Source organism: Salvelinus namaycush, chromosome 22, assembly GCF_016432855.1.
Source record: "Salvelinus namaycush isolate Seneca chromosome 22, SaNama_1.0, whole genome shotgun sequence".
NCBI classification, from domain to species: domain Eukaryota; kingdom Metazoa; phylum Chordata; class Actinopteri; order Salmoniformes; family Salmonidae; genus Salvelinus; species Salvelinus namaycush.
This window is the reverse complement of record NC_052328.1, coordinates 2,608,144-2,715,169: the sequence shown is the minus strand read 5'-3', so window position 1 is coordinate 2,715,169 and position 107,026 is coordinate 2,608,144. Positions and strand designations below refer to the sequence as shown.

The window sequence follows — 107,026 nt, the reverse complement described above, 5'->3', positions numbered from 1 at the left end:
AATAATCCAGTATGGTGGGGTAAGGTACAGAACAGCAGGCTCAGGATCAGGGCAGGCAGGGGTCAATAATCCAGTATGGTGGGGTAAGGTACAGAACAGCAGGCTCAGGGTCAGGGCAGGCAGGGGTCAATAATCCAGTATGGTGGGGTAAGGTACAGAACAGCAGGCTCAGGGTCAGGGCAGGCAGGGGTCAATAATCCAGTATGGTGGGGTAAGGTATAGAACGGCAGGCTCAGGGTCAGGGCAGGCAGGGGTCAGTAATCCAGTATGGTGGGGTAAGGTACAGAACAGCAGGATCCGGGCAGGCAGGGGTCAATAATCCAGTATGGTGGGGTAAGGTACAGAACAGCAGGCTCAGGATCAGGGCAGGCAGAGGTCAATAATCCAGTATGGTGGGGTAAGGTATAGAACAGCAGTCTCAGGGTCAGGGCAGGCAGAACAGTCTAAACTAGGAAGGACTAGAAAACAGGAGCAAGAACAGACAGGAGCAGAGGAACAAACGCTGGTAGGTTTCACGAAACAAAACGAACTGGCAACAAACAGAGAACACAGGTATAAATACACAGGGGATAATGGGGAAGATGGCCGACACCTGGAGGGAGGTGAAAGACAAGCACAAAGTCAGGTGATACAGATCAGGGTGTGACAGGGAAACCCTTTTGGGTGGCACAAAGAAGCCTTTGATTTATCCCTGTAGTAGGGGAACCATTTTGAGTTCCATTTAGAACCCTTTGATTTATCCCTGTAGTAGGGGAACCCTTTTGAGTTCCATTTAGGACCCTCTCATGAGTAGGACCATACTTTATGGACACTTTTAGAGGCATTTTGCTTTTACCAGTATTTCCAGTGTTATCCACTAGGGTTGCTGCAGGTAGAAAATCCTAGGAAATGTTATTTAATCCTTTTAACTGTCTTTACTTGAAAAACACCTTAAAATCCTACTACTTACAACTCAAATACGAACTTCCAATTGTTTGTTTTTTTCCAACTTGATGTTTATTTTGGAAATTGCAGAGCTCGACCAGGCTGTTGAGAAGTCAAACGCATTTTTACTCATCTCGACAATATTACATCAATTACTTTAGATATAACTCAATGGCTTTTAGAGGAAGCTAAGCATTGTAAAATGAGGACAGATAATGGTAATTTTGTGTGTCCTAAAATTACATTGAAATTACTACATTTTGTGGATAACCTTTTATTTATTTAACTAGGCAAGTCAGTTAAGACCAAATTCTTATTTACAATGACGGCCTACCCCAGCCAAACCCGGACGACACTGGGCCAATTGTGCGCTGCCCTATGGGACTCCCAATCACGGCCGGGATGTAATACAGCCTGGATACGAAGCAGGGACTGTAGTGACACCTCTTGCACTGAGATGCAGTGCTTCAGAGCACTGTGCCCCTCGTGAACCCGAAGGTGGTGTATAGTGTAGTGTCCCCTAAAACGGTTCTCTTACACTGGAAATAATCCAGTTTTTACCACCATGTTTCACACATGTTCAGACTACCTGTTGAGATAATTGACAAAGTGCAGCTGTTTCTACCTACCTCATCCCCATATTGTTTTTATTTACTTTTTTTTCTCTTTTGCACACCAGTATCTCTACTTGCACGTCATCATCTGCACATCTATCACTCCAGTGTTTATTTGCTAAATTGTAATTACTTCGCTACTATGGCCTATTTATTGCCTTACCTCCTTATTCCATTTGCACACACTGTATATAGATTTTTCTATTGTGTTATTGACTGTACGATTGCTTATCCCATGTGTAACTCTGTGTTGTTGTTTTTTGTCGCACTGCTTTGATTTATTCTTGGCCAGGTCGCAGTTGTAAATGAGAACTTGTTCTCAACTGGCCTACCTGGTTAAATAAAGGTGGAAAAAAAATATTAACAAAAAATTCGGTTTAACCAATTTATGTGGCACAATATAGTGTGCTGTCAACAATTCAATCATATTATCCACCAATAAACGTTTTTATATTCAAACATTATTATACTTTTTCAAACTTTACACCTTTCTGAAGAAACCTTACAGTGCTTTCAGAAAGTATTCACACCTTTTGACTTTAAAAAAAATGTTGTTGTGTTACAGCCTGAATTTAAAATTGATTAAATTAAAAAAAAAAATTTGTCACTAGCCTACACACAATACCCTATAATGTCAAAGTGGAATTATCCTTTTAGAAATTTTTACAAATTCATTAAAAATTAAAAGCAGAAACATCTTGAGTAAATACGTTTTCAACCTCTTTGTTATGGCAAATACGTTCAGGAGTAAAAATTAGCTGAACAGGTCACATAATAAATTGCAATAATAGTGTTTGAAAGACTACCTCATCTCTACACCCCACACATATGTAAGGTCCATCAGTCAAGCAGTGAATTTCAGCCACAGATTCAATCACAAAGACCAGGGAGGTTTTCCAATGCCTCGCAAAGAAGGGCACCTATTGGAAGATGGGTAAAAATAAAAAAACAGACATTGAATATCCCTTTGAGCATGGTGAAGTTATTTTTTACACTTTGGATGGTGTATCAATACACCTAGTCACTACAAATATATATATTTTAAATTTAACTAGGCAAGTCAGTTTAGAACAAATTTTTATTTACAATGATAGCATACCCCGGCCAAACCTATACGACGCTGGGCCAATTGTGCACCGCCCTATGGGACTCCCAATCACAGCCAGATGTGATACAGCCTGGATTTGAACCATGCTCACTGAGATGCAGTGCAATAGACCACTGCACCACTTGAGAGGCCAAGAAACAGGTGTCCTTCCAAACTCAGTTGCCGGAGAGGAAGGAAACCGCTCAGGGATTTCACAATGCGCCCAATGGTGACTTTAAAACAGTTACAGAGTTTAAAACCTGTTGAGGACAGAGGGCGCTGTTTTCACTTTGGGGGAAAATCGTGCCCAATTTAAACGGTCTAATACTCAATTCTTGCTCGTACAATATGCATATTATTATTACTATTCGATAGAAAACACTCTCTAGTTTCTAAAACCGTTTGAATTATATCTGTAAGTAAAACAGAACTCCTTTTGCAGCAAACTTCCTGACAGGAAGTGGAAGATCTGAAATCGATGCAGGGGCTGCCTATTAAAGTCCTTGATATTTATTAGTTTAGATGCACTTCATACGTCTTCCACTAGATGTCGACAAGCAGTGAGAGAAGAAATTGAGTGTGTAACTTGATCTGGGCTCGAATAATATCTCTTGGCATGACGTGTCACCAGTTTCCTGTTTTCTGGAGAGCGCGAGAAGGGACCTGGATTTGCCTTCTGATAAGCTGTCGTTATGGACGACTAATATCTCCGGCTTTGATTTTATTTGATACATGTGCCAATATCATCGTAAAGTATGTTTTTTCAATATAGTTTAATCAGATTATTGAAATTTTTTCAGGAGTTTTGATGTTGATGTTATAGGACTGTCATCTGATGAAGCTTATCAAGGTTAGTCAAAAATTATATATCTTGCTGGTTTATTCGCTATCGCTAACGTGCTTATTGCTATCGCTAACGTGCCTTGATGAATGAATGCGGTAGTGTGGTAGGCTATTGTAGTAAGCTAATATAATGCTATATTGTGTTTTCGCTGTAAAACACTTAAAACATCGGAAATATTGGCTGGATTCACAAGATGTTTGTCTTTAATTTGCTGTACACCATCGATTTTTCAGAAATGTTTTATGATGAGTATTTAGGTATTTGACGTTGGTGTCTGTAATTATTCTGGCTGCTTTCGGTGCAATTTCTGATTGTAGCTGCAATGTAAACTATGATTTATACCTGAAATATGCACATTTTTCGAACAAAACATAGATTTATTGAATAACATGTTATAAGACTGTCATCTGATGAAGTTGTTTGTTGGTTAGTTTGGTTGGTTCTTGGTTAGTTAGGTTGGCTTTGTGCATGCTACCTGTGCTGTGAAAAATGTCTGTCCTTTTTTGTATTTGGTGGTGAGCTAACATAAATATATGTGGTGTTTTCGCTGTAAAACATTTTAAAAATCGGACATGTTGACTGGATTCACAAGATGTGTATCTTTCATTTGCTGTATTGGACTTGTTAATGTGTGAAAGTTAAATATTTCTAAAAAATATCTTTTGAATTTCGCGCTCTGCCTTTTCAGTGGAATGTGGGAGGAGTTCCGCTGGCGGAACGCTGGAGCAGTAAAGGTTAATTCCTGTGGTAGGAGAAAACTGAGGATCAATCAACATCATTGTAGTTACTCCACAATACTAACCTAATCGACAGAGTGAAAAGGAGGCCTGTACAGAATAAAAATGTTCCAAAACATGCATCCTGTTTGCAACAAGGCACTAAAGTAATACTGCAACAAAAGTTGTCAAAGCAATTCACTTTTTGTCCTGAATACAACATGTTATGTTTAGGGCAAATCCAATACAACACATTACTGAGTACCACTCTCCATATTGTCAAGCATAGTGGTGCCTGCATCATGTTATGGTTATGCTTGTAATCGTTAAGGACTGGGGAGTTTTTGAGATAATAACATACATGAATGGAATACTTATGTAAATGAAATATTCCTGTATTTTCTTTTCAATAAATGAGCAAAAATGTCTAAGAACATGTTTTCACTTTGTCATTATGGGATATTGTTTGTAGATGGGTGGCCCAAAAAAATATTCAGGCTGTAACAAAACAAAACGTGAAATAAGTCAAGGGGTATGAATACTTTCTGAAGGCACGTATTAAGTAACCACACCATTACTCCATTTGTAATGTAACGGAACATATCATACGTAGTGGAGGGGCACAAATTTACATTCCATGCCTTACGTCTGTTTAATGTGAATGGGCTGACATTGACACACAGTCAAATTCTGGCACCAATGCCGCTGGTATTAGACAGAAGATATTTACTTGGAGTGTTTTTGGGTGAGAGAACATTCACACCATGCAGACTTTGTGACATTCAAGGCGCTGGAGGCAGGGGGGGTTATAAAAGTTAGAAAATTATCATTGTACATATGAGGTATTTTGGCTGGGCCTTGGGAGGATCAGATAGTAACTCTTGATCCAAAGGTGCTGTAAACGACTCAGTCTGTGCTCGCCAAGCAGTTTTATCAGCACAGACAGGAGTTTGGCTGAGGCACCCTAGCGCCTTGGCTCACGTCAGCATTTTTCCAATATTTCTGTAAGCGCTCTCCAATTCCGGTGTACGGTGGGATCCTCTTACTGCTCAGACCTAATGGGAGAGAATCACAGAACTGGTGAAGCTAGAAAGACCTAGACGATGTAGCCGACTGGCCTCTTCCAGTTTCACTGCTGCTGTTTAATTATTTGTTACTTATATTTTAAGTTGTTTACTTATCTGTTTTTTTACTTAACACTTATTTTTCTTAAAACTGCATTGTTGGTTAAGGGCTTGTAAGTAAGCATTTCACTGTAAGGTCCTGTTGTATTCGGGGCTTGTGACAAATACAATGTGATTTGATTTGATTATGGGATATTGTGTGTAGATGGGTGACAAACAAATGATTCAGGCTGTAAAACGTGTAACAAGTCAAGGGGTATGAATACTTTTTGAAGGCGGTTATTAACCCCCTGGTTGAGAAAAGTTACTACAAATTTGTTTTGCCTTTTAGCCTATTTACATTTTAACTATTTATTTACATCATTCCTAATCGTCAAGGTCTCTACTAACATAAATGGTGCAATATTTATTCCTGTTGTTTATCCTGTATCTTTATCCTATATCACCACCTCTGTCCAGAGACCCATCTAGCTATCCCATCACTATCTCTGTCCAGAGACCCAACTAGCTATCCCCTCACTACCTCTGTCCAGACATTCTAGTCGATCACTACCTCTGTCCAGACATTCTATCCCATCACTGTCCTGTCCAGACATTCTAGCCCATCAATGTCTCTGTCCAGGCAAATAAATTGCAAAATATTTGAAGATGTTTTTTGTTACATGCCTTAATGAACATGACCCAGCTCGTGGGCTTTGCTATTTATTGCAAATCTCCAGATTTGTAAAGGACGTCACACTGCTTGCTTAGCGAGTACCAGTCCTCCCAATTCAGCCCAAAAATGGCGCAAACTCAGGACCTTTGCTTTGCTAGCAGACTTGACCGCCCTCCTGAAGTGTCTTACCAGTCGGTGCCACGTGAAAAGCTATCTATTCCCTGGTGCAGGTGGGGACACTTCAGGCCGAGGAGGAAGTGTCGCACATCCCCATGTGCAAAGCAAACAACATGTAGTATAACTATTCTCCAACAGAGGACACTAAACGTAAAGGTTACTGGAGGTGCCTGAAACACAAAGGTTACTGGAGGTGCCTGAAAGAGATCCTGGAGGGAATGGGAGGAGCCTAAAGCTTGTCCTAAACAAAAAGTTACATAACCACAGTTAACCTCTCCACCCTGACCTCTGTGAGTCAACAGGGAATGCTTCCTCTGACAGGTGGTTGGCTAGTCTATTTATAGACGACAAGTGCTAGTGTTTTAGGAATCAGTGCAAGGTCTTCCCCTGGTCTGGGTGGCAGTAAATATTTATGGACTACCGTGGTGTGTGTGTGTGTGCTCTGTTTAGGAAACAGGCAGGTGATCACTGCAGGAGGTGTAGAAGGAAACACAATGAAAAATATTTCAAAATGTTAATACAGTAAATGTGACTCCAAAATGGGCACAAAATAATCTGAAACATTACCAAAACAAACAGCAAAATAATCTGAAACATAAACAAAACAAACAGCAAAATAATCTAAAACACACCAAAACAAACAGCAAAATATTCTGAAACATAAACAAAACAAACAGCAAAATAATCTGAAACATAACCAAAACAAACAGCAAAATATTCTGAAACACAACCAAAACAAACAGCAAAATAATCTGAAACATAACCAAAACAAACAGCAAAATAATCTAAAACACAACCAAAACAAACAGCAAAATAATCTGAAACATAACCAAAACAAACAGCAAAATAATCTGAAACACAACCAAAACAAACAGCAAAATAATCTGAAACACAACCAAAACAAACAGCAAAATAATCTGAAACATAACCAAAACAAACAGCAAAATAATCTGAAACATAACCAAAACAAACAGCAAAATAATCTGAAACGTTACCAAAATAAACAGCAAAATATTCTGAAACACAACCAAAACAAACAGCAAAATAATCTGAAACATAACCAAAACAAACAGCAAAATATTCTGAAACATAACCAAAACAAACAGCAAAATAATCTGAAACGTTACCAAAATAAACAGCAAAATATTCTGAAACACAACCAAAACAAACAGCAAAATAATCTGAAACATAACCAAAACAAACAGCAAAATAATCAGAAACATTACCAAAACAAACAGCAAAATATTCTGAAACATTACCAAAACAAACAGCAAAATATTCTGAAACATTACCAAAACAAACAGCAAAATATTCTGAAACATTACCAAAACAAACAGCAAAATAATCAGAAACATTACCAAAACAAACAGCAAAATAATCTGAAACATTACCAAAACAAACAGCAAAATATTCTGAAACATAACCAAAACAAACAGCAAAATATTCTGAAACATAAACAAAACAAACAGCAAAATAATCTGAAACATAACCAAAACAAACAGCAAAATAATCTGAAACACAACCAAAACAAACAGCAAAATAATCTGAAACATAACCAAAACAAACAGCAAAATATTCTGAAACATAACCAAAACAAACAGCAAAATAATCTGAAACATAACCAAAACAAACAGTAAAATATTCTGAAACACAACCAAAACAAACAGTAAATGCAGCCAACAAGTTTGTAGAGTCATTGCGTACTATGAATATGGGACCAAATACTTAACTTTTTACTACTTTAATATACATAAGTGAATTTGTCCCAATACTTTAAATTCCCCCTAAAATGGGGGGACTATGTACAAAAAGTGCTGTAATTTATAAATTGTTCACCCCGCATGGATGTAAATACCCTCAAATTAAAGCTGACAGCACTTTAACCTCATAGTCATTGTATCATATGGATTCCAAAGTGCTGGAGTACAGATCCAAAACAACACAAAATGTGTCATTGTCCCAATACTTTTGGAACTCACTGTATCATAAATAGCATGAGCAGTGCACCTTGTACCAGCACGTAATTCAAAAATAAACTATATATTTCATGAAATGCATAGCAATACTTAGTGTTTAAATGCATTCATCAGTGTTAAATTAACTAGCATGATATTGATTCTTGACTACACTATTCACCACAGATGAATAGGGGAAACGTAAGTATCTTTGCTAACACCCTGCAGTCAGGTTTTCACACCAGTAGACTAGCTAGCTATGTAAACAACGCCCATCATCCAAATATCATCCAATTTGTTTACTTTGATGTTGATTGTTCAGGGCCTTTCAACATGATTTCAACATGATTCCAACATGATTTTGACTGTTCAGGGCCTTTCAACATGATTTCAGCATGATTTTGACTGTTCAGGGCCTTTCAACATGATTTCAACATGATTCCAACATGATTTTGACTGTTCAGGGCCTTTCAACATGATTTCAACATGATTTTGACTGTTCAGGGCCTTTCAACATGATTTCAACATGATTTTGACTGTTCAGGGCCTTTCAACATGATTTCAACATGATTCCAACATGATTTTGACATGATTTTGACTGGGCAGGGCCTTTCAACATGATTCCAACATGATTTTGACTGTTCAGGGCCTTTCAACATGATTTCAACATGATTTTGACTGTTCAGGGCCTTTCAACATGATTCCAACATGATTTTGACTGTTCGGGGCCTTCGAGTATATGTTTATTGCCTTTTAACTGTATCCTATGCCTGCCAGAAATGACTGCCCCTCAGGGATGAATGAAGTTCATTCAACTTTATTGTTAATGGTAATGCTAATGTTTCTATTTGGCAGCGCAAGTGGAGACACGTCAGGCTGAGGAGTGAGTTTCACAGAACCCCATCTGATACACAAGCAATAACAAGTCTATACCCATTTAGGAAAAAAGCATTTCATGTATTCAGTAACATTAGACTTATCCACATTTACCAGAGGGTTCAAATTGCAACGAGTTAGAGGCTAGATAGCTTTGTCAGCATATCAGACACATAGCGGAGCCCTCAAGCTTTTATGAGAGGGCTATAAATATATCCACAGTGGTTCTGAAAGGTTGGAATGACAGCCAAACAGTCAGCCGAAATCAGGGGAGAACGACTGCCCCCCTCTCATTGAAGCCATGCAGTTCAAGGCCGACCTGGGTACTGCAGGCTGTCGTTTCCAGAAATAGTCCATGGGCCAGACCCCCACATTTGGGCCGTAGGGTACACTTGGGGTGACGATGTCTCACAGTGATTTTGTTGAAGGTCTATGTCCCTGGAGTTGTAACATGTGTGATAGCAGTACAGAAATGGTAGCTTTCTCTGTGTTATCACTCTTTCATTCATCCCTCCATCCTATTCATTTTCCCCATAGGACAGGGTAGAGATCTTACCCTATCACAAACAATGTCCGTATACAACAAGTTATTGCTGACATATACCCAACACTCATACAGTATATAATTGAAAAGCTTAGATTCACAGCTATCCACTAGACACATTTTCGGGAATGTTCAGGTCAACAGAACTTTGACCTTTGACATCTAGGGTACATATCAGAAGTACCTGTATGAATTGGTTTAAAAAATGGAAACCCTGATACATTTTAAACTTTGTTTGACAAGTGGTTCTGACAGGTCATGACATCACCTTTAAAATGTATATAATATATAAATTAGCCCATATTGTGCAATTGACATGAGAATGTTGGAAGTTCTGTTCTTGGATTGTAACTTTACGTGATAGAAGCACCAAATTACATACACACAGCAAGAACAGGTTTTTAAAAAAGATTTGTAGATTACAAGGCAATCACAGAAGCCTTTTTCTAATATGGGGTCAAACAACTCAATGGGGTCTTATTCACATGACCATACCTGCATGAAATATCATTGTAGACATAGACACAGACACAGACACAGACACAGGTACACAGACACACGCACGCACGCACGCACGCACGCACGCACGCACGCACGCACGCACGCACGCACGCACGCACGCACGCACGCACGCACACACACACACACACACCTTGCTCCCCCAGATGCTTATGTTCCAACAGCTGCAGCTGAAGGGGAGTGTGGGATTCCCAGTTTTATTAATGTTCTCTGTTATGGACTTTACTTTTCTTGTCTTTGACTGTGTTTGTCTACAATCTGTGTTGTCTTTACATTTGAAAGTCTACAAATAAAGCTGTCCAAAAAGAAGCAGATATTTGACTGGTCCGTTTAATAGCCACATCAGGTATAAGTCTCTTTCCAATACGTTAATGTCCTCTGGTGCACGGCTCAAATAGCAGCAGATCTGCCAACAAAGCAATGAAGCAATGCTAAATTACCTTAGAGATTGCTGTGGAAGCTGGGTGTATTTCTGACACTGAACATGGCCATATTGGGCTCCTAACTCATCTGTTGCTTTGGTATACTTCCTGTAACTCTGCCATCGACTGTATGGGATGAAATTGGAGTGTCAAGAACAGCTCAGTAGTTGTGGTTTGTAACTTTGACATCTCTATGACAGATGGTCATAAAGCAATCCCAAACAACTTTAGGCTGCATGTTATTCTGACACCCGGTTTCGGGAATAGGGCAATTGGCAGGAGAAGGCCGCTGACAGGGGGGTAATCATTTTGACTACTTGTTTGTCCAAAGATCTGTAAAGCTTCATGGAAAACACAACCGTTCCCCATGTGTTTATCCTTGAACATTTCTGAGATTAATATTACATTGACTTCACACTGCAGGCTGAAAAGACCTCATAACCTGTAATGTGGACCACAGAGAGATCCGCTACAGAACAGCACATTATGTAGACCTTATTAGTGGACCACGAGGTCCTCACATTGCTGACATTGGCCCCACCATACTAAATTTACAGCGAGATATGTGACCTGGAAATAAGATCTGAATGAACCTAGCTCGGTTGTTTTGTGGATCCATGCCACAGACATTTCATATCCAGATATAGAGTTTTAGTGCTGTGACATTTTAATGGATTGAACCATGTGAAAAAAAATGCTGATGTGAGCCAAGGCGCTAGGGTGTCTCAGGGTAACTCCAGAGCCGGCCCTAGCCTTTTGGGGACCCTAAGCTAAATGTTGTTGCCCCCCCCATTTTATAACACATTTTCTGCAATTCTATAATTTTTTTTATGTGACTTATGGAACGTTAATATGATATATGAGTGAGAGGGACAAACAAAATCAATGTGGGCCCCCTGGAGGTCAAGGTCCCTGAACTCATGCCCTGCGAGCCCGGTTGATTTATATTTAACTAGGCAAGTCAGTTAAGAACAAACTCTTTAGGAACAAACGACAGATTTTTACCTTGTCAGCTGAGGGATTCAATCTTGCAACCTTTTGATTACTAGTCCAACGCTCTAACCACTATGCTACCTGGCCCCCCAATTCAACCATGGTTACTACAAATGTATATAGCTGGCTAGACTATCTCAGCAAGCTACAAAATCTTAGCTGACATGGGCTAATTAAGAGACTGTCAGTGATAGAGGTTTTCTTGGGTCCTGAAAATGAGACCCGCACCGAATTGGAACCACAAAATTCCAACCCGACCTCGACAGGACCAGGTAATTTTTTTGAAGAGTAATACCCAATCCGATTTGGATAAGAGGTTGACCAGATCAGACCTGAAACATGTCCAAGATTTGTCCGAAATGGTTTCATACATCCATTTTCTGTTGCATCTAAAAAAAAAATGGCCACCAAACAGGACCCGACCTAGATCCGAGGGTCAACTACGGATTTTCGGACCGGTTCGGGTCCCGGGTAATCGGGTGAATCCGTGAAGATCTCTATTCAGTGACTGACGTAACAAGAGGAAACCTGCTAATGCACAAACACATTTTTAAATTGCACCTTGGGTATTCTACTAGTCTAACTCCTAATAGTAACTTGATAACCTGACAGATTTCCTAATTACTATTATTTTTTACTTATTTTTTGGGGGGTGGGGGGGGGGGTCGGGGGCCCCCTATGCCAGTTATGCCACTTAGTGGCTAGAGCCGGCTCTGCCCGAGGAATTAAAGCACCCTTAAAATGTATTGGATGAAGTGTTACTGTCTGATCCTCTGAAGGGCCTGCCACAATACGTCAAATACGTACAATGACAGTTTTATAATGACAGTTTACTCAACTGTTTAGTGCCATCTGGCAGTTAAGAGTATGTCAGAGGCCTGCAAACTCCTGTTCTGGACAGTCCATCAACATCGTGTGCAGGCTCGTGTTCCACCCCAGCGCTAACATAGCGGGTTTAGCTAAATCAACGGATCATAATCTTCAATTTAGCCCTTAATTACCTCAAATCAGGTTCAGTGTGTTAACGAAGAAATACAACTCAGTTCATTCAGGAAGTGAACTGATATTCCAATATTTCACGAGGCTTTTAATGAGAAATTATTGCAGGTCAATTCCTAAATTGACTGGAAATGACCCCGGCCCTGATCTCGATACAGTGCATTGTGAGAAGACCCAAGGCTGTAAAGTCAGTTGAGGTCTTTGTGGCCAAATTCACAGTTGTCTATTCCTCTGACATTCCCACCCCACTGATTTGCAGATGGTAACAAGTTTGGAGCTTAGAGAAAACATGTCCCTCAGATACAAAAACACCGGTCATATGTCATGCCAGATCTTTGCACATTAAAATAACTTGAATGTCATAAAGTCTTAGTCTGCATGGTGTTGATGTTCTCTCCACCCACAAACACGCCAAGTAAATATATTCTGTCTAATAACAGTGGCATCGGTGCCAGATTTAGGCTGTGTGGAAATGTTGGCAGATATAAGAAAAACAATAAACCTTGGATGCAGTGAAGACTAGAGCACAGTCCAAGAAATGAAAAGGCCTTGATGGTCCTCCCAGATGGTCAGCCCCCTGCTCAACTTGTGTATCCAGCAGAGATAGAATGGTAGAGCACACAAGGTGCAATTTGTCACGTTCTGACCTTAGTTCTTTTGTTATTTCTTTGTTTTAGTATGGTCAGGGCGTGAGTTGGGTGGGTTATCTATGTTCGTTTTTTTCTATGTTGGTTTTTTCGTTTGGCCTGGTATGATTCTCAATCAGAGGCAGGTGTCGTTAGTTGTCTCTGATTGAGAATCATACTTAGGTAGCCTTTTTCCACCTGTGTTTCGTGGGTGTTTATTTTCTGTGTCTGTGTGTTCCACACGGAACTGTTTCGGTTAGTTATTTCACGTGTCGTTTATTGTTTTGTTTCTGTGTTCGATTGTTTTATTAAAGAGCATGAACACGTACCACGCTGCGCATTGGTCCTCCGATCCTTACTACTCCTCCTCGTCAGAGGAGGAGGAGGACAGCCGTTACACAATTTGGTTGTGCATCAGCACTTTCCTGTTCTTATATCAGTCACTGACAGTCACTGAATTAGCCATGTCAGCTAATTTTTAGATTGGTAAATTAATCTAGCCAGCTATCTAAACTCGTAGTAATCATGGTCTAAACCGGCCGGGCACGCAGGGCATGTCCTTGGGGCCATGACTTCCACTGTGGCCCAAATCTCACTTAGGGCCCCAAAAGGCTAGGGCCGGCCCTGTGTAAGGTTTCAAGCTATTGAACATTAATATGGCTGCATCATATTAGACACAAAGAACATTTAAACGACTATTAAATGCATAAGTTTGAAAACAGCAAAGATGAGATAGATATTGAAGAATGTGAAATGCCTGACTTGAAAGAAGAACTTCCTGATTTGATTTATTAGGATCCCTATTGGCCGACGCCAATGGTGACAGCTAGTCTTACTGGAGTCCGAAACACCCAAAAAAGACATTAAAGACAAAATACTTTACGATTTACATACATTAAAATACGTTAACATCTAGTGTGTGTGCATTACATTGCTGAATTACATGTATTAAAAATAGTTTAAAGAAATGTCTCTGCTGATGGTGGCTCCCTCCCAAGTTGCTAGAGCTGTCTGTTAGAAAGATATTAAAACTGTATTGTAACGGATTAATTAAAATGTAATGGAAATGGAAAGGAATCTGTTACTTTATTGTAACTATCCCCTCTTCACTTTATAGCAGTTTTATAGAAGCCAGCTGCTAAACGATTTACCTCAGAGTGTAATACAAGTTTGAGGCAGCTACATGGCTGTCAGAAATATGAGTGGATAAGATGATTTAAATACTGTACTGATGTTATGTAAGCCTTAAGAACCCTCCTGGACCGTTTTAGACAACTGAAACGTGAGACAAATAAAAGCTCCTGCAGCATCTTCAATAGATCATACTGTAGATAAATAATTACACAGTTGATTTAACACTTTTATGAGTTGTAACTGAAAGCCTAAATGTTTCTGTTGTAGCTTAAAAAATCATTTTTGCAATATGGTTTTACCAGGGTGACAAATCAAACTAAGCAAAGCACGGAGTAATGGCCAATTCCTTCACAAGCATGAGGTGACTGAGGAGACAGTTTAGATGTGTTTGAAAGCAAAATAATATATATATATTTTTTAAATATAAAGAAAGCTGTTGATAAGGATTAATGCCACAAAAATGAAACTAAATTAAGTAAGATTATATTTTTATTACAATTGTAGTGTCATTACAGTATTTGAGTGGCACTGTCATAATTATTGTTATTATATTCTTATCTATTTTTTACCTCACAATTGTTTTCTTAAAACATTATTGTTGATTAAGGGCTTGTAAGTAAGCATTTCACTGTAAGGTCCTGTTGTATTTGGCGCATGTGACAAATAACATTTGATTTGATCTAATTTACGTCAATTTTCAGTGAAATTCAATTCAGAAACAAATATTTAATTAAAAAGTAATGTAATGGGAGTATGGTTCATCGTGGGAGCTGGTGGCGCTAGTGAGACACAGAAATACGTAGGTCTCTCATCCAATCCATTTCCTTTACCAGAGTGGTCCATAATTAACTTTTGCTTGGTTGTCAGTTTCAACCAGATATAAGCAGGCTGAAGTCCCAGCATCCTTAAGTCAGACACCTTCTTCCTCTGTGGTAAGACTCTCCACCTCTTCACATGTTTACATTTGCCAACATTTTGTGTGCTCAGAATCTTACATGCGTCTTGTTAGATTTTATTAAGGGTCGGGTTTATGCAATCAATATGCAATCAAGTGGCATTGATTTAAAATGTTTTATTTATTTATTGTGTTTAACTTTAAATGTGTTTTGTATTCAAATCTGTAACTTTCATTTACGGTCAAAAGTGGTGCTCCTGCTGTTTGTAAATTGAGGGGTTGGTTCATAATATAACTGGGTTTTCAGAGGTATTTATTTGAATTCTTGTCAGAATGTGTAGTTAAGTGAGTTGTCACCAGGAAAATGAAAGTTACCAGTTGCACCTGTAGCTGAATTGGACAAGGCTGTAATGATTGTGTTGAATTATACCATTCTAAATGTTTTCTACCTCTTCGGGGGCTAAATGACAGGGCTTTAGACTTGTGCGTATTCACAACAACCTAATGTTTCCCAGGGTTCTCCAAGAAGTACAAATTCATCTGTAGGAGGGAAAAAATAAGGTGAGACATAGTTTGAGTCTTCATAAGAAAAGTGACAAATGTTCTGTGAGAGATGCCACTCACAACTCTGTTGACTGTGGAGGAAGCACCACAGAGTCAATCATGTTTCTTGTTTTGTCTCTTTCCTAGTGATCCGTCACCATGAGTACGGACGCAGAGATGCAGATCTACGGCAAGGCTGCCATATACCTCCGTAAGCCTGAGAAGGAGAGGATGGAGGCACAAACCGCACCCTTTGATTCAAAGAACGCCTGCTATGTCGCAGACACCAAGGAGCTTTACCTTAAGGGTTTGGTCACTGCCAGGGCCAATGGAAAGTGTACTGTAACAGTCACGAATCCTAACGGCACTAAAGAGGTAAGCCTGATTTGAAAAGAATTGAAGATTGTGCAGACACACTTTTTTCATTTTTTATCATGCCAAATTAAATAAGTAAAAAAAGATTGATTAATAAGCATTTCTTTGTTTTTTTGTAAGCAGAATATAACCTTCAAACACGTCCTTTTTATCCCTGCTAATTAAATAGAATTTTCTATATTGACTAGTTAAGTATCACCATGTAGTCGTCAGTGGTTGATAACAAAGTAGTTGGATTAGATGGGGGGGATGCAGTTTTATTTTAAGATTTGTTTTTTAAAGCATTCAGTCCTGGCCAGTTTGATCTGTGTATAATCTAGATGTCTGACTGTTTCAGGAAGGAAAAGAGTTCAAAGAAGCAGATGTCTATGAGATGAACCCCCCTAAGTACGACAAGATTGAGGACATGGCCATGATGACCTACCTGAATGAAGCCTCTGTGTTGTATAACCTCAAAGAGCGTTACGCAGCATGGATGATCTATGTAAGATACCTGTATAAACATACACACTCATACAGTACTACACATAAAGTAATGGTAGACACCAAAACATACCAATACAGTAGACTTACATTACTATACCATAGTACACCCACATCCTCACATAAATCCAGGTAAACGTCAAGCTGATTTTTCTAATCCCCTAATTTAATCTCTTTCATCCAGACCTACTCTGGGCTGTTCTGTGCCACGGTGAACCCCTACAAGTGGCTTCCTGTGTACGACATGGAGGTTGTTAACGCCTACAGAGGGAAGAAGAGGATGGAGGCTCCACCCCATATCTTCTCCGTCTCTGACAACGCCTTTCAGTTCATGCAGATCGGTATGAGCTCTAATGGATGGATGGATGGAAGGATGGATGGATGGATGGATGGATGGATGGATGGATGGATGGATGGATGGATGGATGGATGGATGGATGGATGGATGGATGGATGGATGGATGGATGGATGGATGGATGGATGGATGGATGGATGGAAGTTAAAATGTGCTTTAGAGAGGTATCTGCTATTTTCTAGTCTACGTTAGAACAGTTTACTGGTAATATCTGATTTCACTGGCCTTGAATGGAAAATGTTCCAAAATGAAATCCATGATGATGCTAAGAATTCAATAATGTCCCCATAATGTTGCTTGAGTATGATAATCAATATGTTGTTTTGTTACAGACCAGGAGAACCAGTCCGTACTGATTACGTAAGTTGTTTACTAAAATCTCATTTGAGAAAGGGTTTCTACTGCAATATTTTGGGACACTTGGGTGTGATGAAAATACATGACATTATGAATGGATTAGGCTATGCATAGAAATGAGTCGATGAGTGGGGATACTTGTTAATTTATGTAGGAAAACAGTGTATTTTTCAATGCTATTTCTTAGTGTAAGTCAATGTGACATTCAAACATGTTACTAAAACCCCTGTTTCTCTGTCATATTAATAACCAGTGGAGAATCCGGTGCAGGAAAGACTGTCAACACCAAGCGTGTCATCCAGTACTTTGCCACCATTGCAGTGTCTGGTGCCAAGAAGGAAGCAGAGCCAGGCAAAATGCAGGTAGGTTGTACCTTTCTAGCACATTTCAGTTTGGTGGGCTGTGTTCAAGCAATCGAGAATAACTAACTTTACTACTTTACCAGTTTCTGAGCAACTTGTGTTTGTCTCAATCAGGGGTCTCTTGAGGATCAGATCATTGCTGCTAACCCTCTGCTGGAGTCTTACGGTAATGCCAAGACAGTGAGGAACGACAACTCGTCTCGCTTTGTAAGTATGAAGGGCATACTGTGAAAGTGATCTAATATTGGACAAATGTATTTCAGTATTTCCCATTTGTTATATCAATAGATGTTCGACAAATTGTAACATTTAAAGGAGTCTATCAAAGTAAAATGTTAGATGTATTTAGTTATCCTCTTTCTAACCCCCATGCTCTACTTTAGGGTAAATTCATCAGGATTCACTTCCAAGGTAGCAAACTGGCTAAAGCTGACATTGAGACCTGTGAGTTGATTTTGATTTTTTCTCAATTCTTTACTAAATTCACACAGATTTTTTGGGGAGATAATCTTTATCTAATGTTCCCTCTCTCTCTCTCTCTCTCTCTCTCTCTCTCTCTCTCTCTCTCTCTCTCTCTCTCTCTCTCTCTCTCTCTCTCTCTTTCTCTTTGTGTCAATCTCTCTCTCTTTCTCTCTCAGACCTGCTAGAGAAGTCCAGAGTGTCCTTCCAGCTTCCCGATGAGAGAGGCTACCACATCTTCTTCCAGATGATGACCAATCACAAACCTGAGGTTGTTGGTAAGGCAAAGTAGAGTTACAGGATAAATTATTCCCACCCCCATCTGTGGAATTCATTGTCCACACTATTAATACTATTACAATGAGTACATCCAACGTAACAAGGCATCTAGATATGAGTCAGGTCTTTGGGGAAGATGTATCAAGTAATGCACTCTGATAAGTATTGTGAATGTATCTTTCAAGGATTTGATGTAATCTATCATACGACATCCAGTGGCCCTTTGGGGTATTTCAGATGATCCCGGAGGTCTGTAATTATCTCTGACCCTCTGTGTGGCATTATCACATGTCCAATATATTAAGTAACCTAATACTATGATTTAAAATAGAATGACGAAGCTGTAAAACATTATCCTAGATATGAACCATCAACTTAATGAATACCATTGGTGTTTAATAAGGGTTTCAGCATGAAATATCATTTATTTTATTATTTTACACATTCGGTTTTATTATATGTGTTTGTTGTCAATGTTTAGGCATCAAGCTGGGGGCAGTTGTTAAACAAAAGTAAATATTTTGAAGAATTGTAATATAAAATGAATACATTTTTTAAAAGTTATTAAAAAATGAATTACCAAAGTTACGATATGTTGCCATAGATTTTCTGTTAATTGCCAAAATTACTGAAGATTACGGTAACTTTGGTAAATTACCGCCGATAGCTTTGAAACCCTAACCGTGATATAAAATACTTGAGTCCATCGACTGAGTAAAGGAGAGAGAGAGAAACTGTAAAGGTAGAACAGCAGAAATCTAAGAGATTTAACTGACAAGACATTCTCTGTTGTCCATAGAAATGGCGCTCATCACCACCAACCCCTACGACTTCCCCATGTGCAGCCAGGGCCAGATCACTGTGGCCAGCATCAACGACAAGGAAGAGCTGGATGCCACAGACGTGAGTCAAACAAAGGGTTCATCATATTCTAGATATGGAATGGGTAGGACCACCGTACACACTGAATGCACTGTGCAATTCCAACTTGGTGGCAGCTGGGAATTTTCATGTATTTTGTTTTGCCTTATTGTTAGTTAGGCATGTGCCTCAAAGAACTCTTCATGCCTTCACACTTCACCTTGAGGCCCATACTGTACATGTAAGACATCCACAAGAGAGTGTCACTAAGTCCCTGTGGAGCTGTGTAAAATAGAGGTTGACACGGGAGTGAAAATTCATTCCTTTCCCATCTTGTCCTGTCAATGTTTTTTCCTGTACTGCCCTAATCCAGCAACAGTTCTACAACCCTTGAACTTTCCTGTCTCTTCCGGATAAAAAAAAATCACTCTTGCTCCGTCCAGTGCTCATTTTTTGCGCACAGAAATACAGTATGTAGGCTATTGTGTTTGTTTAGGAAGTATGCTAAATCATTTCAGTAATGCAATACGCGACTGTGATATGTGGTTGTCTTACCTAATCTTAGTTAAATGCACTGACTGTAGGCCTAAATCGCCCTGGATAAGAACATATTCTAAACTACCTAAATCTAAATGAATTAAAGCTGGAGGATGAGGACAGACCACAGTAACCTACAGCTGAGCACTGCCGCATATGAACATTTACAACACAATAACATTTACAACATGGACATAAAAAATAAACCTGAGCGGGCATTACTGCATAAGTCAATACCTTTTTATTTCACTCTTCACCTCATACGTTACGGGTTTAGTTAAATACACGAACAATCAGGCTTGACGATAAAGTTGTTGGGAGTAGAGCAGCTATTTGTCCCGCTTTCTTGTTGGTAACGTTAGCGTATTTCATTACACCGCAGCATTTTTTTTTTTACAAGCCATGTACTAGGTTCCGTCATTGTCAGAGACAAGCCCATCAAATTGAACTAAAACATCTCTCTTTCCTTGGCTCTAATGTTAATATTGTTAGTGATGGGTCCTTGGCGGCAACAAGATGTTGCAATTCCTCTACTGAAGGCTTCTTCATTTAGCCTACTAACGTAAACTGGCATCTGAGGTAGCGTTGTGACCGGCTACAACTGGAGTGAGCGGCGAGGGTGAACCGACAGAAGGGGAGGGGGAAATTACAATGTACAGTATTTCGTTTTTTTTTAAAGTTTATTTTCATGAAATGCTCTACACATGACATATTTCCATCCCCAAAAAACGATGTTTTATAACTATACATGTTCAGCCAGCTCCTGTGGACTGTTGACCCTGTCCGAACTTGATTCTAGACCTCCACTACCATTCCTGACAGAATCCCGCAGGACCCGCAAAAACCCGCGGGAGTCCTGTTCCCGTGTCAATCTCTAGTCTAAAATTCATTTTGTGCTGTCATCAACCAGTGTTGGCCAAGTGTAATCACGTGGATCTGAGAAGCCAGTCAATTGGATCCATCCCATTTGTTCTGCTGACAGAACAGAACTGTAGTGTACTGTATGTGAGATAACTACCGTTCAGTTCATCACTGTTGTACTTCCTGTCTAATGCCAGGATGCCATTACAGTCCTGGGCTTCAGTAATGATGAAAAGATGAACATCTACAAGCTGACAGGAGCTGTACTGCACCATGGCAACTTGAAATTCAAGCAGAAGCAGCGTGAGGAGCAGGCCGAGCCAGACGGCACAGAGGGTGAGTCCACTCATACAATATGTAAACATTAGTCCCATTCCCAGTCCCACTCATAGATATACAATATGTAATCATTAGTCCCATTCCCAGTCCCACTCATAGATATACAATATGTAATCATTAGTCCCATTCCCAGTCCCACTCATAGATATACAATATGTAATCATTAGTCCCATTCCCAGTCCCAATCATAGATATACAATATGTAATCATTAGTCTCAATCCCTGTCCCACTCATAGATATACAATATGTAATCATTAGTCCCATTCCCAGTCCCACTAATAGATATACAATATGTAAACATTAGTCCCATTCCCAGTCCCACTAATAGATATACAATATGTAAACATTAGTCCCATTCCCAGTCCCAATCATAGATATAGAATATGTAAACATTAGTCCCATTCCCAGTCCCAATCATAGATATACAATATGTAATCATTAGTCCCATTCCCAGTCCCACTAATATATATACAATATGTAAACATTAGTCCCATTCCCAGTCCCAATCATAGATATACAATATGTAATCATTTGTCCCATTCCCAGTCCCACTCATAGATATACAATATGTAGACATTAGTCCCATTCCCAGTCCCACTAATAGATATACAATATGTAAACATTAGTCCCATTCCCAGTCCCAATCATAGATATACAATATGTAATCATTAGTCACATTCCCAGTCCCACTCATAGATATACAATATGTAATCATTAGTCTCAATCCCTGTCCCACTCATAGATATACAATATGTAATCATTAGTCCCATTCCCAGTCCCACTAATAGATATACAATATGTAAACATTAGTCCCATTCCCAGTCCCACTAATAGATATACAATATGTAAACATTAGTCCCATTCCCAGTCCCAATCATAGATATAGAATATGTAAACATTAGTCCCATTCCCAGTCCCAATCATAGATATACAATATGTAATCATTAGTCCCATTCCCAGTCCCACTCATAGATATACAATATGTAATCATTAGTCCCATTCCCAGTCCCAATCATAGATATACAATATGTAATCATTAGTCTCAATCCCTGTCCCACTCATAGATATACAATATGTAATCATTAGTCCCATTCCCAGTCCCACTAATAGATATACAATATGTAAACATTAGTCCCATTCCCAGTCCCACTAATAGATATACAATATGTAAACATTAGTCCCATTCCCAGTCCCAATCATAGATATAGAATATGTAAACATTAGTCCCATTCCCAGTCCCAATCATAGATATACAATATGTAATCATTAGTCCCATTCCCAGTCCCACTAATAGATATACAATATGTAAACATTAGTCCCATTCCCAGTCCCAATCATAGATATACAATATGTAATCATTTGTCCCATTCCCAGTCCCACTCATAGATATACAATATGTAGACATTAGTCCCATTCCCAGTCCCACTAATAGATATACAATATGTAAACATTAGTCCCATTCCCAGTCCCAATCATAGATATACAATATGTAGACATTAGTCCCATTCCCAGTCCCAATCATAGATATACAACATGTAGACATTAGTCCCATTCCCAGTCCCACTCATAGATATACGCCACGTAAGACAGACAGAGCCTCATCAAAGTCCGGCAGGAGATAATTTATGGAGACCAAATTCCAACCTCCAGAAATGCTTTAAACTGATGGATGTGGGTTCATATCAAAACGTAGCCCCCAAAACAACTTGTCCGAAACCTTTTGTCAGTGTGACATCAGAAACAAGTGATCTTGTGTTTCTGAGTCTGTTGATGTTGGTTCTCTCTCCAGTGGCTGATAAAATCGCCTACCTGGTGGGCCTGAACTCAGCTGAGATGCTGAAGGCTCTGTGCTACCCCAGAGTGAAGGTCGGCAATGAGTATGTGACCAAGGGACAGACTGTGCCTCAGGTAAGGCGGCCAAACACGGCTTCTACCATCTTCTGAGCACCATACATCTTTTGGTGATGAGTGCATTGCTTGTTTTGAAGAGTGATGTTGTTTTCCCCAAAGCTCTTTTCACCTCATCACTAGACATGGTCAACATCTCATGTATTCATTAGAGGTATTATCATTGCAGGTTAATAACTCAGTCTCGGCTCTGGCCAAGTCCATCTACGAGAGGATGTTCTTGTGGATGGTCATCCGTATCAACGAGATGTTGGACACCAAGAATCCAAGACAGTTCTATATCGGTGTGCTCGACATTGCTGGGTTTGAGATCTTTGATGTGAGTCTGAGACCAGAACAAGACAATGAGTTGTGATTGAGAGGGATTACAGCCTTGTATGATGATGAAATGATCCCTTCTGAAATTCCATCAACAGTACAACAGCATGGAGCAGCTGTGCATCAACTTCACCAATGAGAAACTGCAACAGTTTTTCAACCACACCATGTTCGTCCTGGAACAAGAGGAGTACAAGAAGGAGGGAATCGTCTGGGCCTTCATTGACTTCGGCATGGACTTGGCTGCCTGCATTGAGCTTATTGAGAAGGTAAACTGTCTGTCAAGATTATAATGGACCTCAACAGCAAAGCTCAAATGGAGTGATGTGTGAGATATTATCACATGGTACAACGTATCTGACTGTTGAGAACTCAAAATGTTTTCTATTATGGGCCCCTAAATGAAGATACTCTGATAATAGCATGTTTGCTGAAAGAATAAATGTGATCCTAAATGTAAATATCACTAATTTGATGTACATCTCTTTTCATAAAGCCATTGGGCATCTTCTCCATCCTTGAAGAGGAGTGCATGTTCCCCAAGTCTTCAGACACTACCTTCAAGGACAAGCTGTACGCCCAGCATCTTGGCAAAACCAAGGCGTTTGAGAAGCCCAAGCCAGCCAAAGGCAAGGCAGAGGCCCACTTCTCCCTGGTTCACTACGCCGGCACTGTGGACTACAACATCACTGGCTGGCTGGAGAAGAACAAGGACCCCCTGAACGACTCTGTTCTTCAGCTGTACGGGAAATCCTCAGTCAAACTGATGGCGACCCTGTACGTCGCTGCCCCACCTGAGGGTAAGACTAGCAGCACATCAAAAGATTTAATGAAGAAATAGTTACAACTCAGTCCCATTTTCTTTAAAGGGTCAATCTGCAGTTGCTACATCCATTTGTGGACTTTTAAGATATGTACCATTCATTCTTGAAGAACATCAGTTTAGTTCAACCGTTGTACCCCATCAGAACCCAAATTTGATCTTGTTTTACTCCAATGTTTGTAAACAAAGTAAAGGGAAACAAGATGGTCAGTCCTTTAATACATGGCTCTGTCTATATATTTGAGTGGTTACATTTCTCCAGCCCCGTCTCTCATGTTTTTATTGAAACAGGGGCAGGGAGCATGCTTTGTTATTGTTTCAACTGCTGATTGCTGCTTTAAATGTATCACGATTTCTCTGGGTGATTTACTGGGTTAATTTACTCATACAATAGGTGTTATTTTACACAATCTCATTGGCAGCATTTGCATTAAGATCTGTGTTAAGTTAACCTGAGATTCTCTCATTTATATTGAACTTTTCTCCATTACAACAGATACAACCAAGAAAGGAGGCAAGAAGAAGGGTGGTTCCATGCAGACTGTGTCCTCCCAGTTCAGGGTGAGCTTTTAAAATGGGGATATTCAGTCCTTCAAAAGGTGTAGTGATTATCAGAAATGATTTCTGAGAACATGGTTTGTAACCCTCTTACAGGAGAACTTACATAAGCTGATGACCAACTTGAGGAGCACTCATCCTCACTTTGTACGCTGCCTGATCCCCAACGAGTCAAAGACTCCAGGTACAATAAACATTGAGTTAAATATGACATCTTATCAATACAATATTAGTAACCTTAACGAACCAATCTTTAACCTGTTTATGAGTATTTAAAGAGACTTGGTTTGTGTTTGCAGGTTTGATGGAGAACTTCCTGGTTATCCACCAGCTCAGGTGTAATGGTGTTCTGGAGGGGATCAGGATCTGCAGGAAGGGCTTCCCCAGCAGAATCATCTATGCTGACTTCAAGCAGAGGTACACACACACACACACACACACACACACACACACACACACACACACACACACACACACACACACACACACACACACACACACACACACACACACACACACATAAATATTTGCTCCAAGTTTTTTCCCAGCATCAGAATAGGCTTAACCAAACCGATTACAACTTGACATATGTTAAACATTTCTCCTGATTCAGGTACAAAGTACTGAATGCCAGCGTCATCCCCGAGGGCCAGTTCATGGACAACAAGAAGGCTTCTGAGAAGCTGCTTGGGTCCATTGATGTGAATCACGAGGACTATAAGTTTGGACACACCAAGGTCAGTCAAATACCCCCAGCAAGAGATGCCAACTAAAACACAACTTCAATGATCATTTAAACTCTAACCATTCAATGTCTCTCCAGTTGATCTACAAATCTTGTTATTATTTCTTAAAAATGTAAAATAAAATATTATACTCAATTAATTATTTTGTGCATTATGTCAGAATGGTATGTCTGCAGTTATCTATATCAGTGTACATTATTAATCTACAGCTATACAATAATTTACAGCTCATAAACAACCTATGCCATGGTTTGTTTGTAAGGATTACAATGTTTATGATGTTCAAATCAATCTAGTGGTTTTGTTCCTCTCTTTTGATTCACCCCTTTCTGTCTGTTACCACCTGACTGTGGTTCCATAATTGACCACGTCAACCTGTGTCAGGTGTTCTTCAAAGCCGGTCTGCTGGGTGTCCTGGAGGAGATGAGAGATGAGAAGCTGGCCTCTCTGGTCGGCATGGTCCAGGCTCTCAGCCGTGGATTCCTCATGAGGAGAGAGTTCACCAAGATGATGGAGAGGAGGTGAGGAAGAGTAGACATCTTGGCAAACTGTTCTGTCAACCACCTGTATGTAATGTATAGTGATTACATAGTGAATATGCTGTGAGTTGTTCAGGATGAGAAGGTACATGTTATAACATTCTATTAAAGTAGCAGTTTGGTATTTAGCAAGCTGTTCAATTGTTATTTAACTAAGTGATATTTACCCATTCATTCTGGAATAATAAGAAATGCCTCATGATCTTAACATCACCTGTCAGTCCTTTCATCTAGAGCGCTGTCTATACATTTAAGAGGGATTATATTTCCCTAGCCCCATTCCTCAGCTGTATGCAAAAAGTGGTGGGGTCCCCGTTTTGTTATTCTTCGAATCGCAGAATGTAGCTTTAAATACGTCATCCAGTGATGTTTTTTTTTTACTGTTAAGGAATACTAGAAATGCCACTCCTTGAAGTTTGCAGTTGTATTAAAAAAAAGTTGAGTGACACTCACCGTGTCACTCAACGTGTCACTCACCATGTCACTCACCATGTCACTCACCATGTCACTCACCATGTCACTCAGCATGTCACTCTATCCTTTCTGTGGACCAGAGATTCCGTCTTCACCATCCAGTACAACATCCGTTCATTCATGAATGTGAAAACCTGGCCATGGATGAAGTTGTACTTCAAGATCAAGCCCCTGCTGCAGAGCGCTGAGACTGAGAAGGAGCTGGCCAACATGAAGGAGAACTATGAGAAGATGACGACAGACCTGGCCAAGGCTCTGGCCAAGAAGAAGGAGTTGGAGGAGAAGATGGTGGCCATGGTGCAGGAGAGGAGTGACCTGGCGCTTCAAGTCGCATCTGTGAGTGAGCAACAACCCTCATCAGAGCACATTTAGACACACAAGTACACAGACACGATCGCACACACATCAGCACGTATGAACAATACTTGAATAGGATGGCCCTGACTAGAATACAGTATATACATATGAAGTGGGTAAAACAGTGTTCCATGTCTATGTACATAGGGCAGCAGCCTCTAAAGTGCAGGGTTGAGTAACCGGGTAGTAACCGGCTAGTGATGGCTATTTAACAGTCTGATGGCCTTCAGATAGAAGCTATTTTTCAGTCTCTCGGTCCCAGCTTTGACACACCTGTACTGACCCAGCCTTCTGGATGATAGCGGGGTGAACAGGCGGTTAAAGTCCTTGATGATCTTTTTGGCCTGTGATATATATTTATATATGTCATGCATTTAAATTGATTTGCTCTGACTTATTTGACTAAATCAAGTCTATATTTTGATACACAAAGTGAGAACACAGGTTTTTTCTCCTGTTCTGAAACCAGGATTCAGAGAATCTGAACGATGCTGAGGAAAGGTGTGAGGGGCTCATCAAGAGCAAGATCCAGCTGGAGGCCAAACTCAAAGAGACGACTGAGAGGCTGGAGGATGAGGAGGAGATGAATGCTGAGTTGACTGCCAAGAAGAGGAAGCTGGAGGATGAGTGCTCTGAGCTGAAGAAGGACATTGATGACCTGGAGCTCACCTTGGCCAAAGTGGAGAAGGAGAAGCACGCCACCGAAAACAAGGTCTCGTAGACAGTCTAACCAAACAATAATCCAAAGAATAATCAACTCAAAACAGAAATGTAATTCAAGTCTTTTTGTGGGTACAGTAAAAATTAAGACACAAAATAGTGGAATTTCAGTTGTGGTGTTCTCCCCACATTCATTGCATGTTCTGCTACCAACTCGTTTATGATTTCCATTCAGTACACTGGCATGGAGTACAGTGCCATCTAGTGTTGAATCTATAGTACTGTACTTGTTGACACATTTCTATTATAAATGTAACTAATTCTCCCATTTATGGTGAAGTGACCAAAGACTAATTTTGTTGTGGCTGTTTTCAGGTTAAAAACCTGACAGAGGAGATGGCGTCTATGGATGAGAGTGTTGCCAAGCTGACCAAGGAGAAGAAAGCCCTCCAAGAGGCCCACCAGCAGACACTGGACGACCTGCAGGCAGAGGAGGACAAAGTCAACACTCTGACCAAGGCCAAGACCAAGCTGGAACAGCAAGTGGACGACGTGAGTGGAGTTTTACATTATGGACATGATAGTGTGTAAGATGTTATTGTCTTCAGTTGTTTAGATTTGACCAACACATGTCTGTTTATATCTTGTAGCTTGAGGGTTCTCTGGAGCAAGAGAAGAAGCTCCGTATGGACCTTGAGAGATCCAAGAGAAAGCTGGAGGGAGATCTGAAACTGGCCCAGGAGTCCATAATGGACCTGGAGAATGACAAGCAGCAGTCTGATGAGAAAATCAAGAAGTAAACACAAATAAATTATTACAGTATTCCCTGCCATCTTAATCAACATTGTGGTTCTTCTTGGTTCATTCTTGTAATTATGAATTAGATGAATGGTGAATGGTAAAATATGCTCCCTTTATACTGTCTAACTTTGCAATCAACGTGTTTGTGTTTGTTAGGAAGGAGTTTGAGACCAGCCAGCTCCTCAGCAAGATAGAGGATGAGCAGTCTCTGGGAGCTCAGCTGCAGAAGAAGATCAAGGAACTCCAGGTACAGTACAGGATCTCAGCTCCAGTACAGGAAAATAACTGACACATTTATTCTGGTAGCACACGTTCTTCCTGGTGAATTCTGATGGCTCAGTAAGATGGAAGATGGTGCTTCTTCCTGGTGGATTCTGATGGCTCAGTAAGATGGAGGATGGTGCTTCTTCCTGGTGGCTTCTGATGGCTCAGTAAGATGGAAGATGGTGCTTCTTCCTGGTGGCTTCTGATGGCTCAATAAGATGGAAGATGGTGCTTCTTCCTGGTGGATTCTGATGGCTCAGTAAGATGGAAGATGGTGCTTCTTCCTGGTGGATTCTGATGGCTCAGTAAGATGGAAGATGGTGCTTCTCCCTGGTGGATTCTGATGGCTCAGTAAGATGGAAGATGGTGCTTCTTCCTGGAGGATTCTGATGGCTCAATAAGATGGAAGATGGTGCTTCTCCCTGGTGGATTCTGATGGCTCAGTAAGATGGAAGATGGTGCTTCTTCCTGGTGGATTCTGATGGCTCAGTAAGATGGAAGATGGTGCTTCTTCCTGGTGGATTCTGATGGCTCAGTAAGATGGAAGATAGTGCTTCTTTCTATGTAAAGATGTTGCTTCTTACCGTTGTTAGTTTGGATCCTGCATGGGACACTGTCTAATGGGACACTGTCTAATGGGACACTGTCTAATGAATATAGTAAATATGTTAGTGTAACTGGCTATGTATAAACACATTTATACTAAATATACAATACATACTATTATTATGTAGTGAGGTTCAATTGTTTCAACTGTATTGTAGTGTTCATCCCCCTGCTCCTACCCCCTGTTTTAGGCCCGTATTGAGGAGCTGGAGGAGGAAATTGAGGCTGAGCGTGCTGCCAGGGCCAAGGTTGAGAAGCAGAGGGCCGATCTCTCCAGGGAACTTGAGGAGATCAGCGAGAGACTGGAGGAGGCCGGAGGCGCCACTGCTGCTCAGATTGAGATGAACAAGAAGCGCGAGGCTGAGTTCCAGAAGCTGCGTCGTGATCTTGAAGAGTCCACCCTGCAGCATGAGGCCACAGCCGCCGCTCTGCGCAAGAAGCAGGCCGACAGTGTGGCTGAGCTCGGGGAGCAGATCGACAACCTGCAACGCGTCAAGCAGAAGCTGGAGAAGGAGAAGAGCGAGTACAAGATGGAGATTGATGACCTCTCCAGCAACATGGAGGCTGTCGCCAAGGCTAAGGTGAGTAGTGATGTTTTGGTCAAGCAGTGTTGAGGAGGGTCAGCTAAATTACCATTCAATAAACTGAAGTTGACAGTCCCATATGTTTCACTAACAGGGCAATCTGGAGAAGATGTGCCGTACTCTTGAGGACCAGCTGAGTGAGCTCAAGACTAAGAATGATGAGAATGCTCGCCAGGTCAACGACATCAGCGGACAGAGGGCCAGACTCCTGACAGAAAATGGTACCTTCAACAATGAACAACAAACCAATATAGTTCACCTCAGTAGTACACAATAACATGTTGAGGGCTGTAAATTCAGTCTACATAGTTTCTGCCCTATGATACCTCAAAATACAATTTTAAACTTAGAGAACAGAGTCCCAATAACAAGATGTCTCTCTATTCCTGCAGGTGAGTTTGGCCGCCAGCTGGAGGAGAAGGAAGCCCTGGTGTCTCAGCTGACCAGAGGCAAACAGGCCTTCACCCAGCAGGTGGAGGAGCTGAAGAGACAGATTGAGGAGGAGGTCAAGGTAAGGCACCCAAAATGGAAACCACCCACCACAGTTTAAAGCTTTATCTACACATAGACTGTTTCTACGCCACCCTCAGAGACTTCTAATATAATTTGTTTTACTCTAATCTCTCTTTGTCTTTCTTTCTCTCTCTCTCAAAGGCTAAAAACGCACTGGCCCATGGTGTCCAGTCTGCCCGCCATGACTGTGATCTCCTGAGAGAGCAGTTTGAGGAGGAGCAGGAGGCCAAGGCAGAGCTGCAGCGCGGCATGTCCAAGGCCAACAGTGAGGTGGCTCAGTGGAGGACTAAGTATGAAACTGATGCCATCCAACGCACAGAGGAGCTGGAGGAGGCCAAGTGAGTTGCACACAATAGCAAAAACTCAAATAAACGGTGTGGATGGTGAGGGTGGTAGGGGGATCTGAGAAAATGTTACTTCAATATGTAGTGCAACACTTCTTTCACAACAAATGACTCACCATAACACCACCCGCTGTTGTTCAACAGGAAGAAGCTGGCCCAGCGTCTGCAGGAGGCTGAGGAGACCATTGAGGCGACCAACTCAAAGTGCGCCTCCCTGGAGAAGACCAAGCAGAGACTGCAGGGAGAGGTGGAGGACCTCATGATTGACGTTGAGAGAGCCAACGCCATGGCCGCCAACCTTGACAAGAAGCAGAGGAACTTTGACAAGGTGAACATTTATAAACCTCACTCTAGGGTGATGTTTCCTGTCTGCCATTTGATCAGATGTAGTATAATTGTAGCATATTTCTGATTCAAAACTCTCCATCAATGAGTTGTAATGAAAATCCCGTGCATTTCCCCAGGTTCTGGCAGAGTGGAAGCAGAAGTATGAGGAGGGTCAGGCTGAGCTGGAAGGAGCTCAGAAGGAGGCTCGCTCTATGAGCACTGAACTCTTCAAGATGAAGAACTCGTACGAGGAGGCTCTGGATCATCTGGAGACTCTGAAGAGAGAGAACAAGAACCTGCAACGTGAGCATTTGACAGCAGTTATTTTCGTCCGATGTTTGACCAGTGTTTGAAAATGGAATCAACTGTAATCATTATTATTATATAAAAATTACTATTTAACAATCTCAGAATGTTCATGTAAAGTTTAAAATATATTTTTTGGAACTTGAAATTGGTATTCCTTTGAACAACCCAATGATGTGGTGGGAAATTAGATTAGCAAGACAGTATGAAGTACTGTTATTGAATTATCTGTTATTATAATTCATTATAAACTTCAGTGCATTGGTGATATCTACTGAATATCTCCTGAGTCTAAACAGCTCCTGTGTTTGTGTGCAGAGGAGATCTCTGACCTGACTGAGCAGATCGGAGAGACTGGCAAGAGCATCCATGAGCTGGAGAAGGCCAAGAAGACCGTGGAGACAGAGAAGTCTGAGATCCAGACCGCTCTGGAGGAGGCGGAGGTACAAACTACAGCTGTTTGACAGTCCAATGCTCCCTTTATCGGTGTTTATTGTAGTCATATATTCAGTTTGTAATTATTTGTGTTAAACACGTCCAAATGTACTGAGCACAATTTGACTGACTGCTTCTCCTTGTCCAGGGCACATAACTTGTTTTCTCAAAATATATGGTCATGTACATTGGCTAGCTCAGTTAGTCATGTTATGAATACATCTCCCAGCTTAGTGAAGGGTTGCTTCTTCTGACTGCTTCTCTTCGTCCAGGGCACACTGGAGCACGAGGAATCCAAGATTCTGCGTGTGCAGCTGGAGCTGAACCAGATCAAGGGTGAGGTGGACAGGAAGATCGCTGAGAAGGACGAGGAGATGGAGCAGATCAAGAGGAACAGCCAGAGGGTGGTTGACTCCATGCAGAGCACCCTGGACTCTGAGGTCAGGAGCAGGAATGATGCCCTGAGGGTGAAGAAGAAGATGGAGGGAGACCTGAACGAGATGGAGATTCAGCTGAGCCACGCCAACAGGCAGGCCGCTGAGGCCCAGAAACAGCTGAGGAACGTCCAGGGACAGTTCAAGGTAAAGGGACTGGGACATCAGGCTCAAAAACCTGAACATGGGGAGGGATGTGTTCGTGAATCAGTAGAAAATAATAGATCATAGGAATGTAATAGAGTGGACTAATATACTGTAGGAAGGTAGGGATATTGGAGTGGACTAATATACTGTAGGAAGGTAGGGATATTAGAGTGGACTAATATACTGTAGGAAGGTAGGGATATTGGAGTGGACTAATATACTGTAGGAAGGTAGGGATATTAGAGTGGACTAATATACTGTAGGAAGGTAGGGATATTGGAGTGGACTAATATACTGTAGGAAGGTAGGGATATTAGAGTGGACTAATATACTGTAGGAAGGTAGGGATATTGGAGTGGACTAATGGGGCAGACACTGTTCACTGGGCGCCGATGACGTGGATGTCGATTAAGGCAGCCCCCCGGCATCTCTCTGATTCAGAGGGGTTGGGTTAAATGACTCCTGCATCTCTCTGATTCAGAGGGGTTGGGTTAAATGACTCCTGCATCTCTCTGATTCAGAGGGGTTGGGTTAAATGACTCCTGCATCTCTCTGATTCAGAGGGGTTGGGTTAAATGACTCCTGCATCTCTATGAGTCAGAGGGGTTGGGTTAAATGACTCCTGCATCTCTATGAGTCAGAGGGGTTGGGTTAAATGACTCCTGCACCTCTCTGATTCAGAGGGGTTGGGTTAAATGACTCCTGCATCTCTCTGATTCAGAGCGGTTGGGTTAAATGACTCCTGCACCTCTCTGATTCAGAGGGGTTGGGTTAAATGACTCCTGCATCTCTCTGATTCAGAGCGGTTGGGTTAAATGACTCCTGCACCTCTCTGATTCAGAGGGGTTGGGTTAAATGACTCCTGCATCTCTCTGATTCAGAGCGGTTGGGTTAAATGACTCCTGCACCTCTCTGATTCAGAGGGGTTGGGTTAAATGACTCCTGCATCTCTCTGATTCAGAGCGGTTGGGTTAAATGACTCCTGCACCTCTCTGATTCAGAGGGGTTGGGTTAAATGACTCCTGCACCTCTCTGATTCAGAGGGGTTGGGTTAAATGACTCCTGCATCTCTCTGATTCAGAGCGGTTGGGTTAAATGACTCCTGCACCTCTCTGATTCAGAGGGGTTGGGTTAAATGACTCCTGCATCTCTCTGATTCAGAGCGGTTGGGTTAAATGACTCCTGCATCTCTCTGATTCAGAGGGGTTGGGTTAAATGACTCCTGCATCTCTCTGATTCAGAGGGGTTGGGTTAAATGACTCCTGCATCTCTCTGATTCAGAGGGGTTGGGTTAAATGACTCCTGCACCTCTCTGATTCAGAGGGGTTGGGTTAAATGACTCCTGCATCTCTCTGATTCAGAGGGGTTGGGTTAAATGACTCCTGCACCTCTCTGATTCAGAGGGGTTGGGTTAAATGACTCCTGCATCTCTCTGATTCAGAGCGGTTGGGTTAAATGACTCCTGCATCTCTCTGATTCAGAGGGGTTGGGTTAAATGACTCCTGCACCTCTCTGATTCAGAGGGGTTGGGTTAAATGACTCCTGCATCTCTATGAGTCAGAGGGGTTGGGTTAAATGACTCCTGCATCTCTCTGATTCAGAGGGGTTGGGTTAAATGACTCCTGCATCTCTCTGATTCAGAGGGGTTGGGTTAAATGACTCCTGCACCTCTCTGATTCAGAGGAGTTGGGTTAAATTACTCCTGCACCTCTGATTCAGAGGAGTTGGGTTAAATGACTCCTGCACCTCTCTGATTCAGAGGAGTTGGGTTAAATGACTCCTGCACCTCTCTGATTCAGAGGGGTTGGGTTAAATGCGGAAGAAACATTTCAGTTGAAGGCATTCAGTTGTACAACTGACTAGTTATCCCCCGTTCCCCCTTATTACCAATCCTATCGCCCCTACTTCCACAAGTCTAATGATACTATGTTTTTGTGAACCCCAGGATGCCCAATTGCACCTTGATGATGCCGTCCGCGCCGCAGAGGACATGAAGGAGCAGGCAGCCATGGTGGAGCGCAGAAACGGTCTGATGGTGGCTGAAATCGAGGAGCTGAGAGTTGCTCTGGAGCAGACAGAGAGAGGACGCAAAGTTGCTGAGACTGAGCTGGTCGACGCCAGCGAGCGCGTCGGACTGCTGCACTCCCAGGTACGGGTCAAAGGCCATTTCTAATGAAACTCAACCAAGCATACCGATTACACACACATATATAATTCAACAGTGCTTAATATTGATAAACCTTTAATATTTTCGTAGTTTTATATTTATATTTTCATAATTTCAGCCTTGTGACTTGTAAGTTATCTTGAGAGTCAAACAAATGGCCTTGTTTCCTCCTTCAGAACACCAGCCTTGCGAACACCAAGAAAAAGCTGGAGACTGACCTGGTTCAGGTGCAGGGAGAGGTGGACGACATCGTCCAGGAGGCCAGGAACGCAGAGGAGAAGGCCAAGAAGGCCATCACTGACGTGAGTCCTTGAATTACATCAACTAGATTTGTCCCCAAAGGCCAATGGAAGCTGGGCTGGTTAAACAGAGATCTCAAAAAGGAGGTCAGATGATCTCAGAGGGACATTATGATTGGTGCCAGTTGGTGCATAAATGAAACTAACTACCATTCCAGGCGGCCATGATGGCTGAGGAGCTGAAGAAGGAGCAGGACACCAGCTCTCACCTGGAGAGGATGAAGAAGAACCTGGAGGTCACAGTCAAGGACCTGCAGCACCGCCTGGACGAGGCTGAGAATCTGGCCATGAAGGGAGGCAAGAAGCAGCTCCAGAAACTGGAGTCCAGGGTGAGTTAACAGCAGTGTGGATTGAAAGACAGATTGCTGGAAATGTATTTGATCATATAAAAATACACAGGAGCATTGTGTAATGGCTTTTTCTCTGAATCACCCACCTACATCATGAAATGTCGTTGTTTTATTATAGACCTCTTTAATTAAAATCGTAAAAGTACATAGGAGTAGACAACACTTCTTGACCAGTAGAAGAACATTCCTCTGTTTTACAAAGATTTCTTACGTTTGACTTCACCACCTCACATAAATGCCTACGTTTATTTCTTCCACAAAGGTGCGTGAGCTCGAGTCTGAGGTGGAGGCCGAGCAGAGAAGAGGTGTAGACGCGGTCAAGGGAGTCCGCAAGTATGAGCGCAGAGTCAAGGAGCTCACTTACCAGGTAAGAAAAAGTGCATTCTTCACACATTGAAGCACACTGGTTTGTGTGTTAAACTATGGACTATTGATTCTTGTAACTTCTCCCACAGACTGAGGAGGATAAGAAGAACGTTGCCAGACTTCAGGACCTGGTAGATAAGCTGCAGATGAAAGTGAAGGCCTACAAGAGGCAGGCTGAGGAAGCGGTGAGTCACAGACTTAGTCAAAACCTCTGAAAGCTTACATTCCCTAGTAGACATTACAAAACGTCTAGACAGTTTAGTTGAGTGTTGCTACTGCACATCAGTCAACATTGACTCAGTTGATAGTGCAAGTCATTTCTGAAGAAAGGTATGCAAAGTGACTCCTCTTCCTATGTGTAACAAATTCAAGTAGAGCGGGTTGAATATTATTTAGCTTTGTGCCGGGGGCTGGTCTGGTGGTAATGCTGACTCTCCTGGATCACATGGTCCTGGAAGCACCAGTTTATCCCCTGTTCCACCACTCACTTTCTCTAATGTATCATCCTTCTCCCTCATAATTCCTGTAAGAAATATATATTAAATTGCTACCTGAAGCTTCAAACGTTCAATACTGATGTTAGGCTCTCCCTCTCTTTTCTTTACCCAGGAGGAAGCATCCAACCAGCACATGTCTAAGTTCAGGAAGGTTCAGAATGAGCTGGAGGAGGCCGAGGAGCGTGCTGACATCGCTGAGACTCAGGTCAACAAGCTCAGATCCAAGAGCCGCGACAGCGGAAAGGTACAGAAGTGCTGCTAAACCTACACCTGACTGATGTTCAAACATGACCACATCAACACCACCTATGATTCATTCTTCACAGATGTCAATACTGACCTTTTACAATCACTCAAATGTTGAGGATCTCTGAGAAACACATTTCAGGACAGGGTAAATAATCCAAATTTAGTTGGTACTTCAAAATCGAAAATCAAGCTGAGCACAGAGTCGTAAATACTTGATCCATTCTGTTATTTCCAAGTTATGATATATTTATCATGTTCATTATTAATACTGATCTATTCTGTTATTTCTTCTTACAGGGAAAAGAAGTTGCTGAATAAACAAGACCAAAGTCTTATCAATTTCCTGTGTTTCATAAAATATGACTTTCATGGTGAAATGTTGATCATTGATTAAAAACATGTAGACTTACATACACTTCCTTTGTGACTGTGGACTTATTTCTCAGAAAACAGCTTTTCATACCACAAAAATATTGTACTTTAACTAAAGGAGCAATCTGGGATTCAAGCAACATCAAAGCGGACACCGCAACAAAGCGGTCATTTTGTTTTGCTGACCAGCTGAGGGATGAGGATGGAGAAATGTAACTACACAATTCATAGACTAAGCTATTATAATCATCCATAGCATCAACATGATAGTTTTAACCCTTTACACTCAGGGGGAGGGGCCTATATGAACACGCCCAAATTGAAATGCCTCCATAAGAAACAAATAGGAGAAGCAAGATGGTAGCATAACCATGGTAACAATTGAGAGAGAACACTTTGGTGATTGGATGGAAATTACTCAGAACAAAGTTCTCAGGATACAACAAAACAGATTTTTTGCATTTGAATTTTGTCCCAGATAATGCGCACAATAATCTCATGTGGCCAGACGACGTGAAAATAAATGGTAATCTATCATCTGACCAAATTACACAAGATTTTAGTCCTGGGTTATCCGAGATTATGCGCATATATACATGAAAAAAGTCAAGAAAATATGATACTGATATACACTTCCATAATGATTAGCGTTCCCTCGTCCCCTCTAGTGGTGAAATTACGATAATTCACATGACAAACACGATAATAGACATTATAAACACGGTAACAGACATTATAAACACGGTAATTCACATTATAAACACGGTAATTCACATTATAAACAGGGTCTCAGACATTATAAACACTGTAATTGACATTATAAACAGGGTCTCAGACATTAAAAGCACAGTAATTGACATTATAAACACGGTAATTGACATTATAAACAAGGTCTCAGACATTATAAACACGGTAATTCACATTATAAACACGGTAATTGACATTATAAACAGGGCCTCAGACATTATAAACACGGTAATTGACATAAACAAGGCCTCAGACATTATAAACACGGTAATTCACATTATAAACATGGTAATTCACATTATAAACAGGGTCTCAGACATTATAAACATGGTAATTCACATTATAAACATGGTAATTCACATTATAAACACGGTAATTCACATTATAAACACGGTAATTGACATTATAAACAGGGCCTCAGACATTATAAACACGGTACCAGACATTATAAACACGGTAACAGACATTATAAACACGGTACCAGACATTATAAAAATACTCCAGTCATAGTCTGTTTTCTCTGCTACCGCCCGGCAAGCGGTACCAGAGTGCCAAGTCTAGGTCCAAAAAGGCTCCTTAACAGCTGCTACCCCCAAGTCATAAGACTGCTGAAACAATCTTATCTTTGTTTTTACACTGCTGCTACTCGCTGTTTATTATCTACGCATAGTCACTTTACAAATGACCTCGACTAACCTTTACCCCCGCACATTGACTCAGTACTTTTATTGTTTTTATTTGTAATTAGTTAATTTAGTAAGTGTTTTCTTAACTCTATTTCTTGAACTGCATTGTTGGTTAAGTGCTTGTAAGTAAGCATTTCACGGTAAGGTGTTCGGTACCTGTTGTGTTCGGTGCATGTGACAAATACAATTTGATATGATTTCATTTTGATTATAAACAGGCAACAGGCTTTTGGAATGTTCAGATGGATAAATGTACCTTTCATGAGGAAAATAGAATAGTCGGATTAGTGCTCACAAAATCACGATAACAAAACAATTAGCTTGCTCATTAATCCTAATATTGATTTTTGTTGAACACTGTACAGTCTGTACAGAAAGACACTTGATGATAACTGATAATTCATGGCAAGGACAATATTTTCACAAAACGTTTGTTCAATATATGGATTGAATACGTGCTGCATATATAGGACCTTCTCTCAGCAGCTCTGAGGAGTAGCAGCAAAATGTCTTTAAAATGGCCGACAAAATGAAGCCAATCTTAAACTGTGTAGTGAAGTCAGCCTGTATCCAGGGTTGGGGTAGTTTCTGTCTCTCCTTGACCTCTGAAGAAGTTGTATGAGGGGGGTGATGGTGTCGACGCGGGCCATACTCAGGTCCTCATCAAACTCGAGGTCGATGTAGAAGAGTTCTACCTGCAACTTAAAGGGGTTATTGAAAGGGTTCTCCTATGGGGACAGACAAAGAACCCTTTAAGGTTCTAGATGGCACGTTTTTTTCCCCTAATGTACAGTCGTGGCCAAAAGTTTTGAGAATGACACAAATATATATTTTCACAAAGTCTGCTGCCTCAGTTTGTATGATGGCAATTTGCATATACTCCAGAATGTTATGAAGAGTGATCAGATGAATTTCAATTAATTGCAAAGTCCCTCTTTGCCATGCAAATGAACCGAATCCCCCCAAAAACATTTCCACTGCATTTCAGCCCTGCCACAAAAGGACCAGTTGACATCATGTCAGTGATTCTCTCGTTAACACAGGTGTGAGTGTTGACGAGGACAAGGCTGGAGATCACTCTGTCATGCTGATTGAGTTCGAATAACAGACTGGAAGCTTCAAAAGGAGGGTGGTGCTTGGAATCATTGTTCTTCCTCTGTCAGCCATGGTTACCTGCAAGGAAACAGGTGCCGTCATCATTGCTTTGCACAAAAAGGGCTTCACAGGCAAGGATATTGCTGCCAGTAAAATTGCACCTAAATCAACCATTTATCGGATCATCTAGAACTTCAAGGAGAGCGGTTCAATTGTTGTGAAGAAGGCTTCAGGGCGCCCAAGAAAGTCCAAGCGCCAGGACCGTCTCCTAAAGTTGATTCAGCTGCGGGATCAGGGCACCACCAGTACACAGCTTGCTCAGGAATGGCAGCAGGCAGGTGTGAGTGCATCTGCACGCACAGTGAGGCAAAGACTTTTGGAGGATGGCCTGGTGTCAAGAAGGGCAGCAAAGAAGCCACTTCTCTCCAGGAACAACATCAGGGACAGACTGATATTCTGCAAAAAAGTACAGGGATTGGACTGCTGAGGACTGGGGTAAAGTCATTTTCTCTGATGAATCCCCTTTCCGATTGTTTGGGGCATCCGGAAAAAAGCTTGTCCGAGAAGACAAGGTGAGCGCTACCGTCAGTCCTGTGTCATGCCAACAGTAAAGCATCCTGAGACCATTCATGTGTGGGGTTGCTTCTCAGCCAAGGGAATCCCCCCTTTTGCCTAAGAATACAGCCATGAATAAAGGATGGTACCAACACATCCTCCGAGAGCAACTTCTCCCAACCATCCAGGAACAGTTTGGTGATGAACAATGCCTTTTCCAGCATAATGGAGCACCTTGCCATAAGGCAAAAGTGATAACTAAGTGGTTCGGGGAACATAACATTGATATTTTGGGTCCATGGCCAGGAAACTCCCGAGACCTTAATCCCATTGAGAACTTGTGGTCAATCCTCAAGTGGCGCGTGGACAAACAAAACCCCACAAATTCTGACAAACTCCAAGCATTGATTATGCAAGAATAGGCTGCCATCAGTCAGGATGTGGCCCAGAAGTTAATTGACAGCATGCCAGGGCGGATTGCAGAGGTCTTGAAAAAGAAGGGTCAACACTGCAAATATTGACTCTTTGCATCAACTTCATGTAATTGTCAATAAAAGCCTTTGACACTTATGAAATGCTCGTAATTATACTTCAGTATTCCATAGTAACATCTGACAAAAATATCTAAAGACACTGAAGCAGCAAACTTTGTGGAACTCAACGTTCCTGACCGCAGATCTGCAGTTCCAAAAGCTGCTGGAGTCTAGGAATTCCACGTGGGTTGTGCATGATGGATACAAAAAAACGCCCTCCATTTACCTTTTATGGTGGCAATAATAACCTTTATTTAATGTATAATTTGGCACTAATCTAAAGTTTGGATTGACAAACTCCCATTGATATGAATTTTTTTCTTTATTGCTTGTGTTGATAATTGGATATGGAGAAGGGTGAGCCGGTCAAGGATCGATTCGGACAAGGTGGTAAATTGTATGACAAGTGACAGTTTTATTCAGAGTGAAGATATCTGGTACAAGCGTATACGGTCTCGTTCCTTCGGCTCATAGAGAACCTCCAGAAAAAAGCCCAGATAACAGAATGTATAGACATTTTATACAACACAGAAAGTAGGTTGAGTCTGGAAGTTCTGGTCCTTTGGTTGGTTCTGGACAGGTTGTTGTCTTCTCAGATTGGTCCTGATGAGCTGGGCGTCATCCTTCTGAGTCTTATAGCAAAAGTTCTTTGTTATCAAATGTTCAGCTAAGCAGGAGATTTTGTGTGTGCGTAGTCAGCCCTCTGTCCTTGGTTATGTGTGTGTCTCATTATTTCGTGAAATGCGGACCCAAGCACTCTTTTGATCAAGGCCTTTCCTTATCAGTGTTTATAAAAGGTCTGTGCCAGCCATCTGTCTTTGGGTGTGTGAGAAACCCTGCTTAGAAAGAAGTTAGTTATAACAATGTAATAGCAATATGCTTGTGTTATTTTAAATGGTATTTATTACAAATCCCTCTCTTCACGTCTCCAAAGAGACGTGACATAAACTAGGTAAAAGTAAGAAAAGCAAAAGTAAACAACCAGGGAAACTTTCTCAGAGAGAAAGTTTTGATTCCCTCTCTTCACGTCTCCAAAGAGACGTGACATAAACTAGGTAAAAGTAAGAAAAGCAAAAGTAAACAACCAGGGAAACTTTCTCAGAGAGAAAGTTTTGATTCCCTCTCTTCACGTCTCCTAAGAGACGTGACATAAACATGGGATCAAGCAGGAGTATTATATGCAGAAACTTTCTTGAAGAGAAAGTTTCATATGCCCTCTCTTCACGTCTCCTAAGAGACGTGACATAAACTAGAAAAAGGTAAAAGCAGCAGGCATGTTGTTGTCCTCAAAAGATGGAGGGCCTTCATCCCCTAAAAGAGGAAACATCTGGGAAGGGCTTGTTGGGTCAATGGCTTTAGATATGACCCTAGTGGTGAGTGAACGAATGCATGGTATGCAACAGCAACCACACAAAACCAAAATGGCTGCAAACACTGAGATAGAAACCAAAATTGAGGACACCAGGGTTTTATATTTCCCAAAAGCATCCATCCAGGAATCCCACATGGAGGTGTCTACACCAGAATGGGATTTCATCTTACCATTAAGAGTCCTCAAGCCTTCTAAGGCAATGGTCAGACTACCATCAGTGGCGGTGTTGTTAGGTATAAAGGTGCAACACTGTTCACCAAACATAGAGCATACACCTCCCTTCTCAGAGAGTAGCATGTCTACTGCAATGCGGTTTTGGAAGGCCATCAAGCTGGTAGCCTCCAATTGGCCATGTACCGCCTCAAAGCCTTGCTGGGTCCAATTGCCTAGTTTTTGGACATTAAAAATGGATATAGTTAATCCTGTCAACATTTTTATTAATGGTGCACCACCAGCAAAATGATGATTCAAAACCCGCGGCTACTTGGTCAACCAGTTTATACTCATCTGGTACCCCCCTGGGGACTCCAATTGCATCAATGTACGTTGGGTCCCCAGCAGCAGGGCCCACCGTGCGCTTGGTCCTGATAGGCCAATATTCAGGACCCAGAGCTTGTATACGGGTGAGCAGATCTCGGACGCCTATGGGGTAAACAGAGATGGGCAACAGAAGAGTTACAAGTGCGCAGGTACCCGTGGCATTGTGGGGAAGTCTGTCCAACAGACTAGTTCCCCCACACCACCACCACACATCAGCTCTAGGCACTGGTTTAAAAATTGCCGTAAGCATGTGAGTGTACCAGCACCAACTATCAGGGAGCTTACCCAACAATGTCCCTCCACCTGTTATGTTTATGCATGTAAAGTTAGCTCTAGCCACACTGGAGGAGAATATCGGTTTCTTGACCACCGTGGTGACTACCGGATAAACAGTGTCCCACTGTGAACACTTCTCAGGTGGGTTGTCTTTGTCCATAAGGGGCAATAGACAGTCTCCGCTAATAGCGGCTGGGACTATGCGGAGCAATGGCCTAGCTCCCATGCAAACTACGCAGCTTTGCCGGGTCATGTTAGCTGCTTGTTCGGTCAATAGTAGCCAATTGTTATAGAAACCTGAGATTCCGGTGGCAGTAAGAATGGTATCATCAGGGGTGGTATGAGTGGTGACCATATTAATAGGACCCCAATCGCCCTTCCCCTTAGATGTTAAAACGGTAAACCGGTCAGTAATAGCAGAGGGCTGAGCCTGCTGTGTAATACAGATTTTTACTGGCCAGTAGAGTAGATCCTCGCTAGAATCTACATGTGGTGCCAGTATAAAATCCTGACAACCCGTCCCAGTACCTGGTCGAATAATTAGTGTTAGACCCCAATTATGTAATCCAGTCCTAGTCAGTGACAATCTTTGTCGCCAGATAAGAACTGCTTGCCCTGATGAATAACTGGACCAGTCAGGACCAGTCTCAGCGACCAGGCTCTTCCATGACCACTCCTGAAACCCCCCTTTTGTCATATACCAGTTAAATCTGGTGTATTCCAGAGCATGCCCTCCCAGGCCATTCCTAGCTTTTCCCAAATACCCCCAAGACAGTGTAATGGTGGTGGTCACATTAGCGGGTACACATAATGTTGTGCTTTTTTTTTGTTTGACTTTACAGTAGGAGGTGGTAGAGGTCACTTGTCGTTTATGTATGTGGTGGCTGTGGCTTACATTCTGATCTGGCCTCAATGTGTCGGAGTGCAGGTTGGTCGGATGTGTGGTTGTGGCATTGAATGTGTCGTTAGGTTTACTAGTGGGTGTACTGGATGTCTGTGTTATGTGCTGTACTGACCAGAGTATGATTCCTAGGGTAACCCCAGTAGTTATAGCCAGCAAAACAAAGAGTGGAGCAGAGCACCCCAACCTTTCCCATGGTGGTCTGTTCCTCCTCCTCTGTCTATCCCCTCCGGTATCTGAAGATGGGAGTCTCCTCCACATATTCAGATAGTGTGGGTGTCAAGTATTTGATCCGAAATTAATGTGATTAAATCACTTCTGACTTCAGTCAGGGTTCTGGAAGGAGTTGGTGCTGGTGTACAATGTGTCAAGTGGTGCCAAGGTGCGCCTAATTTACCTTTGACCTGGACTGAGTGTGAAGTAACCTCCTTCACTTCGTACGGTCCAGTCCACCTGGGATCTTGCCACTTTCTCTTGTGGACCTTGATCCTTACCCAGTCACCAACCTTTACCTTCGGTGGTTCTGGATCTCCCGACAGCTCCCCGTCTTGGACTCTGTGTATCTGTTTGGAGAGAGCTGCAGACAGTTCCGTCAATTTTCTTACATAATCAGACATACCTATCTGGTGTACATCAAGAGGGGGCATATGACCTCCCTCTCTTGGTGGACCTGGCATAACTCTTCCTGTCATTATCTCATGGGGTGAAAGATGTGTCCCTGCTCCTGGTGAGGACCTCATGGCCATCAACGCAAGGGGCAGGGCTTCCACCCACGTCAATTTTGAACCTGCACACACCTTAGCTATCTTAGCTTTCAAAGTTTGGTTGCAGCGTTCCACAAGGCCTTGAGATTGCGGCTTATACACAGAACCAAACTTGTGCACAATGCCGAACCTTTCCTCCACCTGTCTCAGGTGTTGGTTTGAAAAGTGGGACCCATTGTCGGATCTGATTTGTCTAGGGACCCCATATCTTGGTATGAGCTCAGTCTGTAACCACTTAATGACAGACTTCCCATCCTCCTTGGCTGTTGGAATAGCTTCTACCCATTTGGAAAACCTGTCTACCATCACTAGCAGATATCTCTTTCCACCTTTCACATTGTCTGCTCCCATATCTGTATAGTCTATACTGATATCTTGGAAACATGCGTTCGGCACTGGGTAGGACCCCATTGGAGTTTGATAGGGTTTCTTTGGATTGTGACTTCCACAAGTGTCACAACTATCGCAGAACAAATCTGTCATGTCCTTCATAAAAGGATGCCACCAAATGTGGGAAACCTTCTGCAAAGTCTTAAGTTTCCCCTCATGGGTGGGCCCATGGGCCTCTCTTATCAGTTCAGGACAAAGATTTGCTGGGGCCACCAGTCTGCCATCATGGCATCTCCACAGTTCATCAGGTCCTTTGGTGGCCCCCTTCTGTCCCCAGACCGAATGTTCATATGGTCCCGCTGTGAGTTGTAGTTCTTTTATGTGTTGGTTCGTCAATTCAGTCTGTACAGGGGGTACCTGCAACACCATCTGCTTCGGGGTGTAGCCACCTGCCTTCTTGGCAGCTTGATCTGCAGCATCATTCCCTTTGCTGATTCTGCTATTGAGGACCTGGTGACCTCTGCACTTCATGATGGCCACCTTTTTTGGTAGGGATACAGCTTTTATCAGTTGCTCCATTTGGGACTTGTGCTTGATTGGTAGATTCCCTGTGGTGGTGAAGTTGCGTCTGACCCATTGGGGTCCATCGGTGTGTACTGCTCCATGAGCGTAGGCCGAATCAGTGTATATGTTTACCGTCTTTCCTTCTGCTTTTTCTAGAGCTTGGGTCAGTCCAATGATTTCAGCCAACTGGGCAGATGCAGGCTGAGGTATAATTCCTGATTCCAGGGTGGCATGGGTTTTGTCCTGAAACTGTTGTACTACTGCATAGGCCGCAATGTTCCCATCAGGTCCTCTGTAACAGCAGCCGTCAGTATACAGCCACAAGTCAGGTAGGATTATGGGCTCATTTCCCAAATCAGGTCTCAGCTTGAGTTCTTGTGCTGCTCTTTCCTCGCAGGAGTGTGCCAGTCCTTCTTCTGTGTTGAGTGCATCAGCCATGTTTTTGTCTGTGTTAACAAACGTGATGTGAGACTGAGTACATTTGTTCTGAATTTTGTTTTTTCTTTCCGCGCTGAAGGTAAATTCCTTGGCCGTTAGATATGCTGCAACGCCATGGTGAGTGTGAATCTCCATCTTGTGGCACATCACCAGGTGGGCAGTTTTTTCAATGGCTTTTGCCACTGCAGCCACATACCTGGAGCACGTGGTTTGCCCTGTTTCAATGTGATCAAGCTTGGCGGAATGATACATCAGTACTCTTCTCTCCCCCTCTTGTTTCTGAAAAAGGATAGAGGATGTAAATCCCTCCCTTTCAGAAACATCCAAATGGAAGACTTTTCCATAGTCAGGTGAGGTTAGTGCAGCAGCAACAGATAAGTCAGTTTTCAGCAGGCCAAATGCTGTGGATGCCTCAGGAGTCCATACCAGTGAGGCATGTAGGTTTCTTGGGCCAGCTTCCCGGACTATCTCCCTTAATGGTTCAGTTCTTGAAGTGTAGTCTGGGATATGAGTACGGCTGTAACCAGTCAGACCCAAGAAGGACAACATTCCTGCAACAGTGGTAGGTCTTGGATGATGTAGAATAGAGTCTCTGTGTGATTTTGAGAGCCCTGCTCCCTCTCCTGAGATTTCCCTCCCCAGGAACAGAACAGTGCGCCTGCATGCCTGAACTTTAGCCATTTTGACTTTGTATCCTTTGGCAGCCAGGAAGTCCAGCAGAGTTTTAGTCATTTCCAGGCAGAGATCTGAAGTGGGAGCCCCCAGTAACAGATCATCAACGTATCAAGACAGACATGGTGGTATGGTCGGTTGCTCTAGCCAAAAGGGCATGTCAGCAAGAGCCATTCTGACTCCTGATGTCAATGTCTGTAGTTGGAGCAGCCAGGCGGAGGCCCCTCCATGGAGGCTGGGCAAGGCCTCCATGAGGGCAGTCAAGTCCTGCATCTTCCATGCCACATACTCTTCGTTCCTTCCAGTAGCTCCCATTCTGAGTGGCATTTGGGCTGCAGCATACACTTCCAGATCCTCCTCGGCTCTTTGTTGTCTCTCTTTCTTTTCAACCAGACGTGTTGATCGCCTTGGCCCAGTTTCCCTTTGGCTATCTGCTCCCCTTCTCTCCAGGTCTCTTTGGTTAATCAGGTCATTTAGGTTAGTAGACTTTCCCACAAATATTCCCTCTAGTTGGTAAGGCCCTTCTTCACCTGGTTCGACTTCATGTCGTCTGGTTCCTTTCCACATCTCCCCAGCAGTCACGTCCTCTCCTTCTCCCTTTTCTTCAGGCTGGTTTGGAAGGGGGCAGCGGTATTCCCCTCGGACATGTAACATACTTGAATCGTTTTCATATTCCTTTCTTTGGGACCACGATCCCAATGATGAGGTTCCATGTGAGGTCCCTGGAGAAAAGAGTGGCAACGTTCTGTCTCTTGGTCCTCCACTTTGTTCTTGGGATTCATTCAGGCAGCTGATGTGCCCCCTTGGTTGGGGAACCCTGTCATTTAAACAGATGAGGTCTCCCTCCTTTGGTAATGATGCACTCCTCAAATACCGATCACTGAGACATGGTGGTTGTGATGCATCCGGACATCTTGGAGTGGAATGGTATCTTGTGCCTATGCCTTCGACATCCTCACACAGCAGGGTTCCCCCTTCCAGATCAAGTTCCATTCTCCCCTCCAGTTTCCCACCCTGCACCACGAAGACAGGGGCCTGTAGACTGGGCGTCAGGATCGAATGCATGGCTGGGGTGTATGGTGGGGGATTGGTGACCTCTGCTGGTAGTGGAGGGTACAGAGAACCATGTGTAGGCGGCGCCGAGGGCGGTCCGCTGCTCCCTTGTGTAGCCTCCATCGACTCCCCCTCTTCTGTGCTAGATACTACCCCCATCATTTCCGTTTTTTTGTTCAGTTGTATTCTCCTCGCCTCCTCCACAGCCCAAGTACCTATTTTCAGTTCTGCTTCTGCTCTCTCTCGTTCTTTAGTCCCTTCCTTTTTAAACACATGCTTTTTGTTCAGTTCTACCTCCCTGTCCCTAGCCTGTTGCACTCCCTCTCTCAGTCCACCTTCCATCGTACTCAGTTGGGCCCTACTTGGTGGTCCCCCTCCTAGATAACCTGCCTGTGTCCACTTCAACTTCAACCCTTCCCAAACCTTCCTTATCGACTTCCACTGTTCTTTTCCCCCTGACCTGTCCTGTACTTTCTGATCTAGAAAATCGTTAAATTTTAGCTTTGGAGTATTTGGGGTCGTCATATTTTATTTTAATGCAGTGGAATTTATTACAGAATAGTTTTGGTAATGTGTGTGCGTATATCAGTGTATATGTTTGACTATCCGACTGTACTTAGCCCGTCACTGGATAAAATCCAGCAATGTATCCCTGGAGACAAGTACTCTGCCTTAACTCAGAGCTCCTCCCTCGTACACTCGGAATTTAATTTTTCTATGTATCGTTTGTTTATCAGGCGTTGTGGAACGTGCAAAATTTCTCAGTCCTAATAATATTCTTTCTCAGTTTAATTAAACCAACACCAATAATTTTTTACATGTATACATTAAACATTTACATTTTTCCCACTATGAACATTACCCTTTAGACGTTGAACACTTAGACTTTAGACATTGGAAACATTACACTTAAACATTGAACATTTTTTAACCTGGCGCCTACAAACACAAATAGACTATTCTTCACCGGACAATCGCCCGGACTATTGAATAAGTCTAGCCTACTCCTCACCGGTCACAGCCGGACTATATGAATAGGTCTTGACAAACTTTACCCCACTCCTCACCGGTCACAGCCGGACTATATGGATGGGGATGGAACAAGCCTATCCTTCACCGGCTGAATAGCCGGACTATTGAATAATCCCTATCCCAATTTTAAGCCTACCCTTCACCGACTGAATAGCCGGACTATTGAATAGTGCTTACTATATTCCTCACCGGACACAGCCGGACTATACGAATAGTTCTTTTTATCACAAATTAAGCCTATTCCTCATTGGTCACAGCCGAACTATATGAATAGCACTTTTAACACAAATTAAGCCTATTCCTCATCGGTCACAGCCGAACTATATGAATAGCACTTTTAACACAAATTAAGCCTATTCCTCATCGGTCACAGCCGAACTATATGAATAGCACTTTTAACACAAATTAAGCCTATTCCTCATCGGTCACAGCCGAACTATATGAATAGCACTTTTAACACAAATTAAGCCTATTCCTCATCGGTCACAGCCGAACTATATGAATAGCACTTTTAACACAAATTAAGCCTATTCCTCATCGGTCACAGCCGAACTATATGAATAGCACTTTTAACACAAATTAAGCCTATTCCTCACCGGTCACAGCCGGACTATATGAATAGATCTTAATACTTACAAATTATTCCCACATATGTTCACTTCACTGTCGTTCCCATGTCATTTATATATGTAAATTTACTCAAGAATCCATACTCACACTCGGTAGTACTGATCAAAATTTGGATAGACTATACGACAATATGCAAAGTTTGATTTAACAGGTCTTGCTTACCTTGTTTATTGGTCGACCAGAAGATCAGTTTCCCGAGCTGAGCAGAATTGTTGACCTCCCCCCAAAGATTTCACCTGTCCTCCGCGAACCGTCCTTCCACCAACTCGCCCCCTCACATCCACATCAACCACTCTGGACCGGGTATCTAGATAACCATCCTCTGCTACCAAGTTTCTGTTGATAATTGGATATGGAGAAGGGTGAGCCGGTCAAGGATCGATTCGGACAAGGTGGTAAATTGTATGACAAGTGACAGTTTTATTCAGAGTGAAGATATCTGGTACAAGCGTATACGGTCTCGTTCCTTCGGCTCATAGAGAACCTCCAGAAAAAAGCCCAGATAACAGAATGTATAGACATTTTATACAACACAGAAAGTAGGTTGAGTCTGGAAGTTCTGGTCCTTTGGTTGGTTCTGGACAGGTTGTTGTCTTCTCAGATTGGTCCTGATGAGCTGGGCGTCATCCTTCTGAGTCTTATAGCAAAAGTTCTTTGTTATCAAATGTTCAGCTAAGCAGGAGATTTTGTGTGTGCGTAGTCAGCCCTCTGTCCTTGGTTATGTGTGTGTCTCATTATTTCGTGAAATGCGGACCCAAGCACTCTTTTGATCAAGGCCTTTCCTTATCAGTGTTTATAAAAGGTCTGTGCCAGCCATCTGTCTTTGGGTGTGTGAGAAACCCTGCTTAGAAAGAAGTTAGTTATAACAATGTAATAGCAATATGCTTGTGTTATTTTAAATGGTATTTATTACACTTGTCTACATTTCCGGTCACAACTTGCAGACTTGTTTACGTGTTGCTGTGCATTTTGTTGCCAACCTTACTTTGCTACCTGACAACTTTACGGTTTTAACTTTTTAATTACCGTTTACATTTTTTGTTTTTCCCTCACTCAACTTTTTCACTCCGGACGCTTTATCTGGACATGGTTCGTCAGCACCTTCAACAGCCGAAGCTAAGTAGTAACATTAACATGATGCCTTCTAATTGCAGTAGCTGTACTCATAATATACAGGAGAACGATCGCCTTACGGCGAGGATAGCTGGGCTGCAAGCCCAGCTTCAGACGCAATCGTTAGGCAAGGGTAATTTCAGTGTAGGAAAGGAAGAAACAGCGTCTGTGCCACCAGTAAGTACAGATAGTAACATTAGTACAAATCCCCTCGCACAGTCCCCGCAGCCGGACAACTTTCTCATGGCTTCTGGAGGGGAATGCTCAACCGGTGTCGCTCATTCAGCCGACAGAAACCTTTAACCGGTTTTCCCCATTAAGCAGCAAGTCGGAGTCTGAGGCCGAGCCTTCTCTGGTCTCTACTCACCATTAGCTCTGATAAATTGGTGGTAGCTGGTAACCAGCTGTACCGTTTTTTTTGACCTTGTGGGAGATCTGTTGATGTACCCTTGAGCAGACCGTTGACCCTGGTTGCTGCTGTGGGTCGCTCTGTATGGGAGTCTGTTAGATGACTGAATGTGATGTAGATGTTGAGCAGCTTCACTGCAAGTATGTTTTAAATATTCAATAAAAAATGCATAGTCCCGTGTGATGGTAATAAGTCCACAGTCACAAAGGAAGTGTATGTAGGCCGACATGTTTTTAATCAATGATCAACATTTCACCATGAAAATCATATTTTATGAAACACAGGAAATTGATATTTTCTTTACTTTTTTCATGTATATATGCGCATAATCTCGGATAACCCAGGACTAAAATCTTGTGTAATTTGGTCAGATGATAGATTACCATTTATTTTCACGTCGTCTGGCCACATGAGATTATTGTGTGCATTATCTGGGACAAAATTCAAATGCAAAAAATCTGGTTTGTTGTATCCTGAGAACTTTGGTCTGAGTAATTTCCGTCCAATCACCAGTGTTCTCTCTCAATTGTTACCATGGTTATGCTACCATCTTCCTTCTCCTATTTGTTTCTTATGGAGACATTTCAATTTGGGTGTGTTCATATAGGCCCCTCCCCCTGAGTGTAAAGGGTTAAAACTATCATGTTGATGTTATGGATGATTATAATAGCTTAGTCTATGAATTGTGTATGTAACGGATGTGAAATGGCTAGCTAGTTAGCGGGTACGCGCTAGTAGCATTTCAATCAGTTACGTCACTTGCTCTGAGACCTATAAGTAGTGTTGCCCCTTGCTCTGCAAGAGCCGCGGCTTTTGTGGAGCGATGGGTAACGACACTTCGTGGGTGTCAGTTGTTGATGTGTGCAGAGGGTCCCTGGTTCGCGCCCGTGTCGGGGCGAGGGGACGTACTAAAGTTATACTGTTACATGTAGTTACATTTCTCCATCCTCATCCCTCAGCAAAAAAAAATGAATGCTTTGTTGGGGTGTCCGCTTTGATGTTGCTTGAATCCCAGATTGCTCCTTGAGTTAAAGTACAATATTTTTGTGGTATGAAAAGCTGTTTTCTGAGAAAAAAGTCCACAGTCACAAAGGAAGTGTATGTAGGCCTGCATGTTTTTAATCAATGATCAACATTTCACCATGAGAATCATATTTTATGAAACACAGGAAATTGATAAGACTTTGGTCTTGTTTATTCAGCAGCTTCTTTTCCCTGTAAGAAGAAAGAAATAACAGAATGGATCAGTATTAATAATGAACATGATAAATATATCAACACTTGGAAATAACAGAATAGATCAGTATTAATAATGAACATGATAAATATATCAACACTTGGAAATAACAGAATGGATCAAGTATTTACGACTCTGTGCTCAGCTTGATTTTCGATTTTGAAGTACCAACTAAATTTGGATTATTTACCCTGTCCTGAAATGTGTTTCTCAGAGATCCTCAACATTTGAGTGATTGTAAAAGGTCAGTATTGACATCTGTGAAGAATGAATCATAGGTGGTGTTGATGTGGTCATGTTTGAACATCAGTCAGGTGTAGGTTTAGCAGCACTTCCGTACCTTTCCGCTGTCGCGGCTCTTGGATCTGAGCTTGTTGACCTGAGTCTCAGCGATGTCAGCACGCTCCTCGGCCTCCTCCAGCTCATTCTGAACCTTCCTGAACTTAGACATGTGCTGGTTGGATGCTTCCTCCTGGGTAAAGAAAAGAGAGGGAGAGCCTAACATCAGTATTGAAAGTTTGAAGCTTCAAGTAGCAATTTAATATATATTTCTTAAAGGAATTATGAGGGAGAAGGATGATACATGAGAGAAAGTGAGTGGTGGAACAGGGGATAAACTGCTGCTTCCAGGACCATGTGATCCAGGAGAGTCAGCACTACCACCAGACCAGCCCCCGGCACAAAGCTAAATAATATTCAACCCGCTCTACTTTAAATTGTTACACATAGGAAGAGGAGTCACTGTGCATACATTTCTTCAGAAATGACTTGCACTATCAACTGAGTCAATGTTGACTGATGTGCAGTACAACACTTAACTAAACTGTCTAGACGTTTTGTAATGTCTACTAGGGAATGTAAGCTTTCAGAGGTTTTGACTAAGTCTGTGACTCACCGCTTCCTCAGCCTGCCTCTTGTAGGCCTTCACTTTCATCTGCAGCTTATCTACCAGGTCCTGAAGTCTGGCAACGTTCTTCTTATCCTCCTCAGTCTGTGGGAGAAGTTACAAGAATCAATAGTCCATAGTGTTAACACACAAACCAGTGTGCTTGAGTGTGTGAAGAATGCACTTTTTCTTACCTGGTAAGTGAGCTCCTTGACTCTGCGCTCATACTTGCGGACTCCCTTGACCGCGTCTACACCTCTTCTCTGCTCGGCCTCCACCTCAGACTCGAGCTCACGCACCTTTGTGGAAGAAATAAACGTAGGCATTTATGTGAGGTGGTGAAGTCAGACGTAACAAATCTTTGTAAATCAGAGGAATGTTCTTCTACTGGTCAAGAAGTGTTGTCTACTCCTATGTACTTTTACGATTTTAATTAAAGAGGTCTATAATGAAAACAATGACATTTCATGATGTAGGTGGGTGATTCAGAGGAAAAAGCCATTACACAATGCTCCTGTGTATTTTTATATGATCAAATACATTTCCAGCAATCTGTCTTTCAATCCACCCTGCTGTTAACTCACCCTGGACTCCAGTTTCTGGAGCTGCTTCTTGCCTCCCTTCATGGCCAGATTCTCAGCCTCATCCAGGCGGTGCTGCAGGTCCTTGACTGTGACCTCCAGGTTCTTCTTCATCCTCTCCAGGTGAGAGCTGGTGTCCTGCTCCTTCTTCAGCTCCTCAGCCATCATGGCCGCCTGGAATGGTAGTTAGTTTCATTTATGCACCAACTGGCACCAATCATAATGTCCCTCTGAGATCATCTGACCTCCTTTTTGAGATCTCTGTTTAACCAGCCCAGCTTCCATTGGCCTTTGGGGACAAATCTAGTTGATGTAATTGAGTAGATCATAAGGACTCACGTCAGTGATGGCCTTCTTGGCCTTCTCCTCTGCGTTCCTGGCCTCCTGGACGATGTCGTCCACCTCTCCCTGCACCTGAACCAGGTCAGTCTCCAGCTTCTTCTTGGTGTTCGCAAGGCTGGTGTTCTGAAGGAGGAAACCAGGCCATTTGTTTGACTCTCAAGAGAACTTACAAGTCACAAGGCTGAAATTATGAAAATATAAATATAAAACAAACGAAAATATTAAAGGTTTATCAATATTAAGCTGTTGAATTATATATGTGTGTGTAATCGGTATGCTTGGTTGAGTTTCATTAGAAATGGCCTTTGACCCGTACCTGGGAGTGCAGCAGTCCGACGCGCTCGCTGGCGTCGACCAGCTCAGTCTCAGCAACTTTGCGTCCTCTCTCTGTCTGCTCCAGAGCAACTCTCAGTTCTTCGATTTCAGCCACCATCAGACCGTTTCTGCGCTCCACCATGGCTGCCTGCTCCTTCATGTCCTCTGCGGCGCGGACGGCATCATCAAGGTGCAATTGGGCATCCTGGGGTTCACAATGAATTAGGAATTGTGGAAGTAGGGGCGATACGATCGGTGAGAGAAATGTTAATGGGTAAAAATGTTCCTAATATCCCTACCTTTCTACACTCTAAGAATTAGTGGTGACTAGAGGAATCCTGGGTATCCTCAAGGAACCCCTAGAGTTCCTCAAGGAGCCATTGCTAGTCAATGGTTCATATTTTCACATTTGGTTAGTTGAGGGGTTCTTGGATACACCTTTAATGGTTTGATGCAGCAGCAGGTTCATGGAGGAACCCCTGGAGTGGAGGAAGACTTAGTAGGGGCTTTAAGATAGATTGTTTTGGGGCCAAACAGAGTACATTTAATTCATGTTCATCTGTTCTGTTGTATTGTCATCACATGTTAAGGTTGAACACGGACAGTTTTGTTGCTTCAATGAGGCCAGTGGAGGTGTATTCATTCCTCAAGAGCAAATCCCAAAGTTGGACTATTTACAACCTTACTATTTTTATATCATCAGCAATTTAAAAAAAAAAGATTATATTAGAATATTCAATATGCATAAATATTCAAGAAACATTTTAATTTGCAGTATACAGGAATGACATTTGTGCTAACGGATGACAAAAAATAACCCTCCAATAAGCCACATCTCCAATCTGATAGGCTGCCACCTCTATAATATATTATTAAATAGGTTCAAAATGTAACCGCTCCAATCACAAAAAGGTTCCGGTTTCAACTGGAAAGGTTCTGCTGGTGCGACAACCCAAAAGGTTCTTCCAGGCACCTTTACTTCTAAGAGTGTAATATCCCTACCTTCCTACAGTATATTAGTCCACTCTAATATCCCTACCTTCCTACAGTATATTAGTCCACTCCAATATCCCTACCTTCCTACAGTATATTAGTCCACTCCAATATCCCTACCTTCCTACAGTATATTAGTCCACTCCAATATCCCTACCTTCCTACAGTATATTAGTCCACTCTAATATCCCTACCTTCCTACAGTATATTAGTCCACTCTATTACATTCCACTGTTCTATTCTTTTCTACTGATTCACAAACAAATCCCTCCCCATGTTCAGGTTTTTGAGCCTGATGTCCCAGTCCCTTTACCTTGTACTGTCCCTGGACGTTCCTCAGCTGTTTCTGGGCCTCAGCGGCCTGCCTGTTGGCGTGGCTCAGCTGAATCTCCATCTCGTTCAGGTCTCCCTCCATCTTCTTCTTCACCCTCAGGGCGTCATTCCTGCTCCTGACCTCAGAGTCCAGGGTGCTCTGCATAGAGTCAACCACCCTCTGGCTGTTCCTCTTGATCTGCTCCATCTCCTCGTCCTTCTCAGCGATCTTCCTGTCCACCTCACCCTTGATCTGGTTCAGCTCCAGCTGCACACGCAGAATCTTGGATTCCTCGTGCTCCAGTGTGCCCTGGACAAGGAGAAGCAGTCAGACAAATTGTTTAACACAAATAATTACAAACTGAATATATGACTACAATAAACACCGTTAAAGGGAGCATTGGATTGTCAAACAGCTGTAGTTTGTACCTCCGCCTCCTCCAGAGCGGTCTGGATCTCAGACTTCTCTGTCTCCACGGTCTTCTTGGCCTTCTCCAGCTCATGGATGCTCTTGCCAGTCTCTCCGATCTGCTCAGTCAGGTCAGAGATCTCCTCTGCACACACAAACACAGGAGCTGTTTAGACTCAGGAGATATTCAGTAGATATCACCAATGCACTGAAGTTTATAATGAATTATAATAACAGATAATTCAATAACAGTACTTCATACTGTCTTGCTAATCTAATTTCCCACCACATCATTGGGTTGTTCAAAGGAATACCAATTACAAGTTCCAAAAAATATATTTTAAACTTTACATGAACATTCTGAGATTGTTAAAAAGTAATTTTTATATAATATTAATGATTACAGTTGATTCCATTTTCAAACACTGGTCAAACATCGGACGAAAATAACTGCTGTCAAATGCTCACGTTGCAGGTTCTTGTTCTCCCTCTTCAGAGTCTCCAGATGATCCAGAGCCTCCTCGTACGAGTTCTTCATCTTGAAGAGTTCAGTGCTCATAGAGCGAGCCTCCTTCTGAGCTCCTTCCAGCTCAGCCTGACCCTCCTCATACTTCTGCTTCCAATCTGCCAGAACCTGGGGAAATCCATGGGATTTTCATTACAACTCATTGATGGAGAGTTTTGAATCAGAAATATGCTACAATTATACTACATCTGATCAAATAGCAGACAGGAAACATCAGCCTAGAGTGAGGTTTATAAATGTTCACCTTGTCAAAGTTCCTCTGCTTCTTGTCAAGGTTGGCGGCCATGGCGTTGGCTCTCTCAACGTCAATCATGAGGTCCTCCACCTCTCCCTGCAGTCTCTGCTTGGTCTTCTCCAGGGAGGCGCACTTTGAGTTGGTCGCCTCAATGGTCTCCTCAGCCTCCTGCAGACGCTGGGCCAGCTTCTTCCTGTTGAACAACATAGGGTGGTGTTACGGTGAGTCATTTGTTGTGAAACAAATGTTGCAGTACATATTGAAGTAACATTTTCTCAGATCCCCCTACCACCCTCACCATCCACACCGTTTATTTGAGTTTTTGCTATTGCGTGCAACTCACTTGGCCTCCTCCAGCTCCTCTGTGCGTTGGATGGCATCAGTTTCATACTTAGTCCTCCACTGAGCCACCTCACTGTTGGCCTTGGACATGCCGCGCTGCAGCTCTGCCTTGGCCTCCTGCTCCTCCTCAAACTGCTCTCTCAGGAGATCACAGTCATGGCGGGCAGACTGGACACCATGGGCCAGTGCGTTTTTAGCCTTTGAGAGAGAGAGAAAGAAAGACAAAGAGAGAGAGAGTAAAACAAATGATATTAGAAGTCTCTGAGGGTGGCGTAGAAACAGTCTATGTGTAGATAAAGCTTTAAACTGTGGTAGGTGTTTTCCGTTTTGGGTGCCTTACCTTGACCTCCTCCTCAATCTGTCTCTTCAGCTCCTCCACCTGCTGGGTGAAGGCCTGTTTGCCTCTGGTCAGCTGAGACACCAGGCCTTCCTTCTCCTCCAGCTGGCGGCCAAACTCACCTGCAGGGTTAGAGTGACCTCCTGTTAATGAGTCATTCTTTCTAGATTGAAATTGTATTTTGAGGAATCGTAGTGCAGAAACTATGTGGACTGAATTTACAGCCCCCGATACATGTTATTGTGTACTACTGAGGTGAACTATATTGGTTTGTTGTTCATTGTTGAAGGTACCATTTTCTGTCAGGAGTCTGGCCCTCTGTCCGCTGATGTCGTTGACCTGGCGAGCATTCTCATCATTCTTAGTCTTGAGCTCACTCAGCTGGTCCTCAAGAGTACGGCACATCTTCTCCAGATTGCCCTGTTAATGAACCATATGGGACTGTCAACTTCAGTTTATTGAATGGTAATTTAGCTGACCCTCCTCAACACTGCTTGACCAAAACATCACTACTCACCTTTGCCTTGGCGACAGCCTCCATGTTGCTGGAGAGGTCATCAATCTCCATCTTGTACTCGCTCTTCTCCTTCTCCAGCTTCTGCTTGACGCGCTGCAGGTTGTCGATCTGCTCCCCGAGCTCAGCCACACTGTCGGCCTGCTTCTTGCGCAGAGCGGCGGCTGTGGCCTCATGCTGCAAGGTGGACTCTTCAAGATCGCGACGCAGCTTCTGGAACTCAGCCTCGCGCTTCTTGTTCATCTCAATCTGAGCAGCAGTGGCGCCTCCGGCCTCCTCCAGTCTCTCGCTGATCTCCTCAAGTTCCCTGGAGAGATCGGCCCTCTGCTTCTCAACCTTGGCCCTGGCAGCACGCTCAGCCTCAATTTCCTCCTCCAGCTCCTCAATACGAGCCTAAAACAGGGGGTAGGAGCAGGGGGATGAACACTACAATACAGTTGAAACAATTGAACCTCACCACATAATAATAGTATGTATTGTATATTTAGTATAAATGTGTTTATACATAGCCAGTTACACTAACATATTTACTATATTCATTAGACAGTGTCCCATTAGACAGTGTCCCATTAGACAGTGTCCCATGCAGGATCCAAACTAACAATGGTAAGAAGCAACATCTTTACATAGAAAGAAGCACCATCTACCATCTTACTGAGCCATCAGAATCCACCAGGAAGAAGAACCATCTTCCATCTTACTGAGCCATCAGAATCCACCAGGAAGAAGCACCATCTTCCATCTTTCTGAGCCATCAGAATCCACCAGGAAGATGCACCATCTTCCATCTTACTGAGCCATCAGAATCCACCAGGAAGAAGCACCATCTTCCATCTTACTGAGCCATCAGAATCCACCAGGAAGAAGCACCATCTTCCATTTTACTGAGCCACCAGGAAGAAGCACCATCTTCCATCTTACTGAGCCATCAGAATCCACCAGGAAGAAGCACCATCTTCCATCTTACTGAGCCATCAGAATCCACCAGGAAGAAGCACCATCTTCCAACCTACTGAGCCATCAGAATCCACCAGGAAGAAGCACCATCTTCCAACCTACTGACCCATCAGAAGCCACCAGGAAGAAGCACCATCTTCCATCTTACTGAGCCATCAGAATCCACCAGGAAGAAGCACCATCTTCCATCTTACTGAGCCATCAGAATCCACCAGGAAGATGCACCATCTTCCATCTTACTGAGCCATCAGAATCCACCAGGAAGAAGCACCATCTTCCATCTTACTGAGCCATCAGAATCCACCAGGAAGAAGCACCATCTTCCATCTTACTGAGCCATCAGAATCCACCAGGAAGAAGCACCATCTTCCAACCTACTGAGCCATCAGAATCCACCAGGAAGAAGCACCATCTTCCAACCTACTGACCCATCAGAAGCCACCAGGAAGAAGCACCATCTTCCATCTTACTGAGCCATCAGAATCCACCAGGAAGAAGCACCATCTTCCATCTTACTGAGCCATCAGAATCCACCAGGAAGATGCACCATCTTCCATCTTACTGAGCCATCAGAATCCACCAGGAAGAAGCACCATCTTCCATCTTACTGAGCCATCAGAATCCACCAGGAAGAAGCACCGTCTTCCATCTTACGGAGCCATCAGAAACCACCAGGAAGAACGTGTGCTACCAGAATAAATGTGTCAGTTATTTTCCTGTACTGGAGCTGAGATCCTGTACTGTACCTGGAGTTCCTTGATCTTCTTCTGCAGCTGAGCTCCCAGAGACTGCTCATCCTCTATCTTGCTGAGGAGCTGGCTGGTCTCAAACTCCTTCCTAACAAACACAAACACGTTGATTGCAAAGTTTGTTTTGGTTAGACAGTATAAAGGGAGCATATTTGACCATTCATTTTGCTTTTAAGAATCACATACAAAGTTTAATTCATAGTTATAAGAATGAACCAAGAAGAACCATTATGTTGATTAAGATGGCAGGGAAAACTGTAGTAATTTATTTGTGTTTACTTCTTGATTTTCTCATCAGACTGCTGCTTGTCATTCTCCAGGTCCATTATGGACTCCTGGGCCAGTTTCAGATCTCCCTCCAGCTTTCTCTTGGATCTCTCAAGGTCCATACGGAGCTTCTTCTCTTGCTCCAGAGAACCCTCAAGCTACAAGATATAAACAGACATGTGTTGGTCAAATCTAAACAACTGAAGATAATAACATCTTACACACTATCATGGCCAGAATGTCAAACTCCACTCACGTCGTCCACTTGCTGTTCCAGCTTGGTCTTGGCCTTGGTCAGAGTGTTGACTTTGTCCTCCTCTGCCTGCAGGTCGTCCAGTGTCTGCTGGTGGGCCTCTTGGAGGGCTTTCTTCTCCTTGGTCAGCTTGGCAACACTCTCATCCATAGACGCCATCTCCTCTGTCAGGTTTTTAACCTGAAAACAGCCACAACAAAATGTGTCTTTGGTCACTTCACCATAAATTGGAGAATTAGTTAAATTTATAACAGAAATGTGTCAACAAGTACAGTACTATAGATTCAACACTAGATGGCACTGTACTCCATGCCAGTGTACTGAATGGAAATCATATACGAGTTGGTAGCAGAACATGCAATGAATGTGGGGAGAACACCACAACTGAAATTCCACTATTTTGTGTCTTAATTTTTACTGTACCCACAAAAAGACTTGAATTACATTTCTGTTTTGAGTTGATTATTCTTTGGATTATTGTTTGGTTAGACTGTCTACGAGACCTTGTTTTCGGTGGCGTGCTTCTCCTTCTCCACTTTGGCCAAGGTGAGCTCCAGGTCGTCAATGTCCTTCTTCAGCTCAGAGCACTCATCCTCCAGCTTCCTCTTCTTGGCAGTCAACTCAGCATTCATCTCCTCCTCATCCTCCAGCCTCTCAGTCGTCTCTTTGAGTTTGGCCTCCAGCTGGATCTTGCTCTTGATGAGCCCCTCACACCTTTCCTCAGCATCGTTCAGATTCTCTGAATCCTGGTTTCAGAACAGGAGAAAAAACCTGTGTTCTCACTTTGTGTATCAAAATATAGACTTGATTTAGTCAAATAAGTCAGAGCAAATCAATTTAAATGCATGACATATATAACTATATTTCACAGGCCAAAAAGATCATCAAGGACTTCAACCGCCTGTTCACCCCGCTATCATCCAGAAGGCGAGGTCAGTACAGGTGTGTCAAAGCTGGGACCGAGAGACTGGAAAACAGCTTCTATCTCAAGGCCATCAGACTGTTAAATAGCCATCACTAGCCGGTTACTACCCGGTTACTCAACCCTGCACCTTAGAGGCTGCTGCCCTTTGTATATAGACATGGGATCACTGGTTACTCAACCCTGCACCTTAGAGGCTGCTGCCCTTTGTATATAGACATGGAATCACTGGTTACTCAACCCTGCACCTTAGAGGCTGCTGCCCTTTGTATATAGACATGGAATCATCCTTGGAGAGGAGTGCATGTTCCCCAAGTCTTGGGGGAAATATACTGTTTTACCCACGTCATATGTACAGTATATACTGTATTCTAGTCACCTTAGAGGGTGCTTCCCTATGTACATAGACATGGAATCACTGGCCACTTTAATAATCGAACACTGGTCCATCCTTGAAGAGGAGTGCATGTTCCCCAAGTCTTGGGGGGAATATACTGTTTTACCCACTTCATATGTACAGTATATACTGTATTCTAGTCACCTTAGAGGCTGCTGCCCTATGTACATAGACATGGAACACTGTTTTACCCACTTTATATTTATATACTGTATTCTAGTCAGGGCCATCCTATTCAATTATTGTTCATACGTGCTGATGTGTGTGCGATCGTGTCTGTGTCCTTGTGTGTCTAAATGTGCTCTGATGAGGGTTGTTGCTCACTCACAGATGCGACTTGAAGCGCCAGGTCACTCCTCTCCTGCACCATGGCCACCATCTTCTCCTCCAACTCCTTCTTCTTGGCCAGAGCCTTGGCCAGGTCTGTCGTCATCTTCTCATAGTTCTCCTTCATGTTGGCCAGCTCCTTCTCAGTCTCAGCGCTCTGCAGCAGGGGCTTGATCTTGAAGTACAACTTCATCCATGGCCAGGTTTTCACATTCATGAATGAACGGATGTTGTACTGGATGGTGAAGACGGAATCTCTGGTCCACAGAAAGGATAGAGTGACATGGTGAGTGACATGGTGAGTGACATGCTGAGTGACATGCTGAGTGACATGCTGAGTGACATGGTGAGTGACATGGTGAGTGACATGGTGAGTGACATGCTGAGTGACATGGTGAGTGACATGCTGAGTGACATGGTGAGTGACATGGTGAGTGACATGCTGAGTGACACGGTGAGGTGACATGCTGAGTGACATGGTGAGTGACACGGTGAGGTGACATGCTGAGTGACATGCTGAGTGACATGCTGAGTGACACGGTGAGGTGACATGCTGAGTGACATGCTGAGTGACACGGTGAGGTGACATGCTGAGTGACATGGTGAGTGACAAGGTGAGTGACATGTGAGTGACACGGTGAGGTGACATGCTGAGTGACACGGTGAGTGACATGCTGAGTGACATGGTGAGTGACACGGTGAGTGACACGGTGAGGTGACATGCTGAGTGACACGGTGAGTGACATGGTGAGTGACATGGTGAGTGACATGGTGAGTGACATGCTGAGTGACATGCTGAGTGACATGGTGAGTGACATGCTGAGTGACACGGTGAGTGACACGGTGAGTGACATGCTTAAAGGTGTTTTTGGGGGGTTTTTTCCCTGTGGAAAACGATATCCCAAGTATAAATACAGTAAAGTACAAACACTAAACGGTAAAAATATATGTTTTGAAGAAAATAGTATTTTTTTTATACAACTGCAAACTTCAAGGAGAGGCATTTCTAGTATTCCTTAACAGTAAAGAAAAACATCACTGGATGACGTATTTAAAGCTACATTCTGCGATTCGAAGAATAACAAACAGGGACCCCACCACTTTTTGCATACAGCTGAGGAATGGGGCTAGGGAAATATAATCCCTCTTAAATGTATAGACAGCGCTCTAGATGAAAGGACTGACAGGTGATGTTAAGATCATGAGGCATTTCATATTATTCCAGAATGAATGGGTAAATATCACTTAGTTAAATAACAATTGAACAGCTTGCTAAATACCAAACTGCTACTTTAATAGAATGTTATAACATGTACCTTCTCATCCTGAACAACTCACAGCATATTCACTATGTAATCACTATACATTACATACAGGTGGTTGACAGAACAGTTTGCCAAGATGTCTACTCTTCCTCACCTCCTCTCCATCATCTTGGTGAACTCTCTCCTCATGAGGAATCCACGGCTGAGAGCCTGGACCATGCCGACCAGAGAGGCCAGCTTCTCATCTCTCATCTCCTCCAGGACACCCAGCAGACCGGCTTTGAAGAACACCTGACACAGGTTGACGTGGTCAATTATGGAACCACAGTCAGGTGGTAACAGACAGAAAGGGGTGAATCAAAAGAGAGGAACAAAACCACTAGACTGGTTTGAACAACATAAACATTGTAATCCTTACAAACAAACCATGGGATAGGTTGTTTATGAGCTGTAAGTTATTGTATAGCTGTAGATTAATAATGTACACTGACATAGATAACTGTACAAGCACAAGATAATGAATTGAGTATAATATTTTATTTTACATTTTTAAGAAATAATAACAAGATGGATAGATCAACTGGAGAGACATTTAATGGTTAGAGTTTAAATGATCATTGAAGTTGTGTTTTAGTTGGCATCTCTTGCTGGGGGTATTTGACTGACCTTGGTGTGTCCAAACTTGTAGTCCTCGTGATTCACATCAATGGACCCAAGCAGCTTCTCAGAAGCCTTCTTGTTGTCCATGAACTGGCCCTCGGGGATGACGCTGGCATTCAGTACTTTGTACCTGAATCAGGAGAAATGTTTAACATATGTCAAGTTGTAATCGGTTTGGTTAAGCCTATTCTGATGCTGGGAAAACCCTCAGAGCAAATATTTATGTATGTGTGTGTGTGTGTGTGTGTGTGTGTGTGTGTGTGTGTGTGTGTGTGTGTGTGTGTGTGTGTGTGTGTGTGTGTGTGTGTGTGTGTGTGTGTGTGTGTGTGTGTGTGTGTGTGTACCTCTGCTTGAAGTCAGCATAGATGATTCTGCTGGGGAAGCCCTTCCTGCAGATCCTAATACCCTCCAGAACACCATTACACCTGAGCTGGTGGATAACCAGGAAGTTCTCCATCAAACCTGCAAACACAAACCAAGTCTCTTTAAATGCTCTCCCTATTCCAACTAAACTACTTAAAGAGCTGCTTCATGTGCTTGGCCCTCCTATGTTGAACATAATAAACGGCTCTCTATCCACCGGATGTGTACCAAACTCACTAAAAGTGGCAGTAATAAAGCCTCTCTTGAAAAAGCCAAACCTTGACCCAGAAAATATAAAAAACGAATCGGCCTATATCGAATCTTCCATTCCTCTCAAAAATTGTAGAAAAAGCTGTTGCACAGCAACTCACTGCCTTCCTGAAGACAAACAATGTATGTCTGGTTGCTTCAGTCTGGTTTTAGACCCCAGCATAGCACTGAGACTGCACTTGTGAAGGTGGTAAATGACCTTTTAATGGCGTCAGACCGAGGCTCTGCATCTGTCCTCGTGCTACTAGACCTTAGTGCTGCCTTTGATACCATCGATCACCACATTCTTTTGGAGAGATTGGAAATGCAAATTGGTCTACACGGACAAGTTCTGGCCTGGTTTAGATCTTATCTGTCGGAAAGATATCCGTTTGTCTCTGTGAATGGTTTATCCTCTGACAAATCAACTGTACATTTCGGTGTTCCTCAAGGTTCCGTTTTAGGACCACTATTGTTTTCACTATATATTTTACTTCTTGGGGATGTCATTCGAAAACATAATGTTAACTTTCACTGCTATGCGGATGACACACAGCTGTACATTTCAATGAAACATGGTGAAGCCCCAAAATTGCCCTCGCTAGAAGCCTGTGTTTCAGACATAAGGAAGTGGATGGCTGCAAACTTTCTACTTTTAAACTCGGACAAAACAGAGATGCTTGTTCTAGGTCCCAAGAAACAAAGAGATCTTCTGTTGAATCTGACAATTAATCTTGATGGTTGTAAAGTCGTCTCAAATAAAACTGTGAAGGACCTCGGCGTTACTCTGGACCCTGATCTCTCTTTTGACGAACATATCAAGACTGTTTCAAGGACAGCTTTTTTACATCTACGTAACATTGCAAAAATCAGAACTTTTCTGTCCAAAAATGATGCAGAAAAATGTATCTATGCTTTTGTTACTTCTAGGTTAGACTACTGCAATGTTCTACTTTCCGGCTACCCGGATAAAGCACCAAATAAACTGTGCAAAATACGGCTGCTAGAATCGTGACTAGAACCCCAAAAAATTGATCATATTACTCCAGTGCTAGCCTCCCTACACTGGCTTCCTGTTAAGGCAAGGGCTGATTTCAAGGTTTTACTGTTAACCTACAAAGCGTTACATGGGCTTGCTCCTACCTATCTTTCCGAGTTGGTCCTGCCGTACATACCTACACGTACGCTACGGTCACAAGACGCAGGCCTCCTAATTGTCCCTAGAATTTCTAAGCAAACAGCTGGAGGCAGGGCTTTCTCCTATAGATCTCAATTTTTATGGAATAGTCTGCCTACCCATGTGAGAGACATGATATGATTGAGTGTAGTCTGGCCAAGGAGTGTGAAGGTGAACGGAAAGGCACTGGAGCAACGAACCGCCCTTGCTGTCTCTGCCTGCCTCTAACCCTATTACAGGGGCTGAGTCACTGGCTTACTGGTGCTCTTTCATGCCGTCCCTAGGAGGGGTGCGTCACTTGAGTGGGTTGAGTCACTGACGTGATCTTCCTTGGTTTGTGCCGTGGCGGAGATCTTTGTGGGTTATACTTGGCCTTGTCTCAGGATGGTAAGTTGGTGGTTGAAGATATCCCTCTAGTGGTGTGGGGGCTGTGCTTTGGCAAAGTGGGTGGGGTTATATCCTTCCTGTTTGGCCCTCTCCGGGGGTATCATCGGATGGGGCCACAGTGTCTCCTGACCCCTCCTGTCTCAGCCTCCAGTATTTATGCTGCAGTAGTTTATGTGTTGGGGGGTTAGGGTCAGTTTGTTATATCTGGAGTACTTCTCCTGTCTTATCCGGTGTCCTGTGTGAATTTAAGTATGCTCTCTCTAATTCTCTCTTTCTCTCTTTCTTTCTCTCTCTCGGAGGACCTGAGCCCTAGGACCATGCGTCAGGACTACCTGGCATGATGACTCCTTGTTGTCCCCAGTCCACCTGGCCGTGCTGCTGCTCCAGTTTCAACTGTTCTGCCTGCGGCTATGGATCTCTGACCTGTTCACCGGACGTGCTACCTGTCCCAGACCTGCTGTTTTCAACTCTCTAGAGACCGCAGGAGCGGTAGAGATACTCTTAATGATCGGCTATGAAAAGCCAACGGACATTTACTCCTGAGGTGCTGACTTGCTGCACTCTCGACAACTACTGTGATTATTATTATTTGACCATGCTGGTCATTTATGAACACTTGAACATCTTGGCCATGTTCTGTTATAATCTCCACCCGGCACAACCAGAAGAGAACTGGCCACCCCTCATAGCCTGGTTCCTCTCTAGGTTTCTTCCTAGGTTTTGGCCTTTCTAGGGAGTTTTTCCTAGCCACTGTGCTTCTACACCTGCATTGCTTGCATTGCTTGCTGTTTTGGGTTTTAGGCTGGGTTTCTGTACAGCACTTTGAGACATCAAATGTTGTACGAAGGGCTATATAAATAAATTTGATTTGATTTTTTGATTTGATTTGATTTAAATACTTATAAACAGGTTGAAGATTGGTTTGTTAAGGTTACTAATATTGTACTGATGTGATGTCATATTTAACTCAATGTTTATTGTACCTGGAGTCTTTGACTCGTTGGGGATCAGGCAGCGTACAAAGTGAGGATGAGTGCTCCTCAAGTTGGTCATCAGCTTGCCCAAGTTCTCCTGTAAGAGGGTTACAAACCATTTTCTCAGAAATAATTTCTGATAATCACTACACCTTTTGAAGGACTGAATATCCACATTTTAAAAGCTCACCCTGAACTGGGAGGACACAGTCTGCATGGAACCACCCTTCTTCTTGCCTCCTTTCTTGGTTGTATCTGTTGTAATGGAGAAAAGTTCAATATAAATGAGAGAATCAGGTTAACTTCACACGTATCTTAATGCAAATGCTGCCAATGAGATTGTGTAAAATAACACCTATTGTATGAGTAAATTAACCCAGTAAATCACCCAGAGAGATTGTGATACATTTAAAGCAGCAATCAGCAGTTGAAACAATAACAAAGCATGCTCCCTGCCCCTGTTTCAATAAAAACATGAGAGATGGGGCTGGAGAAATGTAACCACTCAAATGTATAGATAGAGCTATGTATTCAAGGACTGACCATCTTGTTTCCCTTTACTTTGTTTACAAACATTGGAGTAAAACAAGCTCAAATTTGGGTTCTGATGGGGTACCGCGGTTGAACTAAGCTGATGTTCTTCAAGAATGAATGGGTACATATCTTAATAAGTCCACAAATGGATGTAGCAACTGCAGATTGACCCTTTAAAGAAAATGGGACTGTAACTAGTTCTTCATTAAATCTTTTGATGTGCTGCTAGTCTTACCCTCAGGTGGGGCAGCGACATACAGGGTCCCCATCAGTTTGACTGAGGACTTCCCGTACAGCTGAAGAACAGAGTCGTTCAGGGGGTCCTTGTTCTTCTCCAGCCAGCCAGTGATGTTGTAGTCCACAGTGCCGGCGTAGTGCACCAGGGAGAAGTGGGCCTCTGCCTTGCCTTTGGCTGGCTTGGGCTTCTCAAACGCCTTGTTTTTGCCAAGATGCTGGGCGTACAGCTTGTCCTTGAAGGTAGTGTCTGAAGACTTGGGGAACATGCACTCCTCTTCAAGGATGGAGAAGATGCCCAATGGCTTTATGAAAAGAGATGTATATCAAATTAGTGATATTTACATTTAGGATCACATTTATTCTTTCAGCAAACATGCTATTATCAGAGTATCTTCATTTAGGGGCCCATAATAGGAAACATTTTGAGTTCTCAACAGTCAGATACGTTGTACCATGTGATAATAGCTCACACATCACTCCATTTGAGCTTTGCTGTTGAGGTCCATTATAATCCTGACAGACAGCTTACCTTCTCAATAAGCTCAATGCAGGCAGCCAAGTCCATGCCGAAGTCAATGAAGGCCCAGACGATTCCCTCCTTCTTGTACTCCTCTTGTTCCAGGACGAACATGGTGTGGTTGAAAAACTGTTGCAGTTTCTCATTGGTGAAGTTGATGCACAGCTGCTCCATGCTGTTGTACTGTTGATGGAATTTCAGAAGGGATCATTTCATCATCATACAAGACTGTAATCCCTCTCAATCACAACTCATTGTCTTGTTCTGGTCTCATACTCACATCAAAGATCTCAAACCCGGCAATGTCGAGCACACCGATATAGAACTGCCTTGGATTCTTGGTGTCCAACATCTCGTTGATACGGATGACCATCCACAAGAACATCCTCTCGTAGATGGACTTTGCCAGAGCCGAGACTGAGTTATTAACCTGCAATGATAACACCTCTAATGAATACATGAGATGTTGACCATGTCTAAGTGATGAGGTGAAAAGAGCTTTGGGGAAAACAACATCACTCTTCAAAACAAGCAATGCACTCATCATCAAAAGATGTATGGTGCTCAGAGAATGGTAGAAGCTGTGTTTGGCCGCCTTACCTGAGGCACAGTCTGTCCCTTGGTCACATACTCGTTGCCGACCTTCACTCTGGGGTAGCACAGAGCCTTCAGCATCTCAGCTGAGTTCAGGCCCAGCAGGTAGCCGATTTTATCAGCCACTGGAGAGAGAACCAACATGGGAATGGGACTAATGTTTACATATTGTATATCTATGAGTGGGACTGGGAATGGGACTAATGTGTAAATATTGTATATCTATGAGTGGGACTGGGAATGGGACTAATGTTTACATATTGTATATCTATGATTGGGACTGGGAATGGGACTAATGTTTACATATTGTATATCTATGAGTGGGACTGGGAATGGGACTAATGTTTACATATTGTATATCTATGAGTGGGACTGGGAATGGGACTAATGTTTACATGTTGTATATCTATGAGTGGGACTGGGAATGGGACTAATGTTTACATGTTGTATATCTATGAGTGGGACTGGGAATGGGACTAATGTTTACATATTGTATATCTATGAGTGGGACTGGGAATGGGACTAATGTCTACATATTGTATATCTATGAGTGGGACTTGGAATGGGACTAATGTTTACATATTGTATATCTATGAGTGGGACTGGGAATGGGACTAATGTTTACATGTTGTATATCTATGAGTGGGACTGGGAATGGGACTAATGTTTACATGTTGTATATCTATGAGTGGGACTGGGAATGGGACTAATGTCTACATATTGTATATCTATGAGTGGGACTTGGAATGGGACTAATGTTTACATATTGTATATCTATGAGTGGGACTGGGAATGGGACTAATGTTTACATATTGTATATCTATGAGTGGGACTGGGAATGGGACTAATGTTTACATATTATATGAGTGGACTCACCCTCTGTGCCGTCTGGCTCGGCCTGCTCCTCACGCTGCTTCTGCTTGAATTTCAAGTTGCCATGGTGCAGTACAGCTCCTGTCAGCTTGTAGATGCTCATCTTTTCATCATTACTGAAGCCCAGGACTGTAATGGCATCCTGGCATTAGACAGGAAGTACAACAGTGATGAACTGAACGGTAGTTTTCTCACATACAGTACACTACAGTTCTGTTCTCTCAGCAGAACAAATGGGATGGATACATTTGACTGGCTTCTCAGATCCACGTGATTACACTTGACCAACACTGGTTGACGACTAACACAACATACATTTTACACAGTTCCACAGGGACTTAGTGGCACTCTCTTGTGGATGTCCTACATGTACAGTATGGGCCTCAAGGTGAAGTGTGAAGGCATGAAGAGTTCCTTGAGGCACATGCCTAACTAACTCAATGCATTTAGAATAAAACAGAAAAATACATGAAAATTCCCAGCTGCCACCAAGTTGGAATTGCACAGTGCATTCAGTGTGTATGGTGATCCTACCCATTCCATATCTAGAATATGATGAACCCTTTGTTTGACTCACGTCTGTGGCATCCAGCTCTTCCTTGTCGTTGATGCTGGCCACAGTGATCTGGCCCTGGCTGCACATGGGGAAGTCGTAGGGGTTGGTGGTGATGAGCGCCATTTCTATGGACAACAGAGAATGTCTTGTCAGTTAAATCTCTTAGATTTCTGCTGTCCTACCTTTACAGTCTCTCTCTCTCCTTTACTCAGTAGATGGACTCAAGTATTTTATATCACGGTTAGGGTTTCAAAGCTATCGGCGGTAATTTACCAAAGTTACCGTAATCTTCAGTAATTTTGGCAATTAACAGAAAATCTATGGCAACATATCGTAACTTTGGTAATTCATTTTTTAATAACTTTTAAAAAATGTATTCATTTTATATTACAATTCTTCAAAATATTTACTTTTGTTTAACAACTGCCCCCAGCTTGATGCCTAAACATTGACAACAAACACATATAATAAAACCGAATGTGTAAAATAATAAAATAAATGATATTTCATGCTGAAACCCTTATTGAACACCAATGGTATTCATTAAGTTGATGGTTCATATCTAGGATAATGTTTTACAGCTTCGTCATTCTATTTTAAATCATAGTATTAGGTTACTTAATATATTGGACATGTGATAATGCCACACAGAGGGTCAGAGATAATTACAGACCTCTGGGATCATCTGAAATACCCCAAAGGGCCACTGGATGTCGTATGATAAATGACATCAAATCCTTGAAAGATACTTTCACAATACTTATCAGAGTGCATTACTTGATAGATCTTCCCCAAAGACCTGACTCATATCTAGATGCCTTGTTACGTTGGATGTACTCATTGGAATAGTATTAATAGTGTGGACAATGAATTCCACAGATGGGGGTGGGAATAATTAATCCTGTAACTCTACTTTGCCTTACCAACAACCTCAGGTTTGTGATTGGTCATCATCTGGAAGAAGATGTGGTAGCCTCTCTCATCGGGAAGCTGGAAGGACACTCTGGACTTCTCTAGCAGGTCTGAGAGAGAAAGAGAGAGAGATTGACACAAAGAGAAAGAGAGAGAGAGAGAGAGAGAAAGAGAGTGAGAGAGAGAGAGACAGAGAGAGAGAGAGAGAGAGAGTGAACATTAGATAAAGATTATCTCCCCGAAAAATCTGTGAATTTAGTAAATAATTGAGAAACAATCAAAATCAACTCACAGGTCTCAATGTCAGCTTTAGCCAGTTTGCTACCTTGGAAGTGAATCCTGATGAATTTACCCTAAAGTAGAGCATGGGGGTTAGAAAGAGGATAACTAAATACATCTAACATTTTACTTTGATAGACTCCTTTAAATGTTACAATTTGTCGAACATCTATTGATATAACAAATGGGAAATACTGAAATACATTTGTCCAATATTAGATAACATACACAGTATGCCCTTCATACTTACAAAGCGAGACGAGTTGTCGTTCCTCACTGTCTTGGCATTGCCGTAAGACTCGAGCAGAGGGTTAGCAGCAATGATCTGATCCTCAAGAGACCCCTGATTGAGACAAACACAAGTTGCTCAGAAACTGGTAAAGTTAGTTATTCTCGATTGCTTGAACACAGCCCACCAAACTGAAATGTGTTAGAAAGGTACAACCTACCTGCATTTTGCCTGGCTCTGCTTCCTTCTTGGCACCAGACACTGCAATGGTGGCAAAGTACTGGATAACACGCTTGGTGTTTACAGTCTTTCCTGCACCGGATTCTCCACTGGTTATTAATATGACAGAGAAACAGGGGTTTTAGTAACATGTTTGAATGTCACATTGACTTACACTAAGAAATAGCATTGAAAAATACACTGTTTTCCTACATAAATTAACAAGTATCCCCACTCATCGACTCATTTCTATGCATAGCCTAATCCATTCATAATGTCATGTATTTTCATCACACCCAAGTGTCCCAAAATATTGCAGTAGAAACCCTTTCTCAAATGAGATTTTAGTAAACAACTTACGTAATCAGGACGGACTGGTTCTCCTGGTCTGTAACAAAACAACATATTGATTATCATACTCAAGCAACATTATGGGGACATTATTGAATTCTTAGCATCATCATGGATTTCATTTTGGAACATTTTCCATTCAAGGCCAGTGATATCAGATATTACCAGCAAACTGTTCTAACGTAGACTAGAAAACAGCAGATACCTCTCTAAAGCACATTTTAACTTCCATCCATCCATCCATCCATCCATCCATCCATCCATCCATCCATCCATCCATCCATCCATCCATCCATCCATCCATCCATCCATCCATCCATCCATCCATCCATCCATCCATCCATCCATCCATCCATCCATCCATCCATCCATCCATCCATCCATGCATCCATCCATCCATCCATCCATCCATCCATCCATTAGAGCTCATACCAATCTGCATGAACTGAAAGGCGTTGTCAGAGACGGAGAAGATATGGGGTGGAGCCTCCATCCTCTTCTTCCCTCTGTAGGCGTTGACAACCTCCATGTCGTACACAGGAAGCCACTTGTAGGGATTCACCGTGGCACAGAACAGCCCAGAGTAGGTCTGGATGAAAGAGATTAAATTAGGGGATTCGAAAAATCAGCTTGACGTTTACCTGGATTTATGTGAGGATGTGGGTGTACTATGGTATAGTAATGTAAGTCTACTGTATTGGTATGTTTTGGTGTCTACCATTACTTTATGTGTAGTACTGTATGAGTGTGTATGTTTATACAGGTATCTTACATAGATCATCCATGCTGCATAACGCTCTTTGAGGTTATACAACACAGAGGCTTCATTCAGGTAGGTCATCATGGCCATGTCCTCAATCTTGTCGTACTTAGGGGGGTTCATCTGGTAGACATCTGCTTCTTTGAACTCTTTTCCTTCCTGAAACAGTCAGAAATCTAGATTATACACAGATCAAACTGGACAGGACTGAATGCTTTAAAAAAACAAATCTTTAAATAAAACTGCATCCCCCCATCTAATCCAACTACTTTGTTATCAACCACTGACGACTACATGGTGATACTTAACTAGTCAATATAGAACATTCTATTTAATTAGCAGGGATAAAAGGACGTGTTTGAAGGTTATATTCTGCTTACAAAAAAACAAAGAAATGCTTATTAATCAATCTTTTTTTTACTTATTTAATTTTTTACAATTGGCATGAAAAAAGTGTGTCTGCACAATCTTCAATACTTTTCAAATCAGGCTTACCTCCTTAGTGCCGTTAGGATTGATGACTGTTACAGTACACTTTCCTTCAGTCCTGGCAGTGACCAAACCCTTAAGGTAAAGCTCCTTGGTGTCTGCGACATAGCAGGCGTTCTTTGAATCAAAGGGTGCGGTTTGTGCCTCCATCCTCTCCTTCTCAGGCTTACGGAGGTATATGGCAGCCTTGCCGTAGATCTGCATCTCTGCGTCCGTACTCATGGTGACGGATCACTAGGAAAGAGACAAAACAAGAAACATGATTGACTCTGTGGTGCTTCCTCCACAGTCAACAGAGTTGTGAGTGGCATCTCTCACAGAACATTTGTCACTTTTCTTATGAAGACTCAAACTATGTCTCACCTTGTTTTTCCCCTTCTACAGATGAATTTGTACTTCTTGGAGAACCCTGGGAAACATTAGGTTGTTGTGAATACGCACAAGTCTAAAGCTATTTCATTTAGCCCCCGAAGAGGTAGAAAACATTTAGAATGGTATAATTCAACACAATCATTACAGCCTTGTCCAATTCAGCTACAGGTGCAACTGGTAACTTTCATTTTCCTGGTGACAACTCACTTAACTACACATTCGGTCAAGAATTCAAATAAATACCCCCTGAAAACCCATTTGCATTATAGACCAACCCCTCAATTTACAAACAGCAGGAGCACCACTTTTGGCCCGTAAATAAAAGCTACATGTTTCAAGTAAAACACATTTAAAGTAAAAACATTTTAAATGAATGCCAATTGATTGCATATTGTAAAATCTGACAATGCAGAAATAATGTAAATAGCTAAATGCAGAAGTCAACTGAAACAGTGCAGTTAGCTACCGCCTCACATGCTGAGTGCTAAGATGACACAAATGTAAACATCTAAGGAGGTGGAGAGAGTCTTACCACAGAGGAAGAAGGTGTCTGACTTATGGATGCTGGGGTCTCTGCCTGCTTATATCTGGTTGAAACTGCCAACCAAGCAAAAGTTAATTATGGACCGCTCTGGTAAAGGAAATGAATTGGATGAGAGACCTCTGTATTTCTGTGTCTCACTAGCGCCACCAACTTGCAGGAGAACCACACTCCAATTACATGACTTTTTAATGCAATATTTATCTCTAAATTAAATTGAGTTAACATCAATAAGAGATGTCATTACTAATAATTATGACAGTATCAAAAGTTTGAGGTATCAGATTGACTCCAATGTTTCTACCATTGCCCCTGAAATACTGTAATGGAGTTCCTGTTACCCCAAACCCATTAAAAACATTTCAGAATAATCTCACCTTATTAATTAAATTTTAGTTACATTCATCTTTATCAACAACTTAATATTTGTATTTTGACCAATTTTTTTAAATATTTTGCTTGCAAACAAATTTGAACTGTCTCCTCAGTCACCTCATACTTGTGATCTATCATATTAAATACATATTAAAAGCTTCAACAGAAACATTTAGGCTTTCAGTTACAACTCATAAAAATGTTAAATCAACTGTGTAGTTATTTATCTACAGTATGATCTATTGAAGATGCTGCAGGAGCTTTTATTTGTCTCACATTTCAGTTGTCTAAAACGGTCCAGGAGGATTCTTAAGGCTTACATAACATCAGTACAGTATTTCAATCATCTCATATTTCTGACAGGCATGTAGCTGCCTCAAACTTGTATTACACTCTGAGGTAAATCGTTTAGCAGCTGGCTTCTATAAAACTGCTATAAAGTGAATAGGGGATAGTTACAATAAAGTAACAGATTCCTTTCCATTTCCATTCCAGTTTAATTAATCCGTTACAATACAGTTTTAATATCTTTCTAACAGACAGCTCTAGCAACTTGGGAGGGAGCCACCATCAGCAGAGACATTTCTTGAAATAATTTTTAATACATGTAATTCAGCAATGTAATGCACACACACTAGATGTTAACGTATTTTATTGTATGTAAATTGAAAAGTCTTTTGTCTTTAATGTCTTTTTTGGGTGTGTCGGACTCCAGTAAGACTAGCTGTCACCATTGGCGTCGGCCAATAGGGATCCTAATAAATCACATCAGGAAGTTCTTCCTTCAAGTCAGGCATTTCACATTCTTCAATATCTATCTCATCTTTGCTGTTTTCAAACCTCTGCATTTAATAGTCATTTAAATGTTCTTTGTGTCTTATATGGTACAGCTAAATTAACGTTCAATAGGGTGGCGTTCAGACAGAAATGTATTGTGTAGAACAGATATGACTGTCTGTCAGGTAGAATAGAGAATCATGTCAGCTCTATTCAATACGTTTCTATCAGCAATGTTGAGAACATTTCACCTGAATACCTCCTGTTTGTTCTGTGAGCAGTGTCCACCCAGCACATCAGTACCAGAAGCCCCATAGCGGGGAGCTGCTGGATGCACTAGTTGAGCAGATGCCACTGTTATTAGACAGAATATATTTACTTGGCGTGTTTGTGGGTGGAGAGAATATCAACACCATGCAGACTAAGAGTTTATGACGTTCAAGTTATTTTAATGTGCAATGATCTGGCATGATATTCGACCTGTGTTTTTGTATCAGAGGGACATAGTGCCAGTGTGGAATAAGAGCCTGCACACCATGCAGATGGGCTGTCCAGAACAGGAGTTTGCAGGCTTCTGACATACTGTTAACTGCTAGATGTCACTAAACCGTTGAGTAAATTGACATTATAAAACTGTCATTGTACATATTTAAAATATTTTGGCAGGACCTTGGGAGTATCGGACAGTAACTCTTGATCCAAGACATTTTAATGGTGCTTTCAACACTTACACTGTTCTCGCAAAGTAGTTTAATCACCACAGACAGGAGTTTGCCTGAGACACGCAAGAGCCTTGGCACACGGCAGCCCTTTTTACATGATTCAATCCATGAAAATGTCACAGCCAGTCAAAATATATGACATGTCACATGCCATGGCATGGATCCCTAAAACAACCGAGCTGGACTTCATTCAGATCTTATTTTTCAGGTCACAAATCAATTCAATTCAGTTCAAATCAAAGGGCTTTATCGGCCGAAGCAAGTGAAATACATAATAAACAAAAGTGAAATAAACAATTAAAAAATTCCAGTAAACATTACACTCACAAAAGTTCCAAAAGAATAAAGACATTTCAAATTACATAGTATGTCTATATACAGTGTTGTAATTATGCGCAAATAGTTCAAGTCCAAAAGGGAAAAGAAATAAACATAAATATGGGTTGTATTTACAATGGTGTTCGTTCTTCACTGGTTAACCTTTTCTTGTGGTAACAGGTCACAAATATTTGTATATATACTGCTGTGATGGCACACTGTGGTATTTCACCAAATAGATATGGGAGTTTGTCAAAATTGGATTTGTTTTATAATTCATTGTGGGTCTGTGCAATCTCAGGGAGATATGTGCCTCTAATATATCTTCGTAAGTCTATTATGGGGGCCAGTGTCAGCAATGTGAGGACCTAATCGACTAATAAGGTCTACATAATGTGCTGTTCTGTATCGGGTCTCTCTGTGGTCCACATTACAGGTTATGAGGTCTTTTCAGCCTGCAGTGTGAAGTCAATGGAGGGCTAAATGGAATATTCATCTCAGACATTTACAAGGAAAAAACACATGGATCAAATAGCTGGTGTGTTTTTCTATCGAGCTTTACAGACCTTTAGACAAACATACAACATGTTACAAGAAGTAGTCCAGCTGATTACCCCCCTGTCAGTGAACCTCTCCAGCCAATGGGCACGTTCCAAAACTGAGTGTCACAATTACATGCAGCCGAAAGCCATTTTGGAATGTGACCCTCTGACATAGAAATGTCAAAGTATCAAATCCCAACTGCTGAGCTGTTGTTGACACTCCAATTTCATCCCATACAGTCGATGGCAGAGTTACAGGAAGTACAGTATACCAAAGCAGCAGATGATTTACGAGCCCAATATGGCCATGTTCAGTGTCAGAAATACATCCAGCTTCCACAGCAATCTCTAAGGTAATTGAACATTGCTTCATTGCTTTGTTGGCAGATCTGCTGCCATTTGAGCCGTGTTCCAGAGGATACGGCCTGCTTCTTTATGGACCGTTTTATTTTTACACTCACCAACTTGTTCATGGAATTAGGATCAGGCCACACCGTCGCCGCTCTCATCCTCCCAGAGCATGCCAACCTGTACACAGACACAGGGGAAATACTGGCCATTTAATGGTAAAACCCTGCCCCACTCTAGCATCTAGCACCTGGAAATAATCACAGTAGGTGACGCATGTCACACAGAGAACATACATAAAACTGAGAATCCCACACACATAAGAGTCTGGGGGAGCAGGGGACTCGTCCTAGCCAAGCCTTTAGAAGAGTCAGGACAAGTGACAGCCCAATCCACTAGATGGCCTGAGGCCAATGATCAACGTTTACAAGTGAAACACTTCACATCCAGGCACACTATTGGAAGACTGATTTAAATAATGGTGGAAATGGAAAGTGTTCCTGTCTACCTGTGAATGAGTTGAAAAGAAGCAGTTGAATAGGAGTTGAATAGAAGGAGTTGAATAGAAGGAGTTGATTAGAAAGAGTTGAATAGTAGGTTTTGAATAAAAGGTGTTGAATAAAAGGTGTTGAATAGAAGGAGTTGAATAGAAGGAGTTGAATAGAAGGAGTTGAATTGAATAGAAGGTGTTGAATAGAAGGAGTTGAATAGAAGGAGTTGAATAGAGTGAGTTGAAAAGAAGGAGTTGAATAGAAGGTGTTGAATTGAATAGAAGGTGTTGAATAGAAGGAGTTGAATAGAAGGAGTTGAATAGAAGACGTTGAATAGAAGATGTTGAATAAAAGGAGTTGAATAGAAGGAGTTGAAAAGAAGGAGTTGAATAGAAGGAGTTGAAAAGAAGGAGTTGAATAGAAGGTGTTGAATTGAATAGAAGGTGTTGAATAGAAGGAGTTGAATAGAAGGAGTTGAAAAGAAGGAGTTGAATAGAAAGTGTTGAATTGAATAGAAGGTGTTGAATAGAGTGAGTTGAATAGAAGGAGTTGAATAGAAGGAGTTGAATAGAAGGAGTTGAATGGAAAGAGTTGAATAGAAGGAGTTGAATGGAAAGAGTTGAATAGAAGGAGTTGAATAGAAGGAGATGAATAGAAGGAGTTGAATAGAAGGAGTTAATAGAAGGAGTTGAATAGAAGGAGTTGAATAGAAGGAGTTGAATAGAAGGAGTTGAATAGAAGGAGTTGAATGGAAAGAGTTGAATAGAAGGAGTTGAATAGAAGGAGTTGAATAGAAGGAGATGAATAGAAGGAGTTGAATAGAAGGAGTTGAATAGAAGGAGTTGAATAGAAGGAGTTGAATAGAAGGAGTTGAATAGAAGGAGTTGAATAGAAGGAGTTGAATGGAAGGAGTTGAATGGAAAGAGTTGAATAGAAGGAGTTGAATAGAAGGAGTTGAATAGAAGGAGATGAATAGAAGGAGTTGAATAGAAGGAGTTGAATAGAAGGAGTTGAATAGAAGGAGTTGAATAGAAGGAGTTGAATAGAAGGAGTTGAATAGAAGGAGTTGAATAGAAGGAGTTGAATAGAAGGAGTTGAATAGAGGGAGATGAATAGAAGGAGTTGAATAGAAGGAGTTGAATAGAAGGAGTTGAATAGAAGGAGTTGAATGGAAAGAGTTGAATAGAAGGTTGTCCAGTTTATCTGCCCGTTGTGGTCCTGGACCTCTATGACCTCTATGGCAGCTGTTATATCTGGGATGACTGATGATAGGAGCCTCTGCTTTATAGTCCTGCAACGTTTCCCACGGAAAGGGACATATTCTGAGGGATTTATATCAAACTGTCATAATAACAGTCAACTTTAATATCACAATCATCTCAATAATGATCGGAATCAGCGTTCTTGACTGGGCATATCTTTTTGTAAGAGTGTATATATGTATGTACAGTACCAGTCAAAGGTTTGGACACAACTACTCATTCAAGGGTTTTTCTTTAATTGTACTATTTTCTACATTGTAGAATAGTAGTGAAGACATCAAAACTATGAAATAAAACATATGGAATCATGTAGTAACCAAAAAAGTGTTAAACAAATCAAAATATATTTTAGATTTTAGATTCTTCAAAGTAACCGCATTGATGACAGCTTTACACACTCTTGGCATTTTCTCAAAAGTCTTGAAGAAGTTCCCACATATGCTGAGCACTTGTTGTCTGTTTTTCCTTCACTCTGCGGTCCAACTCATCCCAAACCATCTCAATTGGGTTGAAGCTGGGTGATTGTGGAAGTCAGGTCATCTGATGTAGCACTCCATCACTCTCTTTCTTGGTCAAATAGCCCTTACACCGCTTGGAGGTGTGTTGGGTCATTGTCCTGATGAAAAACAAATGATAGTCCCACTAAGCACAAACCAGATGGGATGACGTATCGCTGCAGAATGCTGTGGTAGCCATGCTGGTTAAGTGTGCCTTGAATTCTAAATAAATCACAGACAGTGTCACCAGCAAAGCACCCCTACACCATCACACCTCCTCCTCCATGCTTCACAGTGGGAACCACACATGCGGAGATCATTCATTCTCCTGCTCTGCATCTAACAAAGACATGGCGGTTGGAACAAAAATCAAAAATTTGGACCAAAGTCTCTTCTCCTTCTTTTTGGTGTCCTTAAGTTGTGGTTTCTTTGCAGCAATTCGACCATGAAGGCCTGATTCACACAGTCTCCTCTGAACTGTCGATGTTGAGATGTGTCTGTTACTTGAACTCTGTGAAGCATTTATTTGGGCTGCAATTTCTGAGGATTGTAACTCTATTGAAGTTATCCTCTGCAGCAGAGGTAACTCTGGGTCTTCCTTTCCTGTGGAGGTCCTCATGAGAGACAGTTTCATCATAGCGCTTGATGATTTTTTTGCAACTGCACTTGAAAAAACTTTCAAAGTTCTTGAAATTTTCCAGATTGACTGACCTTCATGTCTTAAAGTTATAATGGACTGTCATTTTTCTTTGCTTATTTGAGCTGATCTTGCCATAATATGGACTTGGTCATTTACCAAATAGGGCCATCTTCTGTATACCACTCCTACCTTGTCACAACACAACTGATTGCCTCAAACGCATTAAGAAGGAAAGAAATGCCACAAATGAACTTTTAACAAGGCACACCTGTTAATAATTGAAATGCATTCCAGGTGACTACCTCATGAATCGGGTTGAGAGAAATGCCAAGAGTGTGCAAAGATGTCATCAAGGCAAAGGGTGTCTTTCATAGTTTTTGATGTCTTCACTATTATTCTACAATGTTGAAAATAGTAAAAATAAAGAAAAACACGAATGAGTTGGTGTCCAAACTTCTGACTGGTACTGTATATCTTAAATGAGCACATTTTCATGAATTTGTCGATGTAATCATCAAGCCCATTCAAAGGATTAGGGGACAGGACCCGGAAGTATGACGTAGGACGACACAACTTGCACATCGTATTAAGAGCAGCTGCAATGGGGCTTGGGTGGCATGACGGTGCTGAAAGGAAGTCATGAATAGGTCTAGCATCACCGTCAGCACCCCCAGCATCACCATCAGCACCCCCAGCATCACCATCAGCACCCCCAGCGTCACCATCAGCACCCCCAGCGTCACCATCAGCACCCCCAGCATCACCATCAGCACCCCCAGCATCACCATCAGCACCCCCAGCATCACCATCAGCACCCCCAGCATCACCATCAGCACCCCCAGCATCACCGTCAGCACCCCCAGCATCACCATCAGCACCCCCAGCGTCACCATCAGCACCCCCAGCATCACCGTCAGCACCCCCAGCATCACTGCCAGCACCCCCAGCATCACCATCAGCACCCCCAGCAGCACCGTCAGCACCCCCAGCATCACCGTCAGCACCCCCAGCATCACCATCAGCACCCCCAGCGTTACCGTCAGCACCCCCAGCATCACCGCCAGCACCCCCAGCATCACCATCAGCACCCCCAGCAGCACCGTCAGCACCCCCAGCGTCACCATCAGCACCCCCAGCATCACCATCAGCACCCCCAGCATCACCATCAGCACCCCCAGCATCACCATCAGCACCCCCAGCGTCACCATCAGCACCCCCAAGAAATCATGTGTTTTTCACGCATTAACTCCATATGCTGCAAATACCCCTACGCAACGACCCTCAGTTACCCTGCTGCCTCCACTTCCTCACACACTCTCTGATCCTTTTAATACTCAAACACTCAAACACACACACACACACACACACACACACACACACACACACACACACACACACACACACACACACACACACACACACACACACACACACACACACACACACACACACACACACACAAAAACCACAGTAGTCCAGCCCATGGAGAAGCCCTTGCTGAGTCCTGCATTGATCCCTGTATCCTAAAACACTAACACACTTTGTCTATAAATAAACTAGCCAACCACCTGTCAGGGGAAGCCTTCCCTACATGTTGACTCACAGAGGTCAGGGTGGAGAGGTTAACTGTGGTTATTTAACTGTTTGTTTTGGACATTCTTCAGGCTCCTCCCATTTCCCTCCAGAATCTCTTTCAGGGATTCTACTAAACTGACATACGGAATTGTTTTAAGATGGTCATACCATGGATAATTTAGCTATTTGATTTTGATTTTTAGGAACCCTTTAGGTATACAACATATATTTAAAATGTGGCCTCTACTACAGTACTATAGCCCATAGATGCGGAAGTGCGACATAGTCAGATGCGGTGGTTTAAGACACGTCCAATGCAAAAAACCGGATATATCTAGATTAAATTGACCGATTTTTATGGGTAGTTTTTATTATGCTAATTACATTTATATCGGGGGCAGGGACATTGACCTTAGGGTGTAAACAATCTAGTTTGCTAGCACATTTTCTCGTCAAACTGTCAACTGAGTAGCTAGCGCTCAACACGTAAGAGACAAAAAAAAAAACATGAGAGCAAATAGATCAAATTTAACCGTTCATGACCATGAATTTGATATGTTTCTGATTTCAAACCACCTATGAATGTGGTTCAAATCTGATTTGAAAATGGTCTGTGATATCCAGCATCCTTGGGACGTCCCTAATCCCGTTGAAGTTTACATTTAAAATGGTTTAAGTTAAGGGTTAAGGTTAGGGTTAGGGTAAGGATAAGGGTAGGGGTTAGGGTTAGAGTTTAGGGTAGGGATTAGGGTTAGGGTAAGGATAAGGGTAGGGTTAGGGTTAGGGTTAGGGTTAGAGTTTAGGGTAGGGATTAGGGTTAGGGTAAGGATAAGGGTAGGGATAAGGGTTAGGGTTAGGGTTAGAGTTTAGGGTAGGGAATAGGGTTAGGGTAAGGATAAGGGTAGGGGTTAGGGTTAGAGTTTTGGGTAGGGATTAGGGTTAGGGTAAGGATAAGGGTAGAGGTTAGGGTTAGGGTTAGGATAAGGGTAGGGGTTAGGGTTAGGGTTAGAGTTTAGGGTAGGGATTAGGGTTAGGGTTAGGATAAGGGTAGGGGTTAGGGTTAGAGTTTAGGGTAGGGATGTCCCAAGGACCCCAGGTAGCACTGACCATTGAACATTTCAGATTCTATGTGTTTTTGGGCTTTTCAGACTGCAAGAAAAAGATCTGATTCGTGTCAGATATGCGAACAAATAGGATTATGGAGTGCGAGGGCAAGTTGAGCAGACACATTGATGCCATTTCAATGTTGTTGTTTTTTGATAGTTTCAGATTTAGTGTTCAACGTGTAAATAGGAAGAGTGAAGTGGATTATGAAAAGGTTCTGAAAGAGAAAACATGAACTACCTGAGAAAGGAAGGTTAGCTAGAAAGCCACAGTCTGTATGCCACATTATAGTAGCTATTACAAAGCTATACATACATGCATACATACAGTTGAAGTCGTAAGTTTACATACACCTTAGCCAAATACATTTAAACTCAGTTTTTCACAATTACGGACATTCAATCCTAGTAAAAATTCCCTGTCTTGGTTCAGTTAGGATCACCACTTTGTTTTAAGAACGTGAAATGTCAGAATAATAGTAGAGAGAATGATTTATTTCAGCTTTTATTTCTTTCATCACATTCCCAGTGGGTCAGAAGTTTACATACACTCAATTAGTATTTGGTAGCATTGCCTTTAAATTGTTTAACTTTGGTCAAACATTTCGGGTAGCCTTCCACAAGCTTCCCACAATAAGTTGGGTGAATTTCGGCCCATTCCTCCATACAGAGCTGGTGTAACTGTGTCAGGTTTGTAGGCCTTCTTGCTCGCACACGCTTTTTCAGTTCTGCCCAAAAATTGTCTATATGATTGAGGTCAGGGCTTTGTGATGGCCACTCCAATACCTTGACGTCGTTGTCCTTAAGCCATTTTGCCATACTTTTGGAAGTATGCTTGGGGTCATTGTCCATTTGGAAGACCCATTTGCAAACAAGCTTTAACTTCCTGACTGATGTCTTGAGATGTTCCTTCAATATATCCACATAATTGTCCATCCTCATGATGCCATATATTTTGTGAAAATCACCAGTCTCTCCTGCAGCAAAGCACCCCCACAACATGATGCTGCCACCCCCGTGTTTCACGGTTGGGATGGTGTTCTTCGGCTTGCAAGCCTCCCCCTTTTTCCTCCAAACATAACAATGGTCATTATGGCCAAACAGTTCTACTTTTGTTTCATCAGACCAGAGGACATTTCTCCAAAAAGTACGATCTTTGTCCCCATGTGCAGTTTCAAACCGTAGTCTGGCTATTTTATGACGGTTTTGGAGCAGTGGCTTCTTCCTTGCTGAGCGGCCTTTCAGGTTATGTCGATATAGGACTTTTTTTTACTGTGGATATAGATACTTTTGTACCTGTTTCCTCCAGCACTTTCACAAGGTCCTTTGCTGTTGTTCTGGGATTGATTTGCACTTTTCACACCAAAGTACATGAATCTCTAGGAGACAGAAAGCGTTTCCTTCCTGAGCGGTATGATGGCTGCGTGGTGTTTATACTTGCGTACTATTATTTGTACAGATGAACGTGGTACCTTCAGGCTTTTGGAAATTGCTCCCAAGAATGAACCAGACTTGTGGAGGTCTACCATTTTTTTTTATCTTTTACATCAATAGCAATCAATATTTAATCGGCACCTTGTTTAGTCTCATCTGAAAGTTGTAAATTCTTGGTTATCTTCACGAACCCTGGCTAACAAGTTGAATCAGCAAAACAAAATGTGGTTTAATTATTTATTTACTAAATACCTAAATAATCACACAGAATTACACATACACAGAATGTATCAGACATTGATTACAAATTATGTCATAAAGGAAAACGTCCTTAGTGGACGGTACAGATATGACAGCTGGTTACACAAAGAAAGGGGGTGGGGTTTTGAATGAAAGAGCGGGAAGACTGAGGAACAAAGGGAGAAGCTATGTCTCTATCGGGCCGTAGGCAGCTATGCTATCGTAAATACAGTATCTTATACATTCTAAATTACCGCCCATTTGAAAAAGGAAAATGGAATAAATATTTACTCTGAACCGCGCTTCGATCGGTTGGTCATAAATGGGAGGCCGGGTTGTCCTTTGAAGAATGTCTGATGGTAGAATGGATATTTGCGTCAATATTTGCGTCAATACAGGACTAAGATCGTTATCTTGTGGTAGAACAGATACTCTATCCGTCCTCTCCTAGCCCACGTCTACAGTTGCTGCGCTAATGCGACGACTAGGAGGTATCACTTCTGTAGTGAATAAGAGTTCAAAGTTCAAACCAAGTTGCTATGCTATATGCTCATGCTATATTCTGGCTGGTATAGTCGAAATTCATCCTTCCGGCGTGTAGGTCGTCACCTTCACATTGAAATTCGATGCAAATTTCGTTAGGTTCTCTAAGGTTGGCTTAGATTGTATAGGTGGTCTTTGTCATTTCAACGTGGGGACCTCAAGTCCACACGTCCTTGCAACAGAAATTTACATTTTCGTCAAGGGGCTTATATAGGATTGGGAGAGAGGGCCATGTTTCATAGTTTTCACCCAGTGTCTGTTCACATGGGCGGGGCCTCTGAGTGAGCAGAGTGGTGTTCTTCTGACAAACCGTTCTCTCATTAAGAAACTAAAATTACATTTCATCTTTTCACAAATAGTTTCATATTTAAACATTTAAATTGCACAACAATTCCATGTGAATCTGAATTCGACTTTCCAAGATACAGTTTATATCATCCTGTTATTAGTAGTAATGTCTCAGACAACAACTGATCTGAGATCATATTCATTAAGTTCCAACGCATATTTTCAACTGGTTGGATTACCGAAATATGGTTCCTTTTCCCATCTTTTGATGTCACCAGACTCTGTTTTGTTGTGCCCTCTTCACGACTGTCTTGGTGTACTTGGAACAGGATAGTTTGTTGGTGATGTGGACACCAAGGAACTTGAAGCTCTCAACCTGCTCCACTACAGCCCCGTCGATGATAATGGGGGCGTGCTCAGTCCTCCTTTTCCTATAGTCCACAATCATCTCCTTTGTCTTAATCACGTTGAGGGAGAGGTTGTTGTTCTGGAACCACACGGCCAGATCTCTGACCTCCTCCCTATAGGCTGTCTCATCGTTGTCGGTAATCAGGCCTACCACTTTTGATCAGCAAACGTAATGATGGTGTTGGAGTCGTGCCTGGCCATGCAGCCATGAGTGAACAGGGAGTACAGGAGGGGTCTGAGCACACACCCCTGAGGGGCCCACGTGTTGAGGATCAGCGTGGCGGATGTGTTGCCTACCCTACCCTTACCACCTGGGGGCATTCTCACATAGGTGTTCCTTTTGTCCAGGTGGGAAAGGGCAGTGTGGAGTGCAATAGAGATTGCGTCATCTGTGGAGCTGTTAGGGCGGTATGCAAATTGGAGTGAGTCTAGGGTTTCTGGGATAATGGTGTTGATGTGAGCCATGACCAGCCTTTCAAATCACTTCATGGCTACAGACGCTACTGGTCGGTAGTCATTTAGGCAGGTTACCTTCTTGTTCTTGGGCACAGGGACTATGGTTGTCTGCTTGAAACATGTTGGTATTACAGACAGACAGGGAGAGGTTGAAAATGTCAGTGAAGACACTTTCCAGTTGGTCAGCGCATGCTCGGAGTACACGTCCTGGTAATCTGTCTGACCCTGCGACCTTGTGAATGTTGACCTGTTTAAAGGTCTTACTCGCATGGGCTGCGGAGAGCGTGATCACACAGTCGTCCGGAACAGCTGATGCTCTCATGTATGTTTCAGTGTTACTTTCCTTGAAGTGAGCATAGAAGTAATTTAGCTCGTCTGGTATGCTCGTGTCCCTGGGCAGCTCTCGGCTGTGCTTCCCTTTGTAGTCTGTAATGGTTTGCAGGCCCTGCCACATCCGATGAGCATCACAGCTGGTGTAGTAAGATTCGATCTTAGTCCTGTATTGACGCTTTGCCTGTTTAATGGTTTCTGTCGGAGGGCATAGAAGGATTTCTTATAAGTTTTCCGGGTTAGAGTCCCGCTCCTTGAAAGCGGCAGCTCTGCCGTTTAGCCAGTGCGGATGATGCCTGTAATCCATGGCTTCTGGTTGAGCTATGTACGTACACTCACTGTGGGGACAACGTCATTGATGCACTTATTGATGAGAGAGCAGCAGTGTGATTGACATCAATGCGCTATGTAGATATCAATAATAAGATATCCGTATCGCCGTAGACTACACCGCTACTGTCATCCTGTCCTCCAAACGTTTATTCAAGTTGGATAATCTTTGGATGCCGTCAGCAGTCGCACCATTGGTAGACATAGCTTGGACTGCGGCCTACAAAAGCCTATTGCTGCTCTTTTCCGGTGATCCATCAAACACTGAATTGTCAAGCGGAGTTAAACAAGGGTGTCTGCTGTCACCATATCTATTCGTTAAGGCCATCAAAATGCTAGCTATTAAAATCAGATCATATAACAACATTAGAGGATTAGAAATCCAAGGTTTAAAAACAAGGTGTTATTATACCGATGACTCAAGTTTTATATTAAGTCCGCAAGCTAGATCTCTGCAATGTCTCATTGAAGATAACTTTTCTGGACTCTCTGGACTAAAACCTAATTATGATAAGTGTACAATATTATGTATTGGAGCTTTACAAAATACAGCTTTTACATTACCCTGCAGTTTACTTATAGAATGGGCTGACGGTGAAGTAGATATATATAAATGAGACTCTTCACAATGAATTTCAATAGAAAACTTGTAAAAATAGACAAGATCCTGCTACCATGGAGAGGTCAATACCTGTCTATATATGTAACATTTGCCCTGATGAACTCTTTAGTCATATCTCAGTTTACTCACTTACTGATGGCGCTGCCTACTCCTGATGATTCGTTTTTCAAATCATATGAGCAAAAAATATTTAGATTTATCTGGGATGCTAAACCAGACAAAATAAAGCGTGCCTATCTATATGATGAATATGAACTGGGTGGGTTGAGATGATTAAATATAAAAGCACTAAACCTTTCTCTAAATGCTTCACTTATACAACTGGTCTACCTGTCCAAAACAATCAACACTGGAGGAATAAAAATAGCATAAATAGGAAAGTATACCAGTTTCATTTGAGGACCAGGATGTTTTATAGCTGTGCCACACAGATTGCAAAATAGTTAGGAAGAGATTTTTGATGCACTAATTCCATGGTACAGGGTGTATAAGTTGATATATAAAACGACGCAAAACTCAAGACTTTGTGCTTTTCAGCTAAACTTATTGTACAGAATTCTTTCCACCAACAAAATGTTGAATGTTTGGGGCATACAATCATCGCAGCTCTGCAGATTTTGTTGTGAGGATACAGAGTCAATAGACCATTTGTTTTGGTATTGCCCTCAGGTAGCCTGCTTCTGATCTCAGGTTCAGGAATGGCTGGAAAAGCAGAGCATTAATATAAAGTTGACCCTAGAAATAGCATTTGTGGGAGATCTGGAGAGACCTGGTCAGTCAATTACTAATATGCTTATACTCTTAGTAAAAGTATTCATCTTCAACTCACAATCTGTGGATTCTTTCTGATTAGATAGATTCAAGCTGTATGTTAAACATCACAACATAGTTGAAAGATATATGGTGCGTATAAATCCGAACAAGGTGGCCAGCAGAGATAGATGGGATGGACTGAGCGATGCTAAAGGTTGGCATGTGGAATTGTATACAAGTGGGAGTGGAGTTGCTGGGCGGGGATAGAATAACAGTCAAATTTAAGTCAAAAAAGTCTAAATAAAACAAAACGTGTGTACGTTTGAATGACACTGATGGGCAGTGTTGTTACAGATAATGCCTGGCTGCCTGAGGCTGATGCCTGAGGCTGATGCCTGAGGGCTGGTGGCCTGGCAGTTGGGAACTTGGGCCGGTGGCTGATAGGTCGCTGGTTCAGGTACCGTTTTTTTGACCTTGTGGGAGATCTGTTGATGTACCCTTGAGCAGGCCGTTGCCCCTGGTTGCTGCTGTGGGTCGCTCTGTATGGGAGTCTGTTAGATGACTGAATGTGATGTAGATGTTGAGCAGCTTCACTGCAAGTATGTTTTATATATTCAATAAAAAATGCATAGTCCCGTGTGATGGTAATAAGTCCACAGTCACAAAGGAAGTGTATGTAGGCCTGCATGTTTTTAATCAATGATCAACATTTCACCATGAGAATCATATTTTATGAAACACAGGAAATTGATATTTTCTTTACTTTTTTCATGTATATATACGCATAATCTCGGATAACCCAGGACTAAAATCTTGTGTAATTTGGTCAGATGATAGATTACCATTTATTTTCACGTCGTCTGGCCACATGAGATTATTGTGCGCATTATCTGGGACAAAATTCAAATGCAAAAAATCTGTTTTGTTGTATCCTGAGAACTTTGTTCTGAGTAATTTCCGTCCAATCACCAAAGTGTTCTCTCTCAATTGTTACCATGGTTATGCTACCATCTTGCTTCTCCTATTTGTTTCTTATGGAGACATTTCAATTTGGGCGTGTTCATATAAGCCCCTCCCCCTGAGTGTAAAGGGTTAAAACTATCATGTTGATGCTATGGATGATTATAATAGCTTAGTCTATGAATTGTGTAGTTACATTTCTCCATCCTCATCCCTCAGCTGGTTAGCCAAAAAAAATGACCGCTTTGTTGGGGTGTCCGCTTTGATGTTGCTTGAATCCCAGATTGCTCCTTTAGTTAAAGTACAATATTTTTGTGGTATGAAAAGCTGTTTTCTGAGAAATAAGTCCACAGTCACAAAGGAAGTGTATGTAAGTCTACATGTTTTTAATCAATGATCAACATTTCACCATGAAAGTCATATTTTATGAAACACAGGAAATTGATAAGACTTTGGTCTTGTTTATTCAGCAGCTTCTTTTCCCTGTAAGAAGAAAGAAATAACAGAATAGATCAGTATTAATAATGAACATGATAAATATATCAACACTTGGAAATAACAGAATGGATCAAGTATTTACGACTCTGTGCTCAGCTTGATTTTCGATTTTGAAGTACCAACTAAATTTGGATTATTTACCCTGTCCTGAAATGTGTTTCTCAGAGATCCTCAACATTTGAGTGATTGTAAAAGGTCAGTATTGACATCTGTGAAGAATTAATCATAGGTGGTGTTGATGTGGTCATGTTTGAACATGTCAGGTGTAGGTTTAGGAGCACTTCTGTACCTTTCCGCTGTCGCGGCTCTTGGATCTGAGCTTGTTGACCTGAGTCTCAGCGATGTCAGCACGCTCCTCGGCCTCCTCCAGCTCATTCTGAACCTTCCTGAACTTAGACATGTGCTGGTTGGATGCTTCCTCCTGGGTAAAGAAAAGAGAGGGAGCGCCTAACATCAGTATTGAACGTTTGAAGCTTCAGGTAGCAATTTAATATATATTTCTTACAGGAATTATGAGGGAGACGGATGATACATTAGAGAAAGTGAGTGGTGGAACAGGGGATAAACTGCTGCTTCCAGGACCATGTGATCCAGGAGACTCAGCACTACCACCAGACCAGCCCCCGGCACAAAGCTAAATAATATTCAACCCGCTCTACTTTAAATTGTTACACATAGGAAGAGGAGTCACTGTGCATACATTTCTTCAGAAATGACTTGCACTATCAACCGAGTCAATGTTGACTGATGTGCAGTACAACACTTCAACTAAACTGTCTAGACGTTTTGTAATGTCTACTAGGGAATGTAAGCTTTCAGAGGTTTTGACTAAGTCTGTGACTCACCGCTTCCTCAGCCTGCCTCTTGTAGGCCTTCACTTTCATCTGCAGCTTATCTACCAGGTCCTGAAGTCTGGCAACGTTCTTCTTATCCTCCTCAGTCTGTGGGAGAAGTTACAAGAATCAATAGTCCATAGTTTAACACACAAACCAGTGTGCTTCAGTGTGTGAAGAATGCACTTTTTCTTACCTGGTAAGTGAGCTCCTTGACTCTGCGCTCATACTTGCGGACTCCCTTGACCGCGTCTACACCTCTTCTCTGCTCGGCCTCCACCTCAGACTCGAGCTCACGCACCTTTGTGGAAGAAATAAACGTAGGCATTTATGTGAGGTGGTGAAGTCAGACGTAACAAATCTTTGTAAATCAGAGGAATGTTCTTCTACTGGTCAAGAAGTGTTGTCTGCTCCTATGTACTTTTACGATTTTAATTAAAGAGGTCTATAATAAAACAATGACATTTCATGATGTAGGTGGGTGATTCAGAGAAAAAGCCATTACACAATGCTCCTGTGTATTTTTATATGATCAAATATATTTCCAGCAATCTGTCTTTTAATCCACCCTGCTGTTAACTCACCCTGGACTCCAGTTTCTGGAGCTGCTTCTTGCCTCCCTTCATGGCCAGATTCTCAGCCTCATCCAGGCGGTGCTGCAGGTCCTTGACTGTGACCTCCAGGTTCTTCTTCATCCTCTCCAGGTGAGAGCTGGTGTCCTGCTCCTTCTTCAGCTCCTCAGCCATCATGGCCGCCTGGAATGGTAGTTAGTTTCATTTATGCACCAACTGGCACCAATCATAATGTCCCTCTGAGATCATCTGACCTCCTTTTTGAGATCTTTGTTTAACCAGCCCAGCTTCCATTGGCCTTTGGGGACAAATCTAGTTTATGTAATTGAGTAGATCATAAGGACTCACGTCAGTGATGGCCTTCTTGGCCTTCTCCTCTGCGTTCCTGGCCTCCTGGACGATGTCGTCCACCTCTCCCTGCACCTGAACCAGGTCAGTCTCCAGCTTTTTCTTGGTGTTCGCAAGGCTGGTGTTCTGAAGGAGGAAACAAGGCCATTTGTTTGACTCTCAAGATAACTTACAAGTCACAAGGCTGAAATTATGAAAATATAAATATAAAACTACGAAAATATTAAAGGTTTATCAATATTAAGCACTGTTGAATTATATATGTGTGTGTAATCGGTATGCTTGGTTGAGTTTCATTAGAAATGGCCTTTGACCCGTACCTGGGAGTGCAGCAGTCCGACGCGCTCGCTGGCGTCGACCAGCTCAGTCTCAGCAACTTTGCGTCCTCTCTCTGTCTGCTCCAGAGCAACTCTCAGCTCCTCGATTTCAGCCACCATCAGACCGTTTCTGCGCTCCACCATGGCTGCCTGCTCCTTCATGTCCTCTGCGGCGCGGACGGCATCATCAAGGTGCAATTGGGCATCCTAGGGTTCACAATGAATTAGGAATTGTGGAAGTAGGGGCGATATGATCGGTGAGAGAAATGTTAATGGGTAAAAATGTTCCTAATATCCCTACATTTCTACACTCTAATAATTAGTGGTGACTAGAGGAATCCTGGGTATCCTCAAGGAACCCCTAGAGTTCCTCAAGGAACCCCTAGAGTTCCTCAAGGAACCATTGCTAGTCAATGGTTCATATTTTCACATTTGGTTAGTTGAGGGGTTCTTGGATAAACCTTTAATGGTTGGATGCAGCAGCGGGTTCATGGAGGAACCCCTGGAGTGGAGGAAGACTTAGTAGGGGCTTTAAGATATATTGTTTTGGGGCCAAACAGAGTAAATTTAATTCATGTTCATCTGTTCTGTTGTATTGTCATCACATGTTAAGGTTGAACACGGACAGTTTTGTTGCTTCAATGAGGCCAGTGGAGGTGTATTCATTCCTCAAGAGCAAATCCCAAAGTTGGACTATTTACAACCTTACTATTTTTATATCATCAGCAATTTAAAAAAAAGAAGATTATATTAGAATATTCAATATGCATAAATATTCAAGAAACATTTTAATTTGCAGTATACAGGAATGACATTTGTGCTAACGGATGACAAAAAATAACCCTCCAATAAGCCACATCTCCAATCTGATAGGCTGCCACCTCTATAATATATTATTAAATAGGTTCAAAATGTAACCGCTCCAATCACAAAAAGGTTCCGGTTTCAACTGGAAAGGTTCTGCTGGTGCGACAACCCAAAAGGTTCTTCCAGGCACCTTTACTTCTAAGAGTGTAATATCCCTACCTTCCTACAGTATATTAGTCCACTCCAATATCCCTACCTTCCTACAGTATATTAGTCCACTCCAATATCCCTACCTTCCTACAGTATATTAGTCCACTCCAATATCCCTACCTTCCTACAGTATATTAGTCCACTCTAATATCCCTACCTTCCTACAGTATTTTAGTCCACTCCAATATCCCTACCTTCCTACAGTATTTTAGTCCACTCCAATATCCCTACCTTCCTACAGTATATTAGTCCACTCTAATATCCCTACCTTCCTACAGTATATTAGTCCACTCCAATATCCCTACCTTCCTACAGTATTTTAGTCCACTCCAATATCCCTACCTTCCTACAGTATATTAGTCCACTCTAATATCCCTACCTTCCTACAGTATATTAGTCCACTCCAATATCCCTACCTTCCTACAGTATATTAGTCCACTCCAATATCCCTACCTTCCTACAGTATATTAGTCCACTCCAATATCCCTACCTTCCTACAGTATATTAGTCCACTCCAATATCCCTACCTTCCTACAGTATATTAGTCCACTCTAATATCCCTACCTTCCTACAGTATATTAGTCCACTCTAATATCCCTACCTTCCTACAGTATATTAGTCCACTCCAATATCCCTACCTTCCTACAGTATATTAGTCCACTCCAATATCCCTACCTTCCTACAGTATATTAGTCCACTCCAATATCCCTACCTTCCTACAGTATATTAGTCCACTCTAATATCCCTACCTTCCTACAGTATATTAGTCCACTCCAATATCCCTACCTTCCTACAGTATATTAGTCCACTCCAATATCCCTACCTTCCTACAGTATATTAGTCCACTCCAATATCCCTACCTTCCTACAGTATATTAGTCCACTCTAATATCCCTACCTTCCTACAGTATATTAGTCCACTCCAATATCCCTACCTTCCTACAGTATATTAGTCCACTCCAATATCCCTACCTTCCTACAGTATATTAGTCCACTCCAATATCCCTACCTTCCTACAGTATATTAGTCCACTCTAATATCCCTACCTTCCTACAGTATATTAGTCCACTCTAATATCCCTACCTTCCTACAGTATATTAGTCCACTCTAATATCCCTACCTTCCTACAGTATATTAGTCCACTCCAATATCCCTACCTTCCTACAGTATATTAGTCCACTCCAATATCCCTACCTTCCTACAGTATATTAGTCCACTCGAGTACATTCCTCTGATCTATTATTTTCTACTGATTCACGAACACATCCCTCCCCATGTTCAGGATTTTGAGCCTGATGTCCCAGTCCCTTTACCTTGTACTGTCCCTGGACGTTCCTCAGCTGTTTCTGGGCCTCAGCGGCCTGCCTGTTGGCGTGGCTCAGCTGAATCTCCATCTCGTTCAGGTCTCCCTCCATCTTCTTCTTCACCCTCAGGGCATCATTCCTGCTCCTGACCTCAGAGTCCAGGGTGCTCTGCATGGAGTCAACCACCCTCTGGCTGTTCCTCTTGATCTGCTCCATCTCCTCGTCCTTCTCAGCGATCTTCCTGTCCACCTCACCCTTGATCTGGTTCAGCTCCAGTTGCACACGCAGAATCTTGGATTCCTCGTGCTCCAGTGTGCCCTGGACAAGGAGAAGCAGTCAGACAAATTGTTTAACACAAATAATTACAAACTGAATATATGACTACAATAAACACAGATAAAGGGAACATTGGATTGTAGCTGGCATTGGCTAGTGTAACACTGCTTTTCCTATGAAACAGCTGTAGTTTGTACCTCCGCCTCCTCCAGAGCGGTCTGGATCTCAGACTTCTCTGTCTCCACGGTCTTCTTGGCCTTCTCCAGCTCATGGATGCTCTTGCCAGTCTCTCCGATCTGCTCAGTCAGGTCAGAGATCTCCTCTGCACACACAAACACAGGAGCTGTTTAGACTCAGGAGATATTCAGTAGATATCACCAATGCAATGAAGTTTATCATGAATCATAATAACAGAAAATTCAATAACAGCACTTCATACTGTCTTGATAATTTGACTTCATTGGGTTGTTCAAAGGAATACCAATTTCAAGTTCCAAAAAATATATTTTAAACTTTACATGAACATTCTGAGATTGTTAAATAGTAATTTTTATATAATAATAATGATTACAGTTGATTCCATTTTCAAACACTGGTCAAACATCGGACGAAAATAACTGCTGTCAAATGCTCACGTTGCAGGTTCTTGTTCTCTCTCTTCAGAGTCTCCAGATGATCCAGAGCCTCCTCGTACGAGTTCTTCATCTTGAAGAGTTCAGTGCTCATAGAGCGAGCCTCCTTCTGAGCTCCTTCCAGCTCAGCCTGACCCTCCTCATACTTCTGCTTCCACTCTGCCAGAACCTGGGGAAATCCACGGGATTTTCATTACAACTCATTGATGGAGAGTTTTGAATCAGAAATATGCTACAATTATACTACATCTGATCAAATAGCAGACAGGAAACATCACCCTAGAGTGAGGTTTATAAATGTTCACCTTGTCAAAGTTCCTCTGCTTCTTGTCAAGGTTGGCGGCCATGGCGTTGGCTCTCTCAACGTCAATCATGAGGTCCTCCACCTCTCCCTGCAGTCTCTGCTTGGTCTTCTCCAGGGAGGCGCACTTGGAGTTGGTCGCCTCAATGGTCTCCTCAGCTTCCTGCAGACGCTGGGCCAGCTTCTTCCTGTTGGACAACAGAGGGTGGTGTTATGGTGAGTCATTTGTTGTGAAACAAATATTGCACTACACATTGAAGTAACATTTTCTCAGATCCCCATACCACCCTCACCATCCACACCGCTTATTTGAGTTATTGCTATTGTGTGCAACTCACTTGGCCTCCTCCAGCTCCTCTGTGCGTTGGATGGCATCAGTTTCGTACTTAGTCCTCCACTGAGCCACCTCACTGTTGGCCTTGGACATGCCGCGCTGCAGCTCTGCCTTGGCCTCCTGCTCCTCCTCAAACTGCTCTCTCAGGAGATCACAGTCATGGCGGGCAGACTGGACACCATGGGCCAGTGCGTTTTTAGCCTTTGAGATAGAGAGAAAGAAAGACAAGAGAAATTAGAGAGAGAGAGTAAAACAAATTATATTAGAAGTCTCTGAGGGTGGCGTAGAAACAGTCTATGTGTAGATTAAGCTTTAAACTGTGGTGGGTGGTTTCCATTTTGGGTGCCTTACCTTGACCTCCTCCTCAATCTGTCTCTTCAGCTCCTCCACCTGCTGGGTGAAGGCCTGTTTGCCTCTGGTCAGCTGAGACACCAGGCCTTCCTTCTCCTCCAGCTGGCGGCCAAACTCACCTGCAGGGTTAGAGTGACCTCCTGTTAATGAGTCATTCTTTCTAGATTGAAATTGTATTTTGAGGAATCGTAGTGCAGAAACTATGTAGACTGAATTTACAGCCCCCGATACATGTTATTGTGTACTACTTAGGTGAACTATATTGGTTTGTTGTTCATTGTTGAAGGTACCATTTTCTGTCAGGAGTCTGGCCCTCTGTCCGCTGATGTCGTTGACCTGGCGAGCATTCTCATCATTCTTAGTCTTGAGCTCACTCAACTGGTCCTCAAGAGTACGGCACATCTTCTCCAGATTGCCCTGTTAGTGAAACATATGGGACTGTCAACTTCAGTTTATTGAATGGTAATTTAGCTGACCCTCCTCAACACTGCTTGACCAAAACATCACTACTCACCTTAGCCTTGGCGACAGCCTCCATGTTGCTGGAGAGGTCATCAATCTCCATCTTGTACTCGCTCTTCTCCTTCTCCAGCTTCTGCTTGACGCGTTGCAGGTTGTCGATCTGCTCCCCGAGCTCAGCCACACTGTCGGCCTGCTTCTTGCGCAGAGCGGCGGCTGTGGCCTCATGCTGCAGGGTGGACTCTTCAAGATCGCGACGCAGCTTCTGGAACTCAGCCTCGCGCTTCTTGTTCATCTCAATCTGAGCAGCAGTGGCGCCTCCGGCCTCCTCCAGTCTCTCGCTGATCTCCTCAAGTTCCCTGGAGAGATCGGCCCTCTGCTTCTCAACCTTGGCCCTGGCAGCACGCTCAGCCTCAATTTCCTCCTCCAGCTCCTCAATACGAGCCTAAAACAGGGGGTAGGAGCAGGGGAATGAACACTACAATACAGTTGAAACAATTGAACCTCACCACATAATAATAGTATGTATTGTATATTTAGTATAAATGTGTTTATACATAGCCAGTTACACTAACATATTTACTATATTCATTAGACAGTGTCCCATTAGACAGTGTCCCATTAGACAGTGTCCCATGCAGGATCCAAACTAACAACGGTAAGAAGCAACATCTTTACATAGAAAGAAGCACCATCTTCCATCTTACTGAGCCATCAGAATCCACCAGGAAGAAGCACCATCTTCCATCTTACTGAGCCATCAGAATCCACCAGGAAGAAGCACCATCTTCCATCTTACTGAGCCATCAGAATCCACCAGGAAGAAGCACCATCTTCCATCTTACTGAGCCATCAGAATCCACCAGGAAGAAGCACCATCCTCCATCTTACTGAGCCATCAGAATCCACCAGGAAGAAGCACCATCCTCCATCTTACTGAGCCATCAGAATCCACCAGGAAGAAGCACCATCTTCCATCTTACTGAGCCATCAGAAGCCACCAGGAAGAAGCACCATCTTCCATCTTACTGAGCCATCAGAATCCACCAGGAAGAAGCACCATCTTCCATCTTACTGAGCCATCAGAAGCCACCAGGAAGAAGCACCATCCTCCATCTTACTGAGCCATCAGAATCCACCAGGAAGAAGCACCATCTTCCATCTTACTGAGCCATCAGAATTCACCAGGAAGAACGTGTGCTACCAGAATAAATGTGTCAGTTATTTTCCTGTACTGGAGCTGAGATCCTGTACTGTACCTGGAGTTCCTTGATCTTCTTCTGCAGCTGAGCTCCCAGAGACTGCTCATCCTCTATCTTGCTGAGGAGCTGGCTGGTCTCAAACTCCTTCCTAACAAACACAAACACGTTGATTGCAAAGTTAGACAGTATAAAGGGAGCATATTTTACCATTCACCATTCATCTAATTCATAATTACAAGAATGAGCCAAGAAGAACCACAATGTTGATTAAGATGGCAGGGAATACTGTAATAATTTATTTGTGTTTACTTCTTGATTTTCTCATCAGACTGCTGCTTGTCATTCTCCAGGTCCATTATGGACTCCTGGGCCAGTTTCAGATCTCCCTCCAGCTTTCTCTTGGATCTCTCAAGGTCCATACGGAGCTTCTTCTCTTGCTCCAGAGAACCCTCAAGCTACAAGATATAAACAGACATGTGTTGGTCAAATCTAAACAACTGAAGATAATATCATCTTACACACTATCATGTCCATAATGTAAAACTCCACTCACGTCGTCCACTTGCTGTTCCAGCTTGGTCTTGGCCTTGGTCAGAGTGTTGACTTTGTCCTCCTCTGCCTGCAGGTCGTCCAGTGTCTGCTGGTGGGCCTCTTGGAGGGCTTTCTTCTCCTTGGTCAGCTTGGCAACACTCTCATCCATAGACGCCATCTCCTCTGTCAGGTTTTTAACCTGAAAACAGCCACAACAAAATGAGTCTTTGGTCACTTCACCATAAATTGGAGAATTAGTTAAATTTATTAAAGAAATGTGTCAACAAGTACAGTACTATAGATTCAACACTAGATGGCACTGTACTCCATGCCAGTGTACTGAATGGAAATCATAAACGAGTTGGTAGCAGAACATGCAATGACTGTGGGGAGAACACCACAACTGAAATTCCACTATTTTGTGTCTTAATTTTTACTGTACCCACAAAAAGACTTGAATTACATTTCTGTTTTGAGTTGATTATTCTTTGGATTATTGTTTGGTTAGACAGTCTACAAGACCTTGTTTTCAGTTGCGTGCTTCTCCTTCTCCACTTTGGCCAAGGTGAGCTCCAGGTCATCAATGTCCTTCTTCAGCTCAGAGCACTCATCCTCCAGCTTCCTCTTCTTGGCAGTCAACTCAGCATTCATCTCCTCCTCATCCTCCAGCCTCTCAGTCGTCTCTTTGAGTTTGGCCTCCAGCTGGATCTTGCTCTTGATGAGCCCCTCACACCTTTCCTCAGCATCGTTCAGATTCTCTGAATCCTGGTTTCAGAACAGGAGAAAAAACCTGTGTTCTCACTTTGTGTATCAAAATATAGACTTGATTTAGTCAAATAAGTCAGAGCAAATCAATTTAAATGCATGACATATATAAATATATATCACAGGCCAAAAAGATCATCAAGGACTTCAACCGCCTGTTCACCCCGCTATCATCCAGAAGGCTGGGTCAGTACAGGTGTGTCAAAGCTGGGACCGAGAGACTGAAAAATAGCTTCTATCTGAAGGCCATCAGACTGTTAAATAGCCATCACTAGCCGGTTACTACCCGGTTACTCAACCCTGCACCTTAGAGGCTGCTGCCCTATGTACATAGACATGGAATCACTGGCCACTTTAATAATCGAACATTGGTCCATCCTTGAAGAGGAGTGCATGTTCCCCAAGTCTTGGGGGGAATATACTGTTTTACCCACTTCATATGTACAGTATATACTGTATTCTAGTCACCTTAGAGGCTGCTGCCCTATGTACATAGACATGGAACACTGTTTTACCCACTTCATATGTATATACTGTATTCTAGTCAGGGCCATCCTATTCAAGTATTGTTCATACGTGCTGATGTGTGTGCGATCGTGTCTGTGTACTTGTGTGTCTAAATGTGCTCTGATGAGGGTTGTTGCTCACTCACAGATGCGACTTGAAGCGCCAGGTCACTCCTCTCCTGCACCATGGCCACCATCTTCTCCTCCAACTCCTTCTTCTTGGCCAGAGCCTTGGCCAGGTCTGTCGTCATCTTCTCATAGTTCTCCTTCATGTTGGCCAGCTCCTTCTCAGTCTCAGCGCTCTGCAGCAGGGGCTTGATCTTGAAGTACAACTTCATCCATGGCCAGGTTTTCACATTCATGAATGAACGGATGTTGTACTGGATGGTGAAGACGGAATCTCTGGTCCACAGAAAGGATAGAGTGACATGGTGAGTGACATGGTGAGTGACATGGTGAGTGACATGGTGAGTGACATGCTGAGTGACATGGTGATTGAAATGCTGAGTGACATGCTGAGTGACATGCTGAGTGACATGGTGAGTGACATGGTGAGTGAAATGGTGAGTGAAATGCTGAGTGACATGGTGAGTGACATGGTGAGTGAAATGCTGAGTGACATGCTGAGTGACATGCTGAGTGACATGGTGAGTGACATGGTGAGTGAAATGGTGAGTGAAATGCTGAGTGACATGGTGAGTGACATGGTGAGTGACATGGTGAGTGAAATGCTGAGTGACATGGTGAGTGACATGGTGAGTGACACGGTGAGTGACACGGTGAGTGACATGGTGAGTGAAATGGTGAGTGAAATGCTGAGTGACATGCTGAGTGACATGGTGAGTGACATGGTGAGTGACATGGTGAGTGACATGCTGAGTGACATGCTGAGTGACATGGTGAGTGACATGGTGAGTGACATGCTTAAAGATCTCCTCCAGTGTTTTTTTGAACTTTTCCTGTGGAAAACGATATCCCAAGTATAAATACAGTAAAGTACAAACATATGTTTTGTAAAAATATATGTTTTGAGGAAAATAGTGTTTTTTAGACACAAACTTCAAGGAGTGGCATTGCCAGTCCTTAACTAGAAAAGTTTTTTTTTTTTTAAATCACTGGATGACGTCTTTAAAGCTACATTCTGCGATTCGAAGAATAACAAAACAGGGATCCCACCACTGTTTGCATACAGCTGAGGAATGGGGCTAGGGAAATATAATCCCTCTTAAACTTATATACAGCGCTCTCGATGAAAGGACTGACAGGTGATGTTAAGATCATGAGGCATTTCTTATTATTCCAGAATGAATGTGTAAATATCACTTAGTTAAATAACAATTGAACAGCTTGCTAAATCCCAAACTGCTACTTTAATAGAATGTTATAACATGTACTTTCTCATTCTCAACAACTTAAAGCATATTCACTATGTAATCACTATACATTACATACAGGTGGTTGACAGAACAGTTTGCCAAGATGTCTACTCTTCCTCACCTCCTCTCCATCATCTTGGTGAACTCTCTCCTCATGAGGAATCCACGGCTGAGAGCCTGGACCATGCCGACCAGAGAGGCCAGCTTCTCATCTCTCATCTCCTCCAGGACACCCAGCAGACCGGCTTTGAAGAACACCTGACACAGGTTGACGTGGTCAATTATGGAACCACAGTCAGGTGGTAACAGACAGAAAGGGGTGAATCAAAAGAGAGGAACAAAACCACTAGATTGATTTGAACATCATAAACATTGTAATCCTTACAAACAAACCATGGCATAGGTTGTTTATGAGCTGTAAGTTATTGTATAGCTGTAGATTAATAATGTACACTAACATAGATAACTGCAGACATACCATTCTGACATAATGCACAAAATAATTAATTGAGTATAATATTTTTTATAAACATTTTTAAGAAATAATAAAAAGATGGATAGATCAACTGGAGAGACATTTAATGGTTAGAGTTTAAATGATCATTGAAGTTGTGTTTTAGTTGGCGTCTCTTGCTGGGGGTATTTGACTGACCTTGGTGTGTCCAAACTTGTAGTCCTCGTGATTCACATCAATGGACCCAAGCAGCTTCTCAGAAGCCTTCTTGTTGTCCATGAACTGGCCCTCGGGGATGACGCTGGCATTCAGTACTTTGTACCTGAATCAGGAGAAATGTTTAACATATGTCAAGTTGTAATTGGTTTGGTTAAGCCTATTCTGATGCTGGGAAAACCCTCAGAGCAAATATTTCTGTGTGTGTGTGTGTGTGTGTGTGTGTGTGTGTGTGTGTGTGTGTGTGTGTGTGTGTGTGTGTGTGTGTGTGTGTGTGTGTGTGTGTGTGTGTGTGTGTGTGTGTGTGTGTGTGTGTGTGTGTACCTCTGCTTGAAGTCAGCATAGATGATTCTGCTGGGGAAGCCCTTCCTGCAGATCCTAATACCCTCCAGAACACCATTACACCTGAGCTGGTGGATAACCAGGAAGTTCTCCATCAAACCTGCAAACACAAACCAAGTCTTTAAATTCTCTCCCTATTCCAACTAAACTACTTAAAGAGCTGCTTCATGTGCTTGGCCCTCCTATGTTGAACATAATAAACGGCTCTCTATCCACCGGATGTGTACCAAACTCACTAAAAGTGGCAGTAATAAAGCCTCTCTTGAAAAGCCAAACCTTGACCCAGAAAATATAAAAAACTAATCGGCCTATATCGAATCTTCCATTCCTCTCAAAAATTTTAGAAAAAGCTGTTGCGCAGGAACTCACTGCCTTCCTGAAGACAAACAATGTATACGAAATGCTTCAGTCTGGTTTTAGACCCCATCATAGCACTGAGACTGCACTTGTGAAGGTGGTAAATGACCTTTTAATGGCGTCAGACCGAGGCTCTGCATCTGTCCTCGTGCTACTAGACCTTAGTGCTGCCTTTGATACAATCGATCACCACATTCTTTTGGAGAGATTGGAAACCCAAATTGGTCTACACGGACAAGTTCTGGCCTGGTTTAGATCTTATCTGTCGGAAAGATATCAGTTTGTCTCTGTGAATGGTTTATCCTCTGACAAATCAACTGTACATTTCGGTGTTCCTCAAGGTTCCGCTTTAGGACCACTATTGTTTTCACTATATATTTTACCTCTTGGGGATGTCATTCGAAAACATAATATTAACTTTCACTGCTATGCGGATGACACACAGCTGTACATTTCAATGAAACATGGTGAAGCCCCAAAATTGCCCTCGCTAGAAAAACTGTGTTTCAGACATAAGGAAGTGGATGGCTGAAAACTTTCTACTTTTAAACTCGGACAAAACAGAGATGCTTGTTCTAGGTCCCAAGAAACAAAGAGATCTTCTGTTGAATCTGACAATTAATCTTGATGGTTGTAAAGTCGTCTCAAATAAAACTGTGAAGGACCTCGGCGTTACTCTGGACCCTGATCTCTCTTTTGACGAACATATCAAGACTGTTTCAAGGACAGCTTTTTTACATCTACGTAACATTGCAAAAATCAGAAATGTTCTGTCCAAAAATGATAAAGAAAAATGTATCCATGCTTTTGTTACTTCTAGGTTAGACTACTGCAATGCTCTACTTTCCGGCTACCCGGATAAAGCACTAAATAAACTTCAGTTAGTGCTAAATACGGCTGCTAGAATCCTGACTAGAACCAAAAAATGTGATCATATTACTCCAGTGCTAGCCTCCCTACACTGGCTTCCTGTTAAGGCAAGGGCTGATTTCAAGGTTTTACTGTTAACCTACAAAGCGTTACATGGGCTTGCTCCTACCTATCTTTCCGAGTTGGTCCTGCCGTACATACCTACACGTACGCTACGGTCACAAGACGCAGGCCTCCTAATTGTCCCTAGAATTTCTAAGCAAACAGCTGGAGGCAGGGCTTTCTCCTATAGATCTCATTTTTACATTTACATTTTAGTCATTTAGCAGACGCTCTTATCCAGAGCGACTTACAGTAGAGTGCATACATTTTATTACATTTTTACATACTGAGACAAGGATATCCCTACCGGCCAAACCCTCCCTAACCCGGACGACGCTATGCCAATTGTGCGTCGCCCCACGGACCTCCCGGTTGCGGCCGGCTGCGACAGAGCCTGGGCGCGAACCCAGCCCAGCCTGGGCACGAACCCAGAGACTCTGGTGGCGCAGCTAGCACTGCGATGCAGTGCCCTAGACCACTGCGCCACCCGGGAGGCCTCCATTTTTATGGAATGGTCTGCCTACCCATGTGAGAGACGCAGACTCGGTCTCAACCTTTAAGTCTTTACTGAAGACTTATCTCTTCAGTGGGTCATATGATTGAGTGTAGTCTGGACCAGGAGTGTGAAGGTGAACGGAAAGGCTCTGGAGCAACAAACCGCCCTTGCTGTCTCTGCCTGGCCGGTTCCCCTCTCTCCACTGGGATTCTCTGCCTCTAACCCTATTACAGGGGCTGAGTCACTGGCTTACTGGTGCTCTTTCATGCCGTCCCTAGGAGGGGTGCGTCACTTGAGTGGGTTGAGTCACTGACGTGATCTTCCTTGGTTTGTGCCGTGGCGGAGATCTTTGTGGGCTATACTCGGCCTTGTCTCAGGATGGTAAGTTGGTGGTTGAAGATATCCCTCTAGTGGTGTGGGGGCTGTGCTTTGGCAAAGTGGGTGGGGTTATATCCTTCCTGTTTGGCCCTGTCCGGGGGTATCATCGGATGGGGCCACAGTGTCTCCTGACCCCTCCTGTCTCAGCCTCCAGTATTTATGCTGCAGTAGTTTATGTGTCGGGGGGTTAGGGTCAGTTTGTTATATCTGGAGTACTTCTCCTGTCTTATCCGGTGTCCTGTGTGAATTTAAGTATGCTCTCTCTAATTCTCTCTTTCTCTCTTTCTTTCTCTCTCTCTCGGAGGACCTGAGCCCAAGGACCATGCGTCAGGACTACCTGGCATGATGACTCCTTGTTGTCCCCAGTCCACCTGGCCGTGCTGCTGCTCCAGTTTAAACTGTTCTGCCTGCGGCTATGGATCTCTGACCTGTTCACCGGATGTGCTACCTGTCCCAGACCTGCTATTTTCAACTCTCTAGAGACCGCAGGAGCGGTAGAGATACTCTTAATGATCGGCTATGAAAAGCCAACTGACATTTACTCCTGAGGTGCTGACTTGTTGCACCCTCGACAACTCCTGTGATTATTATTATTTGACCATGCTGGTCATTTATGAACATTTGAACATCTTGGCCATGTTCTGTTATAATCTCCACCCGGCACAGCCAGAAGAGGACTGGCCACCCCTCATAGCCTGGTTCCTCTCTAGGTTTCTTCCTAGGTTTTGGCCTTTCTAGGGAGTTTTTCCAAGCCACCGTGCTTCTACACCTGCATTGCTTGCTGTTTGGGGTTTTAGGCTGGGTTTCTGTACAGCACTTTGAGATATCAGCTGATGTACGAAGGGCTATATAAATAAATTTGATTTGATTTGATTTTTTGATTTGATTTAATTTAATTTAATTTAAATACTCATAAACAGGTTGAATATTGGTTCGTTAAGGTTACTAATATTGTATTGATAAGATGTCATATTTAACTCAATGTTTATTGTACCTGGAGTCTTTGACTCGTTGGGGATCAGGCAGCGTACAAAGTGAGGATGAGTGCTCCTCAAGTTGGTCATCAGCTTGCCCAAGTTCTCCTGTAAGAGGGTTACAAACCATGTTCTCAGAAATAATTTCTGATAATCACTACGCCTTTTGAAGGACTGAATATCCCCATTTTAAAAGCTCACCCTGAACTGGGAGGACACAGTCTGCATGGAACCACCCTTCTTCTTGCCTCCTTTCTTGGTTGTATCTGTTGTAATGGAGAAAAGTTCAATATAAATGAGAGAATCTCAGGTTAACTTAACACAGATCTTAATGCAAATGCTGCCAATGAGATTGTGTAAAATAACACCTATTGTATGAGTAAATTAACCCAGTAAATCACCCAGAGAAATTGTGATACATTTAAAGCAGCAATCAGCAGTTGAAACAATAACAAAGCATGCTCCCTGCCCCTGTTTCAATAAAAACATGAGAGACGGGGCTGGAGAAATGTAACCACTCAAATGTATAGACAGAGCCATGTATTAAAGGACTGACCATCTTGTTTCCCTTTACTTTGATTACAAACATTGGAGTAAAACAAGCTCAAATTTGGGTTCTGATGGGGTACGGCGGTTGAACTAAGCTGATGTTCTTCAAGAATGAATGGGTACATATCTTAATAAGTCCACAAATGGATGTAGCAACTGCAGATTGACCCTTTAAAGAAAATGGGACTGATTTGTAACTAGTTCTTCATTAAATCTTTTGATGTGCTGCTAGTCTTACCCTCAGGTGGGGCAGCGATGTACAGGGTCCCCATCAGTTTGACTGAGGACTTCCCGTACAGCTGAAGAACTGAGTCGTTCAGGGGGTCCTTGTTCTTCTCCAGCCAGCCAGTGATGTTGTAGTCCACAGTGCCGGCGTAGTGAACCAGGGAGAAGTGGGCCTCTGCCTTGCCTTTGGCTGGCTTGGGCTTCTCAAACGCCTTGTTTTTGCCAAGATGCTGGGCGTACAGCTTGTCCTTGAAGGTAGTGTCTGAAGACTTGGGGAACATGCACTCCTCTTCAAGGATGGAGAAGATGCCCAATGGCTTTATGAAAAGAGATGTATATCAAATTAGGGATATTTACATTTAGGATCACATTTATTCTTTCAGCAAACATGCTATTATCAGAGTATCTTCATTTAGGGGCCCATAATAGAAAACATTTTGAGTTCTCAACAGTTAGATACGTTGTACCATGTGATAATATCTCACACATCACTCCATTTGAGCTTTGCTGTTGAGGTCCATTATAATCTTGACAGACAGTTTACCTTCTCAATAAGCTCAATGCAGGCAGCCAAGTCCATGCCGAAGTCAATGAAGGCCCAGACGATTCCCTCCTTCTTGTACTCCTCTTGTTCCAGGACGAACATGGTGTGGTTGAAAAACTGTTGCAGTTTCTCATTGGTGAAGTTGATGCACAGCTGCTCCATGCTGTTGTACTGTTGATGGAATTTCAGAAGGGATCATTTCATCATCATACAAGGCTGTAATCCCTCTCAATCACAACTCATTGTCTTGTTCTGGTCTCAGACTCACATCAAAGATCTCAAACCCGGCAATGTCGAGCACACCGATATAGAACTGCCTTGGATTCTTGGTGTCCAACATCTCGTTGATACGGATGACCATCCACAAGAACATCCTCTCGTAGATGGACTTTGCCAGAGCCGAGACTGAGTTATTAACCTGCAATGATAATACCTCTAATGAATACATGAGATGTTGACCATGTCAAGTGATGAGGTGAAAAGAGCTTTGGGGAAAACAACATCACTCTTCAAAACAAGCAATGCACTCATCACCAAAAGATGTATGGTGCTCAGAAGATGGTAGAAGCTGTGTTTGGCCGCCTTACCTGAGGCACAGTCTGTCCCTTGGTCACATACTCGTTGCCGACCTTCACTCTGGGGTAGCACAGAGCCTTCAGCATCTCAGCTGAGTTCAGGCCCAGCAGGTAGCCGATTTTATCAGCCACTGGAGAGAGAACCAACATCAACAGACTCAGAAACACAAGACCACTTGTTTCTGATGTCACACTGACAAAAGGGTTCGGACAAGTTGTTTTGGGGGCTACGTTTTGATATGAACCCACATCCATCAGTTTAAAGCATTTCTGGAGGTTGGAATTTGGTCTCCATAAATTATCTCCTGCTGGACTTTGATGAGGCTCTGTCTGTCTTACGTGTCGTACATCTATGAGTGGGCCTGGAATGGGGCTAATGTTTACATATTGTATATCTATGTTTGGGACTGGGAATGGGACTAATGTTTACATATTGTATATCTATGAGTGGGACTGGGAATGGGACTAATGTTTACATATTGTATATCTATGAGTGGGACTGGGAATGGGACTAATGTTTACATATTGTATATCTATTAGTGGGACTGGGAATGGGACTAATGTTTACATATTGTATATCTATGAGTGGGACTGGGAATGGGACTAATGTCTACATATTGTATATCTATGAGTGGGACTGGGAATGGGACTAATGCTTTACATATTGTATATCTATGAGTGGGACTGGGAATGGGGCTAATGTTTACATATTGTATATCTATGTTTGGGACTGGGAATGGGACTAATGTTTACATATTGTATATCTATGAGTGGGACTGGGAATGGGACTAATGTTTAC

General features: G+C 42.5%; 3 protein-coding genes across 3 annotated transcripts in view; 1 reads left to right on the top strand and 2 right to left on the bottom strand.

Annotated features, from left to right (window-relative positions):
- Window positions 1-15,806: 15,806 nt before the first annotated feature.
- On the top strand, window positions 15,807-36,405 carry LOC120017465 (myosin heavy chain, fast skeletal muscle-like). The gene is made up of 39 exons (XM_038960221.1): window positions 15,807-16,011; window positions 16,364-16,506; window positions 16,690-16,846; window positions 17,194-17,221; window positions 17,472-17,580; window positions 17,695-17,787; window positions 17,964-18,024; window positions 18,219-18,317; window positions 19,118-19,221; window positions 20,775-20,913; window positions 22,707-22,825; window positions 22,995-23,144; window positions 23,242-23,412; window positions 23,640-23,952; window positions 24,463-24,527; window positions 24,621-24,708; window positions 24,824-24,941; window positions 25,138-25,261; window positions 25,655-25,791; window positions 26,364-26,619; window positions 27,110-27,352; window positions 27,676-27,852; window positions 27,951-28,096; window positions 28,258-28,348; window positions 29,163-29,552; window positions 29,650-29,776; window positions 29,948-30,066; window positions 30,210-30,406; window positions 30,557-30,740; window positions 30,877-31,042; window positions 31,364-31,488; window positions 31,753-32,061; window positions 34,007-34,210; window positions 34,405-34,530; window positions 34,686-34,856; window positions 35,140-35,244; window positions 35,333-35,428; window positions 35,853-35,984; window positions 36,287-36,405. Exons 1-39 carry the CDS (start codon window positions 15,807-15,809, stop codon window positions 36,305-36,307), a joined length of 5,808 nt encoding a protein of 1,935 aa, XP_038816149.1. The 3' UTR covers window positions 36,308-36,405.
- A 14,778-nt stretch (window positions 36,406-51,183) lies between these two features.
- On the bottom strand, window positions 51,184-72,819 carry LOC120017464 (myosin heavy chain, fast skeletal muscle-like). Its single transcript, XM_038960220.1, has 39 exons — window positions 72,604-72,819; window positions 72,121-72,267; window positions 71,781-71,937; window positions 71,358-71,385; window positions 70,999-71,107; window positions 70,800-70,892; window positions 70,563-70,623; window positions 70,282-70,380; window positions 69,380-69,483; window positions 68,806-68,944; window positions 67,936-68,054; window positions 67,616-67,765; window positions 67,348-67,518; window positions 66,817-67,120; window positions 66,238-66,302; window positions 66,057-66,144; window positions 63,242-63,359; window positions 62,904-63,027; window positions 62,392-62,528; window positions 60,974-61,229; window positions 59,830-60,072; window positions 59,330-59,506; window positions 59,086-59,231; window positions 58,804-58,894; window positions 57,104-57,493; window positions 56,880-57,006; window positions 56,590-56,708; window positions 56,251-56,447; window positions 55,917-56,100; window positions 55,615-55,780; window positions 55,167-55,291; window positions 54,739-55,047; window positions 53,434-53,637; window positions 53,115-53,240; window positions 52,779-52,949; window positions 52,389-52,493; window positions 52,204-52,299; window positions 51,649-51,780; window positions 51,184-51,286 (listed from the first exon to the last, which is right to left on the bottom strand). The coding sequence occupies exons 1-39, from the start codon at window positions 72,817-72,819 to the stop codon at window positions 51,266-51,268; spliced, it is 5,814 nt and encodes a 1,937-aa protein (XP_038816148.1). The 3' UTR covers window positions 51,184-51,265.
- A 16,074-nt stretch (window positions 72,820-88,893) lies between these two features.
- Window positions 88,894-107,026, bottom strand: part of LOC120017463 (myosin heavy chain, fast skeletal muscle-like) — a 22,453-nt gene continuing 4,320 nt past the window's right edge. The window contains exons 11-39 of the mRNA XM_038960219.1: window positions 106,240-106,358; window positions 105,921-106,070; window positions 105,653-105,823; window positions 105,110-105,425; window positions 104,536-104,600; window positions 104,355-104,442; window positions 101,140-101,257; window positions 100,798-100,921; window positions 100,267-100,403; window positions 98,916-99,171; window positions 98,021-98,263; window positions 97,521-97,697; window positions 97,277-97,422; window positions 97,025-97,115; window positions 95,821-96,210; window positions 95,597-95,723; window positions 95,307-95,425; window positions 94,960-95,156; window positions 94,626-94,809; window positions 94,324-94,489; window positions 93,886-94,010; window positions 93,422-93,730; window positions 91,096-91,299; window positions 90,776-90,901; window positions 90,440-90,610; window positions 90,052-90,156; window positions 89,868-89,963; window positions 89,312-89,443; window positions 88,894-89,007 (exon numbers count right to left, since the gene is read on the bottom strand). Of these exons, the coding sequence (XP_038816147.1) occupies window positions 88,987-89,007; window positions 89,312-89,443; window positions 89,868-89,963; window positions 90,052-90,156; window positions 90,440-90,610; window positions 90,776-90,901; window positions 91,096-91,299; window positions 93,422-93,730; window positions 93,886-94,010; window positions 94,324-94,489; window positions 94,626-94,809; window positions 94,960-95,156; window positions 95,307-95,425; window positions 95,597-95,723; window positions 95,821-96,210; window positions 97,025-97,115; window positions 97,277-97,422; window positions 97,521-97,697; window positions 98,021-98,263; window positions 98,916-99,171; window positions 100,267-100,403; window positions 100,798-100,921; window positions 101,140-101,257; window positions 104,355-104,442; window positions 104,536-104,600; window positions 105,110-105,425; window positions 105,653-105,823; window positions 105,921-106,070; window positions 106,240-106,358 (4,673 nt within the window). The 3' untranslated portion in view covers window positions 88,894-88,986. The remainder of the gene's footprint in view (window positions 89,008-89,311; window positions 89,444-89,867; window positions 89,964-90,051; window positions 90,157-90,439; window positions 90,611-90,775; window positions 90,902-91,095; window positions 91,300-93,421; window positions 93,731-93,885; window positions 94,011-94,323; window positions 94,490-94,625; window positions 94,810-94,959; window positions 95,157-95,306; window positions 95,426-95,596; window positions 95,724-95,820; window positions 96,211-97,024; window positions 97,116-97,276; window positions 97,423-97,520; window positions 97,698-98,020; window positions 98,264-98,915; window positions 99,172-100,266; window positions 100,404-100,797; window positions 100,922-101,139; window positions 101,258-104,354; window positions 104,443-104,535; window positions 104,601-105,109; window positions 105,426-105,652; window positions 105,824-105,920; window positions 106,071-106,239; window positions 106,359-107,026) is intronic.

Bases quoted from the DNA above. Each gene is read 5' to 3' on its own strand.
- LOC120017465 (XM_038960221.1), top strand. From the start codon at position 15,807: ATGAGTACGGACGCAGAGATGCAGATCTACGGCAAGGCTGCCATATAC. The intron at 30,067-30,209 runs GTAAGGCACCCA...TCTCTCTCAAAG, and splicing joins AGATTGAGGAGGAGGTCAAG to GCTAAAAACGCACTGGCCCA. The intron at 35,429-35,852 runs GTGAGTCACAGA...TTCTTTACCCAG, and splicing joins AGAGGCAGGCTGAGGAAGCG to GAGGAAGCATCCAACCAGCA.
- LOC120017464 (XM_038960220.1), bottom strand. From the start codon at position 72,819: ATGAGTACGGACGCAGAGATGCAGATCTACGGCAAGGCTGCCATATAC. The intron at 71,386-71,780 runs GTATGAGCTCTA...GTTTTGTTACAG, and splicing joins CTTTCAGTTCATGCAGATTG to ACCAGGAGAACCAGTCCGTC. The intron at 67,519-67,615 runs GTGAGTATGAGA...TTCCATCAACAG, and splicing joins CCGGGTTTGAGATCTTTGAT to TACAACAGCATGGAGCAGCT.